The sequence below is a fragment of the Prionailurus viverrinus genome, chromosome X (assembly GCF_022837055.1).
Source record: "Prionailurus viverrinus isolate Anna chromosome X, UM_Priviv_1.0, whole genome shotgun sequence".
Classification (NCBI taxonomy): Eukaryota; Metazoa; Chordata; class Mammalia; order Carnivora; family Felidae; genus Prionailurus; species Prionailurus viverrinus.
In genome coordinates this window covers 118,659,638-118,803,816 of record NC_062579.1, presented here as the reverse complement: position 1 = coordinate 118,803,816, position 144,179 = coordinate 118,659,638, and the positions used below count along the sequence as shown (strand labels likewise).

Below are 144,179 nucleotides of genomic sequence, written 5' to 3'. Positions count from 1 at the left end.
AGGCCTGGAAGAGATTCTCCCTCAGTTTCCAGAAGGACCAACCCTGACAATGCCTTGATTTCAGACTTCTGGCCTCCAGAACTGGGAGAGAATTAATCTCTGTTGTTTTAAGGCCCTCAGTTTGTGGTCACTTGTGGCAGCCCCAGGAGACAAACAGAGAGGGTGGCAGAAAAGGCCACATTGGAAGAGAGCTACACAAACTTGACTGATACTTGTCAAGGGGTCATGAAGACCAACTGTGGGCCAACTTACCCAATCACAAACTTCATCTTGCCTTTCTTGGCTGCCTCAATGAGGATGGGGACCAACTGGGGGTCCTTTGGGCCAAAAATGCCATGAGGGCGGATGGCTATGGTTAAAAAATTCCTCTCAGGATCATTGGCGTCCAGGACTGCCTGTAAAGAGCAGAAAGGGCAGGTCAGTAGCACGACACACAGGAGACATGGAGGCTGGCGTCTGCTCTGGTATAATTTGAAGCTACTTCTCTATCCCATCCACCCATGCCACCCAAATTTGAAAACACAGGAGAGGTAGCTGGGTCAAAACCAGTATGATCAAGGTCACCTGACTGGCTCAGTCAATGGAACATGCGACTCAGGGTTGTGAATTAAAGCCCTATGTTGGGTGTGGAGCCTACTTAAACAACAACAACAACAACAACAACAACAACAACAACAACAACGACCACAGTATGATTAAAGAGAAAGGCCTACTAAATGTCCATCAACTGATGAATGGGTAAAGAAATTGTGGTTTATATACACAAATGGAGTACTACAGGGCAATAAGAAAGAATGAAATATGGCCCTTTGTAGCAACGTGGATGGAACTGGAGAGTGTGATGCTAAGTGAAATAAGCCATACAGGGAAAGACAGATATCATATGTTTTCACTCTTATGTGGATCCTGAGAGACTTGACAGAAACCCATGGGGGAGGGGAAGGAAAAAAAAAAAAGAGGTTAGAGTGGGAGAGAGCCAAAACATGAGAGACTCTTAAAAACTGAGAACAAACTGAGGGTTGATGGGGGGTGGGAGGGAGGGGAGGGTGGGTGATGGGTATTGGAGAGGGCACCTTTTGGGATGAGCACTGGGTGTTGTATGGAAACCATTTTGACAATAAATTTCGTATCTTGAAAAAAAAATAAAAATATAGTAGCAGATGGAAAAAAAAAAAAGAGAAAGGCCTAAAATGCACAACTGCAGCCAGGGGAAGATGAGCCTTGGCTGCAGTTTGTGGAAAAATATATGAGGGTTCTAGTTAGCAAGTTAGCCTTTAGCCTCCTGCCTTAAGCTCCACGTGCTTGTTTCCACCAGTCACAGGCCGCTCTGGTCAGTTCTAAGAACGACCTCCTGGGAAGGGTCTCTGACGAACCCAAGTGGGCCAGGAAGAAGGGACTGAGAAGGTAATGGGTCTGGGAGAAACAGTGCAGTGACTGGGTAGCTAAAGAGATGATCCAACACAGGTAAAGCCTAAAGCAGTGCCTAGTACCTAGTAAGCACTCAAGAAGTGGCAGCCGTTATTTGTGTCATCCACTGTCAGAAAAGATATGTTTCGCGTGGCTTAGTGGACAAACTAGAACTTAAGGACTTGAAGTACAGAGAAACAGGTTTTGCTTCAAAAGTGACAAAACATCCCGAATGATTTGCTATGTTATTGGTAAAAATGTGGACCACGACAGCTCCTACCCGGATGGGAGGACCAAATGAGGTGACCCATGTCAACTGTTTCGGTATGTGCCTGATATGTGTACTTATTGTACCACCTCACCTAGGATTTCTACTCTATGGTGGCAAAATTCTTGCACATGTTTTCCTCCTGGTGAGTTTAAGCTGACTTTGAGTTCACTGAGTTTATCATCAGTTGAGAGGTCTGAAAATCAACAGCGAGATGTGTGCCAACAGGGGCTGACATGGGGCTCCAGGAAGGTCACTGTTGTAGGCATTTATAGGCTTTGCTTACTTCTAATTGAGCAGCCAAAAGTCAACTTAAGTGAGGCACTGATGGTCTGAGGCATGGCTGCCACTTACAGCTCCTGAGGGTAGACAGGGGGAGTCCCAGTGCCTTAGATGAGAGTGCTTCTTGGTTCAAGTCCTAGCAGGTGGGAGCTCTGTGAGGCTCTCCATGCTCCAAGGAGAGGGTGGCAGAAGCTGGAGACAGGACTGCAGCTTACAAAAAGCCAGGCTTCTACCCCCTAGATTGGGGATGCCCTTGTGTCTCCCTGCAGATGAGTTATTCAGGAACTTTTTGAGTTGGAGGAATACCAAACAGATGGGAGGCAGCTGGCTCTCAGCACAGTGGGATGCATGCCAAGCCAGCACTAAGCTCTAGTTTGCTGGCTGTGAAATGCAACCTCAGTGGGTATGATATGCTGCAAACACCTGGGAGAGGTAAGGTCACAGCTTCCCCCACTAAGGCAAGCTGTCTGTGCTCAATGAGCATCTATGGCTTTCAAGTTAAGTATGCCCTTAGGGTAATATTCTCTCTGGACATTAGTCCTGGAGCTAGCTGCTGTCAGGGTCCCTGTAGCCCTGGAGTCCAAAGGCTTACTGGCCCTGTTACTCAACTCGGACTGCTGCTAAAACCAGGTGCTCCTGGGCGAAGCTAGTTTGCCAAGTGGAAACCAGTGCCTTGCCACGTACTTTTCCTTAAAATAAAGCAAGATCCTTTCATTGTTTAAGAATAAGGGAAGGGGGTAAGAGTGCCACTAGGAAGGTGTGTTCAAATGAAAACACTTGTGTGTCAAGCCCAAGTTCTGTTTGCGTGCTTGGGATCATCATAAATTGCCTCTGATTTCTATGGCAACTGAGTAACCTTGCATAACGTAGAGGTTGAGTGCATGGGGTTAGTCACCCACTAGTTGCAGAGTCTCAAGAAGAAAGTGAATCTCTGTGCATCAACTGTCCTCATCTGTAACCTGGTGATGATAATAATATCCACCTTATAGGGTCATTGTGAAGTTTAAATGAGAAAGTTCCTGTAAAACACTCACATTAAGCTATTGTTATTATTTTTTAAATCGAATTTCATCCACGAATTTTACTTCCCAAGTTAGGTATTCAGGCCTGAGAACACTAACTTCATAAATATTTTTCTTAAAAATCTAAACCTTACAGATGTTCATGGAACTCGCTTGTCACTCAACGAGTTCTCAGGTACGTACTCTCTCCTGTAAGATTTTTGTCTCCGTGTAATAGTCAATGGGTTTCATAGCATAAGGGAGGTCTTCGGTTCCATTCTTGATGTTGACACCCTCAAAGACGACACTAGCACTGCTGGTTAAAATGAGTTTCTGGCAGAGGAGAAAGGAAGGTTAAAAAAAATAAAAGTAAGAAATGATCATTATTTAAACAATCTGATGGTCATGCATGAAAGAGAATCAAACAACATGTTCACAACCCTCACAGGCAAGGCACCGTACAAATTATTTACTGCAATGCTTTGCTATCCAGGTATTTTTAAAATAATTCAAAGATCAGCATCTTTTGTTAGCTACGTGGATTCGAGATACATTCTATAGCATTCTAAAACAGTGGATTTCACGTTTTTTTCTCTATCACTACTGAGAGATGGAACAGGTATCTCACTGTGGGAATGATTCCTCAAGGGAGAAGGATAGCCCCCAAACTTAGAGGGAGATGTCTGTCTGAAAAAGATGCCTGGTGCTTCTGGTACCAACCCTGGCATGTCAGCACAGGTACACAAGCACATGTGCACCATACCCACTTGAGAAGTGCTATTGGAAAGGAAATGCTTTCTTACAAGGGTCCCAGCTTCCAGCCCTCTGGTTAAAGGCAGCACGTCAAAAACTGAACACCAATAGCTCAAATCGTATCTTTACCGCTTTTATTCAACATTGTACTGGAAGTCCTAGCAAGTGTAGTGGGTTAAGACAAACAATAAGGAATAATTTGAAAAGAAGAAACAAAACTATTACCATTCACAGATGTTGGAAATGTCTACACAGAAAACATTATGAACATACAGAAAATATTATAGTTACAGTTCAGCAGAGTTGGTGAGTCCAAAATCAATATACAAAAATTGTGTTTGTCATTAGCAATTAAAAATATGAAAGATAGGGGCGCCTGGGTGGCGCAGTCGGTTAAGCGTCCGACTTCAGCCAGGTCACGATCTCGCGGTCCATGAGTTCGAGCCCCGCATCGGGCTCTGGGCTGATGGCTCAGAGCCTGGAGCCTATTTCCGATTCTGTGTCTCCCTCTCTCTCTGCCCCTTGCCCATTCATGCTCTGTCTCTCTCTGTCCCAAAAATAAATAAACGTTGAAAAAAAAATATGAAAGATATTTTAATAACCCAAAATTAAGAACACAGGGATAAGTTTAACAAAAGATGTACAAAATCTTTCTAAAGTAAAGGATAAAACTCTATTAAAAGGCATTAAAGAGAGAGATAGAGATGTTATTATATATTTATGGATACAAAGACTGAGTATTGGAAAGGTATCGATTCTCTCCCAAATTGCCTTTAAATTTGATGCAATGACAATAACAACTCCAACAGCCTTTATCAAGGAACTCGAGAAGTTGATTCTAAAATTTATATGGATGAGCAAAGGGCTAAGGACAGCCACGCAAATTCTGAAGAACATGGCTAGGGGGTGAGTTGTTCTAGCACATACTGAGATTGACCTTAAGCCTTGCTTACTGAAGGCAGAGCACAGTAGTATGGGCACAGGCGGAAGCCAATGAAGCAGAAGAAAGAGCTGGGAAGAGACCCGTGGAAGGCACCTACATCTGAGATGTGCTGGAGGGGGCACTGAAGAGCAGATAAGGGATGGGTCACATGATAAATGATGCTGAACAACAAAAATTCAATCGCTACCTCAGACCACATACAAACTTAAACTGTTGGTGGGTTAAAGATTTGAATGTGCAAAATAACACTTTAAACCTTTGGGGAGAAAACCCACATTAAACAGTCTCTTGATTCCAGTGTTAGGAATGTTTCCTAAATATAATATGAAAAGCCACTTTCTGCACTGCAGCCACTAAGCTATTCTGCCACTTCAGTGAATATACTCCATATACATATATTGAGATGGAAAAATCTCAAAAAACATGTTGGGAGAAAATGCAAGTTGCAGGAAGATATATTCACTATATCATTTCTTTTTTTTTTTTTTTTTTTTTTTTTTTTTAATTTTTTTTTTTTTTAACGTTTATTTTATTCTGGAGACAGAGAGAGACAGAGCATGAACGGGGGAGGGTCAGAGAGAGGGGGAGACACAGAATCCGAAACAGGCTCCAGGCTCTGAGCTGTCAGCACAGAGCCCGACATGGGGCTCGAACTCACGGACCGCGAGATCATGACCTGAGCCGAAGTCAGCCGCTTAACCGACTGAGCCACCCAGGCGCCCCTCACTATATCATTTCTATAAAGTTTTTAACACGCAAACTGATAACTTATATTGGTTGCACATGGAGCAAAGAGCAATGATAAACCCAAGTTCAGGACAGTCATTCTCCATGGGTGGGGAAGGACAGCAATGGCATTGAGGATGGAAACACACAGGGCTTCAACTTCACCAGTAGTGTTACTTATACTCTGTGATGATTATATGAGTACTATATTATTCTTATTTGTTTATGCCGTGAAAAAAAAAAAACAGCAGCAGTGAAATTCACAGAGCTCAAGCATGGTATAGACTAAGGAGTCTGGAATTTGGCATTACAGGGTCTGATTTTAATCCCACCTCTTTCATTACTGGCAAAGAGATATCATTTAGCCTTCCAAATCTGGTTCCTCACCTATTAAGAGACATTAGTAGATCCTGGTTACCTACTGAGAAGCAAATCAGGTGACAACTACAGGGCAAAATGTCTTATCATTTGCAAAGTATAAGGGGTCACTATTACTATGATCCAACCTTTCCAGGCACTGACCTCTGAAGAGCTCCTTATCCACTTGTTCTTTTCTTTTAATGTTTTATTTTTTTTTATTTATTGGTGTTTGTTTATTTATTTTGAGAGAGATAGAGGGAGAGAGAGCATGAGTGATTGTGTGCATGAGCTGGGGAGGTACAAAGGAGGGAGAGAGAGATTCCCAAGCAGGCTTCATGCTATCAGTGCAGAGCCTGACATGGGTCTTGATCCCACGAACCGTGAGATTATGACCACAGCCTAAATCAAGAGTCGGATGCTCAACCGACTGAGCCACCAGGCACCCACTTGTTCTTGCTGGGTCAGCTGATGATGCTGGGTGGCCTATAAGGGTGATGATCCTGAGAACCAAGATTTATAACAAAGCAGCAAGCTATGACAGGTGGAAATTCATATGCCCTCAGATCTGAATTATAACAGGTTTCTATTGGTAAAAAGTAAACAGCTAATTTTTCTTTGAAAATGTAAGCAAGGTCTGGAAAATAGTATGGCAGTTCCTTAAAAGGTTAAACATAGAATTAGTGTATGATCCAGGAATTCCACTTCTGGGTATTTACCCAAAATAACTGAAAGCAGAGACTGGAGCAGATATTTATACACCTACATCTCTAGCAGCATGATTCACAATAGTCAAACATGTAAGCAACAGGTGTCCACTGATGAATGAATGGCTAGACAAAATGTGGCCTATCCACACAACGGAATGTTTTTAAGTGGTTAAAAAAAAAAAAAGACATTCTGACACAGGCTACAATATGGATGAACCTAGAAGACCTTATGCTGAGTGAAAGAAGCTAGATATAAAGTCCACTTCTATGTGGTCTCTAGATTCATGGAAACAGAATGTAGGATGGTGGGTGCCAAGGGCTTAGATAGGAGGGGGAGGGGCGCTATTGTTTAATGGGGATAGAGTTTCAGTTTGGGAAGATGAAAGTAGAGATGGGTTGTGGGGATGTTTGCCAAGCAATGCGAATGTACTTGATGCCACTGAACTGTAAATTAAAAAATGGATAAAATGGTAAATTTTATGACATCATAATAAAAAATATAAGCAATAGACATTTTACAGCTCTTTAACCAGAGACTGATAAGCCTTAGCATCCTCAGATGGTCTACTGAGATGCAGTTAGAGTATTATAGCTCAAATTGGCCCAGCAGCTCCTAGGGTTGATTCTAGGATCTTCACAATATTTTAGGAAGCAAGCCTGGCTAGACCCAGGAAGAGAGCAAGAAGAACCCTGGCTCCCACACACTTATAAGGGGCCACGACATGCTCCTGATAGCACTCACTCCAGCTTTCCCCTTACCTGAACCCCAGCCTCTTTGCAAGTTTCAATGACATTCTTGGTGCCAATGTAATTCACTCTATAAAAGAGTTCTTTGTTGTTACTGGATGGTGGGGGTGATGCACAGTGGAAAACCGTGCTTACACCTTTCAGAGCTGGGTAGAGATCCTAGAAAAGCAAACAGAGACCAAAGAAATTATTCCTGCTTTAGACAAGTAAACAGCCTCCTCACATTCCCACTCTCCAATCTATGGCATGTAGGTGTCTTGCCCTTTCATAAGTCTAATTAACATGGAAATACATCTCATTGTAAAAGATTCAAATAATACAGAAGTACATAGGATAGAAACCATGTTGTCCTTTCAATCGCCCCTCCCCATTGACTGGTCCCCAGGAAAAACTGGTTTAGGGCATAAGAAAGAAGCCTGTGGGGTCCAGACAAAGGCAGTATCTGTGCCTCTGTGTACCATGGGGGGTATGTATGCATGTGTGTGACAATTCAGGGCACCTGAGGGTAAAACTCCTGGGAAAACCAGCTCATAGATACAAACTATGAATAATATGAAAAAGTCCCACACCATGAAAGGCAGTGCAAACAGCCAATACACAGGAGTAGTCCCTTCTGTGAAAATAGATACGGAACAGCAAGAGCTGAAAGGAAATAAAAACAGGTATGCTTAATTTACTGCTAAAAGGAACCAGAGCTCCTGAGAGCAATGGCTGATTATAGATCTGGGGCAGGAAATAGATAAGACGAGTCAGGAACACCTTGTTGAGCCAGAAAGTAAGGAAGCTAGCTAGCCAAGACTCCTGGGGTCCTGTTAAAAGGACTCAAGCGTCATCTTGAAGAGGCTCTCACTGGCCAAAGAAGGGGCAATTTGATCACCAGTAAGAATACGAATTCCTTCTATAAACTAATAAAGGAAGCAAACAGTCAAACATTTAATCTGCATTAGGTACAAAGAATTGAATTAAGAAAGAGAGAATGATAGCATGTCGCCATTTTACAAAACCTTCATTAAGTAATAAGATCTAGGAATGATCATCAACAGACGAACATCACTAAAACAAAGACAATCATGAGTTATGTGCCTAGATCCACTGATTATTAATATTTTGCCAAAATTTTCTTTGTAGGTACACACACACAAGATCTTTTTTTTTTGAAACCACTTAAGAGTAAGTTGAGACATTGTGCCACTTTGCCTCTAAACTCTTCATAAGGTATTTTCTAAGAATAAAGACATCCTCCTAAATACCACTAAATAATGATCACACACAATAAATGTAACAGGACACTCTTATCCAATAATTAGTCTATATCCAAATTTCTCCCATTGTCCCAGTAATGTCCTTTAAAGGCATTTTTATATTTGGATCCAGGATCCAATCATGGATCATATTGTATTTAGTCCTCATGTCTCTTCTGTCTCTTTCAATCTTGAACATTCAGTGATGATTCTTGCCTGGAACACTTATTAACACATTATTGCAAAATGGTAAAAATCCTAATTCTAGCATTTGTTTTACTTTTATTAGTTGGCATTCCTCTGTAATGTAGATGTTCCCCCTCCTTTATACTAGTTTTTCTTTTTTTTAAAGTTTATTTATTTATTTTGAGAGAAGCGAGTAGGGGAGGGGCAGAGAGAAAGAGGGAGAGAGAGAGAATCCCAAGCAGGCTCCATGCTGTCAGCCTAGAGCCTGACACAGGGCTCGAACCCACAAACTGTGAGATCGTGATCTCAACTAAAATCAAGAGTTGGAAGCATAACTGACTAAGCCACCCAGGTGCCCCCTAATTTTTCTTTTTATCATTTTCAGGGACACATGGATTCTTATTTTATTCAATGCATTACTATCCACTACTATTACCTTTTGTGAGGTTTAAGTGTCCCAAATTTGGCCAGTGGAAGCTCTTCAAGTTGGTTCATATCCTTCTTTTTAAAAATTGTTAAAGTTTATTTATTTATTTATTGAAAGATATATATATATATATATATATATATATATATATACACACACACACACACACACACACACACACACACACATATATCGAGAGAGAGAGAGAGAGAGAGAGAGAGAGAGAGATTGGGGGGAGGGCACATGGGATGGGCAAAGAGAGGCAGAGAATCCTGAGCAGGCTCCAAACCTGCCAGAGCAGAGCCTGGCGTAGGGTTCAAACTCACAAACTGTGAAATCATGACCTGAGCCGAAGTCAAGAGTTAGACACTTCACCGACTGAACGACGTAGGCACCCCAGGTTCATTTGTCCTTTTGACATATTCTTATTAGGTTTTGAGCACTTTCTTAATTTTGTCCTAAGAAAATGTCTCAGGCTCACTGTACTACCCCTGCTCAGAGTCCTGAATAAGCTATATTCCCAAGGAACCCTGGTCCTTTTATGGGCAATAGCATACAGAAATCAAAATCTGAGCACTAGATGTGCATATTGCTATTGGTGCCCCAGAGGAAAAAACTGAACCAGAATCAGATCCAGCTTTTAGTCCACTAGAAATGTAAGGCAGAGATCTGACTTTAAACTTTGTAGTACTCACATCAAAAGAGTAAAAATAAATGGATGAAAATAATTATAATGTATTTTATTTAATATATCCAAAATACTATCATTTCAATATGTAATCCAGATAAAAATTATTAATGAATTATGTATATTCCCTTTTTCTGTACTACATCTGCTTTACTGGACAGTGCAGTCCCAGACCTACCAGTTTAGAAACCCTAGAGAACAGAGGGACATGTCAAACAAAACCATGGGAATGCAATCTGCAAAATCCAGTCCATGGGAAATGCTACAGGACAATAAATACAGTTCTAAATAAATATCAGTTATTCAACAAATGAAATGTGAAGGGGAACTTTTATAAGAGACTTAACTAGTTCAATCAACTTCAGTATCTTAACCTTCTTGGTTCATTATTTGGAAAGAAATCTTCTTGGTTCATTACTTGGAAAGAACTCTATTTAAAAGCACTTATGAGACATTTACGGGTATTTGAACACAGGCTGGAACTTAGGGAATTGTCACCATGTTTTAGATGTAGTTATGGAACTGTGTTTTTAAAAAGGCTCCTTATCTTTTAGTGACAAATACTGAAATATTTATAGGAATAAAAATGATAATGGTGTTTAGGATTGGCTTCAAAACAATGAGGGTGGGGTGGGGATATAGGTGAAACAAGACTGTCTGTGAGTGGATATGATACAGAGGAAATCTATGAAATATTACAAAGACAGAACTTGAAAGAACACATGAAGGAGAAACTAACAGACATGTAGAATATAATTAAGGACTCCACCTTCCCTCCATATATGTCTGGTAAGGCTTCCAGAAAGAAAAGAGAATGGAAGTAGAGTCAGTATTTGAAGAATTTTCCAGAAATGAGGACAGAATTCCATCCTCAGAGTCCAACGGCCCACTAGGTGTTGAGTAGGATTTAAATACAAAACGAAAAGTCAGACCTAGACATGCTTTCCATAGAGTATACAGGATAAAAAAGAAAATCCTAAAAGGCATGAGATTAAAACCCAGCTGACCCCCAAAGGAATAATCAGATTGAGTGTTGGAAGGAATAGTTATGAACCTACAATTCCACCCCCAGCAAATAAGCACTTATGAGAAAGGGTGACATAACAACATTTTCAAGCATACAAGGGCCATAGAAAGTTTTCTGCCCAAATATTCACTGAAGGATGCTAAAGGAAACACTTCAGGAAGAGGAAGGAACCTAGAAGAAAGAAATGGGAGAGAAGAAGTACTGATGAACGAATTCAAGAATACGGCACAAAACCTAAGTAGTGACTTTCAAACCCATTTTAAACCCCTTCACCCTTTTCACATCCTCTTTAGCTTGGACTTCTTGATCCATCATTGCAATCTTGACCTTGCCTATGTCTGTCTTTATCAAGTTGGTCTGGCAAACTGCAGCTCTGGTTAAATGCAACTCTCTCCTTCTCCCTGCTGGTGCCTGAGTAGCTGAGTGTAGCTGGAGAATACACCATGCTGGCGGGTCTTGCTTTAAGTTTGTGCTTAAAAAAAAACTTCGTAAATAAAAGACTAGCAACCATATCACAGGAGTAGTAGATACTTGAGAGGGCAGTTTGGAAGGAAGCTGAAGTTTGCTAAGGAGTCTCATCTCCTTTGAGAGTACACAGCATTGATCAAGAGAGACAATATCCCTGCCTTCATGGAACTTCCTTTCTCCAGGGATGGTGGGCAGATAAACAAGTAGATACAGAGTATATCAGCTAGTATCAAGTGTTATACAGAAATATAATACAGAGTAAAGGAGATCTAGAGTGGCTTGTGGCTTAGCATAAGTTGGTCGGAGACTTAAATTTAGGGAGCAAGGTTGGTGGTTCACAAAGAGGATTCCTGGTAGAAAGAGCAGTGAGTACAAAGGTCCTGAGGCAGAAACTCGGTGAGTCTGAGGAGTGGTAAAGACACCAGTATGCCTGGAGCAGAGCAATGAGCAGAGCAATACAAGAGAGGGTTAGGCCAGAGAGGTAGTGAGGGCAAATCATGCAGGACCTCATAGGTGACTATAAGGGCTTACATGTTTGCTCTAAACAGAACTGGATCACTGGAGACTTCTGAACAGACAGGTATCAAGATTTGATTTATGCATTAAAAGGGTGGTGGCTTCGAGAGGCATGGTAACAAATGAAGGAATAAGAAGTTGGTGAATTGGGGATCTATTCAGAGAGTACAGTCAAAAAGATCTGATGATGAATGGGATGAAGGGTACAAGAGAAAGGAATCAAAGGTAAATGTACGGTGTTTGGCCAAAGCAACTGGAAAGACAGAGTGGGTCATTTATTGAGAGGGAAAGGACTTTAGTAGGCTTGCTGTAGTGGGAGAGGGGGCCTGTAGCAGGGAACCAGGAACTGAATTTTGGATATGGCAAGTCTAAAATGTCTATTATGTATCTAAATAGAGATATCTGCCTGCTGGACAGATACAGTCCAGGAGAGCTACAGGCTGGAGATATCAAGCTGGGAGCTCATCAGCTCCTAGACTGTATTTCATCGGTGAACCAGGGGAGGGGGGATTCACGTGGACACTGAGTGTGCTCAGAGAAGAAAAGAGATCTAAGCAATAAGCTCTGGAGCCTGCCACATTTAGAAACTATAGAGATAAGGAGAACCAGAAGAACCAGAAAAAAGAAATTATAGAGATGAGACAGAATGGCAAGAGTAGAAATGGGCAAGTGGGGTGTCCTAGGCTTGGCCACTGGATCTGGTTTCCTCTAGGCCCCCGATGGCTGTGACAGGGGGCTGTTGGTGACAACCTAGCTGGAGTACTTGTAAGAGACAATGGAATGAAGCAATCAGAGGCAACAAGTGCAAATGGTTCTTTGAGCTCCCCCTATGACACGAGAGAGACAAGTGGGGCAATGGCTGGAGTGGGATCTCCCATCAGGGCGTTCTGCTTTCTTACGATGGGTGAGCCTGCAATATGTCTGTGTGCTGATGGCTATGATTGGGCAGACAGGGATCAATTGCTGATGCAGGAGAGAAAGGCCAGAATCCCTAGCTGAATCACTGGGTAGGAAGAGAGGAGCTGCAGCTGGCACAGATGAGGCACCTGCAGAGCGTGGATGCGGTCACAGGCACGTCAGTGTTATGTGGTGCCACAAGGTACCATGGGACCAGTTTGAAGGCCATGGCCATGAAGAACAAGGCAAAAAACCTTGTATTTTCTTCTTCGGCCCTGTTCAGTGCCCAGAGGCCCCGAGGGAGGAGGGAGAATCAGATTTAACCAGGACTGGGGTTATACCTAGGAAGTACAACCTGATGTAGAAGTTTATGTGTCCACTTGGTGAGGCTCCAGTCCCATCATTCCATCAAATACCTGTCTAGGTGTTGCCATAAAGGTATTTTATGACTGTGGTTAACATCTATAATCAGCTGACTTTAAGTACAGGAGATTATCCTCCATACTCTGTGTGGGCTTCATCCAATTACTTGAAAGGCCTTAAGAGCAAACCCTGAGGTTTCTGTAAGAAATTCTGCCTCACGACTGCAGCATCAGCTCCTGCATGAGTTTCCAGCCAGCTGGCCTGCCCTGCAAATTTCAATCTTGCCAGCCCCACAATCCCATGAGCCAATTTATTTAATTAAATCTTATTCTATCCCTTTCTCCATATCTCTCTCCCTCTTCCTCTTTATCTACATACACACACACGTTAGTGGTTGTTTGTCTGGAGAACCCTGACTGATACAGACAAGAAGAAAGAGGCAAGGGGGATAAGTGTTATGCAAGAGAGTAAGTCAGCCATGGACTCAAAGGCAGTGAGGACACAAACTGGGTGATGGAGAGTGGAAAAGAGCCAGAAATCTGGGTGTGGTTTAAGAATTGGTAGGTGAAGGTATTAGGTTATGAACTAGAAAGATAGGAGGTGGTGCAAAGTGGGGGGCCTGTAAGTGAGATCATGTTGAGGACACATTTAGTAACAATAACAGGCTCTGGGGCGGGGGATGACAACAGGCCTGGAAGCCAAGAGGCTGAGTGACAGAAGGCCAAGGAGAGGTGAGGTGAGGGTATTGGCAGGGTCATTTGTGTGATTACTGAACTTATCGACAGTTATGATGAGGCTGACCTCGGCCAGGAGCTAAAATCACTAAGAAATGAGATGGAGTCCCCTGGGAAAGGGAACACATGGCTGTGGATGACTGTCCCAAGGAAGGCACTGGGGTATGTACAGTCTGCTGGCACCATCTGCACAGCCAGAGGGATCTTAGGGCAGTGAGGAAGTGGCAATGACAAACAAGGAAGACTTCTACCCCATCTCCAGGCTCAGAGGTGTGGGCAGGATGGGAGAGAAGACAGCCTGCGAGGGAAGCTGTGTCCTTAAAATTCAAAGTAAAACAGCTATGGCAAATGACGCCAAAGTCAAGAATAAGAGCCCACGGACAGGCTGAAGGAAGCTGTCTGTGATAGAGCATTCTAAATCCATAAGAGAAATAAGGTAAGCCAAAGACAAATGGACAAAGGTTGTTGACAGGCACTTCACAGAGGATCAACAAAGAGCACAGAGTCTGGCCTCCTGAATAGGGAGGGCACATGACTCTAAGCCTCACCAAACTACCATTCCACATTCTTTGGAATGGCGATACCAAAAAGTCTAAGTACACTGAGTGTTGGCAAAGACGTAGAACCATGCGGATCCTACCAACCACACTGCTGGTGTGAACAGAAAACTGATATAGCAGCTTTGTTCAGCAATTTGGCAACATCTAATAAAACTCAAAATATTAATACCCTTATGACGCAAGTAAAGCCTGCAAACATGCTCAGTGAAAGAAGCCAGTCATAAAAGGACATATATTATTGCATGATTCCACTTATATGAAATGCCCAGAGCAGGCACATCTACAGAGACAGGAGACGAGTGGGTTGCCAAGGGCTGGGAGGGCAGGAGAGCAAAAGGGGAACAACTGCTAATGGGCCTGGGATTTTCTGCTGGGATGATGAAAATGTTCTGGAATGAGACCAAGGTGATGGTCACACAACTTTTTAACTACACAAACAACCACTGAATTGTACACTTTAAAAATATGAAGTTTATGGAATGTGAAACATATCAATAAAAAAACCCTGAAAACCAGCGACTGCACTTTGGGGTACATAGGTGACCTTTGAACAACACGGATTTGAACTGCATCGGCCCACTTATATGTGGTTTTGAGGTAAATACAGTACAGGACCATGAATGTATTTTCTCTTCCTGTGGTTTTCTTTTTTTAATGTTTATTTATTTTTGAGAGAGCACAAGAGGGACGGGGCAGAGAGAGGGGGACAGAGGATCCAAATAGGGCTCTGCACTGACAGCAGCAAGCCCAAAGTGGGGTTCAAACTTGCAAACTGTGAGATCATGAGCTAAGCCAAAGTCAGATGCTCAAGTGACTGAGCCACCCATGTGCCCTACTCCTTATGGTTTACTTATAACAACATTTCCTTTTTTGTAGCTTACTTTATTGTAAGAATATTGTATATAATACATACAACATACAAAATGTGTGTTAAGTGACTGTTTATATTACCGGTAAGGTCAACAGTAGGCTACTAGCAGTTAAGCTTTTGGGGAGTCAAAAGTTGTACACGGAGGGTCAGTGTCTCTGACCCATGTTGTTCCAAGATCAACTGAATACTCTGGAACAGTAGTCGGCACAGTACAGCCTGTGGACAACGTTGTAAATAAAGTTTTATTGGCACACAGCTGCACCCATTCCTTTATGTACTGACCATGGCTGCTTTTGCACTACCATGGTAGAGTGCAGTTGTACTGACGAAATGAGGGTATGTGTTAAATTCTTTTGTGTAACTTTAAATTTTTTCAAAAAAAATTTTTTTGAAACAATTTGGCTGACCTCTGAGCAGGGTAAGCCTGGTAGTTTCCCTTTGGGGGCCTGTGGAAAACTGGCAAGGCTGGGTGGTCCATCATTACCTGTTGGTTGCAGAGGTCACCCAGAAAGAAGTGCACCTGGGGATTGTCAAACCCTTGCCGTATATCAAATACATTGACAGCGTAGCCTCTTGCCAGCAACTGCTCCACCATGTGCTGCCCCAGGAATCCAGAGCCTCCAATCACTGTGCACTTACTGGCCTGCAGAAAGAGAGGGATGGGCAGGGGGTATATGAGAATTTGAAGCTATAAAGAACTTTGACTCACATGTTCACGAGCAAGTCCATCTGTTTGTTTGAAATTCTTTTTGAGTCAAGTTGGAAGCTTTATATAATTCTGGTGTTCTATCGCCAGTGGCACCCTCCTCTCCAGAGATAAGTAAGGAGGAAAGAGAGATAGCAGATGATACTGAGATAGACTTTGGCTGGATTGGATGATCTGATACATGCATGCTGTGTGTTTAACGAAAGGAGCAGGAAACACCTCTGGAAAAAATGAAACTATGTATGATCAAAACTGGACAATACAAAAAAACCCAAAGTCATACCTTCTTGCTCCTAATAACAGAGCCCTGGGCACTTCTAAAACAGACAGAAACAAAATAAAACACAACACAACATGCCACCCACTCAACTGACAATGTCGACTTAAAATATCAGTAAGAAGAAAGCAAAGTCTATATGCTCGCAGGAGAAAGTCAGCCTCTTTTCCTCAAACTGACCATTATAGGGCTGTGCTGTGTGACTTTGGACTTGTCACCTAATCCCTTCCCACCTTAGTATATCCAAGACTGTTGCTGTCTGATGGGATCTCCTGGAGGGGTTGCAGGGAGGATCAGTAAACTGTTAATCAGCCAGGCCCTAGGCTTTGCTTTCCCTTCTCTGAGCTCTGAGCAAACCGACGAATCAGGGAAGAGCTATGGTGCTTACATTTCACCTTCTGCAACATGTGCACTTTCTGGGCTAAATTCCAAATCTGGCAACTGGGGATAATGGAAGGACAGAGCACCAGATGCAGGCACTTCAATATTCTGATGCCAGGGAGAATAAAACTGTCTGTTGCACACTGATTAAGCTGGCCCCAACAGTCTCCAAAGGAGGACCAGTGATATCCATCCTCCCTGGGGTCTTTCTAAAACTGTATCTGGGCTTTCTGAAAATGACAAACACCCATTTTCCCTAAGCTCATGTACAGTAAATCAAAGTTGGGAGTGTGGAAACTAAAGATATTAAAGAAATTCTGATCCTGATTAGAAAGCAAACAAACAACCCCTCTCTTTATCCCTTAAATATCTATACAATTGAGTGATGCAGGAGACTTCAGAGGTGTCAGGGCCCCTACTACAGACTCGCTCCTCCCAACCTAGTATCCCACGGACTGGCATTTTTACTGGAGTCCACTGGGCCACCCAGAGATGGCTCTGGAGCTTAAGCATCATTTGTTCAGGCACGTGTAACCTACTGATGTAATCAGCTTCACTATTCCACACCGCACCCCACCCCCAACAAAATGATCTCTTCAACCCATTTTTGTCTAGGTTTTGTTTGATTACTCTCATATACATATAATCACACCATGCTAAATAATTTGTACCTTGACTGGAATTTCTAAGATATTCCCAGGACATAGGCAAATTAAATACACAAATTCCACTTGATCCTCATTTTGGCTATACCTTCTCCTTCCCTCAAGTCAGCTGTATAGGTAAATGTAGGTTGTTTAGAATAACTCTGAGCCTCCCTGCTCCCCAAACTGATTTTCCTTGGTTTGCTAAAAGCTTGCCTTAGTTCAAAGAGGTTCAAACTAGACATGTTTTGATAGGATCCCAAAGGATTTCAGATTCTCTTGTTATCTAGCATCTCTAGTTACAATTGTTTCATAGTTTGATGGTCTATTTTAAAAAATCAAATAACCTTTCTATTATGTCCAGTGCAATTTCCTTTCATGATTTTATTTATTTTTTAAAGTTTATTTATATTGAGAGAGAGAGAGCACGAGCATGAGTGGGGAAGGAGCAGAGAGAGGGAGAGACACAATCCCAAGCAAGCTCTGCACTGTCAGTGCAGGGCCTAATGTGGGGCTTGAACTCATGAACCACGAGATCATGACCTGAGCCAGAATCAAGACTGAGCCACCCAGGTGCCCCTGTTTTTGTTTTTTTTTTAAATCATTATTATTATTTTGAAATGTGGCACCAATATTGCTTGGAACGAGTGGGCCAATGGCTATTCCACAGAGAGTTGTGTAGTGATGAGAACTGAACTGACATTTACCCCAGAAAAGTCAGGTGTGTGATGGGCCAACGTCTTTAATCACACCTATAACACCACATGGTTAGAGATCATATGAAATAACCACTTACGTTTTATGGCCATGAAAGATGATGCAGAGGAAGTGGGCACAGTAGACAAGAAGGAACATGTACTAACAAGAATAAAACTCTGGACTGTAAACAGGTAATGAGACTCAAGAATGGGTTACTGAGAGAAGTTATAACATCAACATCTTGGAGAGAGTTTTAAGAATAGAAAAGAAAGCCATCTAAATGATTTTAATTGCAATATGACCTTGAGGTAAGAGAATGATCTAGGCCCCTGGGTTTCTTTTAACCTGTTCTGTTTTCTTTTGTCTCTAGCAGTGGGCTTCTTTTCAGAGAAGTCTTACACAGAACATATATATAAGGTAAGATGAAAGTGTTCTTTTTAAATTTTTAACTTATACTTCTTATAAAGGCAACCAGTGAGAAAGAACACCATGACACAACCACTGAAATCTAATTTTTTTGGTTGCTGAGTATCAATAAAATCCTAATTTATACAAACAAGGAACTAGATGGCAAGGGACTCTGATGGTTCATCTGAACATTAGAATCTCACATTAACCTTCTATTATAGAGGCACAGAGGAGGCTTTATTCTGAGCTACCCACCAAGACAAGTGTGATCTAGTGGGGAAACTCCTGGGCATCTTTAATTTATTAACATTTGATCTAAACACATTTTATCTTGACATGATTTCATTTCTGAAACGTTAGCATTCATCAAAAATGAATCAAACCAAACCTATGCAGACCTACATGAAGAACCTCCAGGAGCCCTGACAATTCCTTAAAGTCCTTTCTGATACTTGCAATGCTAGATCTTAGGAGTCCTTGCTACTGCCAGTGTGGTTGCTAGGGAAGCCTTCTGCCATTCCAACCAAAAGCCTAGTCTAGCCTGTTGAAGGCCACATGAAGGCAAACTGAGGCACCCAGCCAATGCCAGCAGTTACTGCCAGGGATGTGAGTGAGGCCGCTTGGAACTCACACCTCAGGGGAGGGTCCCCTTGACTGCAGGTGGGTGGGTAAACCCAGAGGAAATCAGCCAAGGACTCCCAAGTGGGGCCAGCCTGAATCACAGAATCAAGAACAAAGAAATGGGTATGGTATTGTTTTAAACCACTATGTTCTAACACTGTTACACAGCAATAAGTAACTGAAACCTTGAATATATATGTATATATGTGTGTGTATGTGTATAAACTCAACATTAATTGATTTGATAAATGTACCAAATACAATTTTTAATCCACAGGTAATATCAGTGGCTTCCTGGTATATATGTGCTCGACTTTCCCCTTATCTGGTTTTGGTTAACCTTTTTTTTGTGTGTCAGTACTCACATTTGGAATGTCTTCTGTCAAATGTGTCCGTGTGACCTGGTCTCTCATTGGCTCACCAAATGCTTGTTCCATTTCAGCTCCAAATAACGTTATGTTTGCGATGAAGTTTTCTCTTCATAAAGACATATTTAGAGACAGACATTTATATAATATCAACTGAAACATTTTTTAGGCATTAGTGTTTTTGTGTGGATGCCATTCCCCTGTCAAGTTTCCACAAAGCTGAACCACAGTGGTAGCTATTAAATGAAGCCCTCTGCTTAATATTCCTGTGACAGGCTTCTCTCTGCGGAAAAGGTGTAACTGGGCCCATAACTCATTGCATTCTTGGATTAGAGGCAAAATGGGAAGCCAGTTAAATGGCCTCTCTCGTCATTTACAACAAAAGGAGCATCTTTGGCATTGTAGCTTTTTCCATGGCACTCACACATTTCAATTATTCTTGATTTTCCTTGTGTTGATCATTACATTGTGGGAGTGCAGTGGGAAAATGCACAGACCAAGGGAGTGCTGGGTTCTGGTGCCAGCCCTACCACAAACTAGGTAAATCCACTCCAGTCCTGTCTTTCTGCTGCAGCTGAGTTTCCCCGTGGATAAAAGGGACTATGTGCTGCTCATCCCCATGATGCTAGGGCAGGGGGTGCTGGGAGTGGAACAGTATAACAGAAGACAGAGCTCTTCTTGGTGAAATTAAAGCCACCCTGACTATGTGTGGAAGAATTCAGTGTCTGGGGCTGTCAGAAGCCTTCAGGAAGTGCTCAGAGTATGGTGGGGACTGAGCACTTCACAACCAAGACACAATGAAGCATACCAGCTGATGAAAGAACCATAACACCACTCAGACGAGTAGTTTATAAGACCAGCTTTTGTGACAGCCCTTAGGATATGCTCCTCTCTTCATTCACCCATAATACTGACTCGCAAACAAAGAGAAGCATTCAATTTTGGGTTAGATGTTATTTGGTCTTACGTCCGTTTTCTTGGTAGTGGTCAATTTACTTAAGCCATGGATCTCCTAACATCTGGAGACGGTGAAATCTGTGACCAAGAAAACAGTCCAATTGCGTGCAAAAAGCTAGATTCACAGAACACTTATCAGTGAGAAGGTGGCTGCCAGGCAGCCAACACCAGGGTCTCAAACACCATGACTGCTCCGATCCAATTCCACACCTCTAGTCTCTCTCTCTCTCTCTCTCTCTCTCTCTCACACACACACACACACACACACACACACACACACACAAACACATACACACGTTCTTATAGGAAATGATTTTGTGGCTGGATGAAATGGCCTTGAAATGGGTATTATGAACCTCTGTGTCTGATGGGGCCATTTTACGGAAACATGTTTCTGAAATCATAATGGAAGTTATCAGGAAAATACATTTTAAAACTTCACTTTTCACATAATATATTATGCTAAATGAAATCAGCCAGGCACAAATACCATATGATCCTTTTTTATATGAGATATGTATAGTAGTCAAACTCATATATGTAGAAACAATGGTGGGTTCCAGGGGCTGGGAGGAGGGGGAATTGGGGACTTAGCAATTACTAGGTAGAGTTTCAGTTCTATAAGAGGCAGACTTCTGGCGATGGATGGTGGGGATGGTTGCACAACAATGTGAAATGAATGCCACTGACCGTACTCTTAAAAGTGGGCTCAGGGGGCGCCTGGGTGGCGCCGTCGGTTAAGCGTCCGACTTCAGCCAGGTCACGATCTCACGGTCTGGGAGTTCGAGCCCCGCGTCAGGCTCTGGGCTGATGGCTCGGAGCCTGGAGCCTGTTTCCGATTCTGTGTCTCCCTCTCTCTCTGCCCCTCCCCTGTTCAAGCTCTGTCTCTCTCTGTCTCAAAAATAAATAAACGTTGAAAAAAAAAATTAAAAAAAAAAAAAGTGGGCTCAGAATAGCTCTGAATGGGAAAATAAGACCCTAAAGAGCAACATTCAGGGGACTGGGATTGTTAAGGTTCACACATCAGAAGCCTCAAGTCTTTCTCCTGTAAAATGTTAGTTCTTTGAATCCATTAAAAACCAGTATATTCATACTGAGACAAAGCTTTGAACTAAGAAAAACAAACTAGGAAGAGATCCACCTTCTACTGGTGAAATCTAAGTGCCTTGCTCAACTTCTGGGCAAGGGGAGAAAGGCTGCTGACAGGATTATATAAGAAGACAAGCAAGTGAGCCTAATCTCCTTCTTGCTGGGGAAAGTCTCCAAAAACTAAGTCCTAGAGGCAAAAGGAAGGGACAGTCTGTCCACCTCAAACCAGATAGAAAGAAAAAGTATTCCCTCCTTTGAAAACATGGGAGATCAGCTTCTTTGTAAAGGGGTAATGCAGAGCAATTCAGAGGGGTGTGTTAGGGTGTGTGGGGGTAGTCGGGGCCCGGCCTGCTGTCTTCCATGGAGTCAGTGCAGGAAGGTAAGATGTAGCTACCACAAGTTCACCGGTCTAGTCTGTGGACAGACAATGTCTGTGTATGCAAGAAAACTGCAAACAGGAGTCAAGGCAAAACACACTTCCCCAAAGGACTCAATCAGCTAAATCTTGTCCTTTCATAGACCTGAGGCGTCTGGTTGTTTCTGTTAGTCATTCGTCTCTCTGATTGTCTATTTTTAGGACACAGAAAGACCCTGGCTTTGGATTTGTAGTGGCCCCCGAGAAACCCATCAGCATGCCTGCGAGCTTGAGCTTATGCTATCCCCTCCACCTAGAATACCTTCCCTCTCCTTGGTGAGTTCCTCCTTATCCTTCAAGGCCTAGCTCAACTGTCACTACTGTGAACCTCCTCTCCCTCCCTGGGGACAGTCAGCTCCTTCCTTGTCTGCTCCCGTTCTAATACTCAGCACGCTCAATTATACCTTTTTTTTTCCTACTTGGTTGTGAGCCCCCTGAGGGCCAGCAAAGAGCCTGGAACAGAGCAGGGGTTGTATTGTTCTCCTGCAGCTGCTCCCAGAGGTCTCTTCTGCAGAGCAGTGATCCTCCCTGCTGACCTCAGAGCTGCTATGGGGCTCAAACAAGGCTCGGGGATAAAAGTGGAGCTGCAACTTGTAAAAGAGAAAGCACCCAGGTTTTGGCTCACTCACCCAATGCTGGCCACTGCCAGGCAGAACCTGCGTTAAGACATAGCACCAACCTCCAGGGAGCCCACGATCTAGTGTGAGAGACAGACTTAGTGGACAATTGTGGAATGCTTCTGAGTTCTCATGAAGGTAAACCCAGAACGGGGAGGCTGGCCCAAGAAGGCGATCCCTGAGCCAAGTTCTCAAGGCCATGGAGGAGTGAGTCAAACAGGGGTGGGTGTCCTAAAAGCCTTTCCATGGCCAGGGGTGTGAAGGACAGGTGATAGCACAAAGCCAGCATGTTCTGGCAACTGTGACAAGTTGTGTCATAGTGAGTATGAAGCAAGATTGGGAGCAAAGTTGAGAATATGAAGGGACTGTGTGTCAAGTTAAGGTTACACTAAGAGGAGAGGGAGAAGTCCTGGGAAGTTGTAAGCAGGGTGAGTGTTAAGATCAGAAGGATCACTCTGGCTGCAGTGCGGAGAAGGGATTTTACCCAAGTCTAAAGTTTTGGGCATGCGGGGTAGGGGAGATAACAAGAGCAAATCAGAGAAAAGAAATAATATTGCTCGAAAAACTGCCAAATGCCAGGTCTTTTTACATCTAAGTATATTACACCATTAAGATCCCTAAAGCACCCAGTTAGGTCTCATTCAACAAAAGAAAAACTCAGGCACAGAGGTCGAGTGACTTGCACCACACAGATTTTACACAGCCAAGGCAGAACTTTGTGGCTGTTCTTTCTACTCTGCCAGGCTGTCTGTCACCCCGCAGACCAGGAAGTAGGGTATGGAAAACAAGACATATAAGGACCAGCAGAGGCAAAACTGGGCAGGGGGCTCAGATGCCAGGTTGGGACTTTACTCTGTAGTCATGGGAAGCCTCTGAAGGTTTAAGAGCAGGGGGGATGACCTGACCAGACTGTTCACCAGGAAGACAAACCTGGCAGAGCAGGTAGACTAGGCAGGTGAGAAGCAGGCACAGGGACATTCTTCACCAGTCATTCAAACAAGCTTTACTGAGTACCTAATATGTGCCCTTCACTGTTCCAGGTACCGGAGTACCAGCAGTGAACAAAACAAAGATGCCTACCCTCATAGAGCTTACCTTCTAGTGGGTGGACAATAAAGAACAAAATAAGCAAGTACCAGGGGAAAACAGTAGAGCAAGATATGGGGCTCAAGCATGCTGGGGGCTGCAGTGCTAAACAAATAGGGTGCTTAGGGTGGCTCACTAAGAAAGAAGGTGATAGTGGAGCAAAGACCTGGAGGAGGGAAAGAAGTGGAGCAAGCGGGCAGAAGGGCCAGCTGGAGCCAAAGTTCTGAGGATTGTGCCTGTGTGTTTGAGGCCCAACAAGGAACCTAGTGTCCCAGCTGGAATGAGCCTGGAGAAAGGAAAGGGCATGATATGCCAGGCCCTGCAGACCACGGTGAGAATTCTGGCTGGTAGGAGCTGGGAGACTGCTGACAAAGGCCTGAATTGGAAGAGGAGCAGCAGAGGTGGAAAAGAGAAAAGGAATGGCCTTTAAGTGGGAGAACGGATAGAACCTGGAGGCTGGTTAATGCGGAGGGGACAGGAAAAGAGTCAAATATGACTGAATGGTTTTGGACCTGGTTCATGCTGAAAAAGGAAGGGAAAAAAGGGAAGAAGGTCAGCAAAGACGTTAATTTAATGGGTGCTAATATATCTCATGCCTTTCTCAGCCTAAGAAGCTTATGCTCTGTGCCCTGCCTCCCTAAATAATGCCCCAATGCCCAGAGGGGAAGCATGTAAGGACTGAGAGCCCTCTTACACTGGGCTAGCTGTGGAGGGCAGATCCTGGACCTCCAGCTCCAATGCTTCAGCCCATACCCTTGCACACACACCCTTGTAATTCTCCAAGCATGCATGAAACCAGGAGCTGGTTCTTTGAAAAGATCAACAAAATTGGTAAACCTCTAGCAAGAATCATCAAAAAAGAGAGAGAGAGAGGACTCAACTAAACAAAATAACTAATGAAAGAGGAGAAATAACCAACACCAGAGAAATACAAAAAATTGTAACAGAATATTATGAAAACTTATATGCCAACAAATTGGACAACTTAGAAGAAATGGATACATTCCTAGAAACATAAAACCTACCAAAAGTAAAGCAGGAAGAAATAGAAAATTGAACAGACGAATTACCAGCAAAGAAATTGAAGCAGTAATCAAAAAACTCCCAAAAAACAAAACTCCAGCACTAGACGGCTTCACAAATTCTACCAAACATTTTAAGAAGAGTTAATACCTATTCTTCTCAAACTATTCCAAAAAATACAAGAAGAAAGAAAACTCCTAAATTCATTCTATGAGTCAGTGTCACCCTGATACCAAACCAGATAAAGACACCACAAAAAAAAAGAGAACCACAGGCCAATATCTCTCAAGAATACAGATGCAAAAATCCTCAACATATTAGCAAACCAAATCTAACCATACATTCAAAAAAATCATTCACCACAGTCAAGTGGGATTTATTCCTGGGATGCAAGGCTGATTCCATATTCACAAATCAATCAACGTAATATATCACATCAATAAGAGAAAGGATAAGAACCATATAATCATTTCACTAGATGCAGAAAAGCATTTGGCAAAATACAACATCCATTCATGATAAAAACCGTCAACAAAGTAGGTCTAGAGGGAACATACCTCAACACAGTAAAGGCCTTGTATGGAAAACCCACAGCCAACATCATACTCAACAGCGAAAAACTGAAAGCTTTTCCGCTAAGATCAAGAACAGGACAATGTTGTCTACTCTTGCCACTTTATTCAACATAGTACTGGAAGTCCTAGCCACAGCAATCAGACAACATAAAGAAATAAAAAGCATCCACACTGGTAAGGAAGAAGTAAAACTCTATTTGTAGATGACATAATACTATATATAGAAAACCCTAAAGACTCCACCAAGAAACTACTGGAACTGATAAATGAACTAAGTAATGTCGCAAAATATAGTATCAATGTACAGAAATCTGTTACATTCCTATACACTAATAATAAAGCAGCAGAAAGTGAAATTAAGAAAACAATTCCATTTACAACCGCACCAAAAACGACAGAATATTTAGGAATATACTTAACCAAAGAGGTCAACGACCTGTACTCTGAAAACTATAAAACAATGATGAAAGAAATCCAAGATAAGGCAAAGAAACGGAAAGGCATCCCATGCTTATGAGTTGGAAGAACAAATATTTTAAAAATGTCCATACTATGCAAAGCAATCTACAGATTTACTGCAACCCCTATGAAAAGTACCAGCATCATTTTTCACAGAACTGGAACAATTCTAAAATGTTTATGGAATCACAAAAGACCTTGATTCGCCAAAGCAATCCTGAAAAATAAAAACAAAACAGGAGGTATCACAATTCCAGATTTCAAGTTATATTACAAAGCGTAGCAATTAAAACAGTACGGTACTGGTATAAAAATAGTCACATAGATCAATAGAACAGAATAGAAAAGCTAGAAATAAGCCCACAACTATATGGTCAATTAATCTTTGACAAAGCAGGAAATAACATGCAATGGGAAAAAGATGGTCTCTTCAACAAATGATGTTGGGAAAGCTGGACAACCACATGCAAAAGAATGAAACTTGACCATTTTCTTACACTATACAAAAAAATAAACTCAAAATTTGGATTAAAGACCTAGATGTGAGACCTGAAACCCTAAAAATCCTTGAAGAGAGCACAGGCAGTAATCTCTCTGATGTTGGCTGTAGCAACTTTTTTTTCTGGATGTGTGTCTTGAAGCAAGGGAAATAAAAGCAAAAATAAACTATTGGGACTACATCAAAATAAAAAGCTTCTGCCCAGCGAAGGAAACAATCAATAAAACTGAAAGGCAACCTATTGAATGGGAGAATATATTTGCATATGAAATATCTGAAAAGGGGTTAGTATCCAAATTTATAAAGAACTGATACAACTCAATACCCCCAAAACAAATAATCTAATTAAAAAATGGGCAAAAGACATGAATAGACATTTCTCCAAAGACCTCTAGATGGCCAACAGACACACTAAAAGATGCTCAACATCGCTCATCATCAGGGAAATAAAAATCAAAACCACACTGAGATACCACCTCACACCAGTCAGAGTGGTTAAAATTAACAACTCAGGAAACAACATATGTTGGCAAGGATGCAGAGAAAGGGGAACCCTCTTGCACTGTTGGTGGTAATGTAAACTGGTGCAGCGCCTCTGGAAAACACTACGGAGGTTCCTCAAAAAATTAAAAATGATCCAGTAATTGCACTAATGGGTATTACCCAAAGGATACAAAAATACTAATTCAAAGGGATCCATGCACACCAATGTTTATAGCAGCATTATTTACAATAGCCAAGATATGGGAGTAGTCCATATTTTGATGGATGGATGAACTGAGAAAGATGTGGTATAAATATACAATGGAATGTTACTCAGCCATTAAAAAAAAAGAAATGTCATTTGCAATGACATGGATGGAGCTACAGAGTATAATGCTACGTGAAATAAGTCAGTCAGAGAATGACAAATACTATATGATTTCACTCATATGTGGAATTTAAGAAACAAAACAAATGAGCAAAGCGAAAACAAGAGGCAAACCAAGAAACAGACTCTCAACTATAGAGAACAAACTGATCCTTACCAGAGGGGAAATAGGTGGGGAGATGAGTTACATAGGTGATGGGGATTAAAGACTACACTTATCATGATAAAAACAAACTGAATAAAAGAAAATCTAAAACCACACTCTCCAAGCACCCCTCACACTTCAAAGTCCTCCGTGACTTTGCTCATGGCAATGTCTCGGCCTGGAATGCTCCCCCCATCCGCCTGAGTGACTATCAAAAAGGTCTATTTTGACGACCTCTCCCCTCATGCTCGCTCATATCTCCTTCACTTCCTTCAAAGTCCGTTCCCAGGCTCCCACCTCATCTCCTTGGCTGCTTTTAGCCAGGAGAGAACCAAAGTGATCCACTCTTAAAATCAGTTGCGGGCAGGGCGCGGGGGGGAGGCGGTGCTATAGAATGGACACTCTCGAAGAAACAGCCTCAGCGGGACACGGTTTCTAAGTCCCAGCCGTCCAAATCTGTGCAACATTCCCCTTCACTTCTCTGGGTCTCAGTTGCTCCTTGTGTAGTCTCCGCTGTAACACGCAAGGTCACGGTCTTCTCTGGCCCTTCTGACCCTAATTTTGTCTTAGGCCAGACCAGAAACCTCCCGACCAGACCGCCTCACCCAGCCCCTTGCCCTCCTGCCTTGTAGCCGATAGAAGGCAGCCTCCCAGGGCGAGGTCGTAACCCTTACCGTCCGTAGGTGATCCCCTGGCCAGCCTCAGCGCTCCCCAAGCTAGCACTCAAAGACCTGCAGCCGCCGGCGGGCACCAGTTTCTCCACGCCCGCGTGAGCAGAGGATCTGCCGAGACTCCTCCGCCAACGGGATTGGCTTAGTTTAGCGCTAGTTCAGCCAATCGGCGCTCATAACGTGATCCTGCCCAATGAGGCCAGGTCTTAGCTGTGAGTGCACAGCCCCCAGGCCCTGGGCCAGGCCTTTGTCCGGTTAGCCCCACCCACCACAGCCCTGCGCCAATGGGGGGCGGCGACGGCTAGTGGGCCGCCAATGGGGAGCAGGGCCGCGCGCGTGGGGAGGTGGGAAAGGCGCCGAGTCAGTGTATACGTCGGTTGCCGTAACAACGGGCGGCGGAGTTGGTCGGCAATGGTGAGTGCAGGCCGTCCTTTGGTGCCCCGCGCCCAGAGGCTGAGCCCTTCCAAGATTTCGTCTGGCCCTGCCAGCTCTCCTGCGCCGTTCTCGATTTTGGCGTGCCCCTCCTTCCTCTGAGTTCTTTCCCGGAAGCGTAGTGTAGAGACGCCTGCCGCCCAGCTGGGCCTGTGATTCGCTGCTGCTCCCCTTCACCCACAGTCTGCGCTGCGCCCGCCCATCCCTTAGGCTCCCCTGATCTTCCCCTGCCGGCCCCCTCGGTGACCGCCCCTGGACAAAGAAAACTGACGTTACCCGCAGGCCCTGACTTCTCAGATCCTGACCTGGCCGCCTCGCTCTACCAAAGTTTACCCATAGAACTGGGGAGGAGGTTTATTATGTTTGATTGGTAACATGCATCCTAAAATTTAAGTACAGGGATATTCGGGACATGTTTTGAGCTCCTTGCAGGAGGGACAGATGTGCCAAGTGGATTGAGTTTTATTGTTTAATATTGGCAGAATATACATTTTAGCAACCTAGTAATATTTGGCCAAATCTGGAAGCGTGGTTACTTCTTAAAGTCGGACTGCATAGAGGGAAGCGGAGTACCGCGAGTGGGTGTTGTAAGGACATTTCTAGATAATTATCAGGATCCCCAAAATCAAGGTCACCTGGTTATCTGTACATTTATGCAGTCAGCTCCTTGGCTAGATCTCTTTTAGGATGATTTTCAATCAGAGGTGTCCAACCGAACAAGGGGTCTCCTTGCTTCTAGAAACAGTAGTAAATAAAGAAGAGGGAGGGATAGAGGTGCATGGAAGGATTCACTGTTCTTTCCAGTAAACCCTGTTATCTCTTCTGTTAAGCAAAGCTTCGGAATTGGTTGGTGTAAACAATTTTAAAATAATTTGTTGTAACTATTTTATGTAAAATATAGATTATATTACATAATACTGTGCTTCTGTGTTTGTAAAACGTCTAAAGGCCTCTAACTTTAAGAAGGCAAGCATGGCAACATCTGCCCAGCGAAAAAGGATGAGTCCTAAGCCTGAGCTTACTGAAGAGCAGAAACAGGAAATCCGGGAAGCTTTTGATCTCTTTGATGCTGATGGAACTGGAACCATAGATGTTAAGGAACTTAAGGTAAGCCATTTACATTCCAACTCCCCAGCCTTGCCTTTCCTCTACATCTTTTTGTTTCCCTGTCACCACTGTACCTCTTTTTTCCTCATCTCTCTGCAAGAAGTAACGGGAGGATGCACTGTGTTCTGTTTTCCTATCTTTTCTTTACCTCAAGTGTTATTAAATAAAATGGAACACAAATATCAATCTGCATAATGTTCTAGTGTTTCCCAATCATTAAAAAAATTTTTTTAATGCTTATTTATTTTTGAGAAACAGAGCGCAGGTGGGGGAGGGGCAGAGAGAGAGACACACACAGAATCTGAAGCAGCCTCCAGGCTCTGAGCTGTCAGCAAAGAGCCCAATGCAGGGCTCAAAACTCACGAACTACTATCATGACCTGAGCCAAAGTCAGACTGAGCCACCCAGGCGCCCCTCCCAATCATTTTAATGAAATTGTGTCAGATGCTGGCTTAATACTCTCAATGCTGTCATTTTTGTTCCTGTTAACGGTTTAGATGTGCGGATTGAGATGATCCTGTTTTCATTGTAGGTGGCAATGAGAGCACTGGGCTTTGAACCCAAGAAAGAAGAGATCAAGAAAATGATAAGCGAAATTGATAAGGAAGGGACAGGAAAAATGAACTTTAGTGACTTTTTGACTGTGATGACTCAGAAAATGGTAAGTTAGCTGGAATAATCAGCATATTTTCCACCCATAATGGTGAACAAATTTGAATCTAGATATGAAAATGTCTTCACTGAAGAAAAGTTAATACAAACTGGAGGGTTCAGCTGATAAAGGATGGTATTTATGACTGAAAATTAGAATGCTTAGGTTCTTCTTGGCTTTCTTCAAGGCCACACAAATCACAGGAAAAGTCGGTTTACCCTCTGTAAAGTCGTAAAAGTCCTACTGCTGTCACTCTTTTGTGATTATTTTTCTCAACTGATTTGTCAATATGATAACCACAAGCAGTAAAACCTGTAAACACCAGCAATATTACAGTGCCTGACAAGGTGAAATGCCTATACTTTAAAGGTCAAAATTATTTTCTCTCTCATTTGTTATTCTGGGCAGCCTTAGCCTGAGGGCAGGTTACTTCCAACAGCCTAGCTTTTCACTGCCCTGGGAATTTGGTCTTTTAGCATTTTCAAGGTTCAATGTACCCATTCTCTAGTCCCTCAGGTGTCACCATTTTAACGGGCCCAGGGGGTCAAGAAAGACGTGTCACCTGACCAATCCACCTCACTCCCCTGAGTGTCATCCCACCCAGGATGTATGTTGATGTTCCCATTGGGCCATTGCTCATTCGTTGGCCTTCCAGCTCCCCTTTTGTGAGGCTTATCTTCGCTTTAGTAGCATGTAGAAAAGTAACTCCATGTGTGTCTCAGGTCACAGGTCTGTTCCTACTCTAATAATTCTGTGGCTTTGAAATCATCTAATGATACCTGCATTTTTCTTTGTGTACTTATTTAAGTGATCAGGAAGCTTAACCTTCTGTAACCACCTAGTAAAGCTGTCCCACCTTAAAGGTGGGTTCCGAAATTGCTCTTATTAGAGAGGTTCTGTCTATCTTTAGCTACCTTTCAGGAATTTCTGGAGTTTGAGCTGTTGGGGGATTTTCCTCTCTTCCTCTTTTGGAGTACTTGGGATCCCAGTAACTCTCTGTTATCTCATAACAAGTTAAATATCCCTCTCTTTCCTCCCTGCACCCCCCTTCCCCCACCGAGAGGACCCCTCTTCTGCCAGCTCAAGCACTATATTTCCTCTAGCTTTAACTCTACCCTCTATTCCTGTTTCTCTCTGCTTTGTATAGAAAGAATATTTTAAGTCAGTCCTTTATATTTCCTTTTTAGCCTGTTTATAATAATGTCATTGAGTTTGTCCTCTTCTACCCTGGATGACCTTTGATCTCCTGTGAGCTAGGACCTATGTCATGAAAGCCATCACCAAGACCACGTAGAGGGGTTAGGTGCCGGTGAGCTGCTGCATGAGTAACTGCTTCTGTGTTATCTGTTTTACTTGCTAAGTCTGAGAAAGATACCAAAGAAGAAATTCTGAAAGCTTTCAAGCTCTTCGATGATGATGAAACTGGGAAGATATCATTCAAAAATCTAAAGCGTGTGGCCAAGGAGTTGGGTGAGAACCTCACTGATGAGGAGCTTCAGGTTTGTAAGGCATCGGACTTGAGCTTAGCTCCTGCTTGGAGCCCCTGTGTGACTTTTCTGAATAACATTTTCTCTGATGTGAGCCCCACTTTGAAGGAAAACTAATGTTCTCTTGTCCCTCTCTTGACCACTTAATTTCTCCTTTAATAGTGTGACAAGGCTATGGGCCTTGCTCCCAGAAAAATGCACACGTAAAACTTTACCTCCTATTTTAGGTTTTAAGAATCCCTCTAGTCAGGATGATTTTCAGGCTCTCTTCTGGATATGTATGACAAAGTATTGCTTGATTTTCAAATAACTTTTTGGGAACCAAGCTATTCTAAAAAGCAGCACATTTGCAATGGGTGGACCACAACTGTCTATTCATGTAACCTTATGAAAGCCATTGCTCAGTCATTTTAATTCATTTATGAATGAATCTAAGTTGAATCCTTATTGTTCTACAGGAGATGATCGATGAGGCTGATCGAGATGGAGATGGAGAAGTCAATGAGCAAGAGTTCCTGCGCATCATGAAAAAGACCAGCCTTTACTAAGATCAGTGTCTTCTTTTCATATTGTGTGAAACCTGGGTTTTGAGAACACAAACTATTTTCCCCCACTGACCTCCCTGTATAACTTTAGTAACAACCTTGAATCTCTTTTAGGTATTTGAAAGTGTTCTTAGACATTAAAGTTCTTTGTAAGGTGACCTGCTGGTTACTTTAGTTCCCCAAAGCAAAATGAGAGCATATTAGAGTGGAGAAAAGGGTCTTAAAGCTTTCACCCACCTGCAGTTCTGCCTTGTATCGCCTCACTCTTGTCATGCATTTCCACATTGATGCCACCACAGAATGACTTCTTGGACTAGCACATGTTGTACCCATGTCACCAGAAGCAGGGGGCCTCTCTTTGAGGTTTCCAGTTATAATTGACACCTGAGTGCAGCTTTCTCTTTTATAAAACCCAGTGAAGTTATTCACTTGCATATGGATGTGTGTTTGTGCTATTTTTTTGTCTTAAAAATAAAGCCTTTTTTATTTTGAGCTTTTGTTCTCTAAGGGTGAGTTCTTTAACCTTGAATATGAGTTCATCTTCTAAACCACTGTGTTGAAGACAGCCTGGTAGATCCCCAACTCCTTCCCAGCCGATGGACAGAAAATTAATCCTTTGCTACTGACTTGAATTGTTTGTTTCTTTGGGAATCCATCAGTGTGTAAAACTAGTAGAATTTCCATTTCACCTAAGCCTAAATGATGCCTTAAAAATAGTTTGGGCGCAGTTAGTCTGAGAGTCTTATTGGTAATTTGTGCTTGGACAAATTGGGGAAAGGCAAGTTATTATGACAGTAGGTTGAATTCAGCCAACCTCTGGTCAGTTTATTTGCTGGATGGTGTCTCAGAATCTCTGTGTCAGATTGGGCTGAATGACCTTGTCTAGCCCCCTCTTCACCCTACATGGGATGACCTATAAGAGAAGCCATGGCAGATAATATTAAATAAAGTCTTTGCCCCAGGCTGAGGGTGGGGAACAAGAAAGACGGAGGGGAAATGGAAAATGAACAACAGTGATAGAATGCTCATTCACCCACACGTGGAGGGGAAGAGAATGGGTTTCAAACTTCTGGGGGCATCCTAATCCCAGGATAGGGTTGCCTCAGCTAATAAAGAGAACACCTAGGTCAATTTTAATTTTAGACAATTTTTTTTTAGTACAAGTATGTCCCATTTGGACTTTGTGTTGTTTATTCATTGTTGATCTGAAATTTAACTTTGCTTGGGTTTCCTGTATTTCAAGTGGTAACCCTACATGGAGAACATGTAAAGAGGCATGACTCTGGGCCTCATCCCTGGACACTGGCATCCTGAACAACTTGGTAACCCACTCCCAGACAAGTCTATAGGGGCATAACTCTGAGAAACACTGCGGGGATGTGGTGGGGGAACCCAGAGTAGCTTCAGACCTGGGTTCTCTCATGGGCTCCACCAGTTTCTGGCTGGGTAATTTGGGACAAGCTCCCTCTCCAAGTGCCTCAGGTTCCTTGTCTGTGTAGTGGGGAGAAGAGTTGTGCTTAAGTCTGAGTCTCTGAGGGCACAATGCAGACTCACACAAAGGGCCAAGAGGGCATTTCAGAACTGTTTGTTCTCAATGTCATTTCCTTGGTGTGATTGTCACATAGCTTTGTTAGATGTGTATCCATGAAGTTTTTAATGTATACTGTCCTCCAAAGTCGAGTTGACAGCATTTACTGGAAGGATTTGACCTTTGTCATATTTCTGTTTTCTAATAAGAGGCATGTGATCTGATAAAAGACATACGATAATGGAAAGGAGCGGGAAGACTGGGTCCTACTTCCCATTTTACTGTTAACTGTCACCCTGGAAACATTCTTATCTCCTCCTTCTTAATGTTCTCATAAATGAAATATAGTCAGGAATCTTGGGGGAAGGGAAAGTGGTACGTAACATGTTATCCTTAAGGATAAAAACAAGCATGAGGTACTCACTATATTGGTGCCTTCCAGCCATTTTAAAATAGGTTTGTGGAGGGGATGGGGGCAGAGGGAGCAGCATGAATCAGTGGGTGTGAGACTGGAACAGAGAGTCACATGAGGGTCAGGAATATGAGGACAGAGAGGCAGCTGGGACCACTTCATGCGAAGGCAGAAAAGAGGACTACAAGGGGGTGGGGGAATGTGGATGGAGGGAGGACTGCAGTCAGTTTATATAGGGCTGGACCAGGTAGTTGAAGGGAATGGATGGGATGGGGAAGAAATTGTAGGAGAGGTCAGTGCAGCTGCAGGTGATGCAGAGTTGTAGAGTGGGTGGAGAGTGATGGTGACGGGGGGGGGGGGGCAGAGTCAGTTTAGGTGGGGCTGAACCAAGAGATGTAGGGGAGATGGCAGAGGGTGGGGATAGAGAAGTAGAAGCTAGTTTTTGTGAAGCTGGATCAGGGAAATGTAGGAAGAGTAGTTAGGTAAGACTTGGGGGGTGTAGGGTAGATGGGGAGGGAGAGGCAGCATAGGACAGTTCACAGGAAGGGTCTACAGAGTTGGAGGGGAATGAAGGAAGATAGGAAGGGAGATAAAGGGAACAGGAACCAATGAGGGAGATGTATGGAGAGTAGGGTAGGGTGGAGTGGGAGAGGTAGGAGAGGTCAGTTCAATTGGGGATGAATTAGAAAGATCCTGAGGAGAGGTGGCTGGGAAGTAGAGGGCCCAAAGTCAGTCTATGAGGGCAGGAAAGAGTGATTCAGGTAGGGGGAGGAGGAAAGGGGAGAGAAAGGGAGCAAGAATTAGTTTCTATGTAGATGGCCCAGCCCATAGTTTCTATGTAGATGGCCCAGCCCATAGTTTCTATGTAGGGGCTTGGGGGTGATGGGGAGAGCAGAGGTCAGTTCATGTGGAGCTGGACCAGGGAGCTGTAGAGGAGTGGGGTGGGATTTGACATATCACAGAGATTTGTTCAAGAGAGTTGGGACGGGGAGGTGGGGGGCGAGATTCCTTCATGTGGAGCTGAGGGGAATGAGAGCAGAGGTTAGTTCATGTTAGGGGGTAGTAGAAAAATGTAGGGGTGAGTAGGATGGAAAGCAAGGGAGGGCATTTCATGCTGAGCTAGGTATTGGAAAGGAGAGGGAGCTGAAGTTGGTTGATGTAAGATGGACAAGAGAGAGTCATAGGGAGATGGCAGGCATGTAGATAAAGAGGGATCAGAAGTATCTTCATATGGAGCTGGAGCAGAGAGGTGGAGGGAGGTGGAGGGGTGAGGATAGAGAGGGAGCTGGGGTCACTTCCTACGAGAATCCAGCAGAGAGATCCAGGGAGATGGTGGGAATGGGGGCTTTGGGGTGGGGGGAGATGGGTGGGATAAAAAAAAAAGCCAGTTCCTGTTGGGCCTTGTGGGCCTCCGTACTAACTGAGGGATATACTGGATTTCCTTGAAGGAACTTTCCAGTGGAATAGTGTTTTCTTTGCTCCAAAGCATTACAACTGCTAGGAACAGCTGTCTTAATAGCCGTACTCAGGCTTGATATAAGTAAAATCTATCTCAGAAAGTTGTTTAAAGAAAGGAGGTAGCTCAGTCCCCGTCTTTCAGACATGGAAGAGCTGCTGGATCCAGGATGTTGATGGGACATCAAAGGGCAGAAATGTACATTGGCTGCCTGGGGGCATCTTCTGGGGTCTGTTCACCTCCTATCAGATTTTAAATGCTTGTTTTGGTCACACTTTCAAATACTGAGTTTTGGCAGCACACTCGAAGGGAGTAATACACTCAAAGCAGCACTTTACCAACAATTACAACTCTGTCACATCTCCACAGCCATCCCACTATGCATTGATATATTGCTTTGACTAGAACTGCTTGCTCCCTGATGATGCTCCCTCACGAAGCCAAGTTCGCCCACAGTCTAGGTGCTATGTGTTTCTGAGCCCTCCATGGCCATTGTGATAAGTGTCTTGTAGCAAGTGGCTCCCTCGTCCACTCCATGTCTCAGAACCTGCCCTGCTCAACATCCTATATTCTAATTAAAAATTTTTTTTTAATTTTTTGAATGTTTATTTATTTTTGAGAGAGAGAGAGAGAGCGCGCACATTAGCAGGGGAGGGGCAGAGAAAGAGGGAGACACAGAATCCGAAGCAGGCTCCAGGCTCTAAGCTGTCAGCACAGAGCCTGATGTGGGGCTTGAACTCACAAGCCTTGAGATCATGACCTGAGGCGAAGTCGGATGCTCAACCGACTGAGCCACCCAGGCGCCCCCTGTATTCTAGAAACCACTGTATTCTAGTGGCTGTATTCTAGAAGCCACTGGACTACTGCACATCTTCAGCTGTAGCAAAAGTAATCACTCTGCATTGATCACAGCTGTGAAGCAGTGACATCATTCTAGTGTGCCATGCTGTGACATATCAGACATATTTAGTGACCCAAATATCCATCAGTGGCCCCTAAGACTCTCACAGAAGCTCCAAGCCCATTTCTAAAATATTACGACCAGAACTTGTCTTTTCTAGCTTTTCCCTGCTGACTGCCAGTCATCTCTTCTAAGCCTCCTAGTAACCACTGCCTTTCTCCTTTTGATTCTGGTTGCTAGCTACCATTTAGAGGCTTGTGATTTTCATTTCCTTTCTCCTCTTTGCCCCAAAAGTCTATTATGTCACCAACATTTCCCTGTAGTAGTCATTGTGATGCACCCCTTTTTTTCATTTCTGAAACTACCACCTCAACCCAAATTTGGATTGCTATAATGTCCTTTATTCCTTGTCACTGTGGGACCTGCGATCTCTACAATGCTGTATCTGCCCCTGTTTAGACTTCCTGGCAACTAATCACTCCTTAGATCCAGCAACCTCATCACTCACCTGGACTTCCTGCGATCTTCCCTCCCTTCCCTCCAGTCTTTTTTAGCTTGAAAAATCAATCTTCTTCAAGGAATATGCCAACACAAGAGGATTTATTTTCTTTCAGAAAGTTGCTTTTTTCTTACTTGCACTGACTAAAAGGCTGTTTACCTATCTGTCTTCAGCAGTTTTTGAAACCTTCAATCCATTTTCAGCTTTAGCCTCCCTGAATTTTTTTTTCCTTTGGGATCCACATCATTGCTTTTTTTTAAAATCTATTATTAGAACTGTTCTCTCCTTTCTTTTGCATTCATTCATTCATTCATTCAGCAAATACTTAATGAGCACTCAGGCCTTGACCCAGGCTCTGAAGTGAAAAAGAAACACACAGTTGCTAGCTTCATGGGATTTACAGTCTATTTAATTTTTTTATTTTTTAAATATTTATTCATTTTCTGAGAGACAGAGAAGACAGAGCAAGAGTGGGGGAGGGGCAGAGAGCGAGGGAGACACAGAATCCGAAGCAAACTGCAGGCTCTGAACTGACAGCACAGAGCCAGATGTGGGGCTCAAACCCACAAACCATGAGATCATGACCCAAGCCGAAGTCGGACGCCTAACTGACTGAGCCACCCAGGAGCCCCATGGGATTTACAATCTAGTGAAGGATTGAAGGGGTGCTATTTTAGACAGGGTAGACAGGACCTCCTTGTAGAGATGACATTCTAGAAAAGACCTGAAGCCATGTGGAGATCTGGGGAAAGAGTACCCAGGCAGAGGAAACACCGGGTGCAAAGTCCCTGAGGCAGCAGTGAGCTGTTCCTCACTCACACCAAAGTGAAAAATGGCAAGTTGTAGAAGGAGGCAGCAGTTGGGTAAGTTAAAGCCTTGTAAATCCCCAAAGTAAGGGTTATGTTCTGTGGGTGATGGGGGTGGTGGTCAGCACTGGGATCTGAGCAGGAAAGTAACATGCCTTACACTGGAGTCTCATGCTGGCAGCTGTGTTGAGAATTGCCTATGAGAGTATGTATCTTTTCACAGTATGAGCTCATTTAAAGGTCTCCCTGCATAGATACATGGCTGACTTAGACATTTTTTTTATAATTTGGATTATTTGAGATTGAGAAATTTCTGGGGCAAGTTTTGCTATGGAATGTGAAGCGTTAGAGGCAGATTTCTCCTTTTTAGAATTCCCATCTTTCAGGAGCCACATTCCCTTCTAGAGTCTCTAGCAGTGGGATCACAGATTATACTCTGTGCTATTTAGCTTCCTGCCTGTTTCCTCCCAGAGTTTGCCTCCTCAGGTCCTCTAGTCTAAGCTTATAGCTAATGTCTACCCAAACGGGTTTATTATTATTATTATTATTATGGACTTCAAAATGTCATTATTATTTTCTCTCAAGTTCTGGTTATTTTCTCAGCCACAGTCAGTTCTCTCTTGCTGGTTAGGTTTAATAGATCATTCTAGGGAAAGTGGCTTATAACTCCCAGACCTAGGATTTCCCAAACTCTTTATGGTTTAGAAAGGACTTGATCTTTGTATTATCAGTGTTGCACAGTGATATTTATTACCCCATTTTACATATAAAGCAACTAAGGCTCAGGAAGGTTAAGCATGAAAGCCAAGACTGAAGCTCAGAGTTTGACTCTAAAGCTCATGCTCTTTCTACTCTATCACTCTGCTAAGTAAAACAATTTGATTCTTATTTCAAGGAGTTTAAATACTTTTAAGTGGAAGCTGGATGGTTTATCTCTTTCTCTCTGGTTTGGCTTACACGATTTCTATCTTAATTTCTCACTTAGAATTCTGATTGCCTACAACACCCATCAGGGCAATTACTTAAATGCATTACAGCTTCCTGCTATGGGGTTAGGTCTCCAAAGACATTCACTTGGCTATTGCAGTAATCAAGTTTATGTAAAAACTTGACTGGGCTATGGGGTGTCAAACATTATTTTGAGTGTTTCTCTGATGGTGTTTTTGGGTGAGATTAACATTTAAATCTATAGGCTGAGAAAAGCAGATTGCCCTTCCTAATGTGAGTGGGCCTCATCCAATCAGTAGAAGGCATGAATTTAATAAAAAGGCTGACCCTTCTCTTAGTAACAGAGAAAGAATTCCTCCGTTGAACTGGGGCATTGGCTTTTTCCCTGCCTTCTGACTCAAACTGAGATATCAGCTCTTCTTGGATCTTAAGCCTGCCAGCCTTCAGACTGGAATTGCACCATTGGTTCTGCTAGTTCTTAGACCTTCACACTCAGAAACTTACACCATTGGCTCTCTTGGGTCTTCAGTTTGCTGATTTATCCTGATGATCTTGACAGTTGTCAGTCTCCATAATCATGTGAGGCAATTCCTTATAATCTATGCATGCATCCACCCATCCATCCATCAATCTCTCTGTGTGTCTCTCTGTTTCTGTCTAGATAGATAGATGATAGCTAGATATAATATAATTAATTATATGTATATGTATATATATAATCTGTTGGTTCCGTTTCGCTGGAGAACTCTAACTAATACAGCCAGCAGAGGGCAATCTCCCATCAAACACTGTCTGTTTCCCACTTGGAACTCTTAGACAATTGTTTTCTTTAAAAAGGAGAAAATCTAATTCTTTTTTTCCTTCCAGACAAAAGAAAGGTAACTTCAGAGGGAGAAAGGGGCATAAAGAGCTGTTGGTATATGTGATAGGAAATGGTCATCCCCAGAACAGGCTTATTACAGTGACAATGACATCATGATTTTTCTGCATGAGATAGACACCAAAGTTCTGCTGGAAATCAAAGACCACATTATAATCAGTGGGATAAGCTATAGGGCCAGATTTCACAGGTGGAATTTCTCTAACAGAAAGAAAAAGGGAATGAATGGAAAGAAGGATGGAAAATGATATTACTGACATAGTTTATGTGTATACATTATGTATAATCTTACATTCATACCTATGTAAAATATAAATGCAGAGAATGAGGTCTGGAAAGATGCATACCAAACTTTTAATAGTGGTTTCCTCTGGAAAGAGGAAGGTGCTTCGTGGGCTATGGGAAATGGATTTCTTCCTCTTATTCTGTTCTGGGTTTGAATTTCTTAAAACAAGATTGTATCGCAGTATGACTTATATTTTTAAAATGTTATTAAATAACACTTCACACATATTAGGATGGTATAATAAAAAAGCCAGAAAATAATAAGTGTTGGTGAGGATGTAGAGACATGGGAACCCTGATACATTGTTAGTGGAAATGTAAAATAGTGCAGCCACTTTGCCAAACAGTTTGGTGGTTTCTCAGGTTAAACATTAAACTACCATATGACCCAACAATTTCACTCTTTAATTTTTTTCACTGTTTATTTATATTTGAGAGAAAGAGAGAGAGAGAGAGAGAGAGAGAGAGAGAGACAGAGCATGAGCAGGGGAGAGGCAGAGAGAGACAGAGACAGAATCCTAAGCAGGCTCCAGGCTCTGAGCTGTCAGCACAGAGACCGACATGGGGCTCAAACCCATGAACCGTGAGATCATGACCTGAGCCAAAGTCCGACGCTTAACAAACTGAGTCAATCAGGTACCCCGCTTTAAAAATTTTTTTTAAATGTAAGTGCATTTAAATGATTAGTTTTTTTCATTATTATTTCTGGATTGTGTGCCCCATGAAAACCTTAACCGACTGAGCCACCCAGGCACCTCCCAGCATTTTCACTCTTAAATATGTTACCAAAAGAATTGAAGTTAGGGACTTGAAAAGATATTTGCACATCCATGTTCATAACAACATTATTCACTATGGTCAAAAGGTGGAAACTCAAGTGTCCATCCACAGATGAATTGATTAACACAATGTGGTATACATACCCAATGGAATATTATTTAGCTATAAAAAATAATTAAATTTTTATATATACTATAGTGTGGAAGGATCCTGAAAATATTATGCTTAGTGAAAAAAGGCAAGACACAGAAGGACAAATATTATACAGTTCCATTTACATGATATACCTAGGATAGGCCAATATATAGAGACAGAAAGTGAAGAAGAGGTTACCAGGGGCTGGGAGAAGAGGGAAGGAGAAGCTGTTATTTAATAAGTACAGAGTTTTTCTGGGGATGATAAAAAGTTTTGAGTGTAGGTAGTGGTAATGGCTATACAACAGTGTGAATATATTTAATGTCACTAAGTTGTACACTTATGAATGGTTAAAATAGTAAGTATTATGGTATATATATTTTACCACAGTAAAAAAAAAAAACCTGAAGAATTCTTAAACAAAGAAAGAAACAAACAAAAAACAAGCGTTGCACTATTTAGATACACAAGGGATCTCCTTTCACAAAGGAGAGAAGAGTGGCTTCTAGGGACTACAGAGGGGTGGTCTCAGTTATAGGGATGTGTTTGAAGCAGCAGGTGCTGAGCAAGTTTCTGACAGTTGGAATATAATAAGGAGATGTGGGAATTCGTTGTCAGCCACTTCATGCTAAACTCCATGAGAGTGGGGACTAAATTTATCTTTGCTCATCATTACAGCCTTAGAGCCTCGCACAGTGTTTGGTGCACAGTAGGCACTCAATAAATATGCATTGAATAAATGAATGAATATCTGTGACTTGCTAATAATCTACCTTAAAAAACATTTTCAGGGTGCCTGGGTGGCTCAGTCGGCTAAGTGTCCAACTTTGGCTCAGGTAATGATCTCAAGGCTTGTGGGTTCGACCTCCGTGTCATGTTGGGCTCTGTGCGGACAGGTCAGAGCCTGGAGCCTGCTTCCGATTCTGTGTCTCCCTCTCTCTCTGCCCCTCACTTGCTCACGCTCTGTCTCTCTCACTCAAAAATAAATAAACATGTAAAAAAATTTAAAAACATTTTTTGTCCTATCATTTTGGGCACCATTGTCAATTATTCTGTGTACAAAGAGAATTAGAAGCCTGGAATTCACATATTTGGTTATCATTAGCATAGATATAGTGTATTCGTTGGGGCAGGCTAACTGCCATATCAAAGAATCTCGTGTCTCAGTGAGCCGACTCAATAAACTATTATTTTTCACTCATGTTGTAGTTCAAAATCAGTGGGAGTGGGTGGAGTGGGGGTTGGGCTCTACTCTATGCAGGCTATTAGGGACCCAGCTTCCTTCTGACCAGTAGCTGCAGAGGCCCTAGGCACTCCAAGGCCTCCCCTGGCTTCTTTGCATCTGGCTGGCAGATGAGTGAAGAGAGAGATCTTGGAGGACCATGTGTGAGGCTTGAGTGGCCAGACCTGCAAATGTCATACATCTCTTTTTCCTATACCCATTGGTCAGAACTCAGTCACATAAGTACACTGAATCACAAAGGATTCTGGGAAATGTGGTCTAGGTACAAATAAAGGAGGAAAAGGTAATGGTGTTTGATGAACATGTAGCATCACCAATGTCATAAATAATATAAATGTGGGGAGCACTCCTGGGCAACTGTGTATCGTGTGTGCTAAGGGAAAGTTGCCCAAAACCAAAGTCCCAGGAGCTTCAGTGTTTAAGAAATGGGAAGAGAAGGCAAGGGAAAGCAAAGACACTGAAAATAAGGAAGGTGACGGCAAGAATGTCACAGAAGCAAGGGAAAACTGTGAGAAGAGACAGATATTAGAGCAATGTCTGTGGAAATCAGACTGTGGTGGCTTAGGAGTGGAATGTGGGTGAGAAAGTAGACTACTATAAAAGGGTAAGAGAGGAATAGTAGCTAGTGTTCATGCAGAAGTGGCATGGGGAGAATTGCTTTGCTTTGTTTTGATTTTTAATGGGAGAAACTTGAGAATGTTTGAATGTTTAAAGGGAAGGAACCACAGTAAATACAGTGTGGTGTAGGGTGAGGAACAAATAAATGATTACTGGAACAGAAGAAATGGTCTTGAATCAAATTTCAGTGTATATGGCGATTTGGTTTATGTCAGGAAAGGTGTAAAATGACAGACTGTCTCTGATGCACCTATGTATATGGTCATCTATGTGTATACCTTTCTTTTTTCAAGAAAGGACTTATGGCATCTTGAAAATATACATTCTGGCAACAAAATAAAACAAATGTGTGAAGAGGAAGAAAATGACATGTTGGGACAATGACATGAAACATACATTTAGGTTTTCTAACTTTAAGCATCTCTTTAATACTGACTGCTTTAAATACCAGTGCTAAGCTGATTTGAGATGCCTTGATCAATTTGTGCTGTGATCCATTAGATAATTCCGTTTATGTAACTTGCTCTGCAAAGTCACTTTTCAGACAGAGGCTCAAATTTATTCTGGATGTTGCTAAGAGAATCACGCAGTCCCTGCTCCTTACCCTGTATATTGTGCAACAGCCTTTGACCACAAGCAATAAAACCTGACATGAACATTAGACAGGCACTGACTGTTCTGGCCTCAGAAACAGTTTCTAAGTCAGACAAGAAGCTCAGTTTCATTTCTCTATAATCATATCTTGTTCCTGATGCCAGTGGCACCTTCTGAGCCATCCCATTTGGTCTGAACTGTTTCTCCTAAGCTGTTTGATACCCCTAAGGCTTCACACATCCTTTTGTCTACAATGTCCTCTAATTTCTCCTCTACCCCCAGCAGATTCACTTTTAGCCTACAAGATCCAGCTTACCTGTCACATGCTTTAGGGGAGTTTTTTGTGACTGGCCCCAGGCTGGATCTATACTCCTCTCTGTGCTCCCCCAGCCCATGTCCTCTCCATCGTAGTTCTGGTCCTGCTAGATTAGCAAGATCATCCACTCCACTGACCTTGTGCTTCAACTCTGCATCCTTGGGGCCCAATATCTACCATGGCCAGAGTTGACATACTATGTATGGAGACTTTGTAGCAGAGAGGTGGGGATTTATATTTAAAACCACAACTACCCGGGACACCTGGGTGGCTCAGTTCGTTGAGCGTCCAACTTCGGTTCAGGTCATGATCTCATGGTTCACGAGTTCGAGCCCCATGTCAGGCTCTGTGCTGACAGCTTAGAGCCTGGAGCCTGCTTCTGTGTGTGTGTCTCTCTCTGCCCCTCCCCTGCTCGTACTCTGTCTCTCTCTGTCTCAAAAATAAATAAAACATTTAAAAAATTTAAAAAATATGTAAAAATAAAACCACAACTACCATTTTGAACTTGGTGATGATTACATGGAAGTGTATCCTTGTCAAATTTCTCATTGAACTTTTGCACTTACAATCTGGGCAGTTTATTAGATGTATATTATACCTTGATAAAACACTAGTAACCTACAATTTTTTTTGTACTTTAGAGAGAGAGACAGCACAAGCAGTGGAGAGGGGCAAAATGGAGAGACAGAAAGAGAGAGAGAGAGAGAGAGAGAGAGAATCTTAAGCAGTTTCCACGCTCAGCATGGAGCCTGTTGTGGGGCTCAATACCATGATCATGATGACCTCATGACCTGACCTGAAATCAAGAATTGGACGCTCAACCAACTGAGCCACCCAGGTACCCCTAGAAAATTTTTTTAAAAAGAAAAAAAGAAGAAAAATCTCTTTAACTACCTGCAGTTGCTTTTGCTTTCCGGGGGAGTAACACAGTTTTGTCTTGGGGATGAGGGGAGAAATTCAAAGAGAGAACTTAATTGCTCCCCCATGTGAAGGCAGCAGAATCTGGGATTTCCTGATGCAGCCACTTTAACACTAAAGAAAGGTGTCCCCCTAGTACTGAAGGGCTTAAGGACTTCATGCAGCTGCCACTTTACTTTGTAACACCTATCAAAGACCTTGCATATCCACTCTATTTATTGTTTGGTCTTCAGAACCAATGTCTATATAGTCTCAGAGTCTTTCTGTGAAAGGAACCAGACTGGGTGATCATCTCAGCCTGGGGCATGGGTGCCAACCACCGGGAAGCTTTGAGACACTGGAATGCTAAGCAGAAATATGCTAGTCATGGGCAATAGGGCAGGAGAACTGTGCCAGAAGTCCTTGAGTCCACAGGACAGTAGAGGGACAGACATGCCCTGGGAAGTGCTCCAGATGTTCATAATTGGATGAGCTGGGGTGCAGTTCATCTAGGCCTGCTGAGTTGTAAACACAGGCTTGGGGGGCAAACTTAGCTGAGTCCAAGTCCTGGCATGACAGCCTGGTAGCTTGGGTGATGCTGAGCAGGATATTTAACCCCTGAGTTTTGGGTCCCTTCTCTGTGAGATAGTCATAGTCCTTGTTTCACAGGAATGGAACTGAAGGATACTGTATTAGTCTGCTTGGGCTGCCATAATCAGGTACCATAGACTGAGGGCTTAAACAACAGAAACATATTGTCTCCCAGTTTTTGGAGGCTAGAAATCTGAGATCCAAGTGTCAGCAGAGTTGGTTCCTTCCGAGGCCTTTCTTCTTGGCTCATAGATGGTCCTCTTCTCCCTGTGCCCTCACAGAATCTTTCTTTTGTGTGTCTGTGTCTTAATCTCTTCTTATAAGGACACCAATCAGATTGGGTTAGGGGCCACCCATAGGACCTCATTTAACTTTAATTACTTCCTTAAAGACCCTGTATCTAAATATAGTCACATTCTGGCACTCCTGGGTAGCTCAGGTGGTTAAGTATCTGACAACTTCCACTCAAGTCATGATCTCACAGTTCATGGGTTCCAGCCCCATATCGGACTCTGTGCTGACAGCTCAGAGCCTAGAGCCTGCTTCGGATTCTGTGTCTCCCTCTCTCTCTGCCTCTCTCTCTTTCTCTCTCTAAAATAAACCTTAAAAAATAAATATAGTTACATTCTGAGGTACTGTTGTTGATACTTCAGCATGTGAATTTTGGGAGGACACAATTCAGCTGAGAACAGATATTATCCCAGAGTCTGGCATGCAGGAATCTCACTAAATATATATATAATTTTGCATGGTTATTTTCCCATTGCCATAGAATTAGTGCCTATGGGACAAAGAGATGGGAAAAGTCCACTTTCTAAAGAATCCCAGGCATTAGGAAGCAGACATACTCTTCAGGGCTTTCTAAGACATGAGCAGAACCAGTAACTGCTACAACCTTGCCACCCACCCACCCCTGCCAACAGACTTGCCACTGCCCCTGACCTTATTCCAATTATATCTCCTTAATGCTGGTAGTCTCCTGCACTAGACTGGAGCTCCCTGAAACTGTACTTTCTCCAGTTCTCTGTTCAACCCCCAGAACAACTGAGAGGACCGTGACTCTGGTCATTCTTATCTTCCTGCCATTGCAATCCCAGGAAAGCCTCCCCATGCTGAAAACCTGTTTGGGTTAAGCCCCTCCAGCTGCTGGTGTCTGAAAGCAGCTAAGGGAAGATACAGTCACCAGTAAGATGTGCTTTCTGACACATGAACTTGGGCTAATTATATCTGCTCCCTATCAGTCAGTTTTCTCCTTTGTAAAATGAGGGTTATAATTATGACTGGATACATAATTTGTGGATCCCAACACAAAATAAAAATCCAAGGCTTCTTGTTCAAAAATTGAATTTCAAGGTGACAACAGAGCATTATACCAACCATTCAGAGCCCTTTTAAGCAGGGGCTCTGTGGGACTGCCTAGGTTACACACCCATGAGGGAGGCTGGCATTAGTTCTAACCTTGGGCTTTCTCTTGAAACCAAACAGGTGTGTGCTGCATGATACTCTTAGGGAACGTGCTTTGTAGACAGCCAAATGTTGGACTTGAAGACTAAAACGCTTCCTAAAGCCCACCATCTTCCACCTCCTGGTATCTATTGAGCTCATTTGGAATTTTCTAATTAGTTTGCTTATTGTACAGCACTCCCTCCTGATCCCCCTCTCAAGACCTCTCACCCGGTGTGCATCCCCCTTTCACTTGGCTATGGGCCAGGATGACCTAAAATGATCAGAATCAAAAGGGATCATCTATTCCCTAGGAATAGACCCACAGCTGTGCTCACACCTCTGCCCTCGGGCTAGAGAAGTCTTGCTCAAGGGGCAACCTGGGAAATCCCAGCGTTCCCTAGCAACAAGGCAGAACCAGAGCTGTTGCTAGGGAAACCCTGGGATTTCCATAGCTACCGAGAGCACAGTGAGCATCTCTGCTTCCACAGCTGAATATATCTGGTGTCAGCAGAAAAGGGGGAAGGGCAGCTGATGTTTTGCTGCCAAGGGAGGCAGGGCTGGTTCCTCTGAATTTCATTATCTGTGCAAAGGGGGGCAAACAGGTCACCAAGGGCAAAACATCCTCAAGGCTGACAAGTGGATGGTCTCTCCTTTTTTTATTTTATCTTATTTTTTAATTTAACTTAATTTTTTAAATTTGCATCCAAATTAGTTAGCATATAGTGCAACAATGATTTCAGGAGTAGATTCCTTAGTGCCCCTTACCCATTTAGCCCATCTCCCCTCCCCAAATCCCCTCCAGTAACCCTCAGTTTGTTCTCCATATTTATGAGTCTCTTATGCTTTGTTCCCCTCCCTGTTTTTATATTATTTTTGTTCCCCTTCCTTTATGTTCATCTGTTTTGTCTCTTAAAGTCCTCATATGAGTGAAGTCATATGATATTTGTTTATCTCTGACTGACTAATTTCACTTAGGGCATAATACCCTCCAGTTCCATCCACGTAGTTGCAAATGGCAAGATTTCATTCTTCTTGATTGCCGAGTAATACTCCATTGAATATATATACCACATCTTCTTTCTCCATTCATCCATCGATGGACATTTGGGCTCTTCCCATATTTTGGCTATTGTTGATAGTGCTGCTATAAACATTGGGGTGCATGTGTCCCTTCAAAACAGCACACTTGTATCCTGTGGATAAATGCTTAGTAGTGCAATTGCTGGATCATAGGGTAGTTCTATTTTTAGCTTTTTTGAGGAACCTCCATACTGTTTTCCAGAGTGGCTGCACCAGTTTGCATTCCCACCAGCAGTGCAAAAGAGATCCTCTTTCTCCGCATCCTCGCTAACATCTGTTGTTGCCTGAGTTGTTAATGTTCGCCATTCTGACAGGTGTGAGGTGGTATCTCGTGGTGGTTTTGATTTGTATTTGCCTGATGATGAGTGATGTTGAGCATTTTTTCATGTGTCAGTTGGCCATCTGGATGCCTTCTTTGGAGAAGTGTCTATTCATGTCTTTTGCCCATTTTTTCACTGGATTATTTGAACAGATGAACACTAGGGAAGGGAAACAAAAATAATATAAAAACAGAGAGTGGGACAAAACATAAGAGACTTAAATATGGAGAACAAACAGAGGGTTACTGGAGGGGTTGTGGGAGGGGGGATGGGCTAAATGGGTAAGGGGCATTAAGGAATCTACTCCTGAAATCATTGTTGCACTATATGCTAACTAATTTGGACGAAAATTAAAAAAATAAAATTAAAATTAAAAAATAAAAATAAAAAGCAAAAAAAAGTGAAGGTGAAATTTACTTTTCAGAAATTGTGCTATTGGGCTTTTATCACAGAAATAGGAACTTAAGGAGATTTAACCTCAGTACTCAGTCTTTATCCAGTCCTTGTACCCAATGTCTGGCTAACTGGACCTAAAAGTCTGACCCCAACCCTGCAGAACCCACCTTCCTCCCTTCTCACATACCTGCTTCTTCCCGTCCCCCCTCCCCACCATCAAAAACTTGCAGAGACACACATCTTCTCACAACACTTTGATTTTATTTTAGTCATTACTGTTGGTGTACCCTATTGGTGTAAATTTTGATGTCTATACAGTTCATCATTTCTCAGAAGCCAGATCCCAGAGACTTTGTAGATAGTTCTGAGGCCTCAGTCATCATTCCAAAGTTACTGGCTGCTCAGGTTGTCACTTGAAGTAGTGGGATTCTCCATGCTCTCTTGGTCCTGGTATGGCTCATTTTTATTCAGCCTATGATAGTGGCATAGTAGTGTTGATACTCTAGGTTTCTTAGATTTTATGGAAGGGGTGGGAATTTTTGGAGAGGATTTTTTCCCCTAAAACTCCTTTAAAGGAATCTTTTTACCCCCATGGTTGTCTTTGCCACCTGGAAGGACAATAGGATGAGCATAGAAAGGCACTGGTTTGGGGGAACAGGGTGAGGGGTGGATGAAAATAGCAGCTTCAGGAGAAGGGGTGCACTCTTCTTGTGAGGAGGGGATGTGTGCCACACAAAGACAGGAGAGTAGTCTTGTTGAGGGTGTTAATGGAGAAGAGGAGGAAGAGCTTGGGTGTGCTCATCTTACCTTAACACTGCATCTGGACATGGGTTGACAAGGCATCTTCCTCTTCTTCATCCCTTTGGTGCCTGGAGTAGGTTGTTCCATAAATGTGCTAAGAGTTTGAGGTTTCCTGGTCACCTTTGCCATGTCACCACTTCCCAGTGGTCTTCTCCAGATTTCTTGAACTCCTTATATGTATATACCCTTCCCCCAGACAATGAGGGGCTACACCTTTCAGCTTTGATTGGTCAGCAAGGCACTCCCCCAGTCAATGGTAGCTCTTAGAGCAGCTTAGCTATCACAAACACCCTGTTAACATTCCCATAGTGGGAGAGGAGATGCTGGGGAAGCCAAGATGCAGCTTACACATCTCACAATGCATCACCCTGACCCCTGGCTGAGGGAGGGATGATGGAGAGCCTAAATATTCTGGTTGGAGAAAGCGAGTATTTTTAGCACCCCTAAAGGGCCCTTCCAACTGACCTTCCACCCCCTTATCATCTTCCCATGTTTAATCCTGGTGAGCCACATGGCAGGGAGAAGGAAATACTTTTCCCCCTGGTCACCCTATTCAGTGGTTCACTGTGTTCTCTCCCACCCATCATTACCTAGTGTTTGTATGGTTTACCTAAAATTACTCCAAAGCATTGTGGATGTATTTAAGTCTTTGTGGAAATGTGAATCATCCCACTTCCCACTTTCAAACTGCTCTTATGCACCATGAAAACCATCCACTTTTTGGCTACACCAGGGAATTTTTCTAACCATCTCATTTTCTTAGTGTCCATGTCCCACTCTCCTAATTTGCTCAGTCCAAAACAACTGATTTTGGCTGTCAAGACCTCAGTGAATAAACTTGTTCCACTGAATATCTTGTTTCAAATTAAGTCTTGTTCCAAATCTGGCAATCATGTTCATCTCAGTAGGTGTAGTATCCAGTCTTGGGTTTTAACAGTGTAGGGGCTATAAAGGAAATATTTCCATATGGATGTTGTGCAGGATGTTTTCATGTAGAAAACTAAAGCCTAAAGCTAATGATATCACAGTGTGGGGGTGAGGAGGGGGTTAACACTGTACTTGAAGTTCTGTCTAGTACAAGGGGGAAAAAGACCTCCTGATTGAAAGAGAAGAGTAAAACTGTCTTTATTTAAAGACCACAAGACAGCATAAAATTCTATCAATCTAAAAAAAATGCTTTTAGAGCTAATAATTGGGTTTAGCAAAATTGCAGCATATAAGATCGATATGAAAGATCAATTGTATTTTGTATATTATAGCAATGAATATTTGGAAATTGAAATAAACAACAGTGCAATTTAAAATATTTTTAGAAAATATAGGATATTTAGAAATAAATCTCAAAAATATATGTAGAGGTTTGTACACTAAATACTATAAAACATTGCAGAGATAAATTAATTAAAACCTAAATATATGGAAATAGATATCTTGTTCAAGGGATTGAAGGCTCAGTATTATTAAGATATCAATTCTTTCCAAGTTTATTGATAGGTTTAATGCAATCCCAACTAAAATCCAGAAAACTTTTTAGTAGAAATTGGCAGTTAGATTCTAACACTCATATGGACACTGGATAGGACCTACATAACTAAAATAACTGTACATAGGGGAACAAAGATGGAGGGGTTACACTAATTGATTTTAAGGCATATTATAAAGTGGGAATAATCAGTACAGTATGATATTGGCATACTGACAGAAATATATCAATGGAACAGAATAGAGAGTGCAGAAATAGACTCAAACATATCCACATGTACAGACAATTGATTTTATTTTTAAATTGTTTTTAAAAATGTTTATTTATTTATTTTTGAGAGAGAGAGAGAGAGAGAGAGAGAGAGAGTGCACAAGCTGGGGAGGGGCAGAGAGAGAGGGAGACACAGAATATGAAGCAGGCTCTAGGCTCTGAGCTGTCAGCACAGAGCCCAACACGGGGTTCGAACCCACAAACTGTAAGATCATGACCTGAGCTGGAGCCGGACGCTTAACTTACTGAACCACCCAGGTGCCCCAAACAATTGATTTTAAATAGGGATGCAAAGAAAGATTAGAGAGGGAGAAATTGTCTTTTCTTGTGTGTGTGTGTGTTTCCACAACGTTTGGTTTATTGTTTTTTTAAGTTTATTTATTTAGAGAGAGACAGAGAAAGAGAGTGGGAAAAGAGCAGAGAGAGAGGGAGAGACAGAATCCCAAGCAGACTCCGCACTGTCAGCACGGAGCTCAATGAAGGGCTATAACTCAAGAACAATGAGATCATGACCTGACCAACCAGGTGCCACTCCTTTTCAAATTTAGATTCAAGTTAGTTAACATATTGTGTAGTATTGATTGATTGATTGATCAGGAGTAGAATTTAGTGATTCATCACTTACATATAACACCCAGTGCTCATCACAAGTACCCTCCTTAATGTCTATCACCCATCTAGCCCATCATCCATTCACCTCCCTCCATCAACTCTCAGTTTGTTCTCTATTGTTAAGAGTCTCTTGTGGTTTGTTTTCCTGTCTTCTCTTACACTCTTCCCATATGTTCATCTGTTTTATTTCTGAAATTCCACATATGAGTGAAATCATATGATATTTATTTTTCTGACTTATTTTGTTTAGCATAATACACTCTAGTTCCATCCACGTTGTTGCAAATGGTAAGATTTCATTCTCTTTAATCTCTCAGTAATATTTCATTGTATATATATATGTGTGTGTGTGTATACACACACACACACACACACACACACACATACAAACGCAAACACACACCATTCCATTGTGTGTGTGTGTGTGTGTGTGTGTGTACCACATCTCCTTTATCTATTCATCAGTCAATGGACATTTGGGCTCTTTCCATAATTTGGTTATTGTTGATAGTGCTTCTATAAATATTGGGGTGCATGTGCCCCTTCAAATCAGCATTTTTTAATCCTTTGGATAAATACCTAGTAGTGCAATTGCTGGGTCATAGGCTAGTTCTATTTTTAATTTTTTGAGGAACCTCCATACTGTTTTACAGAGTGGCTGCACCAGTTTGCATTCCCATCAATAGTGCAAAAGTGTTTCCCTTCCTCTGCATGTATGATTCCATTTATATGAATAGGCAAACTTGTAGAAACAGAAAGTAGACTAATTAAAGTGTCTATGGCTGGGGGTGTGGGATTGGGAGGAAATGAAAGTGAACACTAGTGGTACAGGATTTCTTATTGGGTTGATGGAAATGTTCTAAGTTTGTGGTGATGGTTGCATAACTGTGAACATACTAAAAATCACTGAATTGTACACTTTAAGTGGGCGAATTTTATGGTATGTGAATTATATCTCAATAATGCTGGTTTTTTTTTTGTTTGTTTGTTTGTTTTTTAAGAAATGTATTTAAGTTCAGAAGTCATTCAGGCCTTGGTGGGAAGGAGTTATTCAGATCCTTTTTTCAGTGCCCTTTTTTTTTTTCAACGTTTATTTATTTTTGGGACAGAGAGAGACAGAGCATGAACGGGGGAGGGGCAGAGAGAGAGGGAGACACAGAATCGGAAACAGGCTCCAGGCTCCGAGCCATCAGCCCGGAGCCTGACGTGGGGCTCGAACTCACGGACCGTGAGATCGTGACCTGGCTGAAGTCGGACGCTTACCCGACTGCGCCACCCAGGCGCCCCAATGCTGTTTTTAAGAAAGAAAGTTGCAGTATAATGTGAGCAATATGATGAAATTTATGTAAATTAATGGATGGTTGGGAATATTGGAAACCTCTCATAAACAGGTGACATTTGTACTTACTGAATCAATTACTAATTTGAGTAAATATTATATATCCCCATTGACAGCCTAATTCTGTGTTAGCTGGTCTGCTTTTCTCCCATGACAACAGGCCATGCAGGAAACTTGGTGGCATCTCTAAGTCTCCACATACCCCCAGTGACAGAAGAGACAGACCCAGAGAAGGGATTACACTTGTAACTTAGTAAATCAGTGGCAGAGCAGTGACTAGAATGTGAATTCCCTAAAAATCCCTGTCCTAGGTTTTTACCACTGGACAGTTTTTCATTAACCGTTTTTTACTTCCTTTTGCTTCCCCTTCTTTTCTGCTCTCCCAACAACCCCCTCCAGATCAGCCCTTTCAATTATTTGCTTCATGAATTCATAAATAATTTTCCTTTCCTCCTTCCCTCTCTCTCTCTTTCCTTTCCTCCCTTTTCTCCTTCCTCCCTACCTCCTTTTCTTCCTTCCTTCCTCCCTTTCCTTCCTGTTTTAAAAAACAAAGTTACTATTTTCTCAGGGAGCAATTTTACCTGGTTCTATATAGTCTACTGTAATCAAGGCCACACTTTCCCTTTAATCCTCATCATTCTTCAAAGTTTCAAGTTCATCCCTCTGAGGTTTGCTTTACAAGCACCATAGGCAGTAAGGATTGAAGACTTAGCAGGGGATGGGGGAAGGTCAGTCAAGAATGGGGGTGGGAGAGGGTTGGGGCAATCGCCATTCCACACAGGTCTGAGGCTATGCACTTTCTAACTGAGTGTCTTGGTTTCTTAATCTTATTTCCTCCTCTTCTCAGTGCTGCTGAGTGTCTTTACATTCCAAGTGGGAAATATGCATTTAAATCATTCTGTCTGGTTCTTGGACCAAAGACTGTTATTTTTTTCTCTTTAATAGTCTGTCTTATATTTGCAGCCTTTGTTTCTGATTATTTAGAGGCTGACTCATGTCTAGCTGTTGGATGGAGGGAGAGAAGAAGCCTTCAGGAGAATGGTGTGGGTAGGGCGTGTGGAGAAACTCATCCATTAATGCCCGAAGTCTTGCTGCATTTCAGGTAGTCCTAAGAAGGCAAATGGGGCCTTAGGTAGGGGTGAGTGCTCTGCAGGTTGATATTGCCCCAACGATAGTGTTTTCCACAACTTGGTGGGGGGGGGGGGTGTTCTTTTCAGAGAACCAGGTCTGGACTGACTGCCCAGGTTTGGCTTTCCTGTTGTGTCTCTGATTTTCAAAGATCCTTACTTTCCCCTTCACAGCACCTTCAGAACACTATTAAATCAAATTTCTGTATTTAAAATATAACCACAGCAAACTATCGGCTTCCCTCTTACATACAAAGGGATTACTATTCATTTCCTTCCCCAATACTTGTGCATTGTTGGTCTATTTCTGCAGTCCTGATATTCAGCCGAGAGATCAGGTATACTCTTCTTTCCTCCTTTCTCTTACTATTTTCCTCTTTCCACTCTTTTGCTTGGAAACTGACTAGAGTGGAAGCTGTAGCTGCAGTGGGTCCAGAACGGGTGGGAGTGGAATACCCCAGGGATCTTGCCTTAGTCAAAGGGCAGGACTGACCCTGGCTCCCCCAACTTCTAGAAGCCTTCTTAAGCACCATTAAGAATTTAGCATACAGTGGGTACTGGACACAACTGCCCTTAGTCTCCTTTCTGGTACAAAGAATGTATCATGACTCTAACCTCTACTTCTTAGGACCAAAGGGCTTAGGCTAAGTGGGTAGGCCTCTGGCTGGCCAGTCCATGGTCTTTTCAGTGGGTGAAGCACTTGGCATTGTGTCACCTTTACTAGTGAGGGTACAGCTTAGGAAGGCTTGGAACGCATCTGCTGGCTTGGCACTCTGTGGGCCTTTTCATATCAGACAGCCTGGGAGGGATGCAGAGACTATCACAAGGAAACTACAAGTTCAGCAAGGTTGCAGGATACAAGATCAATACACAAAATTAATTATATTTACACACAGCTACAATTAAAAAATTGGAAACCCAAAATTAAAAACTTACCATTTCCAATAGCTACAAAAATGCAATACTTAGGTATAAATCTAATAAGACTTGCACAGGATCTGTATGCTGAAAACTACAAAATGTTGATAAAAAGAAATCAAGACCTAAATAAATAGTAAGTACAGAGACATACTGTGTTCATGGACTGGTAGACTCAACATAGTGAAGATGTCAGTTCTCACTAAATTGATCTATACATTCAAAGCAATCCAATCAAAATTCTAGCAGGATATTTTTTTTGGATATAAACTAGCTGATTCAACAAGTTTATGGAAAGGCAAAGGAACTAGAATAGCTAAAACAACTATGAAAAAGCAGAATAAAGTTGGAAGAATCACACTATTTGATTTTAAGACAAGGCTATAGTAATCAAGATGGTGTGATATTGGATAGAGGATACACATATAGATCAGTGGAACTGATTAGGGAGTCCAGAAATAGACCCACACAAATAAGACCAATGGAGTTTTTTTACAAAGGAGTAAGACAATTCAATTGAGAAATGTTGGTCTTTTCAATAAACGGTAACAGAACAATTAGACACCCATGTTAAATAAAAGAAACAAAACAAAAGAAAAAAGAATCTGTACTTAAACCTCACACTTTATGGTACAAAAATAAAATATATCACAGATCTAAATATTAGGTGAAAATTATAAAATTTTAAAAGAAAACATAGGAGAAAATCTCATTACCTGGATTTAGGCTTACTCAAAATTAAAAACTTTTGCTCTGAGAAAAAAAGAGTAAAACGTCAAGCTAAAGACTGTTAGAAAATATTTGCAAATCGTATATTCAACAAAAGACTTGTATCCAGAATACATAAAAGTTTTTCAAAACTCAAAAATTGGGAAACAAATGACCCAATTTTAAAAATGGGCAATCTTGATAGACACTTCACCAAAGTGGGCATATGGATGGCAAATATGCACATGGAAATTGTTCTACACTAATAAAGAGAAATGCAAATTAAAATCAAGATGAGGTAACACAACACACATTTGAGATGTGCTAGATGGGTGATGGGTATTAAGAAAGGCACTTGTGATGAGCACTGGGAATTGTATGTAAGTGATGAATCACTGAATTCTACTCCTGGAAGCAATATTGCACTGTATGTTAACAAACTAAAATTTAAATTAAAAAAAAAAGAAAAAAAGAGAGTGGCTAAAATTAAAAAAAAATTACTGACATTACTAAATGTTAGCAAGGATAAAGAACAACTTGAAATCTCATATATTACTGGTCAGAATGTAAAATGGTACAGCCTCTGTGGAAAATGATTTGGTAATTTCTTCTAAACATACAGACCCTACATGACTCAGAAATGCCACTCTTGGAAGAAATAAAAACTCATGTTCACACAAAAACCTATTCATGAATGTTTATAACAGCTCTATTCATATTTGCCAAAATCTGTTCATATTTATTTAAATGTTCTTCCATGGGTGAATGGATAAACAAACTGTGGTGTATCCATACAATGGGGTACTACTCAACAACAAAAAAGTAATGAACTATTGATACACACAACTTGAATGAACCTCAGATGCAATTTCCTGAGTGAAAGAAACCAGTCTTAATAAATTACATGCTCTGTTCTTCCATATCTATAACATTTTTAAAAAGACAAAACTACAGTGATAGAAAACAGATGAGTGGTTACCAAGGTTAGGTTTTGGGGAAAAGTATGATTATAAATAAATAGCATATGAGAGTTTTTTTTTTTTTTTGGAAGGAGCATGAGGAAACAATTTTGTGTTATGGTTGTGGCTACATAAATCTATACATCACTTTTAGCTGAACACCAAAAGAAAAAACTAATTTTACTCTTTGAAAATTTAAAAATAAGAAATATAGGAATCTAGAGTGACTATATTAATATCAGAAAAAGTTGACTTTATAAGAAGGAAATGTACCATGGACAAAAAGGAACATCACAGGGGCGCCTGGGTGGCTCAGTTGGTTAAGTGTCTGACTTTGGCTCAGGTCATGATCTCACGGTGTGTGAATTCGAGCCCTGCGTCAAGCTCTGTGCTGAAGCTCAGAGCCTGGAGCCTGCTTCAGGTTCCATGTCTCCCTCTCTCTCTGCCTCTCCACCGCTCACACTCTGTCTCTCTCTCTCTCAAAAATAAATCAATAAACATTTACAAAAAGGAACATCACATAATGATAAAAGAGTCAATTCGCCAAGAAGACATAACAATCCTAAGTGTGTATACACCTAAAAGCAGAGCTTCAAAATATAAGAAACAAAGTTTGATTGAACTGAAAGAATAGTCACATCTACAGTTAAATTTGGAGACTAAACACTCCTCTCATAGAAGTAAACAAAATGTCTTTGCAATGTTCTGGGGAAGCAGAGGCAATAGATGTAAATAAAATGAGCCAAGCTCCACACTCTTGTTGAAGGTGCTTGAACTTGATCTGAGGATACTTTTAAAAGAAGGAAACATGGGTAAGAAGGCAAAGAAGGCCCATAATGTTCCTTGGGGCTGAGAGCTAGCAGGTAAAGCACAAGTAGGAGCCTCTTTTATTTCTTTTTTTTTAAATTATTTTTTGAAGTTTATTTATTTTGAGAGAAACAGACACAATATGAGTGGGGGGAGGGGCACAGAGAGAGGGAGACAGAGAATCCCAAGGAGGCTCCATGCCATCAGTGCAGAACCCAATGTGGGGCTCAAACTCACAAAACTGTGAGATCATGACCTGAGCCAAAACCAAGAGTCAGATGCTTCACTACTGAGCCACCTAGGCACTCATAGAAGCCTCTTTTCAAATTAGAATTTAAGGCAGGTCTGGAAAGAAAAAACAGGGATGGTGGGTTGGAGGGAGGGTAGCCAATTCTGTTCTGACAGTAGAGAATAGTAGAAAGATAATGTATGCTTATGTGTGTCTGGATTGAGGTGGGGGGGGGCAATGGGCAATGAGGAGTTTGGAAAATAAATGGGATTATAACGTATGTTGAATACACAGAGGTTAGGGCACCATTTGCTTTTGGCAGTGCTGGAAAACCCAACAGCAAAATTAGAAGTCAGTGCGTTGGGCGCATTGGAGTCCACACAGATAGGTGTCTATGCAGGAGCATGAGGAAGTCCATGTCTGAAGAAGGGCCTTGTAGCACACAGCTTTCACATCTATGCTCAGCAAGACCCTAGAGTCTGTGGCTGAGTGTCAGGGTCAACTTCTTTAAGGCTTAGGTAGGACTTTAGGATTATAGTCCTCATTTCAACAGTTCAACCAGAGTTCTCTGCCTTGCTCATGTATATGGAGTGGATTTCTGTGGAAGGCTTCAGTTGAAATAAGAGGTCCTACATCTAAAATTTTGATGTCCACTAAATGACCCATCATGGGTCCAGCCTCTAGATACTTGAGTCCAAGGGTGTCCTCCAGGCCCCTAGTCTGTTTGTAATGAGCAACTTCTGTTACTGAAGAGCTGCCAACTGCCTAAAATGCACACACTAGGTTTGAAAAGATACTGTCTGGATATTGAAGGAAACAGAGAGAGAGTGTAAGCTTAGTTTTGCCAAAGGCTATCAAGAGTAAAGTCCTTAAAAGTGATCCAACACAGCAGATGTGAAATTGAAAGGTCATTAGTGTAACTGTACGTGAGCCACAAATGCAAGGATATATATATATAAATATAATATATATATTATATAATATATATATTATCGTATATGTATATATATATACATATACATATGTATATATATATACATTATATATATATGTACATATATATTATATATATATGTACATATACTATAAAAACTTTCTGTAATTATATTTTCTGGTTCTTTTCTCCCATTAAAATCTTTCCTAAATTTAATATGTGACTTTAGTTTCCAACTGTGTTTGCTAACACAGCTTAACAATGTCCAGTCCAAGCTCCTCTCCTGTTAGACCCATGTTTTCTACTACCCACTGGATAGACCCACCTGGACAACCAGCAGAAGTTCACCACCCACATGGCTCATACTGATTGCATTCTCCATATTTTCCTCATCAACTCACCACTACCTCTTCCTCTCTCATCCTCAATCTGAGATGAGAGCAAAAGCTCCAGCAAAGTGAGAAACCTCAGAATTCTGGGTCATTATACACTCTCCCCACCATCTCACAGTTCCTAAAACTCTTTTACATGACATCTCTCACCATCCTCCCACTCAGGCTGAATTAAGTGCTTTGTCATGTTATTTGGCTTTGTTTGCTTAATATTCTTTCTCAGCATATGTTCAGTAAATGTTTGCTGTATGAATGAGTGAATCAACCAAATTACTGGAGAGTGCCATTCACTGACTCAAAATGTGGAGCCTGCCCCCTGCCTGAGCCTTCCACTTCCATACATGAAACCTACAGTTCTCCAATGGCTCATGAACTTCAGAATTCCCATAGGAAATTATTTTTGAGGGTGTCCATGGTGCTTCCTTCCTAGGAAACATAGTCCATCAAAGGTTTCCCCAGCCCATTCATGTTCCTTGTCCTGCATTGGGGCCCACACCTCCTCATCAGTTGAACAAGAAAAAGTGCCATCTTTACAGCTTTTCCATCCACCTTGCAAACATCTGCACCTTGGGCCAGTCCTGTATCCCAGACAGAATCTGATGGCAACACAGGCCAGTCATCATGGCCACAGGACATCCGCTCCTTCTATGCCAAGGCCTCAGAAGCCCTGGAAGGCAGTCCGAGCCAGGGACACCATTTGGACAACGTTCAAGTGTGTCCATGCCCAGCCCTTTATCTGCAGAGTCTGAGATGATTAGTCCCAGGGCTTTCTCCTTCTGATTTCGCCCTCCTTGCCACTGCACACTTCCTTCCACTGCTCTTGGATGTTCCTGGCCCTTCTCAGCCATCATTCCTCGGCTCACTAACCCCTCACTCACATAGCCCCGCCCTTTATGTGGGGTTGCACTGCACCCAGAGGGAAAGTCCCCAGCCTCCAGCAGGCATCCTGACAGCTTCCAGCCCCAGGACCCTGGCAAGGATGCACTAGATAATGCTATAATGCTAGAGTAATCCAGAGATGTCGCTCACCTGAATGACGCAGGGAGCCAAGTGTACTCTTCCTGACAGAGGTAGGGGGACTCTAAGGCAGCGGGGTGTCTGGCATGGTGCCGGTCCATTCATCCAATAGACCTGCCCTGTCAGACCACCCTGAAACTTCCAGCTAGTGATAATGATTCAGAGATTTCCCCAGCCTGTTCATGTTCTTTGTCCCAGGTCCCTCTACCTCCCCACCTTCTCTCCTTCTGGCCCCTTTGCCCCTAAGCTAGACTCTAGAGTCAGAGCCCCAACTGCCAGCCTGCCTGGGGGTTCCCTGGACTTTGTTTTGTACTCCTTTTCTCTCATGGACTGTGGCAATCGCTTTCCGCTGGATGTTCTCAATGCCCCTCACTAGCTGAGGGTGTCCTGTCTGGTTCCCTCCCCCGGCTCCTGGTCACTCTGGCCAAATCCTTCTTTCTCAAAGTAAAGGGGAAATATCTTGTTGGTATTGCACAATCTCAAATCATTTGCAATTTTTATGAGAATACAGATCTGTATAGCATTTTTGGAATAAAATTTCAGACGTATTTATAAAATGTTAAACTGTCCACACCCTTTCCACTTTAACCCGATGTCTATGTTAGTATGTATATGTCATTAGAAAACAATGTTTTCTAATGTTTACCCAGCCATTCGTATTCAAAGATGTTGTTTTCAGTTCATTAATCATAGGACACAGAGAAAACCACTTACATCTCCACCAGGAAAAAAAAAATGTTTATGTTATTAATTGTGGTATATACATACTTTAACACTCCAGGGAGTAGTTTCAAAAGTGAGGTGGATCTATATGTGCTGTCACGGGAATATCCTGCGTCCATTTTATTAAGTAACAAAAGCTAGTGGCAGAACAATATGTCCACTCTTACCTATTACGTTGAAGAAAAACGATATATTCTGACAGCATACTATTGAAAACCGTAGTCACCTTTAAATAACACACACTAGATTGTTAGTCGTGGGGACTTCTGAGGAGAAGGCTGAACTGTGGAAGATCTTTGAAAAGGGAACATTGTGACTTACCTGTATTTTTAGAGTTTTTTGGAAGCGGGAAGATATGCACTACTACCTTTGTACTTGAAATTTCCATGTAAGTCTAACAACAGAAAAGCAGCCATGTCAAAGTAACTGCTAACTGATGCAACAGACAAACCCTGACACTTGAAGGGCTAGCACAACAAAAGTGCATGCTGGTGCACGTAAATTCTGATACAGTTTGGCAGGGGCCCTCCGCTTTTCCTAGACCCTGGAGAGCCAGGTTGCTTTCATCTTGTGGCTCCCCTATCTCAACATGGGGTGGCCATGGTGAATCAAGGGAGACAGCAAGGAGCTGACATACTGACATACTGACATACTGGCTCTGAGATGCCTGGATGTGACGAACGATGCTTCTGCTCACGTCTCCGTGGCAAAGGTCATCACATGACCCTTCCCAACTACAAGTGGACTGGAAATGCAGGGTCCCCTGTGTCCAGGAAGGAAAGCAAAGACAAGGTATGGATGAGCATTGAAATTTCTCCCACATATCGCTACACAGTAGGTGCTCAACCAAAGGCAACTATCATAATTTGTTAGGACAACCGACTTTATTGCTCGGAGGAGTAATCTGAGGTGAGATTTGCCTTGGTTTTCTTTGAATTTTCAAGTGCCTACCACATGACAGATACTTTCAAATAGAGAACCACATCTGATGTTAAGAGGATCCTGTACCTCTCAGCAGGAAGTGTTCACCTTCTTCACTCAATAGTACTTTTCTGCATTGCCTGCAGAAAATCCCTGCATTGCCATCTGTAATCACAATAGGCGAGGATTTCCTCCTTCTTTTTGAAACATGGGTAAAGTCTGAACCTGTGAGTCTCTGCTACCCTCCACGTGACTAAACTTGCCTGAACGCCTTACCTGCACAGGTGCCATTAGGCTCACTGGCCGCCAGGGCTTTTCCGTGGGGCAGGTACCAGACAAGACGCAGTGGGAGGATGGTTCTTTCTTTCTGGTTCAATTTGGCCTAATATGTCCACCGAGGAACCATTTTTTACCACCCAGGAGCATTCCAGGGATTTTAGGAATTTGACTTCAGTGGATGTTTGCTCATCTACCACTTGTGATGAAGCATTACTATCTGACCACCTAAATCAGCTCCTTCATCTGAATATGTGTTCCGTTCCCAGCTTCAAATAAGAAAATCATTGAAGTCCTACTGCAAACACCGGGGTGGCTTCAAATATCCGCTGTGTAACATCGGGGTTAATCCCCAAGTCCCTGTAGGTTATAGGTGCAATGAGACATTCCTCACAGCCCATTGGGAAAACAGAGAGTGTATGGAAGACTCCCTGGGGAGGGATGAACAGATGTCTTAAGGTCACAGTCCACGTCCCGCTTCCCATCAAAAGGGCTTTAGCTGTCAGAGGGGTGGGAGGGTAAGCTCCAGGAGAGCCAGGGAACCTGGGCAGGGAGGAGGCATGCTCTGTGTCATGGGAGGGCATGAAGCCCTTGTGCAGCCAGGAGAGGAGGCGGTGGCGATGAGCTGGCCAGCAGGCCAGGTTCCAGAGTTGGACAGGAGGGCACATGTGGGAAGACCAGGGGCTGTCATGGGGGAAAGTGTTGGGACTGGAAAGAAACGGCGGCACCTAACAGAGTCTGCTCTGGACAAGACTCGGAAAATCCCCAAGTTGTGTTTGACTCTTCTTGTCACCTTTCTTCCTTAGGCCTGTTTTTACTACCTGGGCCTCGGGGTCCTACTTTATGTCACCTGGGAAACACCATGGGAGCGAGAAGAGAAACGTAGGAGTCAGACGGTCGGCCACAGGCTGGGGTGGGTGGGAACAGCGTGGGCTCTCCATGAATTCAGACCAGGGGTCCGGTTTCTGCCCTGTCACTTACTAGCCGTGTGATCCTGGGAAAACGACCAAGCCCTGTGGGACTCAGGTTCTTCATCTGTGAAGTAAGTGGGTTTCATAAGCCCCATCTTGCAGGACTGCAGGGATGTATGTGATGTATGGAAAGCACCTCGCACTGTGCCGGGCACATATCGGAACTGTGATGAATGGCAGTTGTTTCTAATGTTGTTTTGATCCCAGACCCTTCTACTCTCTCCTCTGGGATATTTTTTGTTTTCCAGGTCATGCTAGAGAATATGCAGCTCAACAGAACATGGAACAGCTAATAAGCCAAAGAGGGTGCTTCATAAATAAAACTCAGTCCATTTTCTTTTTTTAATTTTTAAAACATGTTTTATTTATTTTTGAGAGAGAGGGACAGAGCACGAGCAGGGGAGGGACAGAGAGGAAGGAGACACAGAAACTGAAGCAGGCTCCAGGCTCTGAGCTGTCATCAGATGCTTAACCGACTGAGCCGCCCAGGGTCCCCACAGTCCATTTTCTAAATAGGGGATATACGTGGGATATATGAGAATATGTGTGGAATGTAGGCGTGGGGGAGTCGTCCCAGCTGGATACAGCAGAAAGCTGCTAGAATTTGAATCAAAGACCAACTTCCTCCCTCCTTCCACATGCTCTTCCATCCAAACCACTACTTTCATTCATTTCTCCCACACCAAAACCTAGATCTGGCTTGCAGCTGTCTAAGGACACTGAAGATAATCAAATGAAAACATCTTTATAATGCACTTGGTTCTGGTTTTCCATGGCCAGGAACAACAGTGTCCGTCTAGAGCCTTCTGGGCTCGACTTTAGAGGAATATTATTGCATTTCTCCAGAAATCCTTGCAGATGATGGGTAGAAAACACCTAGTCCGTGCACTGTGCTCAACTACACCGGGACAAGAGTGCAGGACACTTTCACTTCCTGACCCAGGAGGAGATTTCTTTGGTTTGTCCATGATCCAAAAGGAACTTCTCAGAGCAATTATCTACTTGAGATTTTGCTCACACCCCTAAGGGACACCATCTGTGGGCCTGGCCACTGTCAACATCCAGTTTCATTGTGATCAGCTGCACAGAAGGCATCACACTGACCAGAGACACCAAGCCAGCCTGGCTCAGGATGTCTCCATTGTAGGGCTCCCCCTGGAGCCACACTGCTTCACCCTCCTTTGATTTGTTCTGCTCCTCTTAGGGGACCCTTCCCTGCCTTCCCACTGGGACTGTCGCTGCTAGACAGTCACCTATGGGTGGGACGTGTCCTGCCTCTCCTAGTGTCCTCACTGCCAACACAGGGCCCTTCCGAGCGTGAGCAGAGCTCAGCGAACGTCCGGCCACAAATGTCCCAGTGAGCTGGGGACCTCTGCTCAGATCGAGTGTCTCCTCCTTTCTTGGAGACCCAAGCAAAGGCAGGCACACATCTCTATGTCCCTTGTCCAGAATGACAGATGACAAGGGACAAGAAGCAAGAACGAACATCTTTTATTTCTCCATGTCCTGAAACCATCCGTTTACTGCCAGGGTCTTCACGTTTGCAAGACATCCCTGTCTGTGCCCAGCCCAGGCACCGCGATTCCCTTCTGGATCCCGAACGAGGACGGAAGGGTTCCCAGCTCGTTGCACCAAACGGCACAACTCTGACTCTTGAACACCTGTGGCGTGGGTGCCGCTCCCACACTGAGCCCGAAGCTCACGAAACCTTCTATGACAAGGAACGACATCTGAAAACTTCCTCGAGGAAACAAAGATCGATTTCCGAGGCCACGTAGACAGAGAACAAGAACCCACCCAAACGTGCGCTTGGCCCCGCTTTCCCCCAAGCCGCCCTGGCCCTCCACTACTCACAACGCCCAGCGCCCGCTCTGCTCGCACTCGCAGGGGAGAAGTGGCCTGGCTGCGTGTCCCGCAGGAGAAGCTGCTCGACCCCAGGTGGGAACGGGCCCGGCTGCCCCTCGGGCTCAGGCCCGCTCTTCCTCATGGCTCACAGCGTCTTCGGACAGACACGGAGACCCGGGCTGCCTGCTGTTGACCGCCAGGATGTGCTGCAGCACTTGCACGCCGCTGGTTTCTGCGTGGGCCCTGGGACCCCACAGGAACTCGTAGCGTGCGGGCTCGCTGCCGGGCACCTGCCGGTACTCCAGGTACCCTTCCTGCACCCAGACTTCGGTCAGCAGCTCCCTGGGCTCCCCATAGAATACGTGCTCCCTGCCGGCATACACCCCCATGACCCCCAGCGCTTCCCACACCGCCTCCTCAGGGGCACGGTCGTCCTCCAGGAGGATCACCCATAGGACCAGCACCAGGAGGCTGGTCTTGGGCATGCCGTCCCTACCACTCGGCGTCCCATCGCAGCTGAGGCCCAGGATGCTGACCAGGACGTAGGAGCGCTCGCGGGGGTCCACTTCCTTCACGTCGACTCCAAAGACCAGCTGCAGATACTCGCAGGCTCGGCGGAAGATCACGGGGAAGCGGTCCTGGTCATCTTGGCTAACCGCCGCCAGCATCTCCGCCCGTGTGGTCGGCTGCTTGGTGCGATACTTGAGGAGCAGAAGCAGCACCAGGCCGGCCACCTTCACGCAGAGCGCATCTGGGAGCGAGGCCTGGGCCCCTGCCGGGGCCCCCCAGGTGCTCGACCCCTCCTCATCGGGGCTGCTGGAGCCCTGGTGGGACTGGCTCCCCGAAGCGCCTGCCATGGCACTGGGGGAGGGGCAGGAGCTCCGAGGGCTCTGGGGAGGAATCGGGGACCCGGCAGCAGCAGACCCCTCCTCCAGGGGGACCAGAATGAGGACAGAGCAGGAGGAGGACAGGGAGGAAGGAGAGGAGGAGGAGGAGGAGGAGGGAGATGGGTATCCCCCCTCCTCCTCCTCCTCTGCTTTCTCCTCCTCCAACTCCTCCTCTTCCTCCGACTCCACCTCCTCCACCTCCAACTCCAACTCCTCCTCTTCCAACTCCTCTTCCTCCGACTCCACCTCCTCCACCTCAACCTCCACCTCCTCCACCTCAACCTCCACCTCCAAATCCACTTCTTCCACCTCCTCCTCCTCCGCCTTCTCCTCCTTCAACTCCACCTCCTCCACCTCGTCCTCCTCCTCCAAATCCACCTCGTCCTCCTCCTCCAAATCCACCTCCTCCACCTCCTCCTTCTTCAATTCCACCTCCTCCTTCTTCAACTCCACCTCCTCCACCTCCTCCACCTCCTCCACCTCCTCCACCTCTACGTGCTGCACGTCCTCCGCCACATCCACCTCCTCTTCCTCTTCGGCATGCACCTGCTCCGCTTCCACAATATCCACCTCCTCCACCTCCACCACCTCCACCTCCACCTCCACCACCTCCACCTCCTCGTCCTCCGCCTCCCACAGCGGTACATCCCATGGCAGCGGGGCCTGTCTGGGCTCCTCCTCGACCTTGCAGAGCTCACTCGTCTGACGTAGGGGCATGATGGTCGCCAGACCCTGAAGACAGAAGAGGGGTGGCTCCTCAGGGGGAGGCCCAGCCCACCCAGACCCCGAGCTCCCAGGCCTGAGAGCGGGGCCGCGTGGGGGTTGGGGGCCGAGGGGTCCCCTCTGGGGTGGGATGGGCGAGCCCCCGGCCCCACGCGCGGAGCACGCACCTCGCCTGGACAACCGACTGGCACGCGGCCGCGCCTCCTCTGCTCTGTGACCTCAGGACTCCTGCCTCAGACCAAGGCCTCAACTGCAGAGCTCGCAGAGCCCCTGGAAGAGGGAGGGAGGGGGGGAGGGAGGGGGCGCCTCAGGGTCTCAGGGTGGGTGCAGACCGCGAGCATCGTCCCGGGCCCCCACCCCCCACTGCGGCCAGGAGATTCTGGCCAGGACTCTGGGCGGCCCCGCCCCGGGAGCCCCCACCCCCCCACCCCCCATCCAGCCTGGGCCTGCCCCTTCTGGGCCTCCGCTGACAGCCAGAGCGGACCCGAGCGGCAGGGCAGGCCTGGGCCCTAGGCAGGTGTCCTGGGCTGCGAGGCAGCGCCTCCTCTCTCCCCTGCACCCCGGCCAGGGCCCGGGATCCTGCCTCGGCTGACCGGGGTCCAGCCCCGCACACCAAGGCCCTCCCCTCGCCCAGACCCACCGCGGGGGCGGCTTTCCGAGGGCGGCCCCGGGGCTGGGGTCCAAGGGGCCTCCGGCCGTCCTCCCGCAGGGCTCTCCCGGGGAGCCCCGGGCCCGCTGCCTCCCACCACAACCCTCACGGCCCGGCGAGGTCCGGGCCAAGGCGACTGGCGTCGCACGAGGCGACCAAGTCCGGGGAGGCCCGGGGCCGATGGCGGGGGGCTCACGTGGCTTCCTTGGGGGTCCCTCAGCCCTATCCTCTCGTCCCCATCCGGACTCCCTGGGCGGCCTGGGCCTCGGGCTCTGCCGCCTGACGCCGGCTCCTCGCGCGCAACCAGCTCTCAGTCGGGCTGGGACCCAGAGCCCGAGTCCGCCCACGCCTCACGCCCTGGTCACAGTCGTCGTGGTCGCGCCGCCCTGCGGCCTCCACCGCCGCCCCCACCGCCGGACTCATTCCCCTCTGGGTCCCGGCCCCCTCGCTCCTCCCTCTGGGCCTCACCTCGAAGCCCACGAGGCTCTGCGCCCTTCCCGCGCCTGACGGGATTCGAGGCGCGGCCGGAAGACGCCGACGCCGACGCCGACGCCGACGCCGAGGCCCAGGCCCCCTCGCCCCGCCCCGCCCCGCCCCGCCAGTCTCTTGAGACCCGGATGCGGAAGTCCAGACACCCCGCGGGGCCTCATTCCCACTAGGGGCTTCCCTCGGCTGCCGCTAGGGGTCGCCTTCCGGGCCGGGGCCTGCGTTCTGGGGGCCAGAGTCCCTCCCTCGGTGTTCCCTCCGAGGCCTCCTGCACCCCGGGGACGGCCTGTGTGCGTGGCCGCTGACGATGGGAACTCGTGCCCCTCAGACCGCGGTCTGAAGGTCTCTGGGACGCACCGCCCAGGCTCAGTGACGGGGCGCCGGCCACCTCTGGCCGCCCGATGCAGGGGCTCCCCGGGCCTGCGGCACGGACTGACTTCGTAGCTGGGGTATAACTTGACTCCTGGCAGCACCTGGGCCCTCTTCACCTCTGCCCACCTGAGCGGCTGCTCCCGACAGACAGAGGGTCCCCTGTCCTCCCCAGCTCACCGATCCTTCCCCCTGTTCTGCCCTCTCGCACCTCACTCCTTGGCCCTGGCTACCTGAGACCCGGATGCACGAATCCAGTCTTGCCCAGTGTCTCCATCCCGCCTGGGGGCCTTACCAGACTGATTCTGATGTTGGGTCCAGGCTCCTTCCGTCCTCTGCATCCTCACCAGGAATCGCCGCAGGACCTGGGCCCTGCCCTCTGAGAAACTGAGGTTTCGAGCCGCCCGGCCCCCCCCCCCCTCCCTACTGTGCCCCGTGTCTCTGACACCAGGCTGTGGAAGTCTGGCCCGACTTGCCTCCAGGAGTCCCAATCCCGCCCAGGGCCCTTACTGGAAGGATGCCAGGGCCCAAACTCTGGGAGGTCCCCTCTGTGTGTCCTGGGGTCCTGAGCCCCTTGGCCCTGGCCCGGCCCGTGTCCCTGCCCTCTCCTAACTGGGATCTTGCCCCTCACCCCATGTTCCTCAGCTCCCTCCATGGACCCCAGGGCCGCTGCAGGGGCTGAGAGCCTGTCGCCAGGGTTGAGAGGGCCCCACGGTTGTCCCTCAGGTCCCAACACCTGCTCCATGAAGAGCCGGGGCCCGTCCCTCTGGGGACCCGTGTACACAGCCCTGCTGGGAGAGGTGCTCCGCCTGACGACCCTGCCGGGGTCTCTCTGGGCTGCCGGCGGGGCTGACCTGGATTCCTGGCTGCGGTGGCCCGCTGTGCTCCCTCACAGGTCGACGTATATGCCTGTTTGCCGGGTCTGGGCCCCTTCCCTTGGCTGACCTGAATCGGGCCTTCTGGACCGAGACCCCCACCTCTGTCACCCCGGTCTGCAGGGAGGATGTCGGCGGATGTCACATCTGGACCCCATGGCCAACCGGTCCCCAGGCATTGATAATATCCCTCAGAGGTGGGTTTCGGAGGCTGGCGGAGGTTGGGGGGGGGGGGGCGGAATCTTCCCTCCTCTCTGGGATCCTCACCTTGACTCTGGCAGGCTTGGGTCAGAGCCTCACTTTTACTTTGGCACCGGCAGGTCAGAGCCTCAGACCCAGGCTCTCACTCCCTATCTTTCCTGAAGACATGAGGGAACGTTTTTGAGGGTTGTGCCCAGCCTTTTGCCCTGGCTTGAGGTCTCTCATAGCTGCCAACAGGGGCACAGGTGGGCTAAGTAGCCCCCAGTATTCTGAGTCGTGTGCCATTTTCAATCCTCACCCAGGAGGCTCTCATCAACACTTAGGGAATGCACGAAGTTGCAGGACAAATGCCTGAAGTGGAGCTTTAGTGCCCATAAACCTGGGCAAGGGTCAGAGAAGATGCACTGCTTCCCATGTGGTCCCTTTGCCAGCACCCAGACTTCAGAAATATGTTCAAGATTTAATTTACTGAGGAGCTCCAAGGGTTTTGGGGGATGATCCTACGATTTTATGGTTATCTAATATTGCAGGGTCCACTGCAGTGAGTTTTCCTTTGTCATGCTCATCCATAGTAAGAAGTACATTGTCCGACTCTACCTAGTGTGTGTACTATATACATACATATGTATACACACATATATATGCATGCCTCTTTATGTTATATATTTATATGAGTGTGCATATATATGTGTGTATGTGTGTAGACTATACTTATTTGATGAAGACTAACTTGTCTTACTACATGTGATTTGCTTTGATACTCTCTATTCTAGTCTGTTCTTTATATTCTATTTACATAATAATTTTTGGAAAGGGTATTCCTCCCTGCTAAGATGATTTCAGATGGTTATTAGCACAGACTCTGGACTCAAATGCCTCAATCATCCCATCTTTCCCTCTGTCTTGGTATTACTCCAGGGCTACTGGCATGTGTGCTGCCAGAACCCGCCTCAGATTTGTGCCAGGATGTAGGGGCAGAAGTTTAAAATCATTTCTCCTATCCATCCTGTCATTTGCATCTATGCAGCCTACAGCACCTTCCCACATCCCTGTTGCTCTTCACACCCCAAGCCCAGACACAGGCACCAACTCACTACTCCCCATTCTCCCGAAGAACTTTCTCCTGTTTGTTGTTTATAATTTGTTGTTGATTCCCCTTCTCCCCTTCCTTCTATAGTCTTCCAAGTTTGGTATGGGGAGAAGTCAGCAGTCTGAGCTTGATAGTCATCTTGCCAGCTACACAGTAGGGCACTAAATCTGTAAATCATTTAAACAGAATTCTGTGTTTGCAATATTCTGGAACAATATATACTGGTTCATTTATTTGGGACTTCTTTTACCTGAATCTATCAGTAAACCCATGTACTTATATACTTAACTATATTTATAAAGATATATAAAGCTATGTGTCATATATATGTATAATTTATATGATTATGTATAGGCTTTTTTTTGAGAGAGAGAGAGAGGGCGCAAGTGAGCAGGGGTGGGGGAGAGAGAGAGAGAGAGAGAAGCAGGGGTCACCCAAAGCGGGTCTTGAGCTCACCCGAAGTGGGACTTGAATTCACAAACTGTGAGATCATGACCTGAGCCGAAGTCAGATGCTTAACCGACTGAGCCACTCAGGTGCCCTACTTATATAATTTTCTGTATAGTTACATAGATCTTGTTGTTTTTTCTGGGCTTCTTTATAGGTAATTTTTGAATTTTGTTGTCATTGTGAATGGAGTATATTCTATTACATGTTCTAATTTGTTAATAATTTTGTGTGGCAGAGCTAGGTAGTTTGCTATAAGGATCTTTCATACACTATCTGAAGACTCATCCCCTTGAATATCGCACGTGCCTACTCCTTTGACTTTTCAAAATAAGTGAACAGATTGTTATTAAACACTATCTCTTTATTTTCAATGTGCATACTATTATTTATGTGACACCCATAGGTCTGGCTTTGTGTTCCAGTACAGGTATAAATGGTGAAGGTGAGAGTATCTACCTAAATGTAGTTCCTGTCTTTAATGGGAATGCCTCTAACATTTGACATTTAAATATGTTCACTATTTTAGGAAATGGAAGTTCTTCTCATCTTAGTTTGCTAAAACTTTTTACTATGAATTCATCTTGAATTTCTTTAAAATACTTTTTCTTTACTAACTGATGTGATCAAATGCTTTTTATTTCCTCTAATTTGTCAATGTAGGGAATTACAATTGAAATAATTTATTTTTTTATTTTTAAAAAAAATTTTTTTTTCAACGTTTTTATTTATTTTTGGGACAGAGAGAGACAGAGCATGAACGGGGGAGGGGCAGAGAGAGAGGGAGACACAGAACCGGAAACAGGCTCCAGGCTCCGAGCCATCAGCCCAGAGCCCGACGCGGGGCTCGAACTCACGGACCACGAGATCGAGATCGTGACCTGGCTGAAGTCGGACGCTTAACCGACTGCGCCACCCAGGCGCCCCTGAAATTATTTTTTGATGTTAAGTCATATTTTCTTTCCTTTTTTTTTTTAAAACCACATTTTTTTGATGTTTATTTTTTTTTAATTTTTTTTTCAACGTTTATTTATTTTTGGGACAGAGAGAGACAGAGCATGAACGGGGGAGGGGCAGAGAGAGAGGGAGACACAGAATGGGAAGCAGGCTCCAGGCTCCGAGCCATCAGCCCAGAGCCCGACGCGGGGCTCGAACTCACGGACCGCGAGATCGTGACCTGGCTGAAGTTGGACGCTTAACCGACTGCGCCACCCAGGCGCCCCATATTTTCATCCCTTAGACACAGACTGCTCATTTAATTCACTGTTGGGTTGAATATGCTATTAATTTACTTAGGATATTTGCTGCTATATGAATGAACTTGGCACAAGTATTCTTTTTGTGGTATGTCCACATTTAATTTTTGAATAAAGAATAGCTAGGGGCACCTGGGTGGCTCAGTTGGTTGAGCATCCAACTCTTGATTTTGGCTCAGGTCATGATCCCAGGTTGTGGGATCAAGCCCCACATCAGGATCTGTGCTGAGTGTGGAGCCTGCTTAAGATTCTCTCTCTCTCTCTCTCTCTCTCTCTCTCTCTCTCTCTCTCTCTCCCTCCCTCCCTCCATCCCTCCCTCCTCTTTCCCTCTCAAAAAAAAAAAAAAAAGAATAGCTAGCTTGGGAGAATGAGTTGAACAGTTGCCCATCTTTCTATAGTTTTGGAAGAGTTGACATAAGATGGTGATTAGTTTTCCCTGATATTTTGTAGAATTGGCCCCCAAAACTGCCTGTCCTAGAACTTTTGAGGGTGACTTTAGTTTTGAAAACAGTTTCAGTTTGTATTGTTAAGGTTTTTTTTTTTTTTTTATTTCTGTATGGGCCAATTTGGACATTTTTTTCCCCCTAAAAATGATCATTTTCACTTAGGATTTCAAATTTAATAAAATGATAATTATAATGAAATGTTTTCTTGTGGAAAGTTATAAATATATACAATAGTGGAGAGAATAGTATAATAAACTCAATATACCTGACCCTCATCATCAAAAACCTTAATTACATGGCCAATCTGGTTCCAGTTATTTCTCCACCTACTTTGCGCCTCAGCTGCTGGAATAATTATTTTATGTCTAAATATTTCAATGTACATTTCTAAGCATGAAATGTTAAATATCGAAAATATCCAGGTATTTTTCATATATACCTGAGGGCCTTATACTTTTTCAAAAATTTGAATTTGTGTCCAAATATGGTTCACAGCTGTGATTATTCATTATGTTCCTTAAAATCTTTAAAAATCTATAAATTCCCCTCACATCACATCTTTTTCCGTACAATTTTTTTGTTGTTGGAAAAAAGAAAACAAACCAAGTCTTCTATTGTGACCTGTTTCTTGTAGTGTAGATTTTACTTAATGTAACAATTTGGTGTCCTGTAACATGTGTTTTAGCCCTTTGTGTTTCTTTTAATTAGTGGTTAGAAGTGTAAGCTTGATCAGATTAATTTGCTCGTGTGTTTGTTTTGTTTTATTGTTGTTATTATTGTTGTTTTGCAAGACCACTCCATAGGTGATGCTATGTACTTCCATTAGGCGTTACGTATTGTCTGGTTGTCTCTCTTTGTGCTGATGCCAGCAGTCATTAATAATTACCACCTTTATCAGGGCGCCTGGGTGGCCCAGTCGGTTAAGCATCCGACTTTGGCTCGGGTCATGATCTCACAGTCTATGGGTTCGTTGCCCCGCACCAGGCTCTGTGCTGACAGCTCAGAGCCTGGAGCCTGCTTCAGATTCTTTGTCTCTCTAGCCCTCTGCCCCTCCCCCACTCACACTCTGTCTCTGTCTCTCTCTCTCTCTCAAAAATAAACATTAAAAAATAAAAAAAAACAATTACCACCTTTATCTATTAATGCAGGATGGTAATTCTCTCATTTTCTCTTTCATAGTTTATTGGCTGAAATACTTCTATATGTTATGTTAACCTTAAAAATAAAACAGCCAAGTATTTTACCAGCAAAATGTTTTTTTTTTTTTGTAATAAAAGAGAATTGCAATATTAGGACACACAAGCTACTGCAAAACCATAGGCAATGCTGGAGAACAAAGGAGGGGTTCTTTTATAGAGAAAAGGGGAAAGTTTGGAGGGCTCTTATGAGCAGAAAAACCTATGGGAGTAAACTGGGAGTTTGAAATATAGTGGCTTTTCATTGGCTAAATTGTGACCTTCTCTCATTGGCTGGGCTGTTGCTAGGGGATGAGGAAACATTATTACCTTTGTTGGGATTATAAAGTAGTTGCTAAAGTAGAATCTGCTTGCAAGGTGGGGCGCTTTCTGTTGGGTCTGCAATTGACCAAGAGTGGTAGTATGTGAGAGCTCCCCCTACTGGGCTTCTGACTCCATTTTAACCAACGTTTCCTTAGTTTTCACAGTAGAGACATTTCCTTGTCCACATCCACCATTGGTTATACTGAGAAAAAGGTGTAACATATTTGTAGTGTTCTCTTATAATATTTAAATCTGTGCACCTATATTTTGTCCAATTTTATTTAATTTAATTTGTTTATTTGTGCTTTTTTTCAGTAATTGATCATATTTGCAAAAGTATTTTCAAAGAACTGGCTTTTGTTATTTAGTTCAACTGTTATTTGTTTCATTATTTCTTTAAAATTTTTTTAATGTTTATTTATTTTTGAGAGAGAGAGAGAGACAGAGTGTGAGCTGGCGAGGGGCAGAGAGAGAGGGAGACACAGTATCCGAAGCAGGCTCCAGGCTCTGAGCTGTCAGCACAAAGCCCGACAAGGGTCTTGAACCCATGAACTGTGAGATCATGACCTGAGCCAAAGTCGGGCGCTTAACCAACTGAGCCACCCGGGTGCCCCTTTAAAAAAATTTTTTTTTAAAGTTTATTTATTTTTGAGAGAGAGAGAGAGAGAGTGTGTGAACAGGCACATTATTTCTGCATTTATATTCATTATGTCTAATTTTCTACTTCTTTAGGTTTATTATAGTATTCATTGCCTAGCTTCTTGAATTCCTTGGATGTTATAAATATTTCTTATTTTTTAATACATTCAAGGGTATATATTTCCTAATGAATACATTCCTAATTTCCTAATTAATACATTCAAGGGTATATATTTCCTAACTAGTCTAAATGATACTTAGACTAGTATCCAGATAAGTATCATTTAGACAAAGGTAATATTGTATAGCTTTATGTGTATTACTTAAATATTTTACAAGTTGAATATATCACTCTATAACTTATGGTATTAGAAGTTTTTAGACATACATATACAAAAACTAGAGTGTAAAATTATTATTTTTATTTATTTATTTTTATTAAGACAATATTTTAGAGCAGTTTAAGGGTCATAGCAAAATTAAGGGAAAGGTACAGAGATTTCTTATATACTCTCTGTCCCCACACATGCATACCCTCCTCCATTATCAACACCCCCCACTAGAGTGATAATTCCCTCTAATGTTTTTTAAATTTCAGTTATTGTATTATTCAACTTTGATGGGTTCTTCTCTATATTTTCTATCTCTTTAAAATTTTTTTAATCTTTATTTTTTTGAGAGAGAGAGAGAGACAGAGTGCAAGCGGGAGAGGGATAGAGAAAGAGGGAGACACAGAATGTGAAGCAAACTCCAGGCTCTGAGCTGTCAGCACAGAGCTCGACATGGGGCTCGAACTCATGAACCACAAGATCATGACCTGAGCCAAAGTTGGACGCTTAACTGACTGAGCCACCGAGGCATCCCTCTATCTCTTTGTTGAAGTTCTCACTCATTTTTTTCTACTCTTCTCTCCAGCCTTGTGGGTATCTTTATGATCATTACTTTCTTTATCAGGCATATTATTTATCTGTTTACTTTAGTTCTTTTTTAGAGTTTTTTTTTTTTTCTTGTTCTCTCTTTTGGAACATATTCCTGCCTCCCCATTTTGCTTGACTTTCTGTGTTTGTTTCTATGGATTAGGTGGAATAGCCACTTCTCCTCAGCTGGAAGGAATATATTTGTGTATCATCATCCCCTGTGTTAACTGTGTGTGCTTGGTAAATTTGCTGGCTGAGTGGAGCTGTGGCTGGCTTGGGCTGAGGGTCCTGGAGCTTTCCACATAGCAGGTGCCCTGTCAGGACAGCTAAAGTGGATGCAGGCCAGGGTGTCCCGGGGTTTCTATGTGCTGAAGGAACCCTAGAAGGACTGTAAAAGCTGAGATGGGTGCAAGATGGAGTGTCTCATGGTGCTCTGTGCAGAGGGTGCCTTGGCAGGGTGGCTGGAGCTGATGCAATGTATGGGCCCTAGTAAGTTCTCTATGCTGAGGGTGCTCTAGTAAGATCGCTGAAACTATAGTGGGTGAAAGCTGGAGGGATCCAAGGCTCTACAAACAGAGGGAACCTTGGCAGGAATAGGTGAAGCAGATGTGGATATAATCAGGGGTGTTTCTGGACTCTCTGCATAGAGGGTGCCCTAAAGTGGCAGCTGGAGCTAAGGTGAAGTACAGACTGGGAGGTCCTGGGGCACTCCAGGGGGCATCCTGGCAGGACAGCTAAAGCTAAAATGGGCACAGGCTGATGTGGTCCCTGAGCTCTTCATACAAAATGTGCCCTAGCAGGACAGCTGAAGCTGAATTGTGTCCAAGCCATGGCGTCTCAAGCTGTTTAGCACAGTGGGTACGCTGGTTGAGATACTGAGGCCAAGGCCTTTGCAAGTGGGTGTGTTCTAGGATACTCCATATAGGGAGCATCCTGGTGGGTTAGCAGAAACTGATGCAGGCACAAACCTGGGATTCCTGGGGTGCTCGTCTTAGAAGACACCCTGGCAGGGTGACTGGATTTAAAACAGACATCAGATGAGGTGTTCTAAAGAGCTCTGTACCCGGGGGTCCTAGCAAGACATCTGAAGCCAAAGTGGTGTGGGCCTGGAGTGTTCTAGGGTGCTTTGTGTCTGTGTCACCTTGGCACGAAGGCTGGGGCCGTTTTGAGCGCTAACTAGTGGTGTCCCAGTGTTCATTGCCCTTTGGCCACCTTGGTAGGTCAGCTGGGGCTGGTGTGGGCTAGGGGCCTGGGGCTCACTGAGGCAGCAGGCCAGTTAGGGTGCCCAGACTATGCACTGGTCTGTGATTCAAGGTGGAGATGGGGTATAGACTGTATCTGTTAGCTTCTCCCACCTGGAGAGTGTTCCATCAGCTACCCTCACTGGTGGAGTTCTAGGGCTGACTATTTTATATCATAGTTGGTCTTTTGAACAGTAGTTTTTTAAAATAAATAAAATAATAATAATATAAAATAATTTTTAAAATAAATAAACGAAAAAAGAAAAAGAAGCAACAAAGAAGAAAAAAAAAGCAAAAAGAACAAAAACAAAACAAGACCAAAAAACCACAAAACAAAACCAAAACAAAAAACCAAAAAAACACAAACAACAACAAACCCCTTATTGTCTGTTCCCCAGTGCTACTGGTGCTAGTGTGGGCTTGCAGACTCTGGGATCACTGTGGTCCCAAGCTTGTTGTGATGACAAGACCTGCTAGTTTGGACCCTGCTCCCTTTTGGATATTTAAACTGGAGTGTTAATGTAAACCATGTTGTTCTCCAGTCTCTCTGACCTGGAGAGTGTTCCCACAGCTCCTCTACCTTTTGGCAGAGTTCTAGTGGTTGTCTCTTTCACATGCTATTTGCTCTTTTAAACTGTGGCTTTCTTTCTGTGCCCAAGGACAGAGGAATCTGTTCCTCGTCCCTTGGTACTATCCTTCCCCACTGCTGTTCACAGCATCAGGGGTAGGGCTTCCCTTTGTTACTGCGTCTCCATCTTTCTTGCTGTTCTCTTTTGTAGTTCTATTTCTGGTTGTGCAGAAATTGTTCAGTCAGCCCTCTGTTCTTATTTAGGAGGAGTTGTTCAATTAACAGGTGTAATTTGGTGTGTTCCGTGGAGAAGATGAGTTCAGGGTCTTCCTACATTGTCATCTTGGACTCAACAGTTAGTTTAAAAGTACGCATTTTAACCTGTATATCTTTTTTGGTAAGGTGTCTATTAAGGTCTTTGGCCCATTTTAAAATCAAAATTTCTTAGTTTTGAGTTTTAGGTGTGCATTTTATATTTTGGATGACAGTCCTTAATCAGATGTGTCTTTTGCAAATATTTTCTCCCAGTCTGTTATTTCTCATCTCATTCTCTTTATATTCTTTTTCATGGAACAGAACGTTGTCAATTTTAATGAAGTCCAGTTTAATCAATTATTTCTTTCATAGATTGTGTGTTGCATCTAAGAGGTCATTGCCATATCCAGGGCATCTAGGATTTCTCCCATTATTTTCTAGGAGTTTCATAATTTTGCATTTCACATTTAGGTTTATGATCCATTTTGAGTTAATTTTGGTGAAGGGTGCAAGGTCTCTGTCTAAATTAATTTTTTTGCATGTGAATATTTAGTTGTCCAACACTATATGTTTGAAAGGACTATCTTTTCCCCATTATATTGTCTTTGCTCCTTTGTCAAAGATCAGTTGACTATATTTATATTGTCTATTTCTGGGATCTCTGTTGTGTTCTGTTGTTCTATTCATCTATTCTTTCACCAATACCACACTCTTTTGATTACTATAGTTTTATAATAAGTCTTGAGGTTGGGTAGTGTCAGTCTTCCAACTTTATTTTTCTCTTTCAATATTGTTTTTGGTCTCTCATATTTCTTTCTGGTTCTTAAATTTTTTTTCTTTCTACTTACCTTGCCTAGCCAATCTTGCATGCTGTCTATCTTATCCATCAGATCCATTAGCATGTTAATCACAGTTGTTTTGAATTTCTGGTCCAATAATTCCAACAGCCCTGCCACATCTAATTTTGATGCTTGCTTTTTATCTTTAAATTGTGTTTTTGCCTTTTGGCATGCCTTGTAATTTTTTTCTTAGTAGTTGGACATGATGTACTGGGTAGAAAGAACTACTGTAAATAAGACTTTAATATAGTGGTAAAGTGTGGGGGGGAAGGGAAGTTTTCTTTGGTCTTATGTTAGATCCCAGTCTTGTAGTGAGCTTGTGCCTCTGCACTATGAACTTCACAAGTGTTTCTATTTTTCCCCTCTCCCTTTCCCTTTGATGGAACAGGATGACTACAGTGGGCTGGAATTGAGTATTTCCCTCTCCCACGTGAAAAGCTAGAGCTGACTGGAGTTGGGTATTTCCCTTCCCCTAGTCAGTTATGCTCTGATAATACCCTACCAGGTTAGGCTCTGGTTAACTAGGCTTCCCTGAGGGCAAGCCTTGTTACAAAGAACAGAGTGCTCTGGTATATTTCAAAATGGTTCCTTTGTACCTTCCTCTACCAGAAGCATGGGGGGATTTTTCTCTGATATTTACTCTGGGAACCTGTTTGAGCACCTGGAGTAAATCTCACAATAATGTTCCCACCCCTACAATGACTCCCCCAACCTGGAATTTTTAACTCTCAAAGTTGTCTACACTGAGCATCTAGCAATTCATCACTTACAGTGCAGGTCACCCCAGAACTGGTTCCCACAATGGTTTCCATTATGAACTTCTGCTCTGCTAAGTTCTCAACCTCCTGTATTCACCTGCCTGTCTCAATAATCTTGAGAACTTGTTTTCCCTGTGTTCTCACCTCTTCTATGGATCTAAGTAAAGTTATTGATTTTTTAGTCTGTTCAGCTTTTTATTCATTTTTAGGAAGGAGCGGCAACTTCCAAGTTCCTTACATGTGGAACTGAAAATTGAGTCTAAAAATTGTTTTTGAGAAGGATGTGAAGAGGATGAGAGAGGTAAAATGTCATTTAGAGGAGATTTCAGGGCCCAGAGTATTTTGTTTTATTTTATTTTATTTTTGTTGTTAGTTATAAATAGAAACATATTTGATTGCTGGCAACAGAGTTGATTTATCCCAGGAAAACAAAGAAATTTAACACTAGAAAATCAATCCATGTAATTGGCCTCATGTAACAGTCAGGGATTATCCAGGAAAATAGAAACATCTCTAAATATTTAACACAGTGAAAATTTAATTCAGAGGACTGATTACACAAGTGATGGAGGAACCCAATGAGGGAAAGTTGGGCAAACCAATAATTAGCAACATGAGAAAGTCAATCTGATCTCCAGGCTGGTAGGACAAAGAGAGGTGATAGTGTTACTATAATCTAAATATTGGATTCTAGTATCTGGAGGCATGGTGGGCCAATGTGATGGTGGCTGGACCCATAGGGCCCATGTAGTCATTGAAGGAGAAGCCACTTGATACAGAGGAAGAAGGAGGAAAAATGTCTGACTGTATATCCTCCTGGGTTCTAATCTCCTGCTGGTGCCTCCAATTGGCTGCACTAGAATGGTAGCCAAATATTGGTGAGCCTAAGGATTGTAGTCTTCAGGGACTAGCCCCTGTATAATTGAAGGCAGACCAGGAGAAGAATGAGGGATGGATCTAGGGACAAATAAGCCCAAGACTGCCTTACTATATTAACAGATTGAGTGAGGAACATCATATCTAAGTAGATAAATAAAAATATTTAATAAATATCTATATCTGGTCATAATAAAAAGAAATGTTAGTCCCAGAGTATAAAGTGTATATTCATGAGTCCATACTGATGTAAATAAGTGACTGGATAAATAAATAAATTGGAGACTATAGATACACCTCTCATGTGGTAGAATTACAAATCATTTTTTGTAGGTACTGAAAAGGCGGGCCTACGCTGGCTGACTCCATGTTGTTCTGTGTCCTTCACCTTGACCACGCCTCCTCCCCTTGAGTAACCTCCTGCTCACCTGCCTAACAGGACTCCGACCCTTCCCCAGCCAATCGGCTGAGGCCACAGCCATTACCTCACCAACTGCCCCTAGGCCCCAATAAAACCTTTGTCCTTTTGAAACTCGCTCTCTCTCCCGGTATCTCACCGCTGCCTCGGTGCAGGTAGGGGATTGAGCTCGAGCTAGCTCGAATAAAGGCTCTCTTGCTTTTGCATCGGACTTGGCTCCCTGGTGGTCTTTGGGGATCACGAATTCTGGGCATAACAGGTACTCCCCTTTCAAGGTGGGGGAGCATAACTCCTCACTCCTTAAGTGTGTGATGCATAATGACTTCCTTCCACAGAAAGTACAATGTGAAAAAGGTGGGAGAGAGAGTAATTTTATAGTAGAGAAGCCTGAAAAATATGACCTCAGCCAGGTGATCAAGATTAACATCAACTCTCATGGCATGTTGATAGTATGTACCCTTGATATGATGTCATGAGAATAGTCCTTTACCTTTGTGCTATTCCTCCCCAAAGCCCATAACCCCAGTATTTTTATGACAAAATCACCCGAAGGATGCCAAGAGTGGAATCCTATAATATACCTGACTGGTACTCCTCAAACTACTCAAAACTATGAAAGTCATCAAAAATAAGGAATGCCTGAGAAACTGTCATAGTCAAGAATATCGTAAGGAAGCATGATGACTAAATGTATTGTGGGATCCTGGATGGGATTCTGAAACACAAAAAGGACATTAGATAAAAACTGAGGAAATCTGAATAAAGTATGAATTTGTGTTAATAACAGTATAACAAAATTGGCTCATTAGTTGTGACAAATGTACCATGTGAATATAAGATGTTAATACTAGAGTAAATCAAGTATTGAGCATATATGAGTACTCTGTACTATCTTTGCAAAATTTTGCAAACCTAAAACCATTCTAAAATAAAAAGTTTGTTAGCAAATGAATAAAAGGGAAAATTTAGCCAACTAGCTAAAGGATAAGTATGAAAAACCTATAGCAAACATCATACTTGTATGAGGAAAAGTTGAAAACTTTTAATTTGAAACTGCAAACTAGACAAGGATACCTAATCACCATTTCTATTCAATATTTTCATAGAAATACTAGCCAGTGCAGGAATGAAAAGCAGAAAAATAAAAGAGGTAGAAATCAGAAAAACAAGAAACAAAGCTTCTATGATTCACAGATGATTAGATTGCATGCAAAGAAAATTCAAAAGTACTAAAGTTAGTATTCAATCAATAAAGTGAATATAAAGTTTGCTGGGCTTAGTATCAATATATAAAAAGTAAACTTTGTTTCTATAGCAACAAACAATATGAGAATGAAAGTGAGAGGGGCGCCTGGGTGGCTCAGTCGGTTAAGTGTCTGACTTTGGCTCAGGTTATGAACTCGCGGTTCCTGAGTTCGAGCCCTGCATTGGGCTCTGTGCTGACAGCTGAGCCTGAAGCCTGCTTCGGATTCTGTGTCTCCAACTCTCTGGTCCTACCCCATTCTCTCTCACTGTCTCTCTCTCTCTCTCTCTCTCTCTCTCTCAAAAATAAACTTAAAAAAATAAAATTGTTATTGTAAAAATATTCAACTGTGCATGTAAGTATGCACAATAGTAAAATGATCCTTCATATATTCTATCATCTGAAGAACCAGCAGTCCCAGTCAAGTAGGACATGGATAATGCTGGAGGGGGAAGGACTAGAAGAGGCTGGGGATATGGTCAAATCAATAACAAAAAGGGTAGAGATTATATGAATTAGAGAGGAGGAATGGAAATGGTAGCTCCTTCTGCCCCCTTATTGCTAACATTGATGGCTTTGACACCTTCATGGGCCTCTGCCTTCAAAGAGCAGGACCTGGTACTTAGCAGTGGCTTGGGAGAAAGCTACTGGGCCAATAATCAGTTTATCCTGCCTCCTACTGGACCAGTCTTTCTGCTGACCTCTGGAGCTCTGGAGAATATATCTTTGACATAGTCATACATGTATGACTTGATAGTGTAATTCCAGAGACTCATGACAATGAGATGTTGGGCTGACTACAAACACCCTGAACAGGCCCAGTAGTCCTTTACTGACTTAAAGTCAGTGCCAGGTTACTGACATGTGATGGGAGCAGAGTTCTACCTCCCTCCCCACCTGGATGAGAGCTCTCGCTAGGGGGAAGGACTCAGAAGCCCTGGCCTCACTCCTTTTTTGCTCTGGCAAAGGTGACCTTGCAGAAAACGCTTTATGCAGACCCCCACTACTGGGGCTTGGGGTACTTAATGGAGCAATGGAAGGGTCTCTCTTTTCCCTGAGGTCGGGGATACTCTAAGTGGGGAGATGATAGGAATAATGGAATGATTCCACAGTGGTCAGGGAGCTTCCAGAAATGCCAGTGGGAGCACCTCCTCCTCTAGCACATGAAGTACCACCAGTCTGGGCAGGACTTCATGGAAGTGTCTAATAAAGTCCCTCCACCATAAAAATAGGATTTGAAGCTCCTAATTAGAAAGGCCTCAGGCTGGAAGTCTCATTCTCTAAGAATGGTATCACCCATAAGTAGGGCCATAAGGTCATTAGCTGAGGGGACCCCACAGGAAGAAGGAGTCCATTTTGGTCATCTGATCCACCCATGGGGAGTTGCTAGCTCAGAAATGGACCTACCCCATCCCTGCTCCACACATTTTTTCCCCCAGCTGCTCTCAGTCTTGACAGCACTCTCAGAAGAATTCAGAAATACTGAGATCCCAAAAGAAGTTTACCTGTAGTCTTGTCAAAGATTTCACTGGAGGCTTGAATTATCTCCAGGTCCACTTTGCTCAGGACCAAGTTAGCCCGGGGTGGGTGGAATGCAAATTGCACTCCTGGCCATAGGGAAGGTGCAACTTCATCCAGAGGCCAGAAATCCCTCCTTTAAGAATGGTAAACACTCTCACTGATGATTGGGAGCATTTTGGAATTTTAATATATGTTGCTGGCTCATGTGTCAAAGTTAAAGATGAGACGACTACTACAAAGGAGGGCATAAGTACCTCTGAGTGGGAAGAGGAACGAATAATATTCCTGCAAAGATCAAGGGAAACTTCCAATGGTTGTCCTTAGTACTTCTCAGTGATTATGTATGTGGTCCACCTCTCCTAGGTACATAGCAAAGTAAATGTCCTGGCTCTCCAAGGTTGGGTTGGGCTATAATTCTAGCTAATGAGTTGTGAGTGTGAATGATGTGTATCCTTTCTGAATATAGCATTTAATCACTAATGTGAGACACCTCCCCCCAAACCCCCAACTTTACTTGATGACCTGCATTAGACACACAATGTGAGATGGAAATAAACATGCTTTGAGGTTAAGTTACTAGGATTTTGTAACCTCAAGCAGCACTCATGTAACCTTTCCTCACTGATTATCCTATAACAAATTGGCTATCACATGGTTAGCCATTGTTTGGTAGTGTGATGGGACAGAGTACCTTTTACTCATTAGAGAGGAAGGTGGGAGGTCTCACTTCCCTTAGCAAAGCATCCACATATTCCTGTATGTAGAGAGTGCCAGGATGGAGACTGTCCTGGAGTCCTGGCCTATACCAAACCACAAGCACAGTAACAGAAGAGGGTCTTTGGTTAGGTGCAAAATAGTATGCTGAAAGAAGTAAACCAACATTAGCAATAGTAAAATGTGTTTGTTTTGTGGCCATGGAGGTGTGCCACTCAGATGTTTAGCAAGAGAATCTATTGTAAGGGGCATAGTTGCTTGCCAGCTTCAGCTGCATTTGCAATAAGGCCGTACTTCTCCTGGGCTGCTTGCATCCAATGATACAGCATGGTAGAGATACTGGTGCTGGCCTGTTCTAGCCTGAGTAGTAGCAGAGGACCCAATTACATGAGCAGATAGCCCAGACTCCCATACCACCTGCTACAGTTGCACCAGCACCCCTTCCCCAGCTTGCACTTATGACCGTATGGGATTCCTTTGGGCCCTGGCTGGTTGAAACATGGGCTGGTTTTAACATGGGTGTGGTCTTGAAAGAAAGTGGGGAGGGAAAATCTTACTAATGGGCAGAACTCTGAGTGGTGCACCTGGCCTGGGGTGAGAATGGGCTGGGAAAGGTGAGGAATGGAAGAAGTCCCCAAATGACCAGAGTCTCGCCCAAAAGCATGCAGAGTATTCTAGACAGAAGTGGGGGCTGGTGTCCACAATCTTCAATAAATTTTTAACATCTTTCCCCCATGTGATATTAAAGGGAGACTTTCTAAGAAGCTGATTTGTAAATTGAAATTGAGAAATCTAGAGTCAAGGATGCTGGACTGCATTCTATTGCAGCAAGTCTTAGCCTGGCCATGGGAAGGGTTCATGTTCAAATTCTGGCACTTCCACATTGGGTGCAGTCTCTGAACTGCTTCCAGACCATTGGACAGAAACTCATTTGAGTCTCATGATGAATAGTCCCTTATCCCCTATTACTTTTAAATGTATCAGTATAAAAATGCACTTACGGTTATTGAAAAATAAAACAAATCTGCCTCAGTCTTGTATTACTAATTCTTTTGAGATTCTGATCAGGAGGAGAGCTTAGGAGAGACCTGGACTGGGAAAGCAGTACTAAGGAGCCCCTGGGAGGCCTTGCCAGGGTTTGGAGGAAGGTAGGCCAACATGGGAGGCTGGGAAGAGAGGCCTTGCTAAAATCCTGGAAAGGTTGTGGCAAGGGCTCTTTCACCCTAAGGGAGGCTGTAAAGAGAGAAAGAGGTCACATTCCCTTTCTTCTGACCTATTCTTTAGGGTAGCTGTATAATCAGTGGGCAGCAATTGACAGTAGGACCATTCAAGGGCAGCAAGCTCCACCTGGGGTCGCTGGCTACCCTCAAAACCTGACTTGTACAAAATAAATACAAAAACCTGACTTGTGGCAAGAACGTAGCCAGAAAAGAACTTGGTAGCTAATAGCAGGATCCAGGTGTACTGTGAAAACTCCTCCTTACCTTCAACTGCATTTTCTCCTTCTGTGTGTACCTGTAAGGACATCAGGCCCCTTCCACCATGAACAGACCAGCAAAGCACGCTGTGAATGCACAGTTCTGCGGGCCTGTTTTGGGCACAAAAGGGACCACAGAGGAGCCACTAGGTTAGGGTTCCTGTTGTAACTCCAAGGATTTCATCAAAAGGTGCTTGGAGGTGGGTGCACTCACAAATGTGGGCCACAACAAGGACCTTCTGGGCCAGTGGCAGGATGTTTTAATGTGACTGTATAAAGTTTTTTATTTTTACAAATTCTATTATTATTTTTTTTATTCTTGCAGCAAGAATTACTATCAAACTCCACTCATTGTGCCAGAGACCCTCGTGGTGTTAGTGAAAGGCTTGCCCCTCATGTAGCATGCTATCTACCCCTGTGAGTTTATCACTAGCCAGGGGCCTCAACTCCAAGCTCTAACAATGTGCAGGACTCTACAAAATTTTTAAAACCTGCTTCCACCCCCATAGGGCTTTCTTGCTCTCTATTCTGCACATCCACATTGGCAAAAAAGATTTAATTTTTTTAATGTTTATTTATTTATTTTTGAGAGAGAGAGAGAGAGAGAGAGCGCGCGAGTGGGGGTAGTGGCAGAGAGAGACGGAGGCAAAGAATCTGAAGCAAGGTCCAGGCTCTGAGCTATCAGTACAGAGCCCAATGTGGAGCTTGAAGCCACCAACCATGAGAGCATGACCTGAGCTGAAGTCAGGCGCACTTAACTGACTGAGCCACCCAGACACCACAAAAGATATATTTAAAAATTTTTTTTAATCTTTATTTATTTTTGAGAGAGAGTGTGTGAGCAGGGGAGGAGCAGAGAGAGAGAGAAACACAGAATCTGAAGCAGGCTCCAGGCTCTGAGCTGTCAGCACAGAGCCTGAAGCAGGGCTCGAACCCACGAACTGTGAGATCATGACCTGATCTGAAGTTGGATGCTCAACCGACTGAGCCACCCAGGCACCCCAAAAGATACTTTTTTAAAAACGTTCTTCATAAAGATGCCCCTGCCACTGCAAATAAATGTCCTCATTGTATTCTGGCACCACAATGGCTTGACATGTTTTATAATTTTTGTTTCATATGATTAAAATGCTTGTGTGAAAGTGGAAACTAATTTCAACTGTACATTAATATTTCCAGTCTGCTTCAAAACTATGGATTCAAATATCTCAGGGTATGAGGAGGTCAATATGCAAAGCCTTGGGAAGGGAAAGGTGAGCAATGAAAGCCAGAGGCTTCTTATGTCCAGAAGCGGCTCCCTTCCAATCCAAGAGAGGAAACACAACAACCCATAAGTGTAATTGGCATTATATATATTAATTTTATTTTCTCCTTTTGGCTATTTACAACCTTTATTTCAGCATATTTTTCAGAAGCATAATTTTATGTTTCTTCATGTTTTCCTTCTTTGAAGTCCAGACTGGTCAAGGTCTTTTTCATGCAAAAATGTACATTTAATGAGGACAAAGAGGGAACTGGGTCATCTTGGAGGGGTCTCTGCCATTCTGCATCCTTATGTAGCTCAGGACAGCAAGACATGTAGTTTTTCTTCTTGCTCCTTTCTTGGTTTTCTTGAAGACCTCCATGTTTGTGGTTTTACTGTATTTGATCTGCCTCAGAATGGCACTGCCTTGCCTGTCCTCTGAAGAATTCTCTTGCACTGTCTAAAGTCAGGCACCACAGCCAGTTTCACTACACTCGGGCACCTTTAGTTCTGCTAATGACTGTTGACCCCAGGGATGCAGTCTGGCAAGATAGTGGGTGTAAAGTCTCACACATGTTAACAGAGGTGACCCTGACCAACTGAGGCTATTTCATAACTGAAATATATCAGAGAGACATTGTAACACCCTCCCCCCTCCCTACCCTGAAAACAATACTGACAATAGGGATTTCATATTGATCACAGGACACTACACAACAAACACAAATACACTGCACTTTCAATAGCACAAGTCAAGATTTCCTGTGATGCTCATCACCAAAGCAAGGTACCATGCAGGTGGATGGTTTAGCAAATGCATTCATTAGTTAATAGCTCAAAGTGTTACTTCTTTTAAGTACAGAATAAAGAAACCTCATTAGGAATGGCCATGGTCTCAGCAAAGTTCAGTTCTAAATATGCAAAGACACCACAGCCTTGCTATTAACAAGATGACACAAATTGTAAGAATACATTGTATAAGCTACAGTAAGACCCAATAGATCATTTGTTATCTCTGCAAAGGCACCCCACAGTGGCAGATGGAATGGGCAAGAATGGGCAGGAAACATATCACACATCCTCACAACAAAATGACACTCTGAAGAGACAGAGGATGCCCTTCCTGTGGTAGTGGTGGAGAAGGAATTCTAGAGGGAAAGTTAATGGGATAGCCCATGTGAGGAAAAGGAAGGAAAGCTGTGCAGAAAAGTGAAGTGAGGGTTGCTCCATCCCAAACTCAACAAGACCCTTCCCTCTGCTCAAGCTGTGAATTATCTTACCATAAGCACTCTCTGATTGGCTGGGGCTGAGAACGGCTCTGTGGGCTGAACCCTAGTAGTTCTAGTATCTAGCCCTGCTAGATACTCTGCACTTCAGAGTTACTTGGTGTGGGGTGAGGAGTGGGAGGGGATGTAGGCAGCTGGCTGAGGATAGGGCTCTACAATGACACTGACGACAGAACACACATAGAAGACAAGGGGAGATCTGGCAATTTTCAGGCTAAAATGACCAAGTCCATGAAAAACTCAGAAGGTTCAAGTTTCTGCAAAGGTGTCATTGCCAAACCTCCACCTCACCTTGACAACCTCACACAGTGTGAGTTGCAGTAGAGTTCAACTGCTCTCATTGCAGCACATTAGGGCAAGATGTTCTTTTTTTATTTTATTTATTTATTTTTGGGAGAGAGAGAGAGACAGCGTGAGCAAGGGAGGGGCAGAGAGGGAGACCCAGAATCCAAAGCAGGTTCCAGGCTCTGAGCTGTCAGCACAGAACCCGACACGGGGCTCGAACTCACAAACTGCAAGATTGTGACCTGAGCCGAAGTCGGTCGCTCAACCGACTGAGCCACCCAGGTGCTCCCAAGATATTCATTTTAAGGTATAAATATTTTATCTAGCTACGTGGATCTACAGACATATTTACAACTGGCCTCTATGCCCTTCGTCTGTGCTCTGAAGCCTTCCTATGCATTGCTGCCAGACCAATCTTCAAACCCACTTTCTGGTCCCCACTGCTCCAGTCTTTCTGTATGACATCACCCCAGATAAGCCACTCACTTCCTACAGGGCTCGACGGTCCTCTAGGATCCTGGAAACCCAAATTCAAATCAACCAACCAATGTTTAGGCTCCAGGAAGCAAGACTTTCAATAGCCATGATGGGAGCTTCAGATTTGGGGTCATTGCTCTCCTCCCAACCTTTCTGTGAGAGGTGTCCAAAAAGAAAGAGGCAATCTTAGATATTCCATTGGCAACTTTTTTGTTTTTAGCTGTTATCTGTGTGTGTGTATATGCACGCGTGTGCATGCACATGAATGAGGGTAATCGTGTGTGGTTGTGCATGTGAATATATATGTAGCTATATGTGAGTGTGCATGTCTCGGTGTATATATCCATTTAGTGCTGAGGGTGAGTATCCATGTATGCGTGACTATGTCTCTGTGGGTGTGTATGTGTAGGAGGCTATATTTGTATGTTGTGTGTATACAAAATAAGAGACATGGCAAGCTGGACCGATCTAGACAGTCAGTCCCTGGGGCTCCCTTTATACCTCTCTCCTTGGCCAATCCTCTCACCCCTATAACAATCTCTTTTCCTGGAGTGGGTAGGAGGAGGGATTTCTGGACTCCAAATCCAAGGCTGTCCAAAGATGCAGGATGGGTTATTACAGTGCCCCTAAAAGGGACCACTCCTACTGGCCATGCCTGCAGGCCTTTCCCAAGCACCTTTAGTTCTCTGCATCCAGTGCTACAGCTGATCCCTTGGGATATGTCTTCACATCACCCACCTGCTTTTGGCTGTCTTCAGCCCCCACACATGTTGGGCGTACAATGTGATTGCAATAAGGGAATAAGTTATAAAGGCTATATACAACTCCCTCTCCAGTTCTTTAGCTGTCCCCATCCATTGTCCACATATTTCTGTTCTTAATGCATCTTCAAGGAACCCCCTCAATCTCTGTCTTTGTTATGCAAACATTTGTTTCAGGACAAAGCAAAATGCGCTGCACTCTCAGCTTATCTCACATTTGAGCACTTCCTACCTCAAGGCACTAAACTGTCACTTCCTGGGACTACATTCACTTCTCCTATGTCTTCTGTCCAGGCGACAGCACAGATGGGTGGAGGGAGGAGGAGAAGAATGGATGGGGGCCAGGAGACACTGCTCCCTGGAACAAGGAATTGGAACGAAACAGTTAACCAGCCCGGCCAAATAAGGCCCCCCACATATGTGGAGGCCAAAGGAATTATGGTGGTTCCAGAAGAGCCACCAACAGGAAATAAATATGCTTTCAGGTGTATTTCTTTTCACACTCATTCAAATCAGATAAAGTAACATAGGTATGCACATATGCTGTCATATACACACAGCACATACCCATGTGTGTACACACAAGCACACACACTCTTTCTTAGGGGTATGCACACACATACACACATCCACATGTTGTTATATATACACTCTTATACACATCAATATAGATTTACACTGATATACATAGAGCTGTACAGCTTCTCAAATGGTTGTATGTGCACACAAAATTGTTTTCATGCACACATACACTCAGCTATACACAGAAACACAAACACAGAAACACAGTTAAAAGGGTAGGTGGCTGAGGGGCTACGGGAGAGGCTGCCTGGGGAGGAAGGAGAAACACAGGCTGAGTGCTTGGCAAATCTTGTTCCCTGTGGCCTCTATTCATGAGGTGGAGCTGCTAAGAAAGTTGGAGTGCAGGCTACTTTCTATTTCCCTTAGGAGCCCCACTGGGTGAGCAGTGCTCATGTTCCATGTGCTCAGTTCACACTCATTGGCTGGTCACTGGCCACTTCCAGCAGAGATGTTCCAGGTGCTATCAAATGAGGTCTGGTGCCTGGCAGATAAGCAGAACCTGATGGAGCACCCCCATTTGTAAAGGGGCAAGGAGAAAGGGGAACACTTCAGTTGAGAGAGTTAAAAGGACAAGAAGAAGGAAGAGCAAGTGGAGTGGATCTACCACTCACTGGCTGCATGTCCTCAAGCATGATACATAAGCTCCACTTGTTCCCCTTGGAACACTGAAGACAATGTGCTTTGCCTTCCTGCTTCACTGGGCTCCTGTGAGGGTGTGACACTGTGATGGGTCAGTGAGCTTGTTGACACTTGCTGTGCACTAGACAAATAAGATTACTATATAGAGATTCACAATTGTTCATTTGCTGTTCTAGACCAGAGGATGAAATAGCAAGCCAGAAATGTCCTGACCCTAGTCTTCATTTATCAAGTGCTTTCTCTGTAACTAGTGATCACGTCAGCATCTGACCTAGGTGTACTCAGGCTGTGTTGTCAAGCGCTATGAAGCAGAATATAGACAAGAGAAGTTCCAATCCCTCCAAAGATGCTAGTTACATCTGGGTAATCTCCAAGTTGACCTCATCACCCCCTGTAAGCTCCTCCTGGAAACATGATCTCTCACTCTGACATCTCACTCAGTACCCCTACCCACTCATATTCCACTCCCAACCTCATGCCACAATGCCACAGTCAAAATACAACAGAAAAAATAGTGGGGAAGAGGCACTTTCAAAGTTTCCCAAGTTCCCTAGTGCCATCCCCTTGCACTTTAAAGCCATGGCTAGCCCTTCCCCTGTGTACCTCTGTTCAACCCAGCTTGACTTTGTCCTGTAAAACCTTAATCAGGGGGTGAGCAAGACCATAATCCCTAGGAGGGAAAAACAGAAGAAAAAAAGTAATGAAAAAGAAAATTCAACACCTCAGGGGGACAAAAAAACCCCTAGAAATGTTTATGCATAGGGCTTGGATGCTTCCTCCATCCCCCCCAACCTGGCTCTGTCCTCTGAACATTTCTAGGGGCTTTTCTGTGCTTAATAGATGGTAGAAGTCTTTGGAAAGGTGATAGTCTTCTAGCAGAAAAGGGAAATCAGTGTGCTATTTACCTCCAACTCCTCCTCAATACCTTTCCTTCCAGTCAGAACGCATCCTTTCCAATCACTCACTACCTCATGTTTACAAAGAGAAAGGTAGAACTGATTCAACTGCCCAAATAACCACAAAGTAAAATGAACAAAGAAAAGAAGGCAGAGTAGAATCAAGTGGAACCATGAAAAGAGCACTATGGGACTAATTGATATGATACACCCAGTAAACAATGTTGAACACCACAAAGGCAAGAGGGAAGAGGATCCGGGACCACCTGTCGACCTTAGGGACATAGTCAGGGTGAAAGAGCTTGGAGGACAACCCTTCACTGAAGGAGCACCCAGGACTCGGGGGGCAACTGTCATCAGACTCTGAGTTACTATCCTTGCCTTGGTCAAAGCCCAAGAAATCATCAACATTAAGGCTCCAGGTGCTGTCAAGATCACACTCGAGTTGCTTCTCAAGGTCAAGGTAGCCGCTCTCAACTTTGATGTCATCAGGCAAGCTACGGATCTCATCAAGGTTGCTACGGATCTCATTAAGGTTGCTACGGATCTCATCAAGGCTATAGCTTGCCTCTTGCACACACCTGTGGCTGTGGAGAAGCAGATGCCTCCCACTAGGGCCACAGCTACGACTCTCATCTGAGCTCGAGTTCTCTTCAGGGTCTTCTGGGTCATGGGTCTCAGCATGGCCATGAGCCTCCACACGGTTGCGGATTTCAGTAGGAATAACACTGTCATCAATCTCAAAACCATTAAAGCGAACGCCATAGCTGTGCAGGGCCTGCTCTGAGGTGGAGGGGAGATCGCTCAGGCTTTCTCTAGAGGCCATCCAGGCCTGCTCTGAGAGAGAAGATAGTGAGCTGAGGCTTTCTGAGGTGGCCAGTGGGGCCTGCTCTGGGATGGAGGTCAAAGAGCTGAGGCTTTCGAGGCTTGCCAGACAGGCCTGTACTGGTGTGGAGAAAGGAGAGCCACTTTCATCTTCTATGCTAACCTGGTCATCCTTTAAGGAGATAGTAGGTAGACTTACAAAGTCAGTAGGTTCACATCCTACATGAATAAGCACTGGTGGTGGGGAGGGAGGAGGGAGAGGACTTTCCTCAACAGCAATTGCAATGTGATTGTTGATCTCTTCCACTGACAGAATCATCTCTTCCTGGGATCTCCGACGTGCAAGGGGCTGAGGAACAAGACCAAAAGTCTGTTAGCATGTAAGGGAAATCCATGGTGGCTGCCAAGCCTGTGTCTCCCTGGGGCAGCTGCTCCCTCTGGAGTGCTGTGTGGTGGATGGAGGCAAGGGCTCCTCAGGCAATGTGGCTGGGAGGGACTCCCCGTGTACTCCCCGTGAAGGAGGGAGTACTGCTGGACATTAATGTACTGCCAGCAACAAAAGTCCCAGCATGGCTTTGGGAACTGAAAGAGCAAAGGAAGGAGCGGTAGACCAACACCTCTGCTGCCTATCTTTTCCTTTCAGCCTGCCTGTGTTCCTCTTCCCTCTGGTTCCATCACCTGCCCTTGGAAAGTATGCTAAGTGGACTGGATTTGAAGTCAAAAGGTCTGGGAAAATCTAGTTCTGCCACTTACTGCTTTGTGACTTTAGGACAATGATTTGACCTGTAGAGGAGTGATGATAAATTGTTCTATTTGTTATCTGGTGTGTGTGTGTCTGTGTGTGTGTCTGTGTGTGTGTTTGAGCACACACACACACACACACATGTGCTGTATGAGGCTAAAAGGAGCTAAGAAATGTGAAAGGGTCAAGTGCTAAACTTAGGTTTTAATATGTGCCCAATCCCTAATCAGGGAAAGCTGATTGTCAGTCAAAAAGCCAAACCTGCAGCATCAATTCTTGGTAGCGGTAGCGGGCCATGACTCTTTGGGCTCTCCTGTGTCGCCTGAGTCTGCGCCGGGATCCACCTCGGCTGTAGAAAAGATAGTTGATGTAGACATATTCCAGCAAGGACAGGAACACGAAGAAGAAGCATACGACCATGTAGATGTCAATGGCCTTAATACAGGAAATTTGGGGGAGTTTATCCCGCAGATGTGAGTTGATGGCATTCAGGATGAGCATTGAAGTCAGACCTGTAAAGAACATGGCAGGGTTAGGATCCTCAGGTGGCTGAAGTTCTTGGCAAGCCATCAGGTCCACATCCCACAGGAAGGGAGCAACGATCATCTCTGGGATAAGGAGGACTCTCAGCAAAATGCCTTCAACTCCCTAGGCCTGGGGACTTTGCTCAAGTGCTCTCTTTGCTCCTCCCTGCCCTCCCAGCTTTACATCCAGTCATGCTTTGATGATTCAGTGACTTCTCATTGTTCTTAGGGTCAAGTCCAAAATCTCCAGCCATGGTTTCACAGTGACTTACATCTCCAATCTCTTTTGCCTTCCAACACATGGGCTTTCCTTTAGATCACATCCCTCAGAAAGGTTTGTGAGCCCTTAAAATATTACACAAATGTTAAAGGCTTAGTCCAACATGTGCTCCTAAAGAAGGAGGCCGAGGAGTCTGCCCCAAAGATGGTGATGGAAAACCAGACCTGGATGTGGGGTACACTGGGACCAGATAAAATTGGGAGCTGATCTCTTAGGCCCCTCCTTGGTACTGCTCAAAACCCTCTTGTTTTCCCCATTGCTTGGACATGAAGTTCTAACTGCTAAAATTGGGATCTCAAGGTCTTTCCCATTCAACCCTCCTGTCTTTCTGCTATTCTCCCTATTTCCCCAGCTCTTGCCCCAGGCCCTCTGTGATCTAATCCCCTCTTAGGGCCCCTGTGCCTTTTAATACCAATTTCCTGTTTTAGTGAATGACAAGTCTTATGTCTCTGCCTCCTACAAATCTTGAAAACCCAGTTTGAGCAACATTTTCTTGGTGTAGTTTTAGACAACAAGACCTGGGTCATTTCCTCCTCTAGAATCTCCTAGCATCTGTTGCTTCTCGGCCTTTTGGCTAAGATCAAGTGTAGAATCTCCTAGCATCTATCTTAGCATTTCATTAGACACTCATTGAGGGCAAGCTTCTCTGGAAGTCCTCTGATGCCTAGTAGGACATTTTGCTATGTTGCTCAATCTATGTTTATTGTATTAAATTTCTACACATCTTTAAAAAAATTTTTTTAATGTTTATTTTTGAGAGAGAGAGAGACAGAGTGCAAGTGGGGGAGGGGCAGAGAGATACAGAATCTGAAGCAGGCTTTAAGCTTTGAGCTGTCAGCACAGAGCCCGATGTGGGGCTCCAACTCACAGACTGTGAGATCATGACCTGAGCCTAAGTCAGACGCTTAACCGATTGAGCCACCCAGACACCCCTGCTGTATTGCATTTCTGATCTAAATTTATGACCTGTTCATTTATGTATCCAGCAAATAATGAATTCTGATACTTTGGGCCCAACATATCAAGATCCTATCCCTGTTGTTTTTTCACACTTGTCTCCAACATCAGTGTCTCTGCTAGGGATTGGCTGAGGACCTGTATAAATGCCTGTTGGGCAGGCACCATATTGCTTCCTTGCCTGTGCAGTCACATACCACTCCAGGTATTCCTTTCTTATTGTCAACTTTTTTTCTGAGCAAGATGATCCAAGTTCCTCCTCGGGATGCGGACAGGACCTACCAACTGTCACCCTGGCTGCAGAGGATTCATAGTTCATCCAAAACGATATCCAAGAGACAACAGTGGTGAGAACAGTAGGCCAATAGATCTGTACAAGGTAGCTGGTGACTTCCCTCTGGACCAGGAACCTCAGTATCAGACGTACATAGGAACCTGGCAAGGAGACATACTGGTATTAGGGTGGCAGGGCTGAGGGGATTTTCAGCGTGAAGTACAGGATGGGGGAGGGGAAGCTGATGGGCAGTTCAGCCTCTAATATTCCAGCCTGGGCAGTTTGTAGATCTGACCCTATTTGCTGCCTTAAGGCCAGTGACAGTGGCATGTAAGTAGGCCCATATGGCATAGTGAGTCTGTTCTCTCCTCCTTCCTTCCTCACTTGCTTCATGTCAACTGGAGTTTTGAAATGGGAGATACAGGATATTTCAAAGCTGCAAACAGATGGACGGGGAGAGGCTGGCTTTAAGAGGAGGCCTATTTTTATCAGCAAAAGCATGAACCTTTTATACCTGTAGAGTGTCAAACCCAGCCAAGTGCTTCCACATCCATTTCCTCATTTTGAAGGGGTTTTGGAAGGTGTACAGAGCCAGAAGGAAATAGGACAGGAGTGCAGAGGTCAAAGGCAGAGAGATGTCCAGGAGTTTACCAGGGTACAAAAGAGAGAAGAAATAGGAGAGAATATCAGACCCACCTGTGTAGAAGAACACCTCTTTGCTAGCCATTGTTTTCCCCAGGAAGCTGAACTGAGGAATGTGCAGCTTCTCAGTCCCCTGGATGGCATTCCCATTGCCTTCCCAGTATAATACAATGTCTTCAACCGTGTAGCCATCTGGGACAGGGAAAGAAGCAGGTCGGTCTGAGAAAGCAGGCATAGGCAGATTTTACACCAGAGCAGTCTGTGGAACCCAAAGAATGGTTGGAACCTGCACATTTGGGGCACCTTTGTGGTTTGCTGAGTCTGAGCACAGAAGAGGGGGGAACTTGGAAAGGGAATTCTCACTTTGGAATTTCTCAGCCAGGAAAGAAAGCAAACAGATGTGCTCCTGCACACTAGCTTGTACACAACTTCCCAATAGCAAGGTACAATTTCCTCATGGGACTATTTACACATTAAAGTCCACCTTCTCCCAGATACTCTGTATATACCTCTGTCTGTCTGTCTGTCTACTGAGGAGAGAGAGAATGGGGAGGGATGGAGTAGGGGAAATATGCTATCCTTCTCACTCTCTACTCTGCTTTTGGTTTCTGGATAACCATAACCCCAAGTAGAAATGAGGGGCCTTGGAGGACATACGTACAGCTCTCTACTTCCAGCTTGCAGGTCTGCTTGTCCAAGGGGAATTTTTGCAGATTTAGGGAACAAGCTGCTGTGGTGGTAAGTCTGCAAAGGAAAAGCAGAAGGAAGGGAAAAGCGAATCAAGTTCAGGCAAAGAACCATTCCTGAGAAGGCTGCAGGGGTGTGCAGGAGAGAGGTACTCCAAGTGCTGACCCACCTAACATCTTCCCATACTGCCTACACTAGAACTGGGTCCTCCTCTTCCTCCAGTGTTTCTTTCCTTCTTTTTCCTCTTCCTTTCCTTCCTTTCTCTCTAGAGGAAAGCTAAGTTGTACTTGTGGAGGGAGGAGAGAGGGAATGTATATGCCAACAAGTCTGGCAGGGCTTAAAGAACAGGTGTGTGGCATGTCAGGAAGTCTCAGGGCATCAAAATGGGAAGGGCTCTTGAGGAAACTGGATGGAGAGACAGAAAGTGGAGTTTCTTGCTGAAGAAGGAGCAAGGCTACATTGGAGCAGCTGATGTGCCAGATCCCATGTGGAGTGCCCGTATGTGTTGTGCAGGCAAGGATGTGAGCTGTAGCCCAGGCCCACCTTTGGCTAGGAGAGGTGCTCCCATAGCACTCTCATCTCTGCGTATCTGCCTAAGTACATGGACCACTGGAGCTGAGCAAATTGCCAGTAGTAGGTATAAATGGGTAGGAGGTATTAACATATCTAAGGTGGGTCATGCAGTGTTGGGCAGGGGCTTCAAGTTGCCAGGTGGTACGTCTGTGGGAGGAATCTGAGGAAGGATCTTGGAGGCGCTAGGGAAGTGGGAGGAATGGCCTGTGGGAAAGAGGATAATTACAAACGTTCTCTGCAGCCTCCGCTGGGAGGCTGTCCCCTATCCGTTATCCTGCCCTTCCCAGCTGCTAATCCCAGTGTAGTCCCTTTCAACCCTTTAAGCAATTTCCATTTTGTACACTGGGTAGAGATGTGTGTGTGTTTCTCCTTTCTATGAATCCTCCATGCAGCGTTTATCAGCTGAGGACCCCTTTTAATGAAACAGGTATGACCAGTCATCTGTTCCTTGTAAGTTTTGTTGTTCTTTAACTCTAGCACCTTGGGCCATGGAGAAAGAAGGGAGAAACAAAGGGATATAACAGGAGCACCCAAGAGAAAGAGAGACTCGGAGACAGGGGCTGAACCCTGGCACAACTACCTTTTGGAAAAATTTTCTGAGCTACATTTATCTCTTATGCTCGTCTTAAGTGATAGTTTATAAGAGATGATGCTGTGGGGAGAGCCTTGGTGACCATATACTGTGCTATAAATAAGCCAGTGAGGATTTCCAGCATGTGCACATCCTATGTGTACAGAGCCATGGACAATAGACATATATTGCACACCGTGGGCTCCCCTGCATGATGCAAATATGACCAATGGCAGAGATTGGTCCCCTTCCCTCATTACATATGGGCTTCAGCATTCATTTGTCTCCCTCCCTCACTGCATGGAAGAGAAAAGAAACAAAGATAAATAACAGAATGTATAGAATGCTAAAGTGGAGGGAGAGCTCTTTGAGTTGAGATAATCAAGGAGGATTTCTTGACAAAGAGAGCATTTAAGTTAGGGATTGAAAGATGGGCAAGGTGTGGGGACAGGACAGCCAAGGGTGGTTGTGGAAAGCTCTGAAGGTTTCACTTTGACTACTGGGTAGGATGAGTGAGGGGGCAGCACAAGACAGATGTGGAAAGCCGTGGGCTCCTTTGTGTGTCTCTTACAGTGTGTTTATGGGATACTCATTTGGAAGAAGGAAGCCTGTGAGGATGGTCCTCAAGTGCCTGGGGAAACTCACCGGATGCCATACCGCACTGTTCCATCTGGATGAAGCTGAAACACACGATTTTCCACAGTCACATCATGCACAAAAGCATCCTTGCTATTTAAAAAGTAGCAGTCAGGGACCCACAACTTCTCTAGCATCCGATAGTCCAGGGTCAAGTTCAGGTTGGTTTCATAGTATGCTAAACGTGGATCTTTCCAGGTCTGATGAAAAAACATTGTGATCGTATAGTCCTGGGGAGAGAAAGGTGAATCCCAGCTGTAAGTGAGGTTGTCCTCCTCTCCATCCTCACAGTGTGTGTGTGTGCATGAAGGTGTATGAAATATATCACAAATATAGATGAGTACTGAAATATGTAAGAATGTTAAATGTTAAAAATGAACTTCAAAAAAAAAGAATAACTGAAATTCATGTAATTAAAATCCAGGTTAAGAAATGAAACATTACCAATAACTTTAAGTTTCAATTTGTTCCTTCTAGAACATATTCCCCACACCTACCTCCCAGCAGTATCCATTATCTTAGATCTTAATGATAATAGTTCTGTTGCTGTTTGTTAGAATTCTGTTGTCTATGTGTGTATTTCTAGGAAACATTGCTTGGACCCATTTAAAAAAATTTTTTTTCCAAATGGAATTACACTGTATGTATTATATTTGTGAGATTCATTCAAGTTGATGTCTGTTAATAAAATTTGTTCATATGAATATACTACATATACACCACTGTGTGAACACATGATACATACCCAAATCAACATGAAATAAGAATTATGAAGTGAAAGTTCAAGTTTACACCCACACTGAGGACAGATGAGATTTCTCAATGCTCCTGCCTGGCCAGCTCCTGCCTGGTATGGTCTGACTTTTGACTTTTGCCAATCTGGTGGGTATGTGATGGATTCTTGCTCTGGTCTTAGTTTGCACTTCACTGACTAATAATAAAGTCAAGTATGTTTTCACATATTTGCTACTTGGTTTTCTTCACAAATTTTCTAATCATTTTTTCTTTTTTAAATGTTGATTTATTTTTGAGAGAGAGAGAGGAGAGAGAGAGAGAAAGAACACACACGTGAGCAGGGGAGGGACAGAGAGAGAGAGGGGACAGAGATGGGGAGAGATGTGCAACTCAAACCCATGAACCAGGAATGGTGGCCTGAGCTGAATCAGGTGCTCAACCAACTGAGCCACCCAGGCACTCCTCTAGTCATTTTTCTATTATTTTCAAAATATTCTTACTAATTCACAGGAATTATGTATACTTTCAATATCAGTTCTTTGTGTTGCAGATATCTCAGTCCACTCTGACTTATCCTTTTATACTTGTTATACTGGTTTTGTCTGTTTTGCAAAACAGAAGTTCCAGAAGTTTTGGCTAGATAGAATTTAAAATAGTTGAAATTACCAGTATTTATTTTTATGGTTTTATGCTTTCTGCTTTCTATGTCTTTTTATTTATTTTTTTTAAAAGGGCTGTGTAACTTTTTAAAAAAAAACTTTATTTTTGAGAGAGAGAGCATGTGTGAGCAGGGGAGGGGCAAAGAGAGAGGAGACAGAGAATCCCAAGCACTGTGCTATAAGCACAGACCCAGATGCAGGGCTCAAACTCAGAAACTGCAATATCATGACCTGAGCTGACATCAAGAACTGGGCGCTCAACTGACTGAGCCACCCAGGGGCCCCTCTATGTCTTTTTAAACAAGTCCTACCACAAAGACACAAACACAGTATTCTATATTATCTTTTAAAAACTTCATAAGCCTTTCGCTATTAGGTCTATAATCCATTTGGATTTATTTATTTTTTGTTCCAGTGGCTATAGTTTACAAAACCTACCATGTTCATCTATGTGGGCTCTGTTGTGAGTCAGAACAATTGGAGTTGGCTTATGACTCTGCTCCTTGCCACATGTCCCTTGTCCCCAGGCCCATGGCTGAAGGTGACACACTTACCATAGTCATTTCTGAGATCTGTTCAATACTGGAGACATAGATAGATACTCCCACAGGCACAGGGGCACCTACAAATGGGAAGACACTATTACATGCAGGGTATGATAAAGCATGCACTCAGGAGCAAGATTGCCTGGGTTTGGACCCCATCTTGACACTTACTAGCTGTGTGACCCTGAATAAGTTTCCTAACCTCCATACTGTTTTCCAGAGTGGCTGATGTTCCTCAAAAAGTTACAAATAGAACTGCCCTATGATCCAGCAACTGCACTACTAGATATTTACCCAAAGAATACAAAAATACTAATTTGAAGGGATACATGTGCCTCAATGTCTACAGCAGCATTATCTGTAGTAGCCAAACTATGGAAACATCCCAAGTGTCCACTGACTGATAAATGGATAAAGAAGATACAGTATACATACACACCCAAATGTATATATAGGTGCTAAGTCACTTTCTCAAGGCACTGATAGGTTTTTATATCTTAACGTATTTGTCAGAGTTCTTCACTGATGACCCACTTTTTACAGGGGCAAGTATGATGCCAGAATAAATTTTCATATATATATATGAATTGCCATATTAAATGAGATTATTTATAAAACATAACCACACACACACACACACAGGAATATTACTCAGCCATAAAAAACGAATGAAATCTTGCCATTTTCAATAACATGGATGGAGCTAGAGAGTACTATGCTAAGCAAAATAAGTCAGTCAGAGAAAGACAAATACCATATGATTTCACCCATATGCGGAATTTAAGAAACAAATGAGCAAAGGGAAAAAAGAGGAATAGAGGAAAACCAAGAAACAGTCTCTTAACTCTAGAGAACACAGTGATGATTACCAGAGAGGAGGGGGAAAATAGGTGATGGGGACTATGGAGTGCACTTGTTGAGATGAGCACTGGGTGATGTATAGAAATGTTGAATCACTAGATTGTACACCTGAAACTAATATTACACTGTATGTTAACTATACTGGAATTTAAATAAAAATTACCAAAAAACAGGTTACCTTATCTCTCTGAGTGCAAGTTTCCTCATGGGTAAAATAGGGATAATGATAGCACTGATCTTATAATTAACACAAGCTAAGCTCTTACAGCTGGGCCTCGCCCATGATATGATGAAGGGAAGGGGTCATGGTAAGATAAAGAGAAAATACGGAGATGAAGCACTCTTTTTCCAAATGGTTTTCTGATAAAAATTCAAGAGCAATGAGCCCAAAAACAGAGCTAAGATTTGTGGTGTGTATGAACATATTTGTGTGAGTGCATGTGAGTGTGTCCATATGTGAGTTAGTAAGTGTCTTTGTGTGAATGAATGTGAGTTGTGCACGTGAGTGTATGTGAGCATATTCACATACATGAGCAAATCTGTGATTGTGTTCACGTGCAGGTGACTATGCCAGTGTATATACACGAGAGTATTGAGGATGTCTGCCTGTAAGCCATTTGTGTGCTTAAGTGTGTTGTGTGTCAGTAAATGTGTGTTCATATGCAAATGAATTTGTATTTGTGTGTTTGAGTGTGCAACTATGAGTGAGTGAATGTGTGACTGTATGAGTGTATGTGAGCTTGTTAATGTGCAAGGGAATGTGTGAACATGGGTGTATTTGTGAACTTACTTGTGTGTGTAAATGTGTGAGTATATGTATGTGAGCATGTCCATGCCTATAAGTGAATTTGTGTGTTCATGTGTGAGTGAATGCATGAGCATGTTTGTATGCTTGTATATACTGCATGTAAGTAAGTGTGTAAGCACATGCAAGCATGTAGGCAGGTTGATGTGTGGGAGTGTATGAATGTGCTCATGTGCAAGTGAATGTGTGAACATGTATATATTTGTGTGTGTGAGCAAATTTCTATGTTCATATGTTAGCATGTTAATGTATGAGTGCATTCATGTGTGTGAGTGAATTGGTGTTTTCATGTATGTGAGTATGTTTGTGTGTGAGTAAATGTGTGAACATGTACATGAGTGGATGTGACCATGTCTGCATGTATAAATATTGAAATATTCAAGTGTTTTGTGGGAGTAAATGTGTGAGTATGTCTATAAATATGAGTGCATTCATATGTAAGTGTGGGTGAATGTGCGAGTCTATGTGTGTTTGTGAGGTAGCAAATATGTGAACGTGTATGTATTGAAGTGTATTGTGTGGGAGTAAACATGTGGGTTGTCTCAGTCTGTTCACATGTGAATGTATTTGTATTTATATGTGAATGTAATGTATTCATAAGCATGTCCATGTGTGAGTAAATGCATGCTCATATTTGTATGTTAAAGTTGTGTTTACATGAGTGTATGTGAATGTGTGTTGGATGGATGTGTCTGTGTGTATGAATATGCTCATGTGTCAGTCTGTGTGTGGGCATGTTAAGTGCATGTGTGAGGGAATGTGTAATTGAATGTGTTTGTGTGAGTGAATGTTTAGGAAGGTAAGTGAACTTCTGAGTGTGTGACTGTATGTGTCTGTGTCATTGTGCATGAGCATGCTTGTTGTGTAATATGTGAGTTGTTTGCATATGTGACCTTATTTGTATGCAAGATTTAAGTGTGATTAGTGATCACACTTATATTCTCACACTCATCATACTTATACATGTGGGGATATGAGTCTATGTAAGCACATTTATGTGCTTGAGTGGATGTGTGCGCATGTTTGTGTGTGATTGAATATGAGCATACATGAGTGTCCTGGTGTGTAATTGAATGTGTGACCATGCTGATGTGCAAGTGAATCCATGAACATATTCACATATGTTAGTGTGTCATTGTGCAGGTATAAGTGAATGTGTGAATATATCTGTGCATGTGGATATGGATGTACCTTAATGTGTGAGCCTGTTTGTGTGAATTGGTAAATATGTGAGCATGTTCATGTGTATAAGCAGCTCATGTGTGGGTGAATGCATGAGCCTGTTTGCATGCAATCATGTTAATGTGCATGTGTAAGCACGTGCACATCAGTGTATGCAAGCATTTTTTGTATGTGGACGAATAAGAGTTATTTATGTGTATGGATGAATATCTGAACATGTTAATGTGTGTATGTCCATGTGTGTGAATATCCAAGCATGTGTGTGTGTGCATGTTTCTATGTGTGTGAGTGAATTTGGCAGTGTTTGTACATGGGAGCATGTTTGTATGCAAGTATGAGTGAATGTGGGAGCAGAGGCATATGAATTCATGTGTGTGAATAAATTTTTGAGTGTGTTTGTGAGAATATGTTCATGTGTGTATGTGAATGTGTAAGCATGTTTTGTATGTACACAGATGTGTGCACACGTGTAAATATGTTAGTGCAGGTAAGCATGTATACTGAACTTATGAGTGAATGAACTTGTGAGTTTATTCCTGTGAGTGCATGTGTGAGGATGTCTGTGTATGTTGATATGTGTGTTTGAATGTGTGTCTGTATGAGTGTATTTCTGCCTCCTGCTTTCTTTTTTGGGCCTAGGTGTTAGCACTGCCCATTCAAATGTGATAATGGATGTGAAAATATGTAGTAAACTATAAAGTGCTGTGGAAAAACACTTTTTGCTGTTTCCTATTGGCTCAAAGCTGTCTTCACCTGGCTCCACAGCTAAGCCATTATTCTATATGTATTACACCACACTGCTGCTATGGGTACATGTGTGACACTTGCAATTTACCTGCTGGCTTCACTGGAGGCTGATGGCACAGAAGCTGAGCAGAAAAGAGGGAAAAGGCTTATCCTATCCCAATGCTTCAGTGACCTGGGATTGGGCATCAGCATATGAATGGCAGCTGAGAAGTAAATGGGCCTTTCTGAGAGGCCACAGCCCAGACTCCAGAATTTAGGGCTATTGTGAATGATCCCCAGCACTGTATGTAGTGATAGAGGTCTCTAGAAATGTAGTTCTTTATTATAGCTTGTCAGGCTCCTTACATGCCTTTAGAGAGTGGAAAGTGTGTTAAGCAGGCAACTAGTCCTAGAGGGGCCATCCATCCCCTGACACCTCACTCTTGGGTCAGGCTTCTCATCTTACACCATTTTGTGCCAATCAGGCAGCCCCATCCCTTCCAGTGGAATTCTGGGGGACCTGAACCTTAAAGGGCCAAGACATAGCCCTGTGCAAGGGTCAACTAGGAGCTGAAATGTAGTCCATAAGTCCTGGCCTGGGGATGTAGCCTGGAGGAAGGAAACCTGGAACTGTTTTCTAATTTACTCACCTAGAGGGGACACCTTATGAGAGATTAGCCAAGGTATCCCATGGAGGGAAACAAAAAGTTTCCAGATAAGGTGTGTAAATGCTATCTCTGTGGTGATGGCCTCAGCTCCATATTCCTTCCTGATGGGCTCAGGAAGGCAGAGAGGGGTTAACCACTTCCTCCCTCTTGGAAATTTTGCTACCCCAAGTCCTTGTCCTCCCTAGCAGCCATCAGAGTACCAGAGGAAAAGCAGATAAATGGAGGAATGGTGAAGATGTCCCACTCATTCCTTCACTCTGTGCCTACATTGTGCCAGGTGAGGAACTAGGTGAAGTCCTCAGGGACCTGCCTTTTGCAATACTGTAGAATCCCACTTCTCTTGCCCAGAAAGAAGCAGCTTTGTTAACTTCCCCTGGCTCTTCCTTCTCCTCCTCCTCTCAAGGAAGTAATAAGGCTCCCACAGCCTCATTACTGACCCACTGAACCTGACCACAGTTAGGTGAGGCCTCTGCGTGTGGGGGGTGTGTATGTGTGTGTGTCTGTCCTTGAATCTCTATATCACTTCAGACACAGAGGGGAATTTGATTCTGTGTCTAGTGGGAAGCATTACAGGGAGTCCTGGGTTACCGCAAAGGTGAAACCCTGGACCCAGTGTCTCATTGATTGGCAACCCCCTCCCTGCCCTATATAACAGTCCCAGACTGAGCCTGTAGTGCCTTCTTCTCTCTAAATGCTAGAAGGTCCTGCATTGTCCTTGCTCTCCCACCTTCATCTACTGTTTGGTCAAATCAAGGACCCATCTTTCCTCATACACTCCAGATGTACAGGCCTATAAAGCTTAGTGTACTCAGGTTAGGAATCAGGTGTAAACAAATTTGAGTTAGCTCAAAAGACACTGGTGCGGTGCCTTGGAGAGACTGGACCAGCCACACCAGATAATCCCCAGAGGGTGGTCCTTGCCCCGGCTCCCTCCCCCTGATGCTGGATGCTTGCAGGGATGGCAATCTGAAACAGTGGGAAGGGTGTGCTTGGTGTACATGAATGGCTGTTGGGTAGCCTTTGCTGAGAAACACGAAAATGAGGAAAGGAGAAAGTGTAGTAGCTACTCCCTTGACAGCCACCAGCGCTTGGTGCAGCTGTTCAAAAACCAGTGTCACTCAAGAGTGCTGGCTGTGCTCTAGCATCTGAATGTCCACACTGAAAAAGCCTGACTTCTGCCCTCTCCACTCCAGCTTTCTAATGCCCAGTGCACACTCACCTTACTTAGATCCAGGACTGCACCTTCTGTCCTGAGACTCAGAGGGAGCAACACAGCAAAAGCAACACCAGTTAAATGTCCCACTTCCAAAGCCTGGGGCCTTGGTTTTCCAGGTGGCTTTCCCAGCAAATCACAGCACCCCCAGAATTCTGTTACTGGTCTACTACAATGTACACTTCCTAGCTGTGCGCCCTTTAGAGTGGAAGCATTGTGTTTTTGGAAGACTTCTATTCATATGTACAAATGTGAATCATTAGCATTCATTAACCCCTTAGAGTAGGTGTCTAGGTCTACCACCTGCAGGAAGTGAAGGGCTTTCTTCCACTCAGCCACTCTGATTTTTAGCTTTCTGTTTCCTTTGAGCTGAAATGTGACTAACTCTTATTTAGTGACTAACTCCCCTTCCTTTTGTCTGTCCTTGGTCTAGGTTTCTCGGGTGGTCCCTGGAGAATGCTACTCCTTTTCTGTGGGGTTGGACTAGAATGCCTGTCCCCTAAAGCTGTGTGATTGGGCCCAGTCACCCTTTCCAAGGGTGGGGGCTAGGCAGGAATTAGAGGAGAAACTTATATATTGGCTTTGTGTTTCAGTTCCCTTGTCATTTCTCATCTTTGTGCTTGAGGTCTGAGTGCGAGGCTAAGGGTTATATTTGGCAGTTAAATAAAGCCATCAAAACTCTGAGAGGTGATCAGGCTGGATTTATAAAGATCACACAGACTTGAATGTGTTGAATGAAAATGAACTTGGTGGAAACTAAAGGCTTTGGTAAGGGGTGGCAGAGGTGGAAGTGCCTGGGACCCCGGTGGGTAAAGTAAACTAGACAGAGAAGACCATGCCCTTAGTTTTGAACTAGCTGAATGGGGCAACTGTCCAAAGTGCAAAGAATGTGTGCTCAAGTAGAAGAATGTGTGCCCTCCCCATGAATGTAGCAGAAAACTCTAGTGCACAGTCCATTTCTTAGTTACTGCTTCTCCAGCCACACCCGGGAGTGCACTTCAGGCTGTTATAAGGGAAGGGGCAGAAAGGCCCCTTGCATAAGAAGGCAGAGAAGTGGAAGAGCAGAGCAGAAGGCCTGGGGGTTGGGGCCCTGAAAGTGCTCAGCTGAAGGTCTCCCACAGTCAGGAATGTGGGGTCTGGAGAGGCAAAAGTGTTGAGCCTGGGGAGTGCCAATGGGCAGCAGTACTGAGTGGAGCTGTCTTGTTGCATCCATCTCAGCTCTATTCCATGTCACACTAAGGCTTCTAGTATCTGGTTGTGTCTTACCTCCAAAATTTGGCCTCAGACGGACATCATATCTCGACAGCACCCTGTCCAAAATCTTGTGAACCACAGCTTCATTTGCACAATTTTTGCTGAAACAGAGAAATCATCAGTAAATGCTGGTCATCAGTAAATGCCACATTGCTTCTCAGAGGACAAACAGCAAAGAGCACCCCAGATGTCAACTTGTCAGGGCCTTCTTTTCTCCTGCACACATGCAGACATGTACAGTCATACATGTACACGTTTCTCCCCACTCCTCTCCCTCCCTAGAGTGAGTCAGCCAGAAGCGCAGCAGTGACGCAGACTCCTCTTTTCCCCCTCCCCCCCTTCTGCTTTTATCCAGAGAATGGGGCACAAAGACTGGATACTTGTTACCAGGCAGGATTGGGGAGGAGCAGGGCATGACTAGAGGAGACAGTAGGGGAGGTAGAGAAGGGAGGGAATGGGCAAGTTCCGGACCTGGGATAAACACATTACTTCAGCCCCTTAAGAAGGCCCACCTTGCCATCAGCCTGGATGAAGCTTTCCAGGTTGGTGAAAGTCCTTCCAGGGGCACCTGACTGGCTCAGGAAAGGTCATATTCCACCCTCGGTGACCCCCCTGAGCCTCAGCGACATTTCCCCTACCTGGACTAGGACCAGACATTTTGTGGTTACATCTATGTAAATCTTGTGTTTATACAACTCTGTTTTTAAGACTTGATATATGGCACATGACAGAGGGAGAGAGAGAGAGAGGGAGGGAGAGAAAGAGAGAGACAGAGAGATAGAGAACTCTGCTCATGTAGCAGAGATTTAAGACCCTCACCCAACCAAACTGTTTAGATTTGGGGGGTTCAAGGGCTGTCCTACAAAAGACATGTATTCTGAGAGCAGACATCTCTATAGCTAAGCATATGCTTCCAGCCTAGACGTGTTTTGAGTGAGCCCATGTTAAGTGGATCCAGCTCAGCCTTGCAGACAGCTGGCCTTTCTAGAAGTCTCTGAGGTTCATCTGATTCACCTACACCTTCAGTAGGGCTCTTTCCAGAAAAGGGGTTTGTGAATGAGAATAGGCCCTGGACTTCACTACAATTTTTAGGATCTCTGACACATCCACCAGGGAACGTCAGCCCCTGCAAATCTGTGTGTGTGTGTGTGTGTGTGTGTGTGTGTGTGCGCGCGCACATGTGGACATGTGTGTGTGTGTGTGTGTGTGAGAGAGAGAGAGAGAGAGAGAGAGAGAGTTCACTAGCGCAGTCTGGTATGTTGGGTTGAGGACACTGCAGGGCTGTCTGCTGGAACCTTGCCCAACTATCCCCCCCACCTTTTTTTCTGAATACATGTTCATTTCTGGTTTGTCATTAAAAAAAATCATTTCTAATCATCTTTAATTACAGAATTTCATTTTGCATTACTCTAAAGTGTACACATGCATTATTCCCGAATTAAAGCAATGCATTCCCGCCTGTTTAGTACCACACATTACCCATATGCCAGAGCGCAGGATCCATGGCCACTGCAAACACACATTTCTGTGTGATCTACATGTAAAGACTGACTGTTTAATATCTCTTCAGATATTTGCAGACCCAAACAAACTTGAAATCAAACAGAAAAAAAAAAACCAAACCCTGAATCTTCAAATGTTTTCACAGGACTAAGTACAAAAGCACACCCATCTCAGGCCACACAGGCTATACGGTTAAGCAGCTACTGATCCCACTGTCTGGGCTCCGATGAGGTTGAGTCAACAATTTCTATCTGCAGCATTGGAAAAGGTCCCTCACCGTTCAACACACATACAAACACACGCACGCGCCTCAGGGAACAGATTAAAATCCGGACTCAAACAGGTGTCTGTACTGTCTATGTTTTGTGAGTTGTCCATCACCCTGTACTGCTCCCCCTCCCAGTCCCCAGGTGCCAGTGGAAATGACTCGGAAAACCTGCCCAGTGCCTTAGTCCCGAGGGTGGATGGCAGACCCTGGGTTGAGGGCATGGTTTCCCCCCGCCCCCCCTCCTCCGCCCGTGGCTGCAGTTAGGGCACACGCGGGGCTCTGTCAGGCGCCGCGGTAACAGGTGGGCTGAAGCACAGAGCTCTATCTCTACCGGTCGCCCCCACTTCCATCCCATCTCCCTCCAGGGACCGGACGGGCAGGACCCGCGCGCCATGACTCGGCAGCGAGCTGGGTTCAAGATACCCCAGCCCGCTCCGTCCAAGAGGCCCGAGGTGGCCCGCCGGTCCCTGTCGCCGCCATGCCCAGGCTGGCGGCACCCGCTTACCAGTCGAAGAGGTTCAAGATGACTTCGGGCACAGTGGGGGAGAGCTCGAAGTGGAATTTTGGGGTGGGACTGGGGTCGTTGCCCTCCGCGAGCCAGGTCCTGATGAGTAGCAGGAACACGGTGACCCGCAGCATCCCTCTCATACCCATGACCGCGCAGCTCGGGGCTGGAAGGCGCGAGAGACGGCAGTTCACAGCTGGGGAAAGGGACGGGGTGGAGGCAGTGCGGGGCCAGAGGGAGCTGGGGGTCGCTAGGAGTCTCTAAGGAGACAGTAGCGAGTGTATGGGAAGCAAGGAGCGCGGGGGTTGAGCGGGAGCCCAGAGCCCAGGAGGAGCAGCCCCAGCAGCTCTGCTCGACGCAGCAGCCCCGGGGAGCAACCCGCCGCTGCGAAGTGCGCTCCGTCTGCAATCGCTCCTGGTTGCGACTGGACTCCGAGCCTGGATTCCAGCTGGCTCCGCCCACTCCGACGGCAACACTGACCGAACCAATCCAGTGAGGGCCTGGAGCCGCACAAAAAGGCGCGCGCTGACGCCTCCGCCCTCACCCCGCGCGCAGCCCGGCCCCCCCGCCCCTTCAGGCCTCTGCAGTTGTCCCCTGGCCAGCTTCAGACACAGACAGGGGCGGGGCCAGGCCGGGAGAGGAGGACGGGATCCGGCTGCTGGGGACGGGACACAGGTCCTTGACTTTGGGCACCCAGTGGGTCTTACTCTTCCTATCTGCAAAAATGCAAAGTGTACGTTTCTTTTGGAATAGCGTGTACTCAGAGTTTGTTTGTAGTTGTTGTTTTTGCTGTTTTTTTTTTTGCGGTGGCTGGAGTGAGGTGATTTGAATGCCTTGACTGAATTTGCATTCTGAAAGAGCTGGACACATTTGGACATCAAAAAATGTCTGATGCTCATTCCCAAACCCTTGACCCACATAATCCCACGTGCTTTTCTTCTTAGTGGGGTGGAAGGGGATCACAGGTGGGTTTTATGACAGAGCTCTGACCATGCAGGATTGGAAATTGGATTACATCAGGCTGGAAATTGGATTCCAGGAGCCCAAGACTTTTCTTAAAGACTTTAGTATCTCAGCGTGCTGTTGATACCAAGTTCAGGTCCCTGGGACAAAGCTCAGGGAACAGGAAGCGTTCACCAATCTGGATAACCTGGATCACTCTGAGACGTGACTCTGTCCCATAGCCAGGGCATACAGAGTTGAAGTGAGGGTCCAGGGCTGACACCTTGGAAGGGGAAAGAAAGCAAAGGCCAGTATTTCAGATGTTGAAGGGAGTTAGCCTTTGAAGAGCAGTCCACTTCAATGCTTTTGCATTCTGGCCCCATCACATGGAAAAACCTGAAATTTTGACTAGAGGGCTCTTATTCTTCCTACTACCTCAAACATTGTCCTATGAAACGAAAGGATGTCAGAGGATAAGGAAATTTTGCCACTTAATCCCCTCTGTCTTTCCTATCTTTGACACATGACAAGTTCAGAAAGACGTCCCTCAAGCCCATGGCCCAGATGGGCAATCAACAAATAGACCTCAGTCACATTCACAAACACTGAACTTCCTAAGGCATGCCATTGAGAAGGGTTGCAATGAAAATGAAATTCAAGGTCACTCTTGGTTAGCTAGAACGTTCACACAGAAATACGGCCCTCTTCCACTTTCCCTCAGTATTTGGTGAAGTGGGTTGGAATTGCTTGTGCCCAGCAAACCTTCAGTTGCCTGGTTGGCTGAGTGTTTCACACAGCTAAGGGTAATTTAACTCTTTATCCCTGCTTTCTTAACCATTTTAGAATCAAACTTTTAAATAATGTGTCTCATAGTTCCCTGGCTTCTTTTAAGAGCAGAGCACCCTCACACCTTATCCCCTCTTTTCCTTGCCATTGCAGCAAATGCTCTTCTTTCCACATGGGTGCATAAATAAAAAAGGATGGTGGGATCCATATGTCACTATCAGATACAGAAGTGGATCCTATTGTCTAGAGACAATCCTTGGTTGATAAAAATGGAAGAGCCATTCCAGGTCATTTTGTTCAACCATATGGATTGTAATATAGGGAAACTGAGGCCCAGAGAAGGAAAAGGGATGGCCTGTGGTCAAATAACAGTAGAGGCCCAAACTAGAATCCCTGTTTCCAGGTTTGCCTACTTCCAAATATGTTGTTTTGTTTTGTTTTGTTTTGTTTTGCTTTGTTTTGTTTTGGTGTGATTCAACTTTGACTGGATGTTCAGGCAATCACCAGCAGATGGGAGTAGATTTATTTAGATGCAGGATGTTCACAGCACTCTGGAATCAAATTCCATAGGCAGTCAGTCCCTCAGCTTTCATGGAGAACAAGACTAAAGCTTGAAGTTTTACTCCTAGTTGCCCTTGTGGCTGTGAAGATTGAAAAAAAGTTGATGATGATAAATTCACTTGCAGACTTTACATCCCAGAAAGCCTCCCCAAACTTCTGCTCTCCCTAGAGGTAATGCTTGGTTTAAATTTCTAACTCACAAGACAAATAGCCTGAAAAGCAACAAGAAATACAAAAATGCCACAATAAGTTGTACTAGTTGAATTTTGTTTAGTTAATTTATTACAATGTCCATAAATATACAGATTTAACAGACTTAAACCTGAATGTGGGATCGTGGTGTAGGGGAAAGAGCACTGACCTGGAAGTTAGGCCATCTGTGTTGTTCTGGACCCAGGTCTGCCACACAACAGTGAATGTTCCAGTTCGACTGGAGTGGAGGGTAAGTTTAGAGTAAGACAAGAGGTAAGAGAGGTAAAAGGCAAGAGATTAGGCAGAACCTACCATAGTGAACACCATGCACTCAGTGTACAGTAAATAAATGAAGCAAGAAAGAGAGATTTTCACCTAATTGTATAAAATAAGGAATTTGATGTTTATTTTAGAATCAACATTGAGCTTTTGAAGGGTTTGTGCAAGGAAATGATTCAATGAGAATGGTACCTTGGAAGAATCCCTGGTTACTGTGTGAAGGAGGAATTGGAGGGTAATGAGAGCAGTTAGGAGGGTATTGTATACCCCTGCTTCTGGTAATGTCAGTCTAGGTAATTTGAGCTAACTGTCCCAGTGAAGACAAGTAAATAAACTTGATAAGATATAAGAAGAAAAAGCTAAAAATAATGAGCCTAATCTTTTCAAAATTCCAATGGCATTTTTCATGGAAATATAAAAAAAATCCTGAAATTTATACAGAACTACAAAAGACCCCAAATAGCTAAAGCAATCCTGAGAAAGAAGAACAAAAGTGGAGGCATCATAATTCCTGATTTTTAAACTTTAGTACAAAGATATAGCAATTGAAACAGTATTATTGGTATTAAAAACAGATACATACAGGAGTGCCTGGGTGGCTCAGTCGGTTAAGCATCTGACTTCAACTCAGGTCACAATCTCACAGTTCATGGGTTTGACCCGGCGTTGGGCTCTGTGCTGACAGCTCAAAGCCTGGAGCCTGCTTTGGATTTTGTCTCCCTCTCTCTCTCTGCCTCTTCCCTGCTCACTTTCTCTCTGTCTCTCTTTATCTCTCAAGAATAAATGAACATAAAAAAATAGATACATAGACCAATGGAACAGAATTGAGAGCCCAGAGAAAAGCTATTGCATATATAGTCAACTAATATTTGACAAGAAAGCCAGGAAGACTTAATGGAAAAATTGGATAACCACATGCAAAAAAATGAAATTGTACCCCATTTTACACCACTGATAACTTGAAATGAAATACTTTATTATAATATCTGAAACTGTAAAACTACTAGAAGAAAACACAGAGAAAAAGCTCTTTCGGGGGTGCTGGGGTGGCTCAGTTAGTTAAGCGTCCAACTCATATTGGTTCAGGTCATGGTCTCAGGGTTATGAGATTGAGCCCCGTGTTGGGCTCCATGCTGAGCATGGAGACTGCTTGGGATTCTCTCTCTCCCTCTCTCTCTGCCTCTCCTCCACTTGTACTCTCTCTCTCTCTAAAATAAATAAATAAACTTTAAAAATAGCTCTTTGGTATTGGTCTTGGCAACTACTTTTTGGATATGACACCAAAATTATAAGCAAAAAAACCCAAAAATCAGCACGTGGGACTGTATCAAACTAAAAAGTTTTTTCACAGCAAAAGAAACAATAAGCAAGATAAAAAGGCAACCTATAGAATGGGAGAAAATATTTGCAAACCACAAACCTGGTAAGTGGTTAATATCCAAAATAAGGAACTCATACAAGTCAGTAGCAAAGCAAAACAAAACCCAAACCCAAACCCAAGCCAAATCAAACAAACAAAAAACCAAATAAATAAACAACAACAAAAAAACAACCACAAATAATCCAATTAGAAAAAGGACAGAGGAACTAAATTAATATTTTCCCAAGAAGGCATACAGATAGCCAAATGGTACATGAAAAGGTGTTCAATATTACTCTTCATCAGGGAAATGAAAATCAAAACCACAATGAGATATCACCTCATACCTGCTAGAATGGCTAGTATCAAAAAGACAAACGATAAGAAATGTTGGTGAGTCTGTAGAGAAAAGAGAACTCTGTGACTGCTGGTGGGAATATATGTTGCTGCAGTCACTATGGAAAACAGTATTGAAGTTCCTAAAAAAATTAAAAACCGAACTACCATATAATCCAGTAATGCTGATTCTGGATATATATTTGAAGGAGTTTTAATTCAGGATTTCAAAGAGATATCAGTATTTCTGTGTTCATTGCAACATTATTTATAATAGCCAAGACATAGAAAAAACATAGGTGTTCATTAATAGATGAATGGATAAATAAGACATTATATATATATATATATATATATATATATACACACATACCCACACAATGGAATATTATTCAACCATAAAAAGAAGAAAATCTTGTCATTTGCAACAACATGGATGGACCTTGAGAGCAGTATGCTACGTGAAATAAGTCAGAGAAAAACAAATGTTGTATATTCTCACATGTGGGATCTAAAAAAGCCAAACTTAAAGAAATAGAGAGCAGAATAGTGGTTGCCAGGGACTGGGGTTGTGGGAAATGGGGAGAGTTTGGTCAAAGGATACAAACTTCCAGCCATGAGATGAATATGCTCTGGGGATGTAATGTACAGCATGATGACTATAATTAATAACAATATATACTTGGAAGATCTTACAAGTTATCAACACACAAAGAAAGGTAATTATGTGAGGGGACAGAGATGTTAACTAATCTTATTGTGGTAATCATTTCACTATGTATATATATACATATATATGTGTGTGTATATATGTACATATATACATATATGTACATATATGTATATGTACATATATATGTACATATATACATATATGTGTATATATGTACATATATATACATATATGTATATATGTGTATATATATGTGTATATATATATATCAAATCATCATGCTGTACACTTTTTTTGAGAGACAGAGACAGACCACAAGTGGGGGAGGGGCAGAGAGAGAGGGAGACACACTCTGAAGCTGGCTCCAGGCTCTGAGGTGTTAGCACAGGGCCTGACGTGGGACTTGAACCCACCAACCATAAGATCATGACCTGAGCCAAAGTTGGATGCTTAACTGACTGAGCCACCCAGAAGCCATTATACACTTTAAATTACATATGTTACATGTCAATAATATCTCAGTAAAGCTGAAAAAAAATGAAGCAAGAGGCTAAAATGTAGAAGATAAGAACCTAGAGAGGTAAGTCAAGCAGTAGAAGCCAGTTTTGCCCTGAGGGCATTTGAGTAATCAGAAGAGAGTTATGAAACTTAGCTCTGGTTTTGGTGGCCTCATGAGCAAAAGGGATGAAAGTTGAAGCCCAAGGCCCAAACAAATGGGAGATTTGATACGCCTCCAAGATAATGGTGAACCAGAAGTAAGCAGCCCCTGCAAGGACTTGCAGTCACTTAGGTGGTCCCAGGAACCTCAAGCCCTGAACTTAAATTAAAGTGGCCTTGTACAGGTAGTATCACCTCATGAAACACAACTGAAGAGAGAGTTATTGAATTGGAAGATAGGTCACAAGATATTGTCCACATTTCTGCTTGGGGAAACACATTATATGGAAAAAAGAAAAAGATAAGAGGCACAAAGGATAGAGTGAGAAGAAATGGGGAAGAAAATGATGACCCAAAATTTGAACCCACTAGTTTAAGAAGCCCAGTGGATCCTTCATAGGATAAATAAAAATAATTCCAGTCCTAGAGACATCATAATGAAAGTGCGATAATAGTTGCAAATAATTGTCAAAGTTAGGTAATGAGGTTCTTATCAAGGGTACAAGCAAGAGACATTGAGACAAGGGGATGGGAGCTATACCCTGGCTTTTAGAATGCCTTTTACTCAAATTTTCCATGAAAGACAATTTAATAAAGGTGTTATCCACTTCACTGTCAATCAATAAAATGTATTTCTTAAAATTGGATTACTTAGAACAAGCTGACTTGTAGGAGCTCTTCCCAGCTGTCGTGCTTGGAGGGACACCTTCCTATGCCTTTCTCATCCCATGGGCCATGAAAGAGGCAAATGTTCTCTATGGCTCTCAAATGTTACCTGCAGCTGATTTCTGAGGCTGGAGAAATGTTCTTATATAAGGCTTTCTAAGAGTAAGCATAATAAAGCGAATCTTTGTAGAAAGGCTTCATTTTGCTTACCCTCTCCCAAAGTTTCACTCTAAGGAAGGGTTTATACAATAAATAATTTTGTGCTTTTCATGGCGTCTTACTACATCCTCCAGTCTTGATCATGTGTGCTCACTTACTGGGGTATCTAATGCTGGACTGCAGTTAAATTCCTGCAGGACTTTAAACTTGTAACAAACAGAACTAAAATGCAATGGACTGTATTTCTAGAGAGTGAACTCCTGATTTGTTACTAGAGCTTTTCACACAAATACTGAATGGCTGCCTGTCATGGATGGCCATATAGGGACATCATAGTTTCTGTGGTCTCCTGTACCTCTGAAATTCCCTGACAACTACCTAAGTTGAAAACATCTGTCTATAATGGTTTCTAAGAGGAATTTCAAGTGTTTTTGCTCAAATTCCTTAATGTATTTCTTCTACTTGAAGGGCATTTTTATTTGGCCTCTGATCCCCCCTCAGCAGAAAGCTGTTTCTCCAAGAGAAGATATTTGTAGGGCAGCAAAGTTTTGTCTGTTGTCTAACCCCAAGTCAATCAGAAAGTTGTCCAACAGCAAAGATGTAAACCTACCTTCATTTGTGGCATGCAATATGTCAACACCAATTTTAACCAAGTGTCATTAAGAGAGGAGTTTCTGGGGGCACCTGGGTAGCTCAGTCGGTTAAGTGTCTGACTCTTAATTTCAGGTCATGATCTCATGGTTTGTGAGATTGAGCCCTGCATTAGACTTTGTGTGCCTAGGATTCTCTCTCTCCCTTTCTCTCTTTTCCCCACCTCAAAGTAAATAAATTAAATTAAAAAGAGAGGACTTTCTGGAACTTTGATTCTGAGTTTTCAAGGTTTCTCTTACTTTTGCTGGGCATTCACAATTTGTGTACATGACAGCTTTCCCCCCAAAGTATGCATGAACTGCTTTTTAATGTATAGCATCTTAGCATTGAAAGGCAGGGATAAGGAAAATGCTCCACTAACTCTGTTTTTTTTTCCCCTCCGGAACTGATTGTAGCATAGTATGCTCAAAGGGCATTTGACTACAAATTTGAAGGTCTAGATTGGAGCTACATTACCAGCTACCTAAGCATGTGCCACTCCCTCTGAATTTCAGTTCGCTCATCTGAAATATGGGATAGTAATAATGCTTAATTGTTAATGGAACAATCTAGACAGAGAGGAAGCCCAGTCCACTCCAACTTCCTAGCTCTGGGGCTTCACCTCACTTCTTCAACCTCATCAGGTTTCTCATAATCTCTATCTAGAAAGACTGCTATAATGACAACTTCTAGCCACCAGGAGTCCTTAGCTCTTAGTCTAATTGTGAACTAACCTTTCTATTTATCTAATTGTTTCCCTGAATCCAGGAAAGCTCCACTGACATTTACTAAAAGAACTTCATCAGAGGCTCATTGAAACAGAGTGGGATAAGCACAGGGGGCAGAGATTCTTCTGAAGGAAGACGCTTTGATGCACAAATGGGTGGACCTCTACTTCTACACTGGAGTTCTAGCTGCCACTAGCTACTCTGCCCCTCAAAGGGGCTGCTGATGGCTGTCATTGGGCATCCCTGCTCCTGTTCCCAGGGGATGATAAGCAAGGATTCTGTGCAAATGGTGAATGGGTAGCTCCTGGAGTTGCACAGGGTGCAGCCTGTGTGGCCTTATGAGGTGCTCCTGTTGGGAAGGGCTTTTCTCTTAAATGTGACTACCAGAGCCCTCCTGCATATCAGAGGACCTGCACCAGTCCTGCACCAGTCCACAATTCCTTTACAGTTCCACTGTTCCCACCCTCCATCTTTGTCCCATAATTATTTCATGCTTGTGTTTCTACCATGTTCTTTCTGCTCCTCCCTCAGGTTGCATCATACCAGAGCAGGGGATTTTCTTTTACATAGTCTTATGATCTCAATATGATCTACATTTGTGGTAACAGCACTAATTCATAATAAGACATTCAATCTGTTGGCAACTCTTATAATTCCGCAAATTGCTCAAAATAGTCCTTTTCTCCATGATCTCTGAGACAGTTGGTAGTGTTCATCAAGTATTCCAGATGGTGCCTGTACTCCCCAGACTCTTTTCAGTTGGTTGGGGTTGTGTGACTAGTTCTAGATAATTAAATGCAAATATTTAAGAATCACTATATGGATCCATAAGCTCTTTCTTCCCTTGCCCTTGTGATTCTAAAAGCCAGATGTTGACATGGTGATGTCAGAGATGGAGGTAATTGAGACCCTGAATCCTCAGGTGGAAGACAGAGTTGATGACTTGGATTTGATCTGGTATGAGCTGGAAATCGAGCTTTGTTATGATAAGCTGCTGAAATTTTGGAACTTCATTATTTCAGTAAAGCCTAGCTTTTCTTGATGAGTACAGTCTTTGTCCTGCACTCCTCCTAATACCTATACCATTATTATGAAGGCCCATGGACAATTCTTTCTGTATGTTTCATAGGTTTCTTGAATCCAAAATATTCCAAGATCATTCTAGTCCCCTGCAAATATGGTCCTTTTTGAGTATTCTTAATCTCTGCAACTTGATATTCAGTTGTGGCCTGATGATGACATAGAAGTCATCTATACCATTTCCTTCTATCTCTTTATCTCGATATTCATTTATCAGCTATGTATTGAGTACCTATTATGTGTCAGTACCTTTCTGAGAACTGGGATATAATAGTAGGTAAAACAAAGAACAGTAAAATATCCTTGCCATCATGTAACTTACATTGTAGGAGGGGAAGGCAAACAACACACAAGTGAAATGAATAAAATATTTTGTCTGTTGGATGATGATAAGACAAAAAGAGGGGAAAAATCAGAGAAAGGAAGTAAAGAATGCTGAGTGAATGGGATGGCGGTGGTTGGAGGATGAAGATGCCATTTAAAATAATTTGATCAGGGAAGGACTCATTTTTAAGGTGGCACTTGAACAAAAAGAACTGAAAGAGCAAAGTGTGGGGAAAGAACATCCCAGGAGAGAGAACAGCAAGGGGAAAGGCCTGAAGGTGGAAGAATGCTTTATGAATTCCAAGAAGAACAAGGAATCCAGGGAGGCTGGAAGAGAATGAGTGAGGGGGAGAGGAATAGGAGATGAGGTCAGAGTAGAAACAGGGAGGACAGATCATGCAAGGTCTTGTAAACCACTGTTAGAAATTTGACTTCATGGAGTGTGCTAGAAAGCCAATGGTGGATTTTGCACATAGAAGTGACATAATATTACTTATGTTTTAGAGGGATCACTCTAACTGCTGTGTAGAGAATAGTCTGTGGGGGGCAAGGACCGAAGCAGGGAGGTCAGTTGAGAAGCTACTGCAATAACCCAGGTATCCAGTGATGGGCTCAGATCAGGGTAGTTGCAATGGAAGTGGTGAGATTCTGGATATCTTTCTGAGGTATAACCAAAACTATTCCCTCACAGATTGCATGTAAAATGTGAAAGAGGGAGTCAAAAAAGGCTCTAAGGGTTTTATACTGATCAGTTGGAATAATGGACCTACCATTTACAGAGCTGTGTAAGACTCTCAAAAGAAGTTAAGGTACAATGGGAAGCCAAGGATTTGGTTTTGAACATCACAAATTTTGCTCTATTAAATGCCTAAGTGATAATATTTATTTGAATATATGATATCCCCCTTTTATGTACAGTGCCTTCCTACTCATCCTTCAGCCCAGATGTTATGAAGCTCTCCTCAAGTAGCAAAGCAGAGACAGTCACTCCTTCCTTCATGCTCCAAGGGCAACTTCAGTAGTACTCTAGAATAACACTTTGTTCCTATATTGTTATTATTGCCTCTCATCTTTCTTCCATGATGGACTCGGAGGTCTTGCAGTCTGGATGCTTCTTATTCATCTTGAGGCTGCCTAGAACCCGGTCCAGAGTCTGACTTATAGTGAATACTCAAGAGATGTATGTTGAGTGAAGCATCCTAGAAATGAAAAGAGGAGCAAATTTCCCAAAGTTGGAGCTCATGGAAGATGAGGGCTTGAAAGGGGCCATAATATTTATTGGTTAGAAAGCTCAGAACTGACACCTGGCATTGCAGAAGCCTAACTGCCACATGTTGAGGAGTCAGGCTTTGAAATGTGGCCTTGTTTGGGTTTCATTTTGATGAAAGGGATCCAGAAGATTTGTGTCTCTAACTGTACCTCAAATAGGACATCCTCTTCCCAAGAAGGGATGTTATAATTTTGTCAGTGGGTAAGATTTACAGGCAGACAGATTTTGGCTTAGACTTAATTCTAATGGAGGGAGCGTCAGAGTTAAATACATTTAGGGGCTCAAATCCCAGCTCTGCCACTCACCATCAGCGTGACCTTGGACAAGTAAGTCATTTTCCGTATCTGATCCTCATTTTCATAATCTATAAAATTGGATGATGAAGTGGGAATTAACTGAGATTAAGATGGTAAAGCACCTAGAGTAGTTACTGACACAGTAATTGTCATGGGAGGGTAGATGAAAGAGAAACAACATTCAGGACAAGCAAAAGATGAAATGTGTTCCCCATCACTGGAGGTGTTAAAGGAGAGACTACTTGATTACTTTTTGGGAATATTATGGAGAGAATACTAATTGTTGGATGAGCTGAGAATTGAGGTCCTTTCTTCATGAGTTTTACAATTCTAAGAATCCAAAACAATGAAAATGCAGGCACACAGTTAGTTACTGAAAACACTCTGATAATTATAGAGTGCTCATGCCCAGATGGGGTCTTTTTGGAGCAATTTGTCTAAGGGTGGAGGTCCATGCCATCCAAGGGCTTGTGTATATGCAGCAGTGTTCAGGAGGTACTGGTACAATCTCAAATTTGAAAGTACATTGCCAGCTGTGCTGCTTGCTGCTGCACACCTGGCATATTGCCTTAGTATTTCATTTTCTTCCAACAATCAAAGCCCCTAAAGAGACTGATGTTCATATTCCTTCTTGACTTAGTCAACTGGGGCTTTCCATACTAATCTTTCACTTACTCTTCTGCAGTTTTATTATAATTGACTCCTGTATTATTTAATTTTTTTAAATTTACATCCAAATTAGTTAACATATAGTGCAACAATGATTTCAGGAGTAGATTTCTTAATGCCCCTTACCCATTTAGCCCATCCCCCTTCCACAACCCCTCCAGCAACCCTCTTTTTTCTCTCCATGTTGAAGAGTCTCTTATGTTTTTCCCCCTCCCTCTTTTTACATTATTTTTGCTTCCCTTCCCTTATGTTTATCTGTTATGTGTCTTAAAGTCCTCATATGAGTGAAGTCATATGATATTTGTCTTTCACTGACTGACTAATTTCGCTTAGCATAATACTCTCCAGTTCCATCCACGTAGTTGCGAATGGCAAGATTTCATTCTTTTTGATTGCTGAGTAGTACTCCATTGTATATATAAACCACATCTTCTTTATCCATTCATCTATCGATGGACACTTGGACCCTTTCCATACTTTGGCTATTGTTGATACTGCTGCTATAAACGTTGAGGTGCATGTGTCCCTTCAAAACAGCATACCTGTATCCCTTGGATAAATACCTAGTAGAGCAATTGCTGGGTTGTAGGGTAGTTCTATTTTTAATTTTTTGAGGAACCTCCATACTGTTTTCCAGAGTGGCTACACCAGCTTGCATTCCCACCAGCAATGCAAAAGAGATCCTCTTTCTCCGCATCCTCGCCAACATCTGTTGCTGCCTGACGTGTTAATGTTAGCCATTCTGACAGGTGTGAGGTGGTATCTCATTGTGGTTTTGATTTGTATTTCCCTGATGATGAGTGATGTTGAGCATTTTTTCATGTGTCGGTTGGCCATCTGGATGTCTTCTTTGGAGAAGTGTCTATTCATGTCTTTTGCCCATTTCTTCATTGGATTCTTTGTTTTTTGGGTGTTGAGTTTGCTAAGTTCTTTATAGATTTTGGATATTAGCCCTTTACCTGATATGTCATTTGCAAATATCATCTCCCATTCTGTCAGTTGCCTTTTAGTTTTGCTGATTGTTTCCTTTGTTGTGCAGAAGCTTTTCATTTTGATGAGGTCCCAGTAGTTCATTTTTGCTTTGGTTTCCCTTGCCTCCGGAGACGTGTTGAGTAAGAAGTTGCTGCGGCCAAGGTCAAAGAGGTTCTTGCCTGCTTTCTCCTCGAGGATTTTGATGGCTTCCTGTCTTACATTTAGGTCTTTCATCCATTTTGAGTTTATTTTTGTGTATGGTGTATGAAAGTGGTCCTGGTTCATTCTTCTGCATGTCGTTGTCCAGTTTTCCCAGCACCACTTGCTGAAGAGACTGTCTTTATTCCATTGGATATTCTTTCTTGCTTTGTCAAAGATTAGTTGGCCATACGTTTGTGGGTCCATTTCTGGGGTTTCTCTTATGTTCCATTGATCTGAGTGTCTGTTTTTGTGCCAGTACCATACTGTCTTGATGATTACAGCTTTGTAATACAGCTTGAAGTCTGGGATTGTGATGCCTCCTGCTTTGGCTTTCTTTTTCAAGATCGCTTTGGCTATTCAGGGTCTTTTCTGGTTCCATACAAATTTTAGGATTATTTGTTCTAGCTCCGTGAAGAAGGCTGGTGGCATTTTGATAGGGATTGCATTGAATATGTAGATTGCTTTGGGTAGTATCGACATTTTAACAATATTTGTTCCTCCTATCCAGGAGCATGGAACCTTTTTCCATTTTTTTGTGTGTCTGCTTCAAATTATTTCATAAGCTTTCTATAGTTTTCAGTGTACAGATTTTTCAACTCTTTGATTAGATTTATTCCTAGGTATTTTATGGGGTTTGGTGCAACTGTAAACGGATCGATTCCTTGATTTCTCTTTCTGTTGCTTCATTGTTGGTGTATAGGAATGCAACCAATTTCTGTGCATTGATTTGATATCCTGCCATTTTGCTGAATTCATGAGTCAGTTCTAGCAGTTCTTTGGTGGAATCTTTTGGGTTTTCCATATAGAGTATCATGCCATCTACGAAGAGTGAAAGTTTGACCTCCTCCTGGCCAATTGGGATGCCTTTTATTTCTTTGTGTTGTCTGATTGCTGGGGCTAAGACTTCTAATACTATGTTGAATAACAGTGGCGAGAGTGGACATCCTTGTCTTGTTCCTGATCTTAGGGGGAAAGCTCTCAGATTTCCCCCATTGGGGATGATATCAGCGTTGGGTCTTTCATATATGGCTTTTATGATCTCGAGGTATGATCCTTCTATCTCTACTTTCTTGAGGGTTTTTATAAGGAAAGGATGCTGTATTTTGTCAAATGTTTTCTCTGCATCTATTGAGAGGATCATATGGTTCTTGTCCTTTCTTTTATTGATGTGATGAATCACATTGATTGTTTTGTGGATATTGAACCAGCCCTGCATCCCAGGTATAAATCCCACTTGGTCGCGGTGAATAATTCTTTCAATGTATTGCTGGATCCGGTTGGCTAATATCTTTGTGAGGATTTTTGCATCCATGTTCATCAAGGAAATTGGTGTATAGTTCTCCTTTTATAGTGTTTTTGGTTTGTCTGGTTTTGGAATAAAGGTAATGCTGGCTTCATAGAAAGAGTTTGGAAGTTTTCCTTCCATATCTATTTTTTGGAACAGCTTCAAGAGAATAGGTGTTAACTCTTCCTTAAATGTTTGGTAGAATTCCCCTGGAAAGCCATCTGGCCCTGGACTCTTTTTGTGTGTGTGTGTGTGTGTGTGTGTGTGGCAGATTTTTGATTACTAATCTAATTTCTTTACTGGTTATGGGTCTTCTCAAATTTTCTATTTCTTCCTGTTTCAGTTTTGGTAGTGTATTTTCTATTTTTTCCAGTTTCAGCTTCTAGGAATTTTTCCATTTCTTCCAGATTGCGCATCTTATTGGCGTATAATTGTTCATAATATCCTCTTACTCTTGTTTTTATTTCTGCTGTGTTGGTTGTGATCTCTCCTCTTTCATTCTTAATTTTATTTATTTGGGTTCTTTCCTTTTTCTTTTTGATCAAACTGGCTAGTGGTTTATCAATTTTGTTAATTCTTTCAAAAAACCAGCTTTTGGTTTCATTGATCTTTTCTACTGTTTGTTGTTGTTGTTGTTGTTGTTGTTGTTTCGATAGCATTAATTTCTGTTCCAATCTTTATTACTTCCTTTCTTCTGTTGGTTTTGGGTTGTATTTGCTGTTCTTTTTCCAGCTCATTAAGTTGTAATGTTAAGTTGTGTACCTGAGACCTTTATTCCTTCTTTAGGAAGGCCTGGATTGCTATACACTTCCCTCTTATGACTGCCTTTGCTGAGTCCCAGAGGTTTTGGGCTGTGGTGTCATCGTTTTCATTGGCTTCCATGTATGTTTAATTTTTCTTTAACTTCTTGGTTAGCCCATTCATTCTTTAGTAGTATGTTCTTTAGTCTCCAAGTATTTGCTATCTTTATAAATTTTTTCTTGTGGTTGATTTCGAGTTTTATAGCATTGTGGTCTGAAAATATGCACGGTACGATCTCGATCTTTTTGTACTTGTTGAGGGCTGATTTGTGTCCCAGTATGTGATCTATTCTGGAGAATGTTCTATGTGTACTGGAGAAGGATGTGTATTCCATTGCTTTAGGATGAAATGTTCAGAATATATCTGTTAAGTCCATCTGGTCCAGTGTGTCATTCAAAGCCATTGTTTCCTTGTTGATTTTCTGTTTAGATGATCTGTCCATTGCTGTGAGTGGGGTGTTGAAGTCCCCTACTATTATGGAATTATTATCAGTGAGTTTATGTTTGTGATTAATTGATTTACATATTTGAGTTTTTCCACATTTGGAGCATAAATGTTTATAGTTGTTAGGACTTCTTGGTGGATAGACCCCTTAATTATGATACATGCCTTTCTTCATCTCTTGTTACAGTCTTTATTTTGAAGTCCTAATTGTCTGATATAAGTATGGCTACTCTGCCTTTCTTTTGTCGACCATTAGCATGATAGATGGTTCTCCATCCCCTTACTTTCAATCTGAAGGTGTCTTTAGGTCTAAAGTGGGTCTCTTGCAAACAGCATATAGATGGATCTTGTTTTCTTATCCATTCTGGTACTCTATGTCTTTTGACTGGAGCATTTAGTCCATTAATGTTTAGAGTGAGTACTGAAAGATACGAGTTTATTGCCATTATGTTACTTGTTGAGTTGGAGTTTCTGGTGATGTTCTCTGGTCCTGTCTAGTCTTTGTTGCTTTTGGTCTTTTTTTTTCCATATTTTCTCCCCTCAGAGAGTCCCCCTTAAAATTTCTTGCAGGGCTGGTTTAGTGGTCACAAACTCCTTTAATTTTTGTTTGTCTGGGAAACTTTTAATCTCTCCTTCTATTTTGAATGACAGCCTTGATGGATAAATTCTTGGCTGCATATTTTTCTGTTTCAGCACATTGAATATATCCTGGCATGCCTTTCTGGCCTTCCAAGTTTCTGTGGATAGGTTTGCTGCAAACCTGATCTGTTTTCCCTTGTAGGGTAGGGACTTTTTTCCCTTGTTGATTTCACGATTCCCTCCTTGCCTGAGTATTTTGTGAATTTGACTATGGTATGCCCTGCTGATGGTCGGTTTTTGTTGAATTTAATCGGGATCCTCTGTGCTTCCTGGATTTTGATGTCTGTGTCTTTCACCAGGTTAGGAAAGTTTTCCGCTATGATATGCGCACATAACCCTTCTACCCCTAATTCTCTCTCTTCCTCTTCTTGGACCCCTATGATTCTGATTTTTTTTAATGAGTCACTGATGTCTCTAATTCTTAAATCATGCTCTTTTGCCTTAATCTCCCTTTTCTTTCTGCTTCATTATTCTCCATAAGTTTGTCCTCTATATTCCTGATTCTCTGTTCTGCCTCATCCATTCTTGCTGCCGTGGCAATCTTTTGAGATTGCGGCTCAGTTATAGCATTTTTTATTTCATCCTGAATAGCTTTTACTTCTTTTATTTCCATAGAAAGGGATTCTAATCTATTTTTGACTCCAGCTAGTATTCTTATTATCATGATTCTAAATTCTGGTCCAGACAGAATCTGGGCTAGTATCTGTGTTGGTTAAGTCCCTCACTGTCGTTTCTTGGTGCTCTTCCTTTTGGGGTGAATTCCTTAGTTTTGTCATTTTGAAGGGAGAGAAGGAATTAATGAGGTAAAAAGAAATTAAAATTTAAAAAATTAAAATTAAAAAAATAAAAACAAACACACACACACACAAATTGAATAAATGATGCTAGATCTTAGGTGTGTTTTGGTCTGGGTGTTGAAAGGGTCTTGATAGATTAGAGAAAAAGGAGGAAAGAAAAAAAAGGAAATAGTTTGAAAATTTGAAAAAATGAATACACTGTAGTAGACTAAAATGAAATTATGGAAGGAAAATAGAATTTGAAAAAAATTACATGAAAGTAAAATATATAGTAGAAAAAATTAAAGAAAAATATTTTTAATAAAAATTGAAAATAAAAATGATTTTTTTTCTCTTTCTGTGTTCAAGAAAAAGAAAAAAAATGAAAAAGAGAAAAAAGAAAAAATAAAAAAAAGAAAGAAAATTGAATAGATGGACCAGTGAACAGACTGAAATATGACTGAAATTACTTCATTTTCCCCTAGAAGTCAAACTATGAAGTGCTTTATAGTCCATACACTAAGCAGGCGAAGTGACTTGTGTTCCTGAAGAGTGAGGTTGGCCCAGTTGGGCAGGGCTTAGTGTGGTGGCTACATTCTCCTCTAGATGGCGCTGCTTAGCTTACTGGGGTCGATTGTTGTGGCGCTTGTAGGTGCGTGTACACACGCGCGGGAGTGGTGAAAATGGCGTCACCCAGATACCCAGTCTCTAGTATCGGAACTCTGTTCTCCCTGGTCAGCAATTGTGCACCCGTCCTTTGTCTTTGGCTTCCACCCACTCCTCACTTTTACACAGTCCGTGACTAAGCCCCCACCTCCCTCCTGAGTTTTGTCTCAGATTTGGCTGTTTTTCCTGACCCCTTACTTCTGAGGGATTGCGGCTTTGACCCATTCTGCCCCTCTGCAGGAGGGTCTCACCGAGCAGTGGCCCAGTACTGGCTGCACCCAGGAACATTTGCGTGACTGTGCTACTGCCAATGCCCAGAGACTGCGGCCGGGTGCCAGCCCACTCCTGAGAAAGTTCACGAGACAGCGTAGCAGCGGCGCTTCTGGGACTCTGGAAAATCACAACACACATCTGGCACCAGGCTTCACCCTTAACGACCTTGTTCCAGCACCAGTGAATGTGGTTGTTCTCCTGGGTCCACTGGGGCCTTGACTTTGGGGGGCCCACACAGCCTCTACCAGGTGTCCTCCCAGCAGGGGAACCACCTCTCCCTGTGTGGCCTGAAGACTCTGGACTCCACTCTGCTCCTGGGGATTTACCCTTCTCACCAGAGCACCACCAGGTATTAAGCTGTGGAGTTGCAGACTCTGTGCTCCCCCTGTTTATATTCTTAATGGAATTTAAACCCTCTCCTTTCTCCCTTTTTAGTTCAGTCCCTGCAGCTGTTTCTACTTTTCCATCTTCTCTCCAGCTGCTTTTGGGGGGGTGTTTTTCCTGTATTCTCTCTGCCCCTGTCTCCATCCTCTCTCTGCACCCAAAAGTAGCTCCCTGCCCTCCATGGCTTCTCTCTCCCCCAATTCACCTCTCCACGCTGCATACCTGCTGAATTCTGTGGTTCAGGTTGTGCAGATTGTTGTGTTAATCCTCAGATCAGTTTGCTAGGTGTACAGGATGATTTGTGTTGGTCTGGTTGTATTTCATGGGTGCAAGACTCACAAAAAAACTTACATGCTTTTCCGTCATCTTGTCTCCTTCTCCTAATTGACTCCTGTTTTGTGAGATTTTAAGAGCTGGTATAGGGAGATTGTTTCTTTATTATCTTGGCTTTTCTGTGTGGCTCACCATATATTTTTCAATTTGACCTCTGAGGCTCTCCATGATGCTTCTCTCCACTGTGTCCTCCTCATGCCACTGCTCTCACTCCCCCCCCCCCAACTCCCGCCTGCATTTCTGACCTTTATGCTTGACTTGGAGTTTTGCAGTAGTCTTCTAATTGGTTTTTCCCTTTGGTGTTAGCTTTCTCTTTAATCCATTCTGCATTCAAACCACTTACCATTTGATTTCAACCTATCCTTCAAGCTTCCTCCTCCTGCTCCTTCCTGTCATGCATACCAAGCTTTCATCTAAAGGGGCTATTGGTCTTTCCCTGAAAAACCTCCTTTTGGTGGATATCCCATTTTCTACCTTCATATGCTCAAATCCAATCTATCTTTTAAATCTAAGATTACATATCCTTTCCCCAAAAGCCATCTTTGAGAGATCTGAGTGCATGCCCTGATCATATAATGCCTTTCATTAGAGCTCTATGTGTGCATGGCTTATTTCCATTTAAAAGTCTATAAGCTTCGTTTCTCTCATCATTAGCTACCTTCCCTCCATATCTCTTCTCATTTTAAAACAGATTCTTTTTGCCCACCACGATTTCTCCCCTGAATTCTTACCTCATTTAACAAACAAATCCAATCATAATTTGTGTCAGTGTAGTGAAAAGTAATTTTAACACCTGACATCCTAAAGGCACAAATTACATAAGTCATTTTAGGTACTAATCGACAACTAGAAGTCTAAGTGAAAAAAAACGACAGCAACAACTCAGGCTATAAGTTATGGATTCCACTGAGTGTTGCCTAAGCATCCTTAATTAATCAACAAAGAGCCACATTTACTCCCCCAACAACCTTTTCTCTCTTTTAGAAGTGCCAAACTCAAGGGAAAGTTTGCTTAAACTATTTATTTCTTAGCTTCTGAGCTTGACTGGTTTAAGCCTTTGGTTTGTTCTTGAGGATTATGGGGTTTTTAAGAATTGAGCCATTCTCTACTTTGCTCTTCAGAATGTGGACATATTGCATTCATTTAATTCATTGAGTTTACAGAACATATAAACAAGGGGTGAGTATACCATTTATTTGGGTGGCATGAATTTCCATAAAAGAAGATTACAGGAATGCACTTCAGTTCTTCTGACAGCTCTCATGTTCCTGATGTTGTTTATGGGAACATTGCCCATTATAGTGAATTGATTCCTCTAGACTTGTTTCTCCCACATGGAGCCTATTAAGTTGAGGTGGAGCATGAAGGGCCAACATGCCTTAGTGGATGAACAGCCACCAAGGATATGCTTGCTAAAATCAACACTACTAGAGTGGGACAAAAGGCTTTCAGAACAGGGTGTGCACATATTCAAGTGCATAACCCTATTCCACAAGTTATTAGGTCTGTGAAAGCTTTTCTGTGAATTTGTAGATGCTACTTAGGAGTCAGCTTTGGAAATGAAGTCAGAGTGACCCTTCTTGTGTTCCATTAAATGTAAGTACGTTAAGAGAGCTTCTTTCCAATGAAATGCATTATTATGGAGCTATGTTTATGCGGAACTTCACTTTATGTTCACTTAGGTTTATTAAAATAAATGGAAATGCTTGTTCTAAACTATGTCTGGAACTTAATTTGCTAAATGTACTCCCAATCCCAGCCCACTTGACAGAAAATGGCCACCCTACTCCAGAGGACTAATGATAATAATTTAGTCCTCACAACAGCCCTGAAAGCCAGATACTGTTTTTCAGCCAGGAGTGGAAAGGATATGATGGAGGTCAGACCTTGGGCTCTGAAGCCAGACTGCCTGGGTTTAAATCCTAGCTCTGACATTCCCTAGCTCTGTGACCTTAATCAAGTTCTTTAACTTCTCTGTGCCTCAGTTTCCTCATCTCTAAAGTGTGATAATAGAACTTCTTCATAGGGTAAAATGAATTAATAGGTGGAGAATATCTAAAACAATTGCTGAGCACATGTTCAATTCACAAGCAATGTAAGATCTGGAGTTAGCCAGCTGTTTGCTGGCCAAACAGTAGAACAAGTGTGATGAAAGGAAGGAAAAAATGTAGGACTTTGGGAGCAAGCTGATTTTATCCATAGTTCTTGAGATGATCTATGTGACTTTGATAAGGGCCAGAAGCAGATGTATAGAAGGGTTGCAGAATGTGGGTTAGGAGAAGCCAACTCCTGTGATGTGTCCCAAATGTGTCTGTCCCAGCTTGAAGCTCTTGGAGTTTGGGAGATAATAAAAGGCATTTTCTTACATAGACCAGACTCCAGGAAGAATTTAGAACCTCAAGTAATAAACTGCTAAGCTTAAGGTATCACACTTCATTTTTAAACTACTAATTTACCTTCTTAATTTAGATGTTGCAATTTATGAAGCAACTGACCACTCATGATAGGCTTTCTTTTGGAGACCTGGAACATGGTTGCTCACGTATCCAGTAGGGTTGTCAAAAACCCGAGTCACATGAGAATCATCTTACACTGGAATTTCTAATGATTTCACTTGGTGTTTTATTGTCATTGTACAGTTTAGATGTTTCAAATATAATTTTGTTCAAAGCTCTCAGTTCGTGTTGGACTAATTGATGCCTCCCCTTTACTTTCTAGAAGCACTTTCAGCAGCAGCTTTGGCATTTGTATATTGCTGTCAGCAGCTTCATCTCAGATATCAATGTGGACATGGTTCTGTTTCACAATGATGCAAAGGGATAAAATACAGAATTTGTTTGTGTTCTCGGGTTGTTATAATGAGATATAGTGCATTTTTTTTGGTTAAGAAAAGTTTTACTAATGTATTATTATTTCAGCAAAGTTATTGCAACAGGTTTAAAAGACAGATACACTGTTACAAGCTATAAAGTAACAAAGGAATTTTATAAAATTAAAATATTACACAGGCTGATGGGATTTACTTAATAACTAACAGATCCATAAAAGAAACTAAATCTGAAAGTTTAAATCCAGTATTAGCACCTAAAGTATCTCTGAAAGTAGAACTTTTAACTGTTTCATTCTTTCCTAATGTATTTCTTAACTTCCTTGCAAATACAGTGCTCTCAAAACCCCAAATATGAATGAAGGGTGTAAGAAACCCTGACACTAAGAACATACAGCCAGAAGAACTATAAACACAGACTCTGACTTGAGAGTTTTAGTTGGAAATCACTGAACTTACTGTATTTGAACCAATCCTAAGATTTCTGTGCACTGAATACTGTATACGAGGAAAGTCTATGAATCATAAGGTTTGCCAGTAGGGACAGTTAAAAATTAGCAATATACAGTATTATTCCTATCAAATTTTTTCTCATAAGTTATATTTATAACAAAACTATAATTAAAATATTTATTATACTTGCTTATTACACATTCAGGGACACAGCAGGGACATTTATGTGTTTGATGGTTTAGCATCCACTTTATTGTGCTTACTTATTTTTGTAAGGAACACACAACACATACTACATCTTCCCAACATTCAAGGTAATGCAATAAAAAAATTCTCCAAAGAATAATAACTTGAAATTGCATTAAATACTGTTTGAATTAGGAATAACTGTTATAATAAAACAAGTAACATTATACATTATTTTTCCAATGAGCTTCAGTTGGAGAAACTGAACAGCAGAAATAAATCTTTAAGATTTTGGCCATGGAAAAACTGGTAGATCTGGGAGATGTGTTAGCAAAACCACAGACATGGCCTACCTTTCACCAAAATCCCGGAGAAAAGCATTTTCTGAATTTGGGGGAAATAACACTGAACACTGGCTAAGATGGGACTCACTGAAGTCTCAAGCCACCTGGGAAGCTGGCCGCAGGAATGAGAGAACCACTGTCCTGGTGGCAGGTAAGAAATGAATTTTGTTTTGGGCTAATGGCTTATTTTATTAACGGCTTTGAATAAAAAAAGTGAAATGCTTCATTGTGTTTTCTCAGAAACTAATCAAGAGATTACAGAGTCCTACACAATTTGGAGACACAAAGTGGATGCTGAGTGACCAAAGGTCACTCCAGGTGTGGAATTTTAGAAAGTTAGTCCTTGGAGTAAATGGCACCGTGGCTCTGGCAGCAGATACAAAGGAATGATGCTCTGGGGAGGAGGTAGGGGACACTCTGCGATCGGCCAGTGGATAGGTGAGGGTCCCAGCTGGAGGAGAGATCTTTAATTCAATGGTTTATCTCCCACTGCTCATGCCTCTGTCTTCATAAATGGTGATTTCAATAACTTGAAGTCCTCTCTCAATGTGATCTATCAGGAGGAGGCCTTGGGGAGTATATATCTTCTCATTCTGCTCTTGAATGTATTTGGACACTTTCTTCACAACCCTCTCATAATGAGTTTCCATGCATAAGAAGATGGTGTAGGCTGTTAAGCAAGCCAAGCAGCCTTCAAGATATGATTGACTCCCAAATTCTCTGCTTCTGCATAAAGGTTATTTAGAGTTCCAACTGTTTCTTCAAACTGCTGCCTATCAATCAGGTTCTCCAGCTCCGCAGGGAACTTGGTCTGGAACTGGCAGCGTGTGCCACTGCTGTAGTCTTGCTGAATGAATACCTTCCTGGACACTGACACCTGCTGCGGCCTTATGGTGAGAACAGGATGGGCATGCCGCCTCCTCTGCCTTCCGCCTACCGAGGTATAGTGCATTTAAAGAGACCAAACATGCCCCTGGAGAGAAAAGGGGAAATTCAGCCCACCATAGTGGTTTTGGCTTGAGTAAGCTTGATCCCATGTTTGTTACTTGGAGTTGAATTCCAGTTTATGCCTACCTAAAGGATTTTACAATGCATGCTGAAAGAGACATCCCCATCCAGCAATACCAGCAATGAACTAGAAGTCATAATGTCCCCTTGGTAGAGAAATATTCACCAGGCCACTGAATGGATAGAATCAAGGTGATATGGTATTCCTTCACTCATTCTTTTCTTTCTTTTTTTTTACATTAATGTTTATTTATTTTTGAGAGAGAGAGAGAGAGAGAGAGAGAGAGAAGAGGAGATGCAGAAAGAGAGAGGGATACACAGAATCCGAACAGGCTCCAGGTTCTGAGCTGTCAGCACAGAGCCCAATGCAGGGCTCTAACTCACGAACTGTGAGATCATGACCTGAGCCAAAGTCCAAGCTTAACCGACTGAGCAACCCAGGTGCACCTTTTCTTTCTTTTTTAATAGCATCTTTATTAAGATACAACTGACACACTGCACAAGTCTTAAAGTGTACAATTCAATGGATTTTAGTATATTCACAGTGTTTTGCAATCATCCATCTACCTAGTTACAAAACATTTTCATCACTCATGAAGAAGACCATATACCCATTAATAGTCATTTCCCATTATCCCTTCTTCCCTCCCAGCTCTGTCAATCACTAAACTGCTTTCTCAGTCTATGGATTTGTCTATTTTGGACATTTCCTCTAAACAGACTCATACAATATGCGACCTTTCATGACTAGCTTCCTTTGCTTAATATAATGCTTTCAAGATTTTTTCATGTTGTAGCATAGAACAGTATTTCATTCCTTTTCAAGGCTGCATAATATTCCATTGTATAGATATAGTCTATTCATTCATTCATCAGTCAATGGACATTTGAATGGTATGCACAATTTGGTTAATGTGAAAAGTGGTTTTACACATTCATGTATAAGTCTTCACCTTGTACACACCTTGTGAAAACACTGTTTTCAATTCTTTTTGGTATATATTGAGAAGTGGAAGTGCTAAGTCATATGGTAAATCTACACTTATTAAACAATCACCACCCTTGAATTTCTAGGATGAATTCCACTTGGTTATGAAATATACTTTTTTAAATGTGCTGCTGGATTCAGTTTGCTAGTATTTTGCTGAAGAATTTTGCATTCATGTTCATAAAAGATAGTGGCCTGTGGTTTTCTTTTCTTGTTTAGCATTGGTATCAGGGTAATGCTGAACTAATAGAATGAGTTAGAAAGTGCTCTCTACTTTTCTATTTTCTGGAATAGTTTGAGAATGATTGGTGTTAATTCTTTAGGTAATTTGGTAAAATTCCCTAGTCAAGCCAGCCAGTTCGTCCTGGGCTTTTCTTTGTTGGAAGGTTTTTGGTTACTGATTCAATCTCTTTACTTATTATTACCTGTCTGTTTAGATTTTATATTTATTGAGTCATATTTGGTAGTTTGTGTGTTTCTAGGAATTAGTTTACTCATCTCTTCATCCATTCTTAGAACAATGTTGATTGAGATTATACCATGTGCCAGGAATTGTGCCATGTACAGACACATGTTCTGCTCCTAGAGAAGTGAAAATTTGCTATAAATATAGACGATAAAATAAGAGATTCCATCACAGTGTAATGCTTTGAAATGCATAAAAGGGTCTCCTAAACCAGGCTTAATGGTTCAGGAAAAATCTTAAAGGGTGGCTGGGACAGGAGTGGTTGGAAGTTTTAATGTTTACTCTTTTATCTTTTTGTCAACCCTGCCTCAACCTATAAACAAGTCCCATCTTCAAAGTAAAATATTGAATCCAACCATTTTTCAAAACGTTTACCCTTTTCATCTTTGGTCCAAGTTATCATCATCTTTTCAGGTGGCCTCTTTGCTGGCTGCACAGGAAACAAGTGCTGCCCTTCAGCATGCACTGTGCAACTGTGCAACTGTGGCAGAGAGGTTAGTTGCAGACTGCTAGGCTGACTAACAGACCACCAATGAGTCTGCATCAGCCACAGCCAGGCCTCTCAACAGTGTGGGGAGCACATCCTGCAGAGTGTGCCCAAAGCAGGCAAAGTAGGTCCTTATAGTTGGCTGAGATGAAGGCAATGATGACTATGTCACAATAGGAGAGAGCACATGCAACCCACATAGGAAGTACCCCTTGAGGTCTTGGGTCTGGTGATCAAGGGGGATTGCACTATAGGGCACTAAGCACCTCTTGTCTACAAGGCCACTACTTTCAAGAACAGAAGATGTAGCTGACCTACTTAATACATATGAACAAATACAGAGAGTTGGACAAAATGAGGAGACAGAGGAATATGTCCCAAATGAAAGAACATGACAAAAATCACAGTAAAGGAGCTAAATAAATGAGACAGAGATAAGCAATATGCCTGATGAAGAATTCAAAGTAATAGTCATAAAGGTACCCACTGGACTTGAGAAAAGAGTGAATGAACTCAATGACATTTTTCAACAAAAAGGTAGAAAATACCAAAAAAAAAGAACCAGTCAGAACTGAAGAATTCAGTAAATTAAATGAAAAATACACTAGAGGAAATCAACAGCAGATTAGAAGATGCAGAAAAACAGATCAACAATCTGGAAGAGAGGATAATGGAAAACAACCAAGCTGAACAGCAGAAAGAAAAGAATAATACAAAGTGAAAATAGATTGAAAGTCATCATCAAGTGTGACAACATCAAGTGTAATAACATTTGCATTATGGAAATCACAGTAGGAGAAGAAAAAAGGGGGCAAAAAACTTATTTGAAGAAATAATAGCTGAAAACTTTCTTAATCTGGGGAAGGAAACAGACATCCACATATAAGGAGCACAGAGAGCCCCTAACAAGATTAACCCAAGGGGGGTCGACACCAAGAAACATAATTAAAATGTCAAAAAGTAATAATAAAAATAGAATTTTAAAAGGGAGACTTTATAAAATCATCAGCTGCTTTTTCAGCAGAAACCCTGATGGCCAGAAGGGAGTGGCATGATGTATTCAAAGTGTTGAAAGGAAAAATCCTACAACCAAGAATATTCTACCCAGGAAGTTTATTATTCAGAATAGAAGGAAAGATAAAGAGTTTCTCAGATAAACAAAAGTTAAAGGAGTTCATCACCACTAAACCACCCTAACAAAATGTGAAAGGGAATTATTTAAGTGGAAAGAAGAGACCATAATTAGAAGTAAGAAAAGTATTAAAGGAAAAAAATTCACAAGTAAAAGCAAACACATAGTAAAGGTAGTAGATTAATTACTTATAAAGACAGTATTAATGTTAAATCACAAATGTAGTTTGTGATTTATCCACAAATCAGTTATATCTACAAAAATTAGTCAAAGGATAAATAAAATAAGAGGATATAAAATATGACATCATATACATGAAGTGTGGTGGGGGTAATAAAAATGTAGTGCTTTTAGAATGTGTTCAAACTTAAGTGACCATCAACTTAATATAGACTACTATACAAATATAGACTACTATACAAATAAGGTGTTATATATGAATCCAAGGTTAACCAAAAATCAGAAACCTATAATAGATACACAAAACATAAGGAGGGAGGAACTCACGCATAATACTAAAGAAAACAATCAAATCACAAAGGAAGAGAGCAACAAAAAGAGAAAGGAACAGAGAAATATCAAGAAAACAATTAACAAAATGGAAATATATACCTATCAATAATTACTTTACATGTAAATAGGAAAAATGTTCCAATTAAAATAGATAGGGTAATTGAATGGATAAAAATCCAGGACCCATCAATATGCTGCTTACAAGAGACTCACTTCAGAACTAAAGACTGAAAAGTAAAGGAATGGAAAAACGTATACCATGCAAATGGAAGTGAAAAAAATAGCTTGGTTAGCAATACTAGTATCAGACAAAATTGACTTTAAAACAAAGACTGTATCAAGAAACAAAGAAGGGCATTACATAATGATAAAGAAGTCAACCCAACAAGAGGATATATCAATTGTAAATATCTATGCACCCAAAATTGGAGCACCTAAATACATAAAACAAATGTTACCAGAAAAAAAGGGAGAAATTGACAGTAATATAATAATAATAGGGGACTTTTACAATCCCACTAAATTTGATGGATAGATCATACAGACAGAAAATCAATAATGAAATGGTGGCTTTGAATAATACATTAGACTAGATGGACCTAACAAATAAATATACAAAACATTCTATCCAAAACCAGCATATTACACATTCTTTTCAAGTGCACATGGAACATTTTTCAGGATAGATCACACATTAGGTCACAAACAAGTCTCAATGAATTTAAGAAGATTGAAATCATATCAAGCATCTTTTCCAACTACAGTGGTACAAAGCTAGAAATCAACGGCAAGAAAAACTGGAAAATGCACAAACACATGGAGGCTAAACAACATGCTAATAAAAATACAGGGGTCAAGGAATAAATCAAAGAGGAAATTAAAAAATACATAAAGAAAAATGAAAATGAAAACACGATGGTCCAAAATTTCAGGTGGAGTACTATACTAGCTTCTAACCAGCTTCCCCACTTCTGATATTTTCTCCTGTGACAAATATCATATATTAGCTCACCTGAACTCATTCCAACCCCAATCCTAGCATACCTTACCAAATGAAAGAGGTTGGAAAGCTAAAGACTATATATCCAGAAGTTTCTCTTGGCTTGGATTCCACAGGTAACCTAGCCTCTGCCAAGAGACGGATCTGAATGTAATTTGAAAAAGTGAGTGGAGAAGAGTTCGTGATTTTGCTTCTGTGATTTCTGGTTTTTGCTAGTAAGCATGGTGTTAGAGTTTTTACTTTTTCTGCACGGGCAGTAACAGACTTCCCAAGGTGTAGTTCCTGGTTTTGTGGGCATGAAAAAGTAGGTCACTGGGTATCCACTTCGTTTATTTAGATACAGAATGAGGCATTGTGGTCTTGGAGCCAATATTTGCATTATCTCAGCAGAGAAGATGTGGCCCTGGAGGCAGCTGTGGGGCAGTGGCTTCTTGAATATCCAGGTTCCTGATGGTGCCAATTATTTGATGTTATTTTGGGAAATGGTCCTGAAATTCCACCTAGAATATGTTATTCTGATTCTTTCAGCACCTCTATAAGCATCTAATTCAAAATCCTTTCTATTTAAATGGGTTAAAATGGTTCTGTTATCTGTAATGTAACTCTACAACCTACTTTCTACAGGGAAGCTAAAGGAAATGTTTATAAAATGGAAACCAACTCCAATAACTACCTTGCTCAAAACCCTCCAATGGTTTCCAGTGCTACTTGCAACAAAATTCAAACTCCTAACTTCCTCCTGCTCTCCCCTGGCTCCTTTCACTGAAGTTTTAGTTGCTTTCTTGCTATTCCTCAAACTCGCCAAACACACTCCTGGGCTTGGCATTTGCTGTTCTCTCTGGAGCATTCTCTGGACTACTCCTCTTCCAGATAGGTGCATGGGTAAACTTTTTACTTCATGCCAATCATCTCCTTGTAATCTAAGGTTAGTCCAACTTTACTCTCTATGACATTGCTCTCTTGATATTTTTCAGAACATGCATCACCCACTGAGGTCATTTTCCACATTTCTTTTGTGTGTGTGCATCATCTCTCTCTCTCTTCGTTGGAATATAAGTTACATGAGGGTAGGGACCCTGTCTGACTTTTTTATTGAATCTGATGGAAAGCAGTGACCCACACACATTGAGAGAATCACTAGGAATTCAGGAGGAGGAAAAATAAATAAAAGACACTGGCCATTTCTGAGCACTGCTGTGATGTTTAAGGAGTGTTAGAAGGCAAAACACCAAAGACTGAAAACTCAAATCACCTGAGAAAGGTGGTGATTTCTGAAGAATATTTTTGCAATTGTGAAAAAGAAATTATATATGCAAGCAATGTGAAGAACTACCAGACCTGTGTCTGTAATGAGTATCATTACATCATTGATATCCAATTAGAAAGGCTTGTTCGTGACCTGCTCTGCAACTCATTTGGGATTTTCTTCTATAAAAGCATGTAGTTGGTCTTTTTTTTGTCATCTGAGGAGTAATAAAACAGGGTGTTGGGGTTCATGTCATTTTAAAGAGCCACAAAACACTTTGCAAGCCTCTGCCATTTATTCAGTCTAGGACTAGGCATTCTGGGATGGAACTAAGAAGGGAAAAGCCACAGACTCTATCGGAAAAAAGAATAGGCAAGATACTCTCCAGTGGGAGTCAGGGGAGTGACTAGGAGAGGACTGACCTCTCCTAGTCAATCAGATATTGTGGATGCTCTGGAGAGGGAAGAGGCCAGGAAAACAGAGAATCAGAAACCATGGTGTCAGTGAATAGGTGATCTTGAAATGCTTTGGAACTAGGGAAGAGTTAAATGCCCAATCCACCAGCCCCTAAATAGCAGCTAGGCCACTGAGAAAACAGGTATAAATTAAACTATTCAGGGCCACAGTCAATGCCTGTCTCTCACCTCTGTCCAGGGCCTCAGGTGGCTAAAGCTTGTTTGCTCATTGCTGCCAGCCACTGTCACATTAACTATATCACTATAAGTTCACAATTACCAGTTTCATGTGGATCCTCAACATTGCTTAGTATTCCTACTGTTTCTTTAGCTACCCATTTCATCCTTTCTCTACATTATATTTTCTTACTTTATACATGCCCTTTAAGCATTGTCTCCCATAGAAGATAATCTTGCCATTCATTTTCATGGAGAAAACAGAGAACTCTAAACTCAAATGGAAATTCCCTCAATTTGCTGTCACCAAACTTCCAGCTGCTTACATCAGTCTCCAGCCTTTAATCCTATCCTGGCTTGGACATGATAGAGGGTTTCAGACCGAGTTTGCACATGGAGAGTACTTCGGTGGTCACTGACTGGCTGTGACTGAGTTCTTCTAATAATGCAACATTCCACTGTCTTGGTTCTTTTGTTCATATGAACAAATCTCATTTGGGACTGAATTGATCAGACATTTTTATTAATGCAGCCAGAATGGAAGGAAATATCAGGCTCTGCAGTGTAGATTTCCCATGTCACTGGATTATCTGTATTAGAATCTCAAGGTGTGCTTGTTCAAAACGAAGATTTCTTCTATCTGCCCCATCTTCCACTAAAAATGGTTGCAAAGATTCTGCAGTTTAACAATCTTCCCATAAAAGAATTTGTGTATACACTAAGTTTTGAATGCCACTGATATTGACCATAGCTAATTTGTTAGGTGTAAAGTTCTGGAATGGGTCTTTCATCATGAAGGAGGGTTCTCTAAAAGGTGTTTTTTTTAAAAGGTAGTGTCAATCACAAACCAGGGGATTCCTCTTAGACCATTTTCTTGTCAGACAAATTTAAAAATGTTATGTCACATACTATATCTCACTCCAATATTTCCATCTCCACCAAAACACACATACACATCCAGAACCTACTCTAATGCATGCAAGAACATGCTAGTTCTCAACTTCAGCCCAGTAAAAGGATTCAGCTGTGAGAGTATTAAAGTACTATATACAATATTTAAGCCATTTTGTGAACTATAACACATCTACAGAAAAGTGAATAAAATATAATTACATGGTATAAGGAATAATTATAAGGTGGAGATTCATGTAAGCACTACTTAAGTCAAAGAAAACATGAACAGTCCCCTAGAATCCCTTCATGCTCTTTTCCAACACTAGCTCCCTGGTTATTGTGTATTAGTTTTATAATCTATTTACACATTTACCTTTAAGTTTATAAAAATAACCCCATACAATATATATTATTGTGTGTCTGGCTTCTTTGACTCAATATTTTGTTTACAAGATTCATCCAATTTGCTGTATATAGCATAGTTTGTTCATTCTCTTTGCTGAATGATATTGCATTTATAGATATTCTGTAATTCGTATAGTCACTCAACTTCTTTTGGTATTTGGATTGGGTCCAGTTTAGGACTATTACAAGTACTGCCACTCTGGACCTTCTGGGATGTCTCCAAGGTCATGTATGCATGGGATTCTCTAGGCTAATGGAATTTGTCTAATAGTCATATTGCTATGTCTCAGGGTAAGCATATTTAAAATTTTATGGGATACTAAAATAGAGTGCTTTTTATTCATTTATAAATATTTATTAATTTCCTTCAATTTAAGGATTATTTGGTAATATGCTATTTTGTTTCCAAATATTGTGGATTTTTAATGACATCTGTGTTACTAACTTCTGCATAGGCACTATGGTCAAAGAACATAGTTTTTATGACATTAACCCTTTGGAGTCTATTGAGGTTTCCTTTTTCCTAATTCATATTCTACTTTTATAAATGAATAATGTGCCTGAAAAGAATTGCTATTCTCTTTTTGTTGCATGTATGTAGAGTTTTATATTATCTATTAGCTCAAATTTATTATTGTTTCTTTGATATTGCTGCTTATTTTGTTTGTTTGAACTTTCAGTTTCTGAGAGTCCTAGGTTAAAATGTTCAGCTATAGTTGTTAATGTATGTGTTTCTCCCACAGTCTTAAAATTTGTTGCACACCTAAGTGATGTACAGATCTTCCTTAAATTATGATGAAGTTTTATTCCGATATACCCATCATAAGTTGAAAATATTGTAAGTTGAAAATGCATAAATAACCTACTCAGCATTATATCTTAGCCTAGTCTACCTTAAACATGCTCAGATCACTTACATTAGCTTATAGTTAGAAAAATAATCTAACACAATAACATTATTATTTTTATAATAAATTATTGAATAATATAATTTATTAAATACTATACTGAAAGTGAAAAATAGAATGGTTGTGTGGGTACAGAATGTTTTTAAGTGTATCAGTTGTTTACCCTCATGATTGTATGGTTGATGGGAAGTTTTGACTCACTGCTGCTGCCCAGCATCACAAGTATCATACCACATACCACTAACCTGGGAAAGGATCAAAATTCAAAATTTGAAGTGCAGTTTCTACTGAATGCATATTGCCTTCACACTATCAAAAAGTCATAAGTTGAAACATTGTAAATGGAGGACTGTCTGTAGTCTGAAGATATAAGAGCAAAAATTGACATAATTATTAGGAGAAATAAGCAATCATAGTTGGATATTTTAACACACCTCTCCATAATTGATAGAAAAGCAGAACAAAAATCAGTAAATATAAAGACAATTTGAAAAAAAAATAATAAACGACCTAATGGAGACATATCTATATGTATCTATAACCATATATCAATTTCCACACCTATACCTATATTTATACCTACATCTATATCTATGCCTGTATCTACATCTATATCTATGCCTATATTTACCAACCAAATGGAAAGTGTAATTTTTCCCAGCATGTATAACATTTACAAAAATTGACTATATTATATTCAGAAAGCAAGTATCAGAAACAAATTTCAAAGAACTGAAACCATACAGAGTGTTTTCTGACCACAGTGGAATTAAGCTAGACATCAATAACAAATGCCAGTTAGAAAAATCCCTACATGTTTGAAAATAGTCAATTTAAAATAACTTATAGATAAAAGAAGAAATCATAATAGGAATTTAAAATAATTTGAACTGAAAAACAATGAAAATACCAAATAACAAAAATTTGGGGATGTAGTTAAAGTAGTAATAAAGTGAAAGAAGAAAGTCTGAAAATTCATGAGTTAAGTATTTCTATCAAGAAGTTAGAAAAAGGACAGCACGTTGACTAAAGAAAATAGAAAATTAAATTAAAAACTAAAATTTGATATTAAAAATATGAAGTACTCAGGAACAACTCTAACATAAAATGTGTAAGACCTTCATAGAGAAAATGATGGACAACGAGATACATGAAATAAGCCTGAAATAGATGCCATACTCATAGACTGAAAGATTCAATATTATAAATATGTCAATATTCTCCTAATTTATTGACAATTCAATGCAATTGCAGTAAAAAAATTCCAATACATTCTATTTTGTGGAATTTATCAATCTAGCTTTAAAATTTGCATAGAAAAGCAAAGGTACAAGAATATTCAAGATACTTCTAAAGAAGATGGTAGGAGAATTTGCTCTGCCTAATATCATTATAAGGCTATAATAATTAAGACACTGAAGTTCTAGCAGAAGGATAGATAAATACATCAGTGGAAAAGAATAAGGAACCCAGGACATCTTCACTCCAACATCTGCTCTGAATGATTTCTTCATCTTCAAGCCTTAACTATGCCTCAGTTATTTGCTGAAGATACAGCTTACTCTGAAGTCTTAGCTTACCTTGAAGTCCTCTCCAGTGGAGGCTTTTTTTCCCCTCAAACACCGTGTACCTTAAGACAGGAAGAAAGATGAGTCTTCTTTACTCCCATGTTGCTTCTAGGCCAAATAATATCGGCCTTTTTGAGGTTTATGCCATTTTGCTATATCATCTATGCTTATTCATGCTACCACCCATTGACCTCCTAGTTATTCTATCTTATCAAGGAATTGGGAGTCTGGCTAATGATCTTCCTCTCTGCACCATCCTATCATCTCCCAGATGACTCCAACATCCACACTGACCACCCAGCAATTTGGACTTCTCATTTCTGGTGGATTTCTCTAGCTCATACTAGACACACTCTCCCACAGACATTGCCTGGGTTTATTATTCATCAGAAACTACTCTACCTATGAATGCATACATTAAAATATCCCAGATCACAACCTCCTAGCCATTCTGCCCTTTCATTCTTCTTCTACATCTCTTTTCTGATCTTACTAAGATCTTTGTAGCTTGACCTATTTCCTGCCCATCTGTCCTCTCCCTCTTCTGTCTCATTTCCTCATTGATTTGGTTCAGTGAAATTCTCTCTACTTTCTTTTTCTGTTTACATGCAGACTTACTAAGTTGTTAATACATCCACTATCACTTATCTCCCTAAATTAGCAGCATCTCCTTTATCCCACATCCAGTTACGGCCCACATGTGACCAATTGTTGATTCTAAATTCTATGTATTTCTCATTGTGTCTTCTGCTAATTTCAGCATTTCTCACATAAATTTTGCTGTAGTCTCTAATACATTGTTGCCCTTCTTTGATCCTTTCTTCACATTGCTTCCAGGGTGATACTTCTAAAACACAAATCACTTCCCTAATTGAAGCCTTCTGATGGCTTCTTGTAGCCTTAAGGATAAGTCCAAATCACTGACTCTGGCATCTGAAGCTCCTTCCAGCCTCTTTATCCTTGCCTTCCATCATTCCACCTCTCAAAATCCTTTGGTACACTCACACCAAAACACATTGGCAGTACCCCGAATGCATAATAATCTTTCATGACTCTTATTTTCTTTGAACATTTGTTCCCTCTGCTTGGAAATCCCTTTTCCCTTTACCACTTTTCTAAGTACCTCCTCCTAGTTCAAAACTTAGTTTTCCTCACACTTCTGTGTGCTCACTTTGCACTATTATGGCATTTATCCTACTGAGCTACAGTCATTTACTCTGCTAGTTGAGAGATTTTTACCACTAGACTTTGAGCAACTTTGAGGTCAGAAATCATCTTGTGTTTCTGTCCCTAGTTGTGAGATCAAGGCCAGATAATATAGTAGTTTCTCTTTCTCTCTTTGTCTGTAATAGCAGTAGCTCAAACTTATTTTTTTAAAAAATCTAATGATTATTTTTGAGAGAGAGAGAGAGAGCGAGAGAGAGAGAGAGCATGAGCAGGGGAGGGACAGAGAGAGAGAAAGGCACAGAATCTGAAGCAGACTCCAGGCTCTGAGCTCTTAGCACAGAGCCTGATGCAGGGCTTGAGCCCAGGAACAGTGAGATCATAACCTGAGCCAAAGTCAGACGCTTAAAAGACTGAGCCACCCAGGCACCCCAAAGTTGCTCACACTTATTGAGAGCTTACTTGATTGAATTAGGTGTTGTGCTCAGTTCACTGACTCCTTACAACTCTGAAGGATAATAATTTTTATTATCTCAATTTTACAGATGAGGTGCCTGAGTTCTAGAGAAGTGAAAAAAGTTGCCCAAGGTCACAACTCTAGTGGCAGAAGCTAGGATTTGAACCCAAAATGTTTTACTCCAGGGCTAGGGTCTTAAAGCACTATGCACCTTCTTAGGGTTGCAAAGAACTTAACCATGCATTAAGGGAACAAGCATCATTTAGGAACAAGTTACTTCCCCTAACAAACATTGGAGTTACCATATCAGGAGGACTACAGTTAACAGCCCATTGCTAGAGGCTTTTTGAACAGGCTTAAAACTTGATATCCTCACGTCAGTAGATGTTCTTTTAATACATTTTTGTTGGTTGAATAAAGAAATGAACCAGTATGGTCCTAATGATGCCTTGGAAAAAGTAACATAATTTTTTCCAAGTTTTAGAGAATTTGTTTTTAACAAGACAGAGCTTAGAGTAAAACTCCTTGTTTTGTACCCCAATTTAAATGTGA

At 42.7% G+C, this 144,179-nt stretch overlaps 5 protein-coding genes, 1 non-coding gene and 2 pseudogenes across 12 annotated transcripts in view; 3 read left to right on the top strand and 5 right to left on the bottom strand.

The window, feature by feature from the left end:
• The window catches only part of NSDHL (NAD(P) dependent steroid dehydrogenase-like), a 30,455-nt gene extending 2,618 nt beyond the window's left edge, over nucleotides 1–27,837 (bottom strand). Inside the window, exons 1-6 of one of the 5 annotated variants that reach the window (XM_047844112.1) lie at nucleotides 27,687–27,837; nucleotides 19,274–19,385; nucleotides 15,657–15,815; nucleotides 7,207–7,353; nucleotides 3,163–3,291; nucleotides 253–395 (exon numbers count right to left, since the gene is read on the bottom strand). In XM_047844112.1, the coding sequence (XP_047700068.1) occupies nucleotides 253–395; nucleotides 3,163–3,291; nucleotides 7,207–7,353; nucleotides 15,657–15,815; nucleotides 19,274–19,345 (650 nt within the window). In that variant the 5' untranslated portion in view covers nucleotides 19,346–19,385; nucleotides 27,687–27,837. Of the gene's footprint in view, nucleotides 1–252; nucleotides 396–3,162; nucleotides 3,292–7,206; nucleotides 7,354–15,656; nucleotides 15,816–19,273; nucleotides 19,386–20,923; nucleotides 21,055–27,686 lie in introns of those variants that run through there. The other 4 variants (XM_047844113.1, XM_047844116.1, XM_047844117.1 and 1 more) reach the window with 4 other exon arrangements.
• Nucleotides 27,838–27,972: 135 nt separating this feature from the next.
• On the top strand, nucleotides 27,973–32,398 carry CETN2 (centrin 2). 3 transcript variants are annotated; one of them, XM_047845049.1, is made up of 5 exons: nucleotides 27,973–28,097; nucleotides 29,064–29,222; nucleotides 29,755–29,883; nucleotides 31,236–31,373; nucleotides 31,820–32,398. In XM_047845049.1, the coding sequence occupies exons 1-5, from the start codon at nucleotides 27,999–28,001 to the stop codon at nucleotides 31,907–31,909; spliced, it is 615 nt and encodes a 204-aa protein (XP_047701005.1). In that variant the 5' UTR covers nucleotides 27,973–27,998; the 3' UTR covers nucleotides 31,910–32,398. The 3 variants fall into 3 exon arrangements, with proteins under 3 accessions (XP_047701005.1, XP_047701006.1, XP_047701007.1); XM_047845050.1 differs by lacking the exon at nucleotides 27,973–28,097 and adding an exon at nucleotides 28,279–28,485; XM_047845051.1 differs by lacking the exon at nucleotides 27,973–28,097 and adding an exon at nucleotides 28,938–28,961.
• Nucleotides 32,399–63,998: 31,600 nt separating this feature from the next.
• Nucleotides 63,999–65,365, bottom strand: LOC125157521 (melanoma-associated antigen 9-like). The gene is made up of 2 exons (XM_047844318.1): nucleotides 64,379–65,365; nucleotides 63,999–64,235 (listed from the first exon to the last, which is right to left on the bottom strand). The coding sequence occupies exon 1, from the start codon at nucleotides 65,224–65,226 to the stop codon at nucleotides 64,492–64,494; it is 735 nt and encodes a 244-aa protein (XP_047700274.1). The 5' UTR covers nucleotides 65,227–65,365; the 3' UTR covers nucleotides 63,999–64,235; nucleotides 64,379–64,491.
• Nucleotides 65,366–65,971: 606 nt separating this feature from the next.
• On the top strand, nucleotides 65,972–98,603 carry LOC125157090 (basic proline-rich protein-like). The gene is made up of 3 exons (XM_047843307.1): nucleotides 65,972–65,977; nucleotides 66,493–68,555; nucleotides 97,581–98,603. The coding sequence occupies exons 1-2, from the start codon at nucleotides 65,972–65,974 to the stop codon at nucleotides 67,285–67,287; spliced, it is 801 nt and encodes a 266-aa protein (XP_047699263.1). The 3' UTR covers nucleotides 67,288–68,555; nucleotides 97,581–98,603.
• Nucleotides 85,081–85,233, bottom strand: LOC125158016 (small nucleolar RNA SNORA62/SNORA6 family). Its single transcript, XR_007149142.1, has one exon. It is a non-coding gene; the product is annotated as a small nucleolar RNA SNORA62/SNORA6 family (small nucleolar RNA).
• Nucleotides 91,126–108,751, bottom strand: GABRQ (gamma-aminobutyric acid type A receptor subunit theta). Its single transcript, XM_047844319.1, has 9 exons — nucleotides 108,568–108,751; nucleotides 106,304–106,392; nucleotides 99,592–99,659; nucleotides 97,653–97,873; nucleotides 95,838–95,920; nucleotides 95,231–95,368; nucleotides 94,543–94,695; nucleotides 92,761–93,011; nucleotides 91,126–92,106 (listed from the first exon to the last, which is right to left on the bottom strand). The coding sequence occupies exons 1-9, from the start codon at nucleotides 108,714–108,716 to the stop codon at nucleotides 91,126–91,128; spliced, it is 2,133 nt and encodes a 710-aa protein (XP_047700275.1). The 5' UTR covers nucleotides 108,717–108,751.
• LOC125158061 (uncharacterized) lies at nucleotides 93,858–94,022 on the top strand (annotated as a pseudogene).
• A 21,968-nt stretch (nucleotides 108,752–130,719) lies between the features above and the next one.
• LOC125157544 (golgin subfamily A member 7-like) lies at nucleotides 130,720–142,069 on the bottom strand (annotated as a pseudogene).
• Between the last annotated feature and the right edge of the window lie 2,110 nt (nucleotides 142,070–144,179).

Coding starts and splice junctions, on each gene's coding strand:
- CETN2 (XM_047845049.1), top strand. CDS start 27,999: ATGGGGAGCAGGGCCGCGCGCGTGGGGAGGTGGGAAAGGCGCCGAGTC. Junction 29,223..29,754: donor TAGATGTTAAGGAACTTAAG/GTAAGCCATTTA, acceptor TTTTCATTGTAG/GTGGCAATGAGAGCACTGGG. Junction 31,374..31,819: donor TCACTGATGAGGAGCTTCAG/GTTTGTAAGGCA, acceptor ATTGTTCTACAG/GAGATGATCGATGAGGCTGA.
- LOC125157521 (XM_047844318.1), bottom strand. CDS start 65,226: ATGGCAGGCGCTTCGGGGAGCCAGTCCCACCAGGGCTCCAGCAGCCCC.
- GABRQ (XM_047844319.1), bottom strand. CDS start 108,716: ATGGGTATGAGAGGGATGCTGCGGGTCACCGTGTTCCTGCTACTCATC. Junction 97,874..99,591: donor AGATCTCAGAAATGACTATG/GTAAGTGTGTCA, acceptor TTCTCTCCCCAG/GACTATACGATCACAATGTT. Junction 92,107..92,760: donor ACCAAGAATTGATGCTGCAG/GTTTGGCTTTTT, acceptor CTTGTTCCTCAG/CCCCTTGCACGTCGGAGATC.